Source organism: Dendrobium catenatum, unplaced genomic scaffold (assembly GCF_001605985.2).
Source record: "Dendrobium catenatum unplaced genomic scaffold, ASM160598v2 fragScaff_scaffold_156, whole genome shotgun sequence".
Classification (NCBI taxonomy): Eukaryota; Viridiplantae; Streptophyta; class Magnoliopsida; order Asparagales; family Orchidaceae; genus Dendrobium; species Dendrobium catenatum.
In genome coordinates this window covers 5,307,889-5,448,027 of record NW_021318618.1, presented here as the reverse complement: position 1 = coordinate 5,448,027, position 140,139 = coordinate 5,307,889, and the positions used below count along the sequence as shown (strand labels likewise).

Genomic DNA, 140,139 nt, shown 5'->3' with positions numbered 1-140,139 from the left:
CCTGTAGATCATCACAATGTAGTATGGAAATCCATGAAAGAGATGATGGATCACTTAATGGAGAGTATTAGATAAATGAAGAATAAGAGGCTATAAAGAATGTGGAAAAAAGTTTGTAAGATAAAGAAATCGCTGAGAGTGTATCTATATAAAAATATAAGAAGAAAATGAAAATGAATATGAGAAAGAGTGAGAATAGCGAAGAAGAAAATGGTGATAATGAAGAGTATGTTTCTAATTTGACTTGCGGTCTTTTAGATTAGTTAAGTTAGAAAGATAAATAAATAGCTTGGATGATAAAGGAGATGGAAGCGTTAACTACTTCTATTGCAACCCTCTAAATTAATAAGGCTCCTTCAATTAAGGCTCAGATAAATTCTATTCAGTTGAATCTGTTATGTATTATAATATATCCAAAGAGAAAAAAAAAACAAAAATAAAACTAAAATTAAAAATGAGAATAGTAAAAACAATATACATCAAATAAATTATAGAATAACCAGCCACAGAGGCTTTAGCATAGCCTATTGGTATGACATAATTGATATTTGTTATGCAAATATTGCCATAACTAATGTGCTTTCTGTAAAGTAATCAATGGATCATCAAAAGAAACTATAGCAATTAAAATATTGATAATATTAAATGTTAATATGGATATAAAAAAAAACAAAGGGATAAGCAAGAAACTAAAAAGAGAATATGACATTTTAATTGGGCTAGGCCCCGTGGTTTTTCCCCTTTTAAGGGTTTTCCACGCAAAAAATCTTGTGTTCTCTGTGTGTGAACTGGATATCCGTATAACGCTAAGACGAACAATTAAAACTCTATCGCCGCGTATATTCTAGTCCACAACAGTATTAATTAAATATTATTTTAAATATAAAAAATTATTTAAATATCTCATCATCCCTGTCTTGCTTCTTTTAAATTAGTTTCTCTCTCTGTGTTTCAATTTGAATATATCAAATATTTTGGTGCATTCGAAACTTAATAAGTTAGTTGGCATTACAAATTTGCTCTTTTTTTTTTTAATAATCACAATAATTTTCCTTAATTATATATTACCATATTCTTTCATTTCTACTATTCAATCATCATATTTTAAAGTAACTATTCAAAGTAACTTCTTTTTACGATATCTCCCAACCACCCAAAGAAAATTTAAATTCCGGTCTAATAAATCACCTATCACTACACCCTAAAAATTAAAATAAAATAAAACAAAATAGAATTTAAAGCAAGAGACACAAACACGTGCAACATTAAAAAAATTGCAGCATGAAAAAAAAAAAAACCAAAACAGTGGCGTTTAAATGCAATTATTTTTAATGATTGTAGGGCTAATATAATTTTGTATTAATATGTACCGATCGGACTGATGAAATTATTCTGTACAGATTCTGACACCTTCCGGAAGTGAATCAGAGCACTCCACATAACTTTTTTATCGTGTACCGTGGCTATATATCTGCTATGTATCAGATGACATGACGTGCTTTGATTAGCCTCCGGATGATCCGATATCCGCATAAAATGAGTACATTAGTCAAGCAAAATGACAAGATACTCGTCATTCCCACTAAATGGCTAAATGCAGGATTGGCCAAAAACATTTGCAGTAGGAATGAAATCGAAAAAGGGACAATGCTCTGCAGCTATTAAAAGCTGCACTTAAAGCCAGCAGTTTTTTTTTTTGGGAAATTTTTAAAGCCAACAGTTGTTGTAAAAAAAAAATAAAGATTCATGCAGCACATGCATGATTGAATAATAGAGAGGACGTACTGCTTTAAATGATGGTGTTCAATATAAATTTATTCATAGATATTGTTCAAATTTTGAACATAAAAATATTTCTCATCACAATTAATCTTTTAAAACATAAACTACCAATTTCATATCAAGTTGCTTTGCTAACTTCATGGGAGACTCATGTTGCAACCTTACTTATGTTGTAATTTTGATCGCCTACATTGCAATGTCGCTTCCATTATGGTCGTATCTTTCAAGTCTGATACCGCAATTTCATTGGTTTCCTAATCATCAGTACTTCTATGTGTGTGTCATTACCTCGCTTGCGCTATAATTATCTCCTTCAATCTTACAACTCAACTCTACTTACAGTATAACCATCACAACCTTCATACTTATACAAAAATATTATTTGTGTTATAGTCGTCTCTTTAAGGTATACGTCACAATATTATTTAATAGTACATTTAGATCATGTTATCTCCATTTAAAGAAGTAGGATATTTTTTACTTCCCTTGACACCTTCCATAGCTCTTATAGTTTTCTTTTTCTTATTACCTACTATTTCTAAGAATCTCGTTGCAAATGTGACAATATTTAATTATTTATAAACATTTAGTTAATTATATTATGTAAATATTTTTAAAAATTATAAAAAATAGTACAAATATTATAAAAATTTATGTAAATAATTTATTAATAGTATTTATAAATATTATAATAGTTATAATAAATTATAATAAATGACGGCAATATTTACTTATATAATTCCGTTAATTTTTAAGGAAGAAAATTTTAAACGATTTTATTATAAAATGTTATCCCTTTCCCTCCTCTCTCTCCCTCTATAAGAGAAGAAGAAGACATGCAAGCAAGAGAGAGTAATTACTGTAGCCAACGCTGAGCTGAATAATGGAGGTACGAATCCAACGCTCTACCGTCATTGCAACTTCACCACCCACCACAGAGGCGTTGGAGCTCCCTCTCACAATTTTCGATCGCGTCGCCCCCGGCCGGCAAGTTGCTATTGTTTTCGCCTTTTCCGCTCCGGCTCCATCAAACTCTGAGCTCATAAAATCCCTATCGAGAACACTCCTCCTCCACTTCCCACGGCTCACCGCCTGCCTTGGCGGCGACCCTCACAACCCATGCGTCATTCTCGGTGGCAGTGAAGGCGGAGCTCTACTGGTGGAAGCCACAGTGGACTCCAATTTGGATGACTACATGCCGCTCCAACCATCACCAGAGCTTGCCCGCCTCCACCCTAACACCACTAGTGCTTCCCATCTCCTCCAGGTTCAGCTCAATCGGTTTCGATGCGGCGGCCTCATTGTCGGCATCACCGCTCATCATCGAGTCGCCGACGGCCATTCAATGGGCACCTTCTTTGTTGCTTGGAGCAAGATCACCCGTGGCATTCCACTAGACCCAATCCCTAACTATGATCTATCATGGCTCAAACCACGTTTTCCTCCAAAAATTGAATTTGAACACTGGGGAGCAGATTTCATCCCTCCAAAACACTGCAATAATACTTTCTTATTAAGTCAATCATTTGTTGAGCCTCATTCAACATCCAATATTTTGATTCACTACTCCTATGAATTCATAAATTCAAAGCTGAAAGCAGGGGTGAAAGAAAAGTTCACAACTTTTGAAGTTTTGCTTGGCCATATCTGGAGGAAAATCACAATAGCAAGAGCAGTTGGGAAAGGGGAGACTACTATGATAAGAGTTCCTGTGAACGGCAGGCGGAGGCTACGGCCGCCTGTGTCGAATGAGTTCATCGGAAACCTTGTACTCGACGCATATCCGATGTCAAAAGCAGGGGAGTTGATCAATGGAGGAGTGGAGACGGCTGCGGCGATTATACGGGAGACGGTTCGGAGGATCGACAACCGTTATTTCCAGTCGTTCATAGACTTTGGGGAGATGAATAAGGAGGAGAACCTTGTGCCAGTTTATGACTTGTGTGGAAACTTACTTTTTCCTAACCTGGAGGCTGATAGCTGGTTAGGACTTCAGTTTGAAGACATAGATTTTGGCGGAGGAGGATCCCTGTGTGCTTTTTTGCCTACTTGGCTGACTACGGATGGATTGGTCATATTTCTTCCGAGATTATGTGAGAATGGGGGAGTGGATGTTTTCGTTGCTTTGCTTCAGGAACATGCCCAGATCCTCAAGAATATATCTCACGATATGTATTAGCTTTTAGCAATTTCTCACTTGAGATTGAAATCACAAGTGGTAAGATTTTGCTAAGTATTTATGTGTTTGATCTAATGGCTCCTTGCAGGTTGATTTTGTCCATATATAGCAGCAGCGGACGGACTGATTCTTATTTGGCAAATCAGAATGATTTAGTTAAAGAGGTTTGCCCAATCACATGCTAGATCACCGCCTAGATGTTTGACGAATTTCGGAGCACTACTAAGCTCCACATGCTAGATCACTGCCTGATCGCCACCATCGAACTGATTTCCTAATCACTATTATCTAACTAAAATCCCTAACCACGATCGCTAGAGTTGGGCTCCTAACCCAATTTACAATCATCTGATCAATGTTGTATGGCTACAATCCTACTAACATTGTCGTATATTACAATTGTCTGATTATGGCTGCTCAACCACCGTCTAGTGACAAAGATTTACCCAACCACGATCGCTTAATTACCATCACCTGACCTCTATCATGCGACATTGCGACTATGATCTTGCTACCATTATCTACTCATTACGATCCTCTAATAACATTTACCCAATTATGATTATTTCTTTCTATTAAAAATGTAATTTAATCTATAAAAAAGTTAATGATATTTATCCAACTAAAAATTTTATTAGGTATATATATTTTATAATATTCAATATCTCTCAACCACCAAAAGCAAATTTAAATTCTGATCCAATCAATTACCTATCTCCTTCACTACTGTAAAAAAATAATAATAATAAAAAATAAAGCAAGACACAAGTGCACCATTAAAAAAATGCAGCACGAAAAAAAATAAATTAATAAGAACAAATCAGTCGGCGTTTAAAAGCAATTATGTTTTAATGATTGTAGGGCTAATATAATTTCTATTAATTTCTAAAAAAAAGGTCAAATTATAAAATGGAGCACATTTTGTTATCAAAATATAGTATAAGAAAAATGGAAAAAAAATAATATAAAAAGGATATAATATGAAAAAAATTATGGTTTTAATAGACATCAGAACAAGAAAATACGATTTCTAATGAAATCGGAGTTTGGAAGTTCGATTTCTATAGAAATCGGACTACTTTGTTGACCCTGGTTTCTATAGAAAACGGAATTTGATGTTCCGATTTTCTGAGAAACCGTACAAATTTCATCTTCCGCCCATGATGCGTCTTTATAATTTGGCGACGGTTGCGGGTATTGGATCAAACAATCAGAGAAATTTGCTTTGGATTTTTGTGGGAGATTTGAAGTGCTGTGGAAGCAAACAACAGGGAAAAGAACAGAGAACGAGCAACCAATGGAACAGTAAAATGCTAAGCTAGCAATATAATTTTTGTATATCAAAAAGTGTCTGCCAAGGCTCAGTTCATCCGCCTCATATAAGAGGGATAACTACTAAGAAAGTAAGAGCAAAGAAAAAGATGTTAGTATACTTTAGTACTATATGTAGTAATAGCTGTAGTGGGATTATAGCTCCTAACGATAAAGAAAAAAGGTATTCTCTAAATGTTGTTCCTGCAGCACAAAATAGGTAGAGTGATTCCACATCATGAAGTTATTTAAATTTCTTTGTATTATTTTATTTAATGAAAGTATATGTTCATTCATTATGTAAATTATTTGTTAAGTGTGATTCTAAGACTTCTATAAGAATTTAATTGACTGGATTTTCAGTTTGCCTATAATTTTGAGAAAACGAAGCAAGACAGCACATCTTTCAACAAATTGACATTAAGGTTTTATTTGGAATGATTTTTTATTGTTTATAAAAATAGTTTTTGAGTAGGCAAACTCAAAATTTTTTACTAAAAAACTAATTCAATAAGCATTAAAAAAGTCATATCAAAGGAAGCCTAAATACAGTTGTGCTAAGGAACGTTATGGTTGGAATATTCATTTAATTTTTTATTATTAGATTATATCAGGAATCAAAGCCGCAAGATTTATATTTTAATTTATTTATGTATACATATCTTCAAATAATGACACATTTATTTTAAAAATAAGTTAAATGTTAAATTATTAATATTAACATTTTTGTAATTTTTTTTATAAAAAAAAAATTAAATAAATACTGCTTAAACCTTTAATGTTAAATTATTCCGTTATGTTAAAATTTATTAATGTGTTTGGGCTTCGAAAATTCGGTCCCGGCCTCCGCTCGACTGTATGCTTTTCTTTTCTTGGGGGAAGTTTTAACGGATTAAGTTCTGGGTAAATTTTTGAAGGCAGATGGGCTTGTAGATAAGGCATTAACCAGATATTTCGCCCTCATTTTGTGAGGACATTATAATACGAGTTCTGGTTTCCTATAGACGCAAGCCCTTATAGTTAATTACCCCTCCCGATAACGAGAGAGAACTTTCGATGAAGGCTAGTCGTCAATCAGATACATAGAGAATACGTGTTATCTGGCATATAGTAGCGGCATGAGAATAATGTTTGGAAAGGTTGGAAATATAATATTTAAAATTGAAAATTTCACCATGCATCTTGCACTTAAAGTGGATGGTGGGGAATGGATGATAGACCCGATCAAGATCGCATGGTTCCGTCGTCCAGGATCATCGTGGTCCCTGGTCTACTTAGTCAGAGGAGGTAATCGACCCAACCTGACAGAAGGATATTTGTCAGTAGTCATGGGTTGCTTCGTACAAGGGGACCTTATAGACATGTGGTGAATGTTTGTCTAAGGAGACAAATTTGAATCCAACTTAGCTAACAAAGGGCTTTGTGATTCATATCTCAAGGATTTGATGCCACAAAGGAACGTATTGGCTCTGGTCATAACCAGTATTTCGTGGTGCTATTTGGCGGCAAAAGTACCACTCGGTTCAGAGGGCCCCGGGTCATAACCGTTTATCTTGCGGTATCATTTAGCAGCAAAACCGTCAATCATATGACACATACCACGTCCTTATTGGTATGAAATTATTTGAGAATGGATAATAGTGATATTTTCGACTACGCATTTGGCTCATTATTTGAGCTGAAGTATATTTCAATTTGTCCATCTCGGCGTACTGTTGTGGATGGTGGGTGAATTTTTCGTTAAGTTATTTGATGGATTAAATTTCAATTTTTGAATATTTTTAGGATTTTGAATTTTGGAGTAGTTGAGTGACATTTTGAAGATATTTGAAATTAACCCATTCGTTTGAGATTTTATGTTCAACACGGCCATCATCGAGGTGCGGGGCCATTTTCATTTGAAAATAATTGCTTTTCTGTAGATGAACCTTGTCGACTCCGTCGAGTTATCGACAGATGATCGAGTTTCGTAAAATTTATCCCTTTATTAATGAATTCTCATAATTATAGACCTTGAAGGTCTAAGATGAATAAGGATGAGAACCTTTTGCCAGTTTATGACTTGTGTGGAAACTTACTTTTTCCTAACCTGGAGGCTGATAGCTGGTTAGGACTTCAGTTTGAATTAAGACATAGATTTTGATGTAGGAGGAGCTCTGTTGTTTTTTTGCCTACTTGGTTGCCTACAGAGTAAACAGTTGGCTACTAGCTTTTAAATATTATGATTTTCTGATGACAATCATATTATAAATAAAGCTTTTCGATGAAATAAATCTATCAAGCCCAAAAGCTTCTAGTTATGTATCATTATGGCATTTAAATATTGAAAAATAGATAATGATTAACAAAACCAATAGGGTCATGCTATAAATTGTTTTAAATTTTGGCTATATTTTATATAACATATTAATCCTAAAATTTATAAATAGGCTTACACTCTCTACATAAAAGATGGATTGGATCTTTGCTAGAGATACAAGAGAGTCTAGATGTTTAACCAATTTCAAAGCACTATGCTCCACCTGCTAGATCACCGCCGGCCTGATCGCTACCATCGAATTGATTTCCTAACCACCATTATCAAGTACAATCCCTAGTCACAATCTTTAGAGTTTGGGCTCTTGACCCCATTTACAATCCTCTGATCAATGTTATCTGGCTACAGTCCTCCTAACATTATTGTCATATTACAATTGTCTGATTATGATCATTAAACCTCCTCTGTCTCGTAACTAAGATTTGTCCAATCACGATCGCTTAATTATCATCACCTTATCTTTGTCATGCGACAATGATCTTACTACCATTATCCATCTTCTATCAAACTTTAATCTATTATGATCATTTCTTTCTATTACAAATGTAATTTAATATATAATAAAGTTAATAATATTTATCCAACTAAAAAATTTATCAGATATATATTTTTTATAATATTCAACTCTCAACCACCAAAAGCAAATTTAAATTATTGTCCAATCAATTACCTATATCCTTCACTACTGCATAAAAAAATAAAATAAAATTTAAAGCAAGACACACGTGCAGGCGGTGCAGCTTTAAAAAAATGCAGCATGAAAAAAAAAAAAAAAAAAAAAAAAAAAAAAAAATTTCAAGCTACAGTTAAAAATTATTTGACCAGATTTAAAATAAAAAAATCCAAAAATAGTTATGTTGCATATTAATAAATATAGAAATGATATAATAAGATATAAATTATCATATTTGATTTAAGGTAATAACCACTAAATATACTTTTATAAATTTCATTAAAAATACTATAGAAATAGTATTTTAAGTTTATACATATTGTATATGTAATTTAAATGTAATGTATGTAAAATATACAATATTATATTAATTAATAATTTAATTAAACTTAAATAACAACTTATGTGAGCATTTTTATGAAAGGTTTCAAATTTAAATTCAAATCTAAATATTATATATGTTAATATTATTAATTATATATAAATATTTAAATGTAACATAATTAAAATATGAAATAAAAATAATATAAATTAAAAAAATGAAATAAATAACTAAGAAAACCCAAATTTTATCAAAACATAAGTGCTAAATAAGAAAATTGAGTCATTAAATAATCGCATCATCGATATCCAACACACTAAAGATATTATATATTAAATTTATACATATTTTATATATAAAAATATTATGTATATTTTAAATAATGTATATATAGATATTATTATTACAATATTAATAAACTAATTATATTGATTAAAAATATAATATATAAAAGAACATAAAAAAATTATGTTAATAAGAATGAAGTTATATTAGTAAATTATAATTACAATTTTACTATAAAATAAAATTATATTTCCATAAAATAATATAAATAAATTATAATTATTTAGATTAATTATTATTATGTTTAAATAAAAATTATTATTAAGATGGTATGTTATATACATATTAAATATAAAGCTTCATAACAAATAATATTAAATTATTTAAATAATATGTTATGTCTAGGCTGACCATTAGGTAAAACCTCATTCATCGATCTTTATAAAAATACATAATGAACGGGTCATTTCTCGAACACTAACTATGATATAAATTGACATGGTCATATCTAGAACATCAACTACGATATAAAATGACATGCTCAATGTCAAGGTGACTACAATCAATATTTGGTGGTGGATGACCACCATCTCGGTGTATTTTCATCTCATGGTATCGCATCTGTATGAAATGAGAGTTGACAAGGTGACCATTCTCCTCCCGAAACCTAATTTGAAGAGATTTCCAACGCGCGATATTTAAGAAATCTCTTGTCTAGTAACGTTTGATCCTGATCAACTCAGCATGCATATTTTATTGGCAATCATCAGCATTTTATGTCCATTCATGAACACAACACCAAAAAATCTTATTTGCATTTGCCTTTTACTCCAATGGAGTGTCTACAACTTGTACTATACAAGCATTCATGCATCCTTCGACTTGCATCATCAAATCTTTCTTTGTTGGGGACTCCTTTAAACCTTTTCATACATGATCAAAATATTCTAAATGGCTCAATAAATATACTTTAAATGTTATGTATGCACTCTTTAAATAACATAGTGTAAACATATTCAAGCAGCACAGCCATAAAATACAATAATATATTAATAATGGACATTACAACCTTGTAAAGATATCTTATGAATATTAATGAAAGACTCAGTTCTTCAAGTTCATTTATATAATCTCAATTACAAGGTTTGAAACCGTTGTTCTGCCTTTTTACGATAAACTTTTTTTTTTTTGGACATTTAGGCCAATAAAGGCAAACTCACACACACAACGCATACACATAGACTCGAACCTTGGACCTCTTAGTTGGAAGCCTAAGCTCTCAACCAATAGGCCAAGGAGAGTTGTGTTTTTACGATAAACTTTGATGAATATGTTTCTCATTCATTAATTATTCTTATGACATCCCAACTTCCGATCCATACCATTCCAGATCATGATCATTGATGAGATTTCTCTCCATATAATATATATACATGCGGTCAGAACTCCAGCACATTCGCGATTAATTCTAATAGGGAATAGGAAGTAGTGACGCAGGAGCTACTGATGTTTAGTTGGTTGTGGTGTAGCTTAGTTCGTGTAGCCATGTATCTAGCTTTCTTCTTAGTTCTCTTTAAATAACCTGAATTGTACGAAACACGAGAGGATTGATTTTCGAATATTCAGACTTTGTTCTGTTTTTGAATTCCTGTTCTTTCTTTCCCTCCATTGGCTTCTTAGTCATCTGTTTGCAGATCCGAAGTTAGGGAAGATAACAGATGCCCGCGTGATTGCTCCAGACAACCGGTGATCCGCCTTGCGACGACAGCCGGCGGTGTCATCTTGATATCAGAGCCGGCAAAATGCCGCCGCGGAGGAACCGCCAGCGTCCAGTACATGACACGGTGGTTGAAGACTTGCAAAGGGAGATTCAAAGGTTGCAACAAGAATTAAATCGACGAGATGAACAAGAGGTGGAGGGACGAAAGCAAGAAGAAGAAGAGAACGTCAATCCATTCCACCAAGAAGCATCAAGCGATGAAGAAGTTCGTCCGCGAAGATGGGAACAGGATAGGCTTCGAGGACGTATAGACAGTGGAATATTTAGGCCATTTAAGGCACCAAGAAGCACCAAGAAGCATCAAGCGATGAAGAAGTTCGTCCGCGAAGTACTCTGTTTGTCACTATTTCATTGACACTATTTAAACTTTAAAGAATGATATCAGAAAAATATATATACATATGGTCGGAACTCTTTTTTTTTTTTGGACATTTAGGCCATTTAAGGCAAACTCACACACACAACGCATACACATGGACTCGAACCTTGGACCTCTTAGTTGGAAGCCTAAGCTTTCAACCAATAGGCCAAGGAGAGTTGTGTATGGTCGGAACTCCGGCACGTTAGCACTTAATTCAATTAATTTCACCTTTTCAGAAATTTCATGAAACAGAACCAGACAATAAGTTAATAAATGCTTCATCTGAGTTTTCCATTTCATTTTTCTTCAAGATGTCGAAAATGGTGACGGTGGTGAACTCTTGCTTGGATATATGGGTGGTAAGCTGGAATAGGCCGCCGTTGTACGAGGTGGACTTTGGGTGGGGCACGCCGGAGTTCATGGGACCCGCGAGCCTCATCTGCCCGCGACAGTTCCTGATTTTGTCAAACCCCGACGGCGGCGTCAAGGTTAGTTGTTCCATGGAGATGGAGAAGCTGGATTCCTTTGTCAAGTTGTTCCATGAGTTGCTTCCAGTCAATGTGTAAATGACTCAAATTTGGCAAAAGTAACCAACTAAAAATAACTGTGTCGGCACAGCCTTTGTTTTAATAAATCAATCAATCGCAAGTAGGTTGATATTTAAAATGGCAATAAATCACAGCAAATCGATGTATAACATTGATCGCACATTCGCACCCCACTTGATTGCTTGTCTTAAACTTCTGAATTTTTTATTTTTTATTTTGTATAATTTCCTAATAATTTAACTATTACTTGATGCGGAATAACAACAAGAAATACATCTATTACCACAGAACTCTATTTATATAACACAATTTTCGTTTACTTCGGGTTAGATTAACATTATTCTTTTCCATCTTTATTGCCTTAAAGCCTATCATATGATAAAGAAATTATTCTTTGGGCACACCGGACGGTGCAGAGACCAACCAAAATGCGCCACGTCACCCGGTACACAACGGTACGAACACATTTCACTTTGGGAGCGCGCTTCTCATATGAGTTCTATATGAGATGATTTGCATCAATATGTATGTATGCTTCTGGCATTCATTCTTATCTTCACATTGATCATTCAAAAATTCAACCAAAGATTTGGAAAAAGGTCTCAAAATAAGTTCCTTGTAAATTGTTCTCCATCACATCTTATTTAAAATATTTTGAGGGCTATAAGAAAGACTATTGTTGCGTCCTGGAGTATTCGCGGCTGTAGAGAATTATAAAGTTTAGCGTCTTAGCATTGTACGAAGATCCAACACACAATTAGATAAGTGAGAGGGTGTAGCATTCATAAGAGACCAGAATTTTTACGTGGAAACCCCTAAAAAAGAAGGAAAAACCATGGGGCCTGATATTTGCAGTCGATTACAAATGAGGTCCTTAGGTAGAAAACCTTGGCTTGATGTTACAAATGCATTACATGGTGAGAGTTACAATAATCAACATAGATAGACATGTTTGTTTGGTCAGCAATGTTGCAAATCTAGTTTCATGGCTTATGTTTTGATGATTGACAAACACTATAGATTCTCTTGGACTGCTTTTACTACTAACTTTTTAGGAATCGAAGATCGGATGGACAAACGACGCAAGTTCAATATTGGGTGGCTAGCTAGGGTTGAGTTAGTCTGTTTTTACTTTTTTCTCTTCTTGAGTCAGTTTGTAATGTCAAAGAGACTGATACTAAGTAACACTACACACACACTTGAGAGACTTAGAATGTCTGTTTTTGCTCACATCGGCCAGGACAATCTTTGGATCGGTCTGGACGATCTAGTTCAAAACAGAGATTCTAAACAGGATTCTAGATTAAGGCAACCGTCATTAACAGATCGTCCTGGACGATAATTTTATCGGCTAGGACGATAAGCTCAAAACATAAAGAACTTGCCGCCTTATTTATTTTAGGTAAACTGTATTTTTGGAAATCGGCCAGGACGATCTTAGGATCGGCCTGGACGAAATTACACAATTATGCCTAAAATAAACCTGTAATCAAGGGATCAATTAAGGACAAAATTGATACGATCATATCGTCTTGGACGATATAAACATCGGCCAGGACGATCTATTCAAAATCCTTAGTTGTCCCTGGACGATTTGGATCGGCCAAATCCATTTCAGGACGATGCACTGGCCGATATGGATCGAGCAGCACCAATTCAGGGCAATGCACTGGACGATATTGTGCTGATTTGAACTGATCGGCCTGGACGATCAGACCAATTTTACCATCGTCTGGCTCAAATTCAGAACGGTGTGTTGGCCGATCTTCAGAACTTTGTACTAATCGGCCAGGATGATGTATAGATCGTCCTGGACGATAAGGTCGGCAAATTGCAATTAATGAGCTATTTTGAGCTCTTCTTTATAAGGGCTATTGAAATTCGTTTTTGAACAATCTTTTGCTGCTGCCTTGACCTGAGAAGACCTTGGGGGGTGAGAGAGAGAGAGAGAGAGGATCTTGTGAGGGGAAGCTTGTGAGGGGGTTCACAATGGTGCTTCAAGGATCGCTCTGCTTCTTCTTCGTCTAGAGTTTCTCGTCCGTGGAAGGGTCGATAGAGGTAAGGTTTTCAGCATCTGATTGTGGTTCTCTGCTAGCTTCAGGAGGAAGCAAAAGGAGATAGGTTCTCCGCCTTGCCGGGGTGGAAAAAATGACGTCTTTGTGAGGGCTTCTCCACCTAGCTGTGGGAGCTAAATGAGAGACACGTTTTGTAGTGCAATACTTGGAGGGTGCCTCCAAGGAATGTACGTAGGTCAAGTTGACCGAACCGCTATAAATTTTTGTGTTCTTGTTTTATCGCTTCCGCATTTTAAATTCCACACTTGTTCTTCTTGTGGTGTCATTTGATTTATGAAATTGTGCTTTTGTTGAAAAGATTTTTAAAATACAAATTCACCCCCCCCCCCCTCTTGGTTAGCTTGGGCCAGTTCTATAGGGCTTAACATCCCTAACGAACTTTCAAGTCGTATCAGAGCACTTTCTAGTGTCTTCTGAGCACTTTCAAGCAAGACCATAGTTGAATGGTGGGAGACCGGGCTCAACGCCTTGGAGAACTATGATGATAGTATTATGATACTCATGGTCCAGCTCACCACGTTCAAATGCGGCGGTCTCTGCCTCGGCACTGCCCTCCACCAGATCTGCGAGGAACTTCACTATGACGGATATATCGGTGGTAAGCTGGAATAGGCTGCCGTTGTACGAGGTGGACTTCGGGTGGGGCCCTCCGGAGTTCATGGGACCCGCAAGCCTCATCTGCCCACGACAGTTCCTTATTTTGTAAAGCTCCAACGCCGGCGTCAAGGTTTGCTGTTCCATGGAGATGAAGAAGATGGATTGCTTTGTCAAGTTGTTCCGTGAGTTGCTTCCAGTGTTAGGATTTAACGGAGACAAAAAAAGGAATTTAATAGTCTCTGAAACACATGCCAAATCATCAAGAAGAATTTTCGGAAGCGTACCCGAATCCATTGAAATGCAGATTTAAGGTTTTCGATCTTCCACGTTTAGAGCGGTGTTCTCCGAGAGAGCAAGATACCTCTTATTTTCACTCAAGATGGGAAATGAGAACTTAACCGCTTAAACTGGGGACCACGACCCTTTTATACTTTAAGTGTAAATATTTTATTTCAGCTCATCATTAAAATAAAATAAATATCCGGCCTCTACACAAATTAATTCCATACAAAATTTAATTGAGATGTCACATAAGTCAAATAATAATTTAATACTTAAATAGATGACGAATTTAATTGGCTTAATTTTAGATAACGTATAATGTATAATTCTTTATTATATATGTAAATATGTTGGTCCACATATGAAAATTTCCCAACATCCAGTTACAGCCGCTGTGGTAAATGACTCAGATTTGGCTAAGGTAGCCAGCGAAAAATAACTGTGTCAGCACAGTGTTTAAATAAATCATTCAATCAATCGAGAGTAAAGGCTTGTTTGGGACGGAATTTTTAATGCTTTTTAAAGCAATTTCTTTTAGTAAAACATTAAAATTTGTATATAAAAAAACTGCTATAAGAAAGATTAAGAAAGCCGTTTGAACGAAGTCTAAGGCTTCGTTTGTTTTTTTTTTTTATGCTTTAATAAAAAACAGTTTTAAAAAACATTAGTTCAGAAAATGGAGTTTTCTAACGGAGAAGCACATATAAAAAGCTTTCTCAAAACTGCAGAAAAATGAAAAAAAGGAGTTATTGAGAACGTGATTTGACGAACCAAACAACACAAAAAAAAATTCCTCCGTTTTAGGAAAAAAAAAAAAAAAAATCCTCCGTTTCCGAAAACGGAGAAGGCAAAAAAACGCTCAAACAAACAAAGCCTAAGTTGATATTTAAAATGGCGTCATTGTCCCGACACAAATTTATTTGTATATTGGCGCATATTGCTTTGTATTGTGATTTGTTATGAAATAAGATGTAACAAAGTGGATGGCTGTTAAAAACTATCGTCTAAATGGCTGTGAAAGATATGATTTACAGATAGCCATATCTCAAATATTTTCATCAACCCATAATCAATAAATAACATCAATCACACAATTTGATAACTCATCTTGTTTAATTAGTTGAATAGAAGAAAGAGGCGCACGAGTCTTATTTCTTATATTTCATGATTGAGATTAAGAGTGTGGTTGAGCAAAGTCAGGTGACTCGTGAGCTCACGAGCTGAGCTTATTGAGCAGCAAGCTCGAGCTCCAGCTAAAACTCGAGCTCATTTATTAAACTAGCTTGAGTTCGAATTTGATGAGGTTCGACTAATGAGCTCATGAGCTTGTTTTTAATTTACACCAATAAAATTTGAAACATACTTCTACTCCCAAAAAAATTAGTTAGGATTTCAAAAGATCTTTATCTTTCTAAGAAAAAGCTGCTATGCATTAACGAGACTTATAGCCATTTTTAAAAAAATATAACAAATGATCAGTTTTAAAAAATTAAAAAAATTGCTACTTATGTCTTGTTCTACCCTTCTCATGCAACACCCAGAACTCGTTCTTCTTCTTGGCCAAATATGCCGCGAGGACATGCCTACTTCTTCTACTTGCGAGCCCGTTTATATTGCCATGAGCCAAGCTGCAAGTTGACTTTTGAGCTCAACTCGAGTTTAAGCTCTCGATTTGGCTAACGAGTCAAACTCGAGTTAGGTACTACTCGAACTAGACTAGGCTTGTTTATAGTCCTAATTTAGATAGTGAAAATTTTGTCAACTTACTCTCTTCCACTCTACTCTATCTACTTCTCATTCTCATTGTGGCTCACTAGACGGATCTACTAGTAAAGTCGGATATCATTCGTCGAATAAATTTGAATTGATTGTTTAATAATTAAAATTGAAATTATCATCTAAACTGTTGCGAGAGAAATTATGTCCTAGATATATCAAATTCACGATGAATCTAAAAAAAAATTCATTGAATCATCCTCATTAAATAACATCAATCACATAACTTGATAACTCATCTTATTTAATTAGCTGAATGAAACAACTAGATCAATATTATTCTAAAAATTAGAGGTTAATATTGTATTATTGGTCTTGTACATATGGCTTCAAATAAATCAAACTCGATACAATTTATTTAAAATTATTTTTTCAACAAACTTCCTCAAAAATTTAATATTCTAAATTTTTTCTTCCATTAGTATTTACTATTTAGGCCATCCCGACCAAACACGAAACAAATGTTTGTCGTCGGCCTTTAGCTCAAACAGAATGCGAGTTCCCGTGACATTGTGGTGTCGCACTGTTCACAAAGATTATTTTATTAAATAAAAAAATAAACTTCTAATTGAAATTAGACTTCTCATTCTTGATTATTACTAATCAATCAAATTTGAGCTCGAGCTCGACAATAATAATATAAGTTTAAATTATCTTATTAGCCAACACATTTGTTATTAAACAAATAAGATTATTTTAACTCAACAAACTATTTTAATAAAATGAAAATAAAAAAAAAATTGTAGAAAAATAATAAGAATTAAGTAGAAAAAAAGAGAGATGATTTTGATAATATTTTTCATGATTTTACGTTTAAATTATTGAATTTAAAAAGTTATGAGGTTGGCAACGCCAATAACCCGATCAATAACGCACTAGGAAACCTAGTTGTCTCTTCTTCTAGCCCCAAGGCCCAAAGCACGGAAGATGGAGGAAAGGGATCCGTGGCTCGCCGTCGACAAACTCGAGCACTTGATTGCCTGCTTCTTCATCAGCGTTCTCGTCGCCACCCTCGCCCGCCGGAGCCACCGCTCCTTCATCCGCCGGCGGAGCGTCGCGCTGGGCTCCGTCACTGCCCTCGCCGCTGGCGCAGCCAAGGAAGCCGGCGACGAGATCGGCCTCTGGAAATCTGCCGGCGGCTCAGTCCGAGACGCCGCCGCCGATGCCCTTGGCGTCGCCCTAGCTGCCGCGGCCCTCGCCCTCGCCGACAGTCTCAAGCCCTCCGATCAACGGCGACGCAGTTCGGATCGAGATCAGGAAGATCTGTCTGCGGTTTAGATTTGTAGAGATGGATCAGTCTCAAAATCCATTTTTTACCCTTTTTTTTTTTTAAGTCCCATTAGTTTTGGGCTCCCTCTTGTTTTAAATTTTTTTAAATAATAATTTTTAAATTCTATAAAGGTAGGATTTCAAGATTTTTTGTTTATTTAGTTAGAAGTGAATCCAATATAAAATAAAATTTGGATTTTTGGAGGTCCTCTAAATATTTTTTTGATATATTTCAAATTGGCCAAAATTAGGCAAATTGGAAATACACCGATCGCAGATGAGATTCTCAAACATGAAGGCTTCGCTTATGACAACTTTCTTACTGCTTCTTAAAGCAACTTTTTAGTACAAAACAAAGCCGAAGTTTCGTAATACCTCATCCTTCACGCCTCACAATCTTGAAAAAAAAAATGAGAATAGTTACTATAACAAGTTTGAGCTATCAATTAATAGCTAACTCAAGCTACAATTGATTGATTGGTGACAACATTGAGGGTATTCTTACGAACATCTCTAAGCAACATTCAATTAGTTGTATCAATATAAATGTGTCACATATACTGTTGCCTACATGCGAAATCCGAGAGCCTATATCTAATTTATTCTAATACTATGAATTCTTAGCTTCACATAACAAGTTCATTAAGGGTTCGTCTGGGACAGCTTTTTATTGCTTCTTAAAACTTTTGTACTAAAAAATTGCTTTATGATGTACTAAGAAAGCCATCTCAAACGAAACCTAAAACGTCAAGATTTGTAACACATCATCATACAAAATTGCTCATAAATGAGGAGATTAAACATCCTCAACACTTTCATCATCATCCTCAAAATTACTCCTACAATCACAATCCTTGACATACTTGATTATCATGTTAGATCACCTTCTCCAAAGATTTTTCTCATTTTGTGAAACAAAAAACAACAAATAGATATAATAAGATGAGTACAAAGCCCAATATATTTCACTATTCTGCAATAAACAACACACATAGATATAAATGTTAAGCATAAAGCCCATTATATCACATTAAACCCAACAAAAAATTCAATAAATGAGAAAAAACAACAATGCATGACGATCATAATTTATAACATGTCTTTAAATCTATTAGGCTATTGCGAAGAAGAAACATGTTCTTGATTCTAGTGACATATATTAAGGAGTAACTAAGGCTTCGTTTGGAGAAGCTTTTTTCTTCTTCTTTTTTTTTAAAGAAGCTTTTTAATATAAAAAATTTTTTGAAATAAAAATTTTTGTTCTAAAAAATTGTTTTAAAAAACAATAAAAATTTATCTCAAACAAAACCTAAAATTATGTATGTTGCGTCTAACATCTACAGTTGTATAATCAGGATTAGAAGCTTAATTTGATGTCAATTCTTCAAGGAAGAACATACATACTAATATAGTAAAACATACATGATTACTCATAGTTTAGAATGTCACAATAAGTAAATGAATAATAAATATATCAGATATAAGAACATTGTAATATATAAATGATTTATCATCAAACTTTCCTTCGGGTAAGATATTTTTCTAGCCAGATGATATCAACAATTCTCATATGCTATTATTATTTTTAGATATTTATATAAGAATCTCAGATGAAAATATAATAAATCACCATCCCTAATCCATCAACAAAACAGAAGCAGCACCAAATTCCTAAGTATTTGAATGAAAGCCGATTGGCAGACTCTTTCACATAGGAAATAGAGCAAACCCAACCAACATTCTCTTATATATATGGGTGCCAATTCGGGTCAACGGGTCGGGTTTGGGTCGAACTAGAAACTATTCGGGTTAACTTGAACCCGACCCGGTTTTAAAAATGGGTCAGGTTTTCGGACTCGAACCCGACCCGACATGAATGATCTGGGGTTGACCCAAAATTGCTAGTTTTCGGGTCAAAATCGGGCCAGTCTTCGATTTTCGGGTCAATCTTGGGTTTTTGGGTCAACTTCGAGTTTTCGTGTCAAATTCGGGTCATTTTCGTGTTTATTTCGGGTTGTTGGGTCAACCCGAACCCAACCTGATTTTTAAAACGGGTTGATTTGTTGAACCCGAACCCGACCCGTTTCGGGTCCGGGTTGATCCAAACTCAAATTTTTCCGGGTCGGGTCAAAAATTGACACCCCTACTTATATACCCAACATTCTTAAAAATCACACAAATCATATAGCAAACCGATAATAGAACGGATAATATGAATTAACATGTGCATAGCAGAATATAAATTAACTTGTGTAATGTTAAATGATGCAACTTATAGTACTAACAAAAAACACAATAAAATGTATGTATGAACCTCATCTATTACATCATATCTGATGGACAAAATAAGCTTCATATACTTTAAGCCAGATTATCAAAAGTATAGAAGAATTTGTCAGTTAGTTATATTCGGCACCACATGCACATTCAGGATTACATAAAAAAGATAGTCCCATGTTTAGTATGCAACAAATACCATGTACTAAATAATAGAATTAGTTAATGATAACACAAATCATTGGATGACAAAATATACACAAGTTTTATATAGTGACAACACATACGATGATAGTGTGAATTGCAAAATATGGTGTCATATTATATAAATAACCAAAAATACTCATAAAGAATAGAATTTAAAACACCAAATAACTTGACATTAAACCATGTAATCAAAAGTAACAATATATGCAAAATTATTGAATGATATGCATTATGCCTATGCAAGTATGTAGGAACTGAGATAGAATAATAAATAGTGTGTTGGGGCCATAGAATACATCACAATAGGTGTAATAACATTCATGGCTTAGAAGCTCGATGGTTTCACTATGGTGTCAATTTTGCATGTTAAATATTGAACAATTACCACATAATTCTGATGTTTCATCTTAAATAGTAAAGAAAGCATGACATATGATGGAAGCTTTGCCAAATCTAGTCATACACACGTAGTGCTATGTAGGATTATATGAGTAGATATATGTTATAAATCAAAGTGTATATAGTCAATGAAATTCGATGGAACATTGCATAGCAATCCCATGAAAGAATACTACAACAACTTGTGTTAAATACAACATTTATTAAAATTTAAGGTAGGGGAATAGTGTCCTACCTTGAGTAAATCAATTTCCTCAGTTGGCTTAATGCGTGAATCAAACTGCCAAGGCCTTCAAATCCGATATCTCCCCATCCTCCCTCTCTATTCCCCTCAACTTCTTTCTAACTTGTCTCTCACAGTTCAATGGAGGGGAGAAGGCATGGAGAATGAGAAAAAAGAATCATGGGAGGATAACTTAGTCAACTTAACTTTTTTTTTAATTTTTAGTAAAAGCAAAAGTCACAAAAGTAATTGATGCCCAAATTAATAAATGGCCCATAAAATATAAAAAAATGCATAAAATACTATAATGTGCCAATAAATACGGATAAAATCATTCATAAAATGGATTTATTATTCTGTGCAGAGTCCGGACGACGTCCGGAGACCAATAAAAATGAGCCAAATTGTACGTTACACGACGGAAAAATCGTCTAGTGTCCGCACAAAACAATAGCTCCATAAAATGAAAATCTGACAACTCCAAAAAGTGCAATCATGCATACATATGCCAGTTGATCACATCATAATTCAATACATTGTGTACCACATAATTCCAACCTAATCATATCGAAAATTGTAAGATTACATGTATGATTGTACTTGATCAGAATAAAGAAATTTAAACACAAGTGCATTTGAAAGCCTTTATTTAATTTTAGTAAAAGCTCGCCGATCCGAAACATCCGAGTTAGGGTTGACTCGTTTAATAAATAGGTCGGGTTCGGATTGGGTTTTCCGACCCATTTATTAAACAAGTTGGGTTCGGTTCGACCCGTGAACCCGCTTTTAACCCATTTAATATCTTTTTCCCTTCAACTTTTTTACTTGTGGGTATAATCTTTTTTTTTTTATTTTTTATCAACTATCCTAAATTTAATAGTTAATAGGTTATAAAAATAAATAAATTTAACAAAATTGGTTAACGAGTCGGGTTAACAAGCCATTTAGGTTACTAGCAGGTCGAGTTCAGATTGATCTTTTTGACCCGTTTTAAACGGGTCGGGTTCGAGTTGATTGGACTCAAGTCGAGTCAATTTCAGGTCGAACTCGAACCCAACATGTCAACCCATTTTGACACCCCTAATCAACATATTTTATACATTTAAATTTAAAATCCTATTTTTAAAAATATTTGTAATTGGTATCAGCAAACCAATAATTTTTTTTTAATAAGCATCTACCATAAAAACTTCTAATCTCACAAATCTTAGTTGGTTGGTCAATTATAAATCATTTTAACTTTATCACGATTAATAGATAACCCATCTCTAAAATTATGATTATGCATTATAGAAAGTTGCATTTATTTAATTACTCCTGAACACACGAGTATTAGATTTCTAAAGTTAGTAGCATATATATCATTGTTGCAGACTAGAATATGCGCGGCGGTAGAGTTAGAAAGTATTCATCTTAGCATTGCACGAATATTCTGCACACAAACAGAAGATAAAATAACACCATGATTTTTACATGGAAAACCCTGGAAAGAGAAAAAACCACGGGGCCACGCTCAGTTGGAATAATTCCACTAGTATTTGTTTGAAGTACAAGATGTTGATTCGTCCTTAAAATTTAGGACGATCAGTTTACAATGCTTCAATTCTGGATTGAGATCCAATTACAATGTCAAGCAGAGTTCCGGCGTCACTTGGAGATCGAGCTGAATTCTGGCATCGGGCAGAACTCTGGCGTCGTTCGGAAGTTGGACAGAATTCTAGCGTTGTTCGGAGGTTAGGCAGAATTTTGGCGTCGCTTGGGCGTCCGGTAGAATTTCGGCGTCACTCGGGCGTTCGACATAATTCTGATGTCGGGCAGAACTCCGGCGATGGTCGAGGAGGAGTTATTCCCTCCTATCCTTCTCTTCTCTTCTTCTTTTTATCTTCTCCCTTTCTAGCTTGGGTGCCCTCTCAAGAGGAAATGAGGGGTCAATTTATAGATTTTCTGGAGTGGCATGGCCCGTAAATAGAAGAGGGATCAGGGGCAAAAAATGGAGTGGTTCGGATGGACGGCAGATATTGAATCCTTCGATCATAGACCGTTTATCAGGCATTTTAGGGTCTTAATGACTTCGGAATTTGGAGATCTTGGGCTCGTTGGATTCATCTCGTCAAGCCGCTCGATTTGAATATAAGCTCATCAAATTCGGAAACTGTTTGGTAACTCAAATTGTGGTACGAACTTTCCAACAATGCTTCGGGTCCTTGATTTGGACTCATTTGGGCTTGGATTGAGTCGAATTTGATGTCGTTGGGTTCGTATTTTCGAGACGCTCAGTTTGACTGTAAGTTTGCTGAAATCGGAGTTCAAGTGATCCCATATTTAATTTTTTAAGTTTCCAGGTGGATTTTGCCGCGAGATTCGTGCCCGATCAAGATAATTTTTTGATGATATATCAATCATATAGCCATGATCTATACAAAAAAATATAAACAATATTCACTAAAAAATTATCAATATATGTAGCAAGTTGAATATTAACTAAATATTTTGTGAGGAAGAAATAGCAGTATTTTCTGCACATGTTATCTAATATGATTGTGGAAGAAGCTTAGGTTTTAAGACCATACAATCGAAAATAAATTTAGCCATAACATTCATATAACTCTCATTACCTATCATAAGTTAGCAAAAATTATCATCATGCTCGAAACAAGTTCGAAAAATAAAAGTTCCTTTACAAATGTATTCAACTTCAGGTGTCACCTAATACCTCTCATAAATTCAAATAATTCTAAATCAAAACATCCCCATAATCATTAATCTCCTCATAAAATTCATGTACATAATCAACCCCATAAATATATACATCATCCTCATTAACTTTAGTATGCAAATTCCTACTAGGACACTCATTAACAGAATGACTAATTTGATGAAATTTGAAAAATACTTTGGCCAAAAAACTTAGTCCGAGATGTAATAGTGATGGATTTTCCTTTAGTGTCGTTATTAATCATGGTATTACTAATCTTAGATGCAATGGTTGTAGCAGTTTGAATTTGACTAGTCTGACAAAATCATAAATTCTCAGTATATTTGTTCAGTCTTTTTGATGAAATTTTTAAACATTTGCTCAAGTTCTAAAATAAGTTGAAAAGCATTCTAAAGTAGTAAATGTAAAGTAGGGCCATCACTCTTGAGATATGATCCAAAAGTAAACCTAAGCCTAGAAAATGTGATTTTGGAATCCTCGATAATCTCAAAACACAACAATAATTCTTCAAATTTGTTCATATACTTTACTATAATTTGTTAAGAAGTGGATGCATAAATCCAATCCTCCTTGGCTGAAATTAAATTACAGCAATCCAAATCCAATCTCCAAGATGAATTTAAGCGAAATAGTGGAAGAAAACTCTTTTCAATTGATTAAATAGGGAAGAAAGCAACAAGATATAATGGATAATCAATTGGAGCGGAGGATCCAACTCTCCCAAATCCCTAGCCAGCAGTTAAAGCCCAAACAAACCTAAGAACACACCCAAATTCAGCAAAAAAAGAGATGATCCTAACCCTAGGAAGTTTTCCCCCTTTAAGCATGCAATAATCCTAATTCTCTAAACAGCCCCCTCTTTTGAATTTTCCATTTTAATCCCCCTTAATTGCTCTCTTAATCGGTTACTGGGCCCGGCATGCTGAGTGAGCAGAAGTTCTCGGTGGAACAATTTGTTCTGCTCTTGTATATAATCATGGACCTGTTGGACCGGTCCAAGGACCAGTCTAACAAATTTTTGTTCTTTATTTAAAATAATTAAACTCATGAATTAGGCCTTCACAGTATGATAAATGCAAATATTTCACTTTATTTCTTTCATTTCAACCCATGTAATTGTAGGTTCTAGTCCAAACCTTTCCTTTTATTTTTCCAAACTTATCTGATATATTTTTAACTTAATTAATTTCAACATTTTAAATCTCACACAATGCTCGTCATATATTGTATTCATCCAAAAAAGCTATCCACGTCTATTAAATTTTAAAATTTTAGGATCTATTTTTTCAACAAAAATTGACACATCAAGTTTAATGATTACTGTTATGTCATCACCCCTATGAAAATTTCAACGTCCATGATTTTCACAAACTTTGTTACCATACACCATACAATGTTTATCTTGATTATTCCTCCTACAATAATTTTCTGGTCTCCGACCTGTGCTAACATTCAAATGAATGGGTTCAATATTGTGGTAATACTCAACTTCAAATCCATCTGCATGAAATTGACTTGTTTCTAAATTTTAAATGCACTTATTAAAATGATTTTGAATTGTTTATGTTCTAATACACATCACTTTAATAATCTATAAACAAGAGTTTATATGGAGCTCTACTTATAGTTGACATATCAAAAAACCATAGACTATAATGCCAAATTTATGTAGAGATGTCTTAGGATCTAAGATTCCTGATACAAATAACTGATGTAATGTATGTTGAAATAAGATTCCTCATACGAATTCACACAAGCCAGATTAAGAATTTGTGTTTCAAACACCAACTTTCAAAACAATAGCTTTTCTTCTTTTGATATAAATAAGAAACACAAAAAATAAGTGCCTAACAATGATTTAATGATCATTTAAATCAAAGAAATCCTGTAAGCCAATAAAAACTATAAAAATAAAATAAACTATAAAAAGCACAACTGATCAAGATTCATGCCATAATAAGACATATAACTTCATATTAAATATTATTTTGTTGGAGTTATTGTAAGCATTTTATATCATGACTTTCATGATCTATTGTTTCATAGCTATTTTGGAAAATTTTTATTATGCATTTTACTAACCGAGCATTATACTATATAAATAGAGTTACATGTGATGAAACTTATTATATTTTCTCTTATGATGAGTAATCGATAGAAACTATTTTTCATATATGCAAAATGGGTTGATTCCAATATGATTCCTAACGATTATCTAGTGAGATCGCAACTCGTTCATTCATTTATTTCTCACATTAATTAATCTATCATCTTCCACGATAAGGATCCATAAGGCTTCTGATGCAGGACTACTTAGATGCAATGTTATGAATTTCACTTAGGCTTTGCACAACTCGTTGATTAGAATAAGTTCGGATTAAAATTACTAGCAATTATCCACGGCGAGTCAAACAATGAGGGAGTTAATCTTGTATAGGCTAGATCACATGCGCTAAGTTTGAACATTCAAGATAATCAAGAAAAAATAAAGCAATGCAAAAATAGTAGTTTCAAGTTAATCCCTAGTCTAACAATGAAACGTAGGATGCATAGAAGATTACACTCAATTCCTACAAATGACTAGGTTTGGCAAGAGCAAGTGAAAGAGTTTTCGTGATTACAACCAACCAATTGAGAATTTAGAGTTAGAAGAAATTGGGTACAAGTGGAAAGGAGAAAACCTTTGTTTAAGGAGACGTAGAGATCCGTCACTTGATGCCATCGAAGTACTCGTCAATGGATTCCATCATTCCTTGGTGATTGGAAGTAGAGTCTCCTTGGTCTTTGATCCCCCTCACAAGTGAGTACCAAGAGAAAGAAGTTTCTCCTTGCAAATGAATAGGAGGCAAAAGTTAAAGCATAATTCCAAAATCTGAAACGATTTCAGATTTGAATATCAAAATCTGAGAAAAAAAAAAATCTTAGATTTTGGGTAGGGGAGGTGTGGAAGTATTGGGAGAGAGCTAGGCGTGAATCTTCCTTGGAGTAATTGGGAGATGGGACGGCTAAGGAGGGATGGCGGGATGGAGATGAGGGAGGTGTGAAATCCTGAAGCAATTCCTTTGATTTGGGGAAATCAGTTTGCTGGATATGGCCAGGAGGAGTTACGGGTAAGAGGGGGGGAATTGAGGGAATTTGAAATATTTCCTAAAGTAAAGAGCTCACTTAGGAAATAATGTAAATCAAAGGGGATGGGGAGTTTCGGCTGTGGAGGTGGGGAAAAGAAACATTAATTATTTCCCAAAGGGGATTAGGAAATAATTAAGAATCAAATCCTAGATGGTTCCCATGGGGCCGGCGGCATACATGGCTGATGGGGGTTAATTGAGAGCAAATAAAGATTCATAATTTAGGTTTTAAAATTAGGAAAGATTTAATTTGAATCCTCTTGAAATTAAAATTTCAAAATTAGATCTAATCAAATACTTCCTAAAGTAGAGGAGCTAATTTAGGAAATAATTTGAATTCAAATTTGAAAGAATTTGAATTTCAAATTAATCCCAATAAATCTGAACCCAATTAGGAAACAAAATAAAAGAGGCAAGGGGATGAGTGGGCCGACGGCTATGGCCTTGGCCGGCGGCAAGGGGATTGGGGATACTTGGCCGTGGAGTTTGGAAGGAGAGGGGAATCCGGTGAGGTGGCCGGTGGTTTGTGGTGGTGGAGGGTGGGAAAGTTCGACGAGGGGATGATGACAAAGATAAGGAAGAGAACCACGAACCCGGCCGTCTCCAAGGTTGGTGGGTGATACGCCAATCTCTTCCTCTCCTAGGAAGCTCTCTCCATCAGAATTCTCAAACACACAATTCTCATGCAAGAAGGAATTTCAATAAACAATCATTCATCCCCTCAAAATAATACAAAGGGGGCTTTAAATAGCCTCATACAAAAGACTCCAAATAACATGACACAAATGCCCTTAGGCTTACACATGACAACTCCCATAAAAAGGGGTACAAAGGGAAATAATAAAACACACATAAGCAAATAATAAAATGCATGAAAATAAAATACATCGACTCAAAAATATAAAGACTCGATCGTGGCCGTAGATCGGCGGCCACGTCGCTGGTAAACTTTCCATGATGATCTGATGTCCCCATCAGCTTCCCACATTATTTTCATACTATTAGGTGACGATTGATACTTAGTGATGCTAATAAATATGCACTAACTAAAGATTATGTAAGGACAAGGGAAAGTCAAAGGAAGGAGAAAACAAATGGAATACATTATTAATAAGTACATTGACAGAAGTAAATGTGCAATGATCCATAGCTTTGGCTAATAAAATGATACTAAATAATCCTATTAGAGAAAATGTGCAATAAGAGAATGCGACAGGGCTGAAATTGTACATAGAAATTTTGAACAAGTGTAAGATTTTCCCACTTGGGAATTCACATATTTAGATATGATTGAAATGTTATGAATTGCAAGCTGCACAAAAGTTTCATAAATACTTGAATTCATATTTCTAATTTTCTCTTTACTTTATATTCCCGTTTAGGTTTTCCTTGCAATATATATTTAATGTTGATCATATTTTTTGAATTTTCTCCATACATTTATTTACAGATTTAAAGAGTCAAAAGTTTATCGTAACATTCAATAACTTTATAGGGAATATATAATAATATCCAGTGGTGACTATGAGAGAACTTGACTCTCACAAACATATTTCATAAGCAGCGCATGCCTGTCTTCTAAAGTCAAACTTTCAACAAAAAAAACTAAAGTTAATATTTCATAAAATTAATATTTATATTCCATCACCCAAATCATAAAATTTCCATACTGGCTTTTTCTAGCTCCTTTGTCCTTTTCTACCACTCAAATCAAACCTTAGAAGAATTTGTATTTAGAAATTAGTGGTTCTCAAAAGCAATGCTAAATTTTCCATCAAAATTATTCAATCAGTTACTTTAGCCACGCTTAAATAGGATCTTTGCATCATAATTTACAAAACCTTCCTGGGTTTTACAAATACAAACGCATTTGACATTTTTTTTACAATTTTTCCTTTTCTTCTTCTGTCACATGTTAGAATATCTCCTTTTCTGTATATATACCCTCTTTTTTAACTTTCAAAATGGTCGGAATCCTTACTAGGGTACAAAAACAACCAAAGCCAATAAGTGGAGGCATGAAAATTACAATCGAACTTACTATGTTTGCTATAAAAAGACATTAGTGCAGACATTCACTGAATAAAATTAACTAGATAACAACAATTATTAGCACAACTTGTTATTAGTGACAGTAAAGTGAAGCCTAATAATGCATGAAATGATGGTAAATGTGTTCCCTCCCATCAAAAGATGAAAACCAAGCATAGCTCAATAAATCATTGGGAGAGTTATTGTAAAAAAGTTGTTGTTTAAGTTGCTGTAAAAAAGGTTCATCCCACTCCATTCCTCCTGTCTTTCCCAGTAAATTTACAACATACTGTATCAAACCGGATTCTTAGCTGGAAACTCTAAATGATACCCTCCTCCTCCCAATTGATAAAGTTCTAATGAGTATACAGTCCTCCAAATCCCTCGTAGAATGTTCAAGCACCTTTACAAACCGCTTTTAGACTTCATAGAAGCAGTTTAAACCGCCTTTACTTAGATATTTAAACACCTCCAAATATCTTTTTACTGTGGAGGAACAATAGTCATTTGGCCAAATTAACAATTATGCAAAAGCAATCACTCGCATTCCCAATGTTTATTAGCGTCGCCTTAGCAGTTTTGAGAACGCATAATAATAAATCAAACTCTAGACAACTAGCAAATTCTACTTTTATGAGCTTAAGTTACCAAATGCCCTAATAAAGCCATAGAATTTCTCATGTCTAACAAGGAATGCCCAAATAAATATCTGATTTATTGAGATACTTCTCATCCCAATTCCTGCAATTTTCAATTTCCATTCTATTTCCACCTATGCATTCACATCTTCAATTGAAATGCTGGAAGATCTAGCACCAAAACAATGACAAAACAGTATATATGGTCCAGATTCATAGACTTAACCATCAAAGTTCCAAGCAAACTTACAAGAAGAAAAACGAATTTAATCAAGAAAAGGGAGCCAACTTCCCCGAGAAAAATCTAACTCCCAAAAAGATCATTGAAGAATACTTCAAGGACTACTTGTTGATGGGATGCCAGTAGTCACGGCGATAGCGATCAGGATCAACACTGATGATCACGTAGACAGCGTAGATGATGCCAGGGAGGTAGCCCAGGATGGTGAGGAATAGACAGATGAAAAACTCGAGCTGTTGCACGAAGTGTAAAAAAAATTCAGGAAACGAATAATAATATTGATTGGGTAATTAGTCGGAGAAGAAAATGATGGAAGTAAAAGGAATAGTTAAGAAATTCCTTACACTACAACAGCCATGGCGGAGGCAAACCCCGAGTGGTGGAAGAAGGATTGCGATCAATATCTCGAGGCATTTACAGCAAAAACTCATCTTTCTGGCTTTTCGCCTTACCCTTTCCGACTCTTCCCGTAGGTATTCGGTATTCGGATTTCCCCACACCGCTGTAGGGCAATAAAAACACGTGTCACTCAAGGGCTCAGTGCATCCGGGTGAGGTGGCATCTCTGGATTGGCTGTTTGCATGTCAGGTGATCGGACGCAATAATTTGCCCCTGCCTACACAGAGGCAAATTATTGCATCCAATCTCCCGACGCTGAGAATAGGTTCGAATATCCAATAAAAATTTGTCACGTCATCTGCGTAGTTGACTTGTGGGCTGATTAGCTTTAGTTGCGTTTTGACTACGCTTTTTTTACTTGCACTTTGTCTGCGCTTAATTTAAAATTTTATATTTCCGAATATTTTTTTATAACATGGACCCTAAATTTCAAAATCATAACATTTTAAAATTTTATTTATGATTATAAAAAAATTTATAAAACATATAAATAGGTATAATAATTAATAACACAAAAATATGATATTTATATGTAAAATATCTATAAAAATATTGCAACTCATAATTCAAAGATTTATTCAAATTAGTAATAAATATAGATAAAAATATCAATTTGATTTATTAAATATGAGTCAAAATAATCATACTATAAGATCATTTAATATTTTAAAAAAGCAAGACATTAAAATGAGATTTTTAAATAAAGAAAATCATTTTGAGGTCTCATTTTAATTTTTTATGTCATTCTAATATAAATATTTTCTTAGTTAAATATAAAATGAATGTTAAATATCTATTGCCTCGGTTTTCGAGCGGGAAATTCCAGTTCACTGCAGGATTCGAAACCCTCTATTAAAATAGTTCTTGCTACCCGACCGCGCTTCCGCACTCGAAAGGACGCTAATGGAGAGGATTTACGTAGCAGTTCGGGCTCGGCCCCTCTCGCCGGAGGAATCTAAGACAAGCCCTTGGAGGATTTCGGGCAACTCCGTCTACCTACACAACCAGCCGACCAAGTTCGACTTTGGTAGGTATCTCACCCTTCTCCCACGTTGTGATTCGTCCGATAGATTGGCGACGCCACAACTCTCCTTTTTTCACAGACAGGGTTTTTGGGGAGGATAGCAAGACAGTGGACATCTTTGAGGCGCGGACGAAGGAGATTGTTGCCTCCGTCGTTCGTGGGTTCAATGGTGAGTTCTCTCATTAGGAAATCTGGTTATGGTTTTACCTCTCGGGGTTTTCTTTACGTCAATTTGATTATGTTGTGTTTTGAGTGGCAATGTTGGAGGAAAGCTTATTTACTGTTTTTGTGATGGGGAAAGGTAAATACTGCGAGTGCTGGGCTCCGCAATGATTCTCTTTCCTCTTGCAGCGCATAATCGGGCAGCCAATTAGTTTTTGTAGCTGAGAATGGGAAAATTTTGGTTTCTTATGTACAGATATGCATCGCGAAACACATTCATTTTGCTTTTAAAATTGCGTTGTGAGCATAGAAAGGCCAATGTTACTGATAACAACCAATCCACTAGATTAACAAAGAAAAAGATATGAGTATTTGAAAATAATTAAACGCTTTCTCACTCATAGTTTTTTTTACTCATATTTTTTTTCCACGAAAAGTGCTCCAATAGGAGCGAAAAACTGGCAAAAGGTATAAAAACTCCAAAAAATTGATTTGAAAGGTTTCTTATGGCTGAAATCATCCACCTTTCCCTCACTCAGTTACTAGATGCTCAAAAGCTCAGGTATACGAGCTGCTTCCTCAACCATAAGAAGTGGTCATAGTTACATCTCTTTTTCTCACACCTAGTTGCCCTCCAAAAGCCTCAAAATGAAAACGGTAGCATGCAGCTATAAAGTTGATTTTAAACATCAGTTAATTAACCTATAACAACAAAAGAAATTAGAAGTCTTAGAGTAACCACCAGTGATATGAATATCCATGGTAGAATAAAATGGAAATAAACAATGAAGGAGCACATGAGCACTTCAATTCAACGCTGAACTCGGTAATGTCAAGATTTTGAATTTTGATGTTTGAAAATGTCAGGTAATATATTTGTGGATATGTTTTGAGCAGTAGAAGTGATGTTTGTATTTTATTTCACTTTGTAAATTACAGTTGGAGATATATGCTTTGGGTGTTTAGTTCCCCTTCATTATTTCATAGTCGAAACTAGGGTTCTTAGGTGGTAAATGTCTTCATTACAAAATTTCATGGGTGTTAATAAATGATGTTGTGCTTCAAAGCATGATGAGGCTATTCGATCACAAGTGACATATGCTTACTACTATAATATCTTAAATTGTTCCATCTCCATGTTGGTAACAGGTTGCAAAAAACCTAGGCCTTAGTTCCTTACAGGCCAATATGGATATGGCAGGCAGAGGTTGCACATTATACTAGTTGATTGGTTAACATGACAAAGGGTTTGTCGAATGATCATTATTGTTGTGGCAGAAGGAGGTTAAGTGACTAGTGCAATTATTCTTCATAGGCGCTAATGAGATGCGAGCAACTGTCGATTGCTAGAAGGCCTAAAAGCATTTCCCATACCATGCTTTGTGGGAACTATCATCACAATGATTGTCTAGTGTTGGAAAGGCTATCAAAAGGTGATCAAGGACAGCCTCCGAAAGGCTGCAAGGCTTTGTCAAATGTCATTATGTAGTAGATATTTCCTCCTGGAGTTGGCCCTTATGCTTTCCATTTCCTAAGCTTTCACATGCTTACTCACCTAGTCTTTGGTTGCTAGCTCTCTTTGTTTCTTGGGTTTTATTGTTTAATAGTTCAAGGGTTTTAACTACTTAGATTTAAGTTTTGGGCTCAAGATTGTTTGCAGCTCCTTAGGCTCTTGTACTTTTTGGACTGATATGGTGGCTTATGTGGATGGTTCTTAATGCATCTTGGATAAGGGGGTGAATGAATGCCCTACATTTGTTCTCCTTGATTTTTATCCTTATTTAAAATTAAAATAATAGGGTTTTTAATCTAGATGAAATTTCTATTATGCTTTTGCCTTTCCTTTTTTTTTTTTTTTGGCTTTCGCATCCATTATGTTCATGGATTCTAATGGACCTATTTGCCTAAAAAAGTTCCTCAAGATGCAAAGAAAAGAAACAAATCAATTCTTATGCCATTCCTTAGGTTTTAGGCCCTCCTACATTACTGCCTTTGCACTGTTGCCCTTACGGTAAATCTCATTCCCTATTTTCATATCATGCTTGGCTCTTTGACTTTGATTTTTTTTATGCGATATCAACTATTGTACCTACGTATAAATCTCATTTTTTGGGCATATTGGAAGGCCATAAAAAGGACCATGTTGTGGTGCTTACTCATAAGCCTGAGCCAAGATGGATGATACTACCATGACATCGTTAAGGGGAAAAAGACCTAGATGTTTCATAACTTACACCTACAAGGCAAAGCATCTCAGGGACATTGACTTGGGAGAGACTTATATGGACTTCCCTATCAATAGTGAGTATATTTTGCATGTTTGGGTTAATTTATAAGATGTGGTTAATTGTAGCACTAATGATAATTATAGGGTATTGCTTAAAATAAATTATTTAACTTAGTGATTGATCGAATTGACCAAGGTAGAGGGAGAGGGATTTATAGAGAGGGTGACAGAGTCAGTGAATGAGATGTGAGGTAGTAGTGTGGCACATCAGTAAGGACTGGAGAAGGGGAAATGAGAGGTGGTTGTAATTTTTATAATTTTTTTTGGTATATAACAGGGTGGAGGGGGCTATGATCCCCTGTTAATGTGCTGATGTTGCCTTGGGATTCTAGGGACACTTCACCATCTTTATTTTTGAATTAGTGGGCGGTAAAGCCCCCCTTTATATTTTATTTATGCTCACATACAAAATACGATGGGCTTTTGATGGTTGTTTCAGCATTCTAGACACATTATGATGATTCATTTTGTGAAATGGGTGGCATATCTTAGATATTTTTTTGTTGATTTCTATTGAAGCTTTATCTACTGATCATTGTCATCACATTTGATAGATTTGACTTATGGAACACATATAGAGGTCAATAGAGTCATGTCCTTATATTTTATATCAATGCTATAAGTAGTCACAAACTCACAATTATTTTCTTCTTTCATCTTCATAACACAATATTTTCACTAACAAAAAAAATGATTTCCTATCTTCACAGAATTTAACATTATTTGATTTTGCATTAACTTCAACCCTTAAATGATTTTTCTAGGAGTTTTTTTACATATATGAAAATCCTTGAGATGCTTCCAATGCTGCTTTATTAGATTTTGTTGTTACTAAGCATATCAATAATAAATGATGCAATAGGTCTAATCATGGTCAGATAGATAATGTTGCCAACCAGTTGTAAATATTTAGAAATGTTTCAATTTTCAAGAATGCTTGATTCTGGGAGGTTTGCTGAGGATATTTTGAGGAGTTAACAAGATTGCTTCCAAGTAAATGAATTTCTTTAATTAAGTCCTTAGCATTTTTTAAATATATAAAAACATCTCTTTTTAAATATAAAAACTCAATGCTAAGAAAGTACTTTGGGTGCCTAAGTTATTTGGAAACAATCTAATAATAATAATAATAATAAAAATAAAAAAATTATTATTATTATAAAAAAATTATTATTATTATTATATATGGAGTGCAATTTTAGTAGTAATAGACCTAGTGAGGGGATTGTGACTTTGGGCGATCAAGTATTATAAGTAACGTTTTAGATATCTCTGGAATTATTGTCATACAGCTCAGAGTGAATGGTAAATGATGGGGTATTTATCAGGCAGAATTCAAGTTGATGGTTGAAGTGGAGGAAATGCTCGGGGCTTGTTTGTGATAGAAATGTACCCCTCAAACTTAAGGGAAAATTCTATAAGATTGGTAGTGAGGCCTGCAATGCTTTATGTGCCGATGTTGGCCTTTAAAAGAGAAGCATAATACTAAGTTAAGTGTGGGAGATGAGGATGCTCAGGTGGATAGTGTTTACCCTTAGAGATAGGAATAGAATGAGCATATAGTGAAAAGGTTGGAGTAGCTCCGTAGTAGATAAGATTAGAGAAAGTCGCCTTTAGATGGTTTGGTCACATAAAACGGCTGGCCTTGACGATGACCGGTTAGGAGAGAAGAGGTATTAGATTGCTTATGTTAAAAAGGGGGGTGACTAAAAGATTTGGTTAGAAAATATTAGGAATGCCCTTTCTTTATTAGATTTAAACGAGAATTTGACTTTTAATAGGACACAATGGAGAAAAAGGATTCATGTAGCCGACCCCACGTAGTGGGATAAAGGCTTGATGTTGTTGTTGTTGTATTATAATAAAATAGTAAAAATAATAAAAAAATTTTTAGTAGTAATAATATTAGTAGTAATATTTGTAACAATTATTTTAATAATGATGAAGATAGTGATAGTAGTACTAATAATATTTTTAATTATAGTGACATTACAATGATAATGTTAATGTTAGTAAGAGATAATGTTAATGTTAGTATGTGGAGATGATATGATGATGATGATAATAATAATAATAATAATAATAGTAATAGTGATAGTGGTAGTGATTGTGATAATAATAGTTGTAATAGTGATAAATAGTAGTAATATTAATAATAATTTATTGTAAAGATGCATCGATGTTATCTTTAGACATTTTAATTTGTAAATGCCATATTTCAAATGTTCTTTTTATATTCTTTGTTCTATATTACTAACATGTAGGCTCTTTGCTAATAGGTACAGTTTTTGCTTATGGGCAAACCAGCAGTGGTAAGACTTATACCATGAGAGGATCAGTGAAAGAACCAGGAATCATCCCGCTTTCTGTGCATGAATTGTTTTGTAGTATTGAAAAGGTCTCTGTTTTTTATTTATTTTTCCTCACTATATATATAGATTTTTTCAGTAATTCCTTTGATTATTATGCTAATGCCTTTTTTAAAGCACCACAACTTTTCCATTTTACTTTCGTCTTTTGGTCTTATGATAGAATTATATCCATGTCCTTTTTTTGGAATAATTATATACTTCTATGTTATCATCATGACATATGTTTCATGTACTAATACACAAGATAAGATATTATTGGAGTAACTTTGAACTGACAATTGATTTAGGCCCTAATGGTGGATGATGATGAATGAATGATGCTTTGATATCAAGATGAAGTGAAAGTCCATGTATTTGACTTGTAGTGATATATGTATACTACTTGGATTAAAAGATAAGAGCACTCATAATTAGCCTGATGAATAATTTTTATTAACAATAATCTTAAAATTCTACAATTGCTAGCTTAAACCCTAAAGGGAAGCTGAGCACATGTTAGCCTCCTTTTATTTAATAAAGGAAATCAAAATAGATTGCACTGGTAACACCCCTTAGGCACCATCAAGAGGGGATACCTGAGCCCCATTTATCACATAATAAAATTCCTGTAATTCAAACTAGGTTGAGCGCATGCTAACCTCCTTTTATTTAATAAAAAAATCAAGATAGATTGCACTAGTAGTGGCACCTCTTAGGCACCATTTGAAAGGGGGATGCCTGAGCCACATTTATTAAATAATAAATTTCATATAAATCACTACATGCTCTCTCTCTTATTTTATGAGCCCTCAGTTTCTCTATAGCTGCCGACTTCATTTGAGCTTCACAACTCCAATCGTTCCCTCTTCTCTCAACTGCCCCTCCATTTTGCAATCATGCTATGTTGTTGCACAAAGGTAAATGATGCATCCCAAACCTCCATGCATGCGCCTCTTACGCATTTCTTTATGCAATGATGAAACTATAATATTGCATTTTTTAATGATTTCTGTGTGTAAGAAACAGGCTCAATGTTCATAAACATCTTTTTTGGCATATTGGATGTAAAAATTGCCATCCACGTGCATCACTGTCTTAGTGCTGCTTTATATCTTGGTTGATGTTGAAAATATGAAGTATATGATAATATGCCTATATGTTTACATATGTGCAATACGATATCTTTTAGTTCTTTTAAATTAAAGATGCTTGCTAGCATTTTTTTTTCTAGTTTGCATGATGTCTTCAAGGCTTGTATATTTTATAAATTATTCTGTGAATTGCATGCCATGTGATGTATAAAGCAGTCCTAAAATTTCCTCACATTATCATTTTTTTTTATTAAGCTTGTAGATTTTGGTAAAGATAGATCTGACATGTGTGGGCAGTTCAACTTCCTCAATCGATTCTGTTTGTTCATGACTTGTTACTTTGCGCTTTTATGTCGGGTCATGAAACATCGAGCTTGTTGTTTCTATTGGCCCTGCGCATGAGGAATTATTGCTCATGATCAATCTGCTCATGAGAATTTATGTAAAATGGTAATTAACTCAATAAGAATATTTAAAATGAATGAAAAAAGCGGATTCATACAACCGACCTCAAATGCTTAGAAAAGGCTAATGATGATTTTGATTTAGTTATCTTTTGTTCTGCAGGAAATGGGTAGGGAATTCCTAGTTCGCATGTCTTACATGGAGATATATAATGAGGAGATCAATGATTTATTGGCCCCTGAACATCGGAAGTTGCAAATTCATGAATCCCTTGAGGTATATTTTGAGCTTTAATATGATTTGTTACATCATGGGGAATATTACTCTGCTTTGTCTCTTGCTCAATTTACCTGTATTCATCTATGAAGAGAGGCATATATGTTGATGGTTTGAAAGAGGAGATCGTTACTTCCCCTGATCAAGTTCTTGAGCTAGTGGAATTTGGTGAATGTATGGCTTGGAACGCCCATTTGTCCTTCTAGTTGTGTTGTAGCAGCATGGAAACTTCAAGCCCTGAAAACTCTTTATTAAACCATGCAGCTCATCGCCACATTGGGGAGACAAATATGAACATTTACAGCAGCAGGTCTCATACAATTTTTCGCATGGTATGTTAATTCATGGGGTTATCTAGTTTATTTTGGTGAATATTTTTTTGCTGTATTGTCTTTCTTACTTTTATATTATTGCAGTTTGTTGAAAGCAGGGAGAGAATTGAAGAAGGTGATTCAATTAACTGTTTTGATGCTGTACGTGTTTCTACGCTGGTATGCGATAATAGAATTGATCGTGTTAGTATCATACTTTTGCAATGTTTTTCCTTAATTCTGTTTTTTTTTTTCTTTATATCAGTATTTGCCGTCTTAGTATCATACTTTTGCATGTTTTTCCTTAATTCTGATTTTTTTCTTGATATCGTTTTATATTATCTTCTTTTATTGTTGTTAATGTTCCTATGTTAGAACTTGGTGGATTTGGCTGGTTCAGAACGTGTTGTTAAGACTGGTGCGGAAGGTTTACGGTTGAAAGAGGGCTCCCATATTAATAAAAGCTTATTGACCCTTGGCACTGTCATAAAAAAACTAAGTGATGGCGTTGAAAGCCAAGGGTAAGTTATTGTATTAAGTTTTTTATTACTGCGATCCAGTGGGTGGCTTGCATATTTTTTCTAATGGAAGATTGTGATGCAGTGGCCATGTACCTTACCGTGACAGCAAGCTCACTCGAATTTTACAAGCTGCTCTTGGTGGAAATGCTAATACTGCTATTATATGCAACATTACTCTTTCACAGGTTTCTATTTTAACTCGATATGATTTTTTTTATAGATTAGACGGATATATTTTCATAGGTCAATTAGTATGGATGTCTTAACTATATTTCAATACTACAAAATAAATTCTCACCTGCACCTGCATATTGTCTCTCATTTGGATTTTTCTCTTCTGCTAGCGTATGATTGCATATTCACTTAAATAAATCATGTAGATGTTTTGGTTTTGGAAAATATTTTCCTGTTTTTGTGCCATAAATTTTTTTATTCATTAGCAATTCTAGTTCTACTAATGATTTTAGTGTACATTTATCTCATTAAAGAAAAAAAGAAACTCATTACATATTTTGATGCAACAAGGGCGTAGTGGCGTACCATGGATGTTGCCACACGGCTTGGGAGCCGGAGTATTTAAGTGGAAAGAAAGGTTCTAACAGTAGTTTGAAGCTTAACCTACCATCTAAATGATGAGGACATCGGAGATCAACGGCTACGATCGTGTCTATTTATTTTCATGTATTTTATTTGTTATTTGTACTTTTCCATTTCTACCCTCACTTGAGGGCGTTGCTTTATGTTGGCCCTAGGGGCAATTATGTCTTTTATGTTTCCTTCATGTAATTGGCTATTTAAGCCCTTTGGATTCTAGCGGGCTGTTTACTTACTGAGACATGAACTCCTTGGATTCCTGTTCTGGTTTAATGTGGAGCTGAATTCCGAACTGGGAAGAAATTTCCCGTGGCTTTGCTGCTTTGAACTCACGGCCTGAGGTGCTGGCTCCTTGGATCCGTGAGGTGCTGGCTGTTTTTCCGAACTCTGTGGCTTGGCTGCTTTTGGGTCATTTGAGTTTATTTAACAAAGTTTGTTTTAAGTTCTACTCATTTTGTCAGTGTTCTTCTTGTATGTCTTTTGTGTTCAAGAAATATAGGGTCCCCTATATTCCTTGTCTACATCAAAAACTGTATAAGCTTCTCACTAATTATTTCACTTGTTGTAAACGAAACCCCCTTATTTCGTCCATTCACGTGAATCACCAGGTATTTTCCTGAAAATGGCTAATAACTAATAAATGTGAGCCATAAATATATAATTCAGTTGTTATATCACGGTTCCAGATGACAATAACTTAAAAGAAAAAAGAGATGCTATGCATGCCAATCATTATGTTTAAACCATAAAAAAATCATAAAACTTGGATTTTCATTTCAATTAACAACTATGATTATTAAATTTAGAAAATTGGAGAGGGAAAAGCTTAATTTTATCATACAAAATAATTCTTATTTATAGATCTACACATGATATCTTAATAAAGAAATAAATAATTACATAATAATGCATAATTTTTCAAATATAATCCTTCCTAAATCAGCCACCCAAACATGGAAGGAGATCAGTGTGATCCAGGTGAGCTTCACACGGATCCCTATCTTGACCATAGGATCAAGAGCCAAAGGACAGCTAGGATGGCTTGGATGGTATTTGACACTCCCCCTCAAACTGGGGAATATAGACCTGTCATTCATAGCTTGGTAATTAGTCCCAGAAAGGTAGAGTTATCAAGTCTTTTAGTGCACCATAGAGTCATCCATTTAGTTAAAAATTTGGGAGGAATTAGCTTCAAATATTACGACGACTAGTGATAGAGATGAAGGCTATATCAATAAAGCTTGCAAGGTGTAGGGCAACAATGAAGTTTGCGTTGAACAATAGTCCTCAAGATACCTAAAGTGGAAATAAAGGTCGGTGGTGGGGCAGCAGGGATAGTGGATTATTTATCCTTCGGGTCTATCTCCCTCTTGGTTCTCAAGAAAAAGGCCGACAATGAAGGTACGACAATAGAAAGAAAAAAAATGTTTTTAGGGTTGTGACAAGCTTCAAGGACAATAATAGAAAAAAACACGTCTCAAGCGACTCAGTACTCGACACGTAGATGTCATCCTTCCTAGGCCGTCCGATCGATCCAGCCTTCGGCCCAATGCAAATCAGTCGTCTGACTCCACCCAAAAGGACTCCTGTTTGATTGGCCCGGTACAGGCGCATGCAAGGCCTTTGATATGATCACAGGAGGAGGTTTTGCGCTTGACTTCTCTCGCTTCTCCTCATTCGACTCTGGATGTTGCACGCAAGAATGAAGATCAAGCTCGATGCCTCATCAGGAGGCCCTGGTCGCTGTCTAGATGTACAATTTCTTGTCTCGTGCAGTCGCACACATGCGAGAGGAGGCTTTCACTCGGCTCCGCCCCAGACTCATTCAAGAGTAGCCATCTCGCTCGATCTCTTTGGTCTTGGACGCAGGAAGGAAGCAGGACTAGTGTTTCTCAGAATTCTGACAATGAAGGCGGTGGAAGGACCAGTATTCCTTAGAATTTTAACAAAGAAGATCGACTGTGGGAACTTGTGGTGGCGTGCATGCCGGCAGGATTTGACGCAAATGCAGATGATGCGGGAAATTTCAGGGACCAGAGGAACGACACAAAAGCTGTTCAAACACATGGTCTCTCGTTTCGTGCAGTCGCACAATCTCTTGTCCAGATGCAAGCTCTTGCTTGGTTCCTCTCGATTCCGCCCTAGAGATTTAAGCTTCGTTTGGGACAACTGTTTTGCTACTATATAAAACTGCTTGTTAGTACAAAAATTTCTAATTCAAGAAATTTGTGTACTAAAAAGCCATTTTAGAAAGCAACAAAGAAATTGTCTCAAACAAAGCCTTAGTATATCACCAAAACAGTTCTGTTTTCGTCTTGATGCACGCCCTTATCTTTCTCCCTCCGAAGTCTCGGCCTTGCATAAATTACCTAAAATAATGATTTTATTGATTTAAAATGCTTTTTTAATACTAGATTTTTCATTAAAAATAATAATAATATTAAACTACTTATTACCACCTTGAAACATTTCTCCTTTATTCAAGCCTCTTAGGCCCACAACATGACTTGAACGCACTTGAAACTCACGTGCCTAATTTCCTCTTCCTTCTTTCTTTCGTTTTCTTCCCCTCTTTCTCTTCACACTTCTTTTGCTTCTTTTCCTCTCCTTTTTCTCCTCTTATTTCAGTCACTGTAATCCCGTCTTCAATGTCGCCAGTGGCTCTCTCTGTCTCTCATGATCTCCCGCTTCATATGCTCAACAGAAGGTTTTATGCGTGGGAAAGGGACTATGATCCTTAGGATGCATTTATGTATACAAAATTATATCATTTTTAATTGATTTTGTGTTTTGCCATCTTAATCACTCCGATTTTTAATAATTCTGGAGAAACTAGAATATTAGGCAATGGCTATAATAGATTAATGTAATATACATTAAATTAAAATATATAAACTTCAGAAAAATTTAATTGCATGCATAAAGTGTTGATTATTTTTATATGCTCCCATATATCAAAATGATCGAAATGAAGTTAGTTCATATAGAAGTTATAGATTTATTATAAATAATTGCTAGTTTATGCTATATATTTGGTTATAATTTGTGCTAAAATTATATACAAAATTTTTATTATAAAATACATGTATAAATTCTTGTTAGATCATTTATAAATAAAAAATAGATAAAAATTAAAAATTTATATTATATAATTAAATAAATAAGAAAATAAATAGAGTATAACATTAAATCTATTTATTAAAAATTAAATATCATTTACATTATAAAAAAATTAAATAAAATTAAATGTTGAAACATGTAGGGTATATGTTTAGAACTTGAAGGCTTTATTTTTGTTATTTTATCTCACATATCCTGAACAATATGTGTTAGCATTATTTATATAGTTTTTTTAGTTCACATGAGTAAATAAATCACAAGGATGGTGGGGCCATGTTATAAAGTTTAGTTGGTGCTTATTTGATAAATAATTATTATTAACATTTAATGCTTATTTTAAAATTAAAATAGATTAAATTTAAATTTAATCATTAAGTCAAATATTTTATATTAAATTTATTAAATTAATTTATTTAATTATATAAATGATTTATTAAAATAAACCATCTGGTTTTTGAAAAACAACAACAACATCAAGCCTTTATCCTACTACGTGAGGCCGGCTACATGAATCCTTTTTCTCCAATGTGTTCGGTTAAGAGTCAAATTCTCATTTAGATCTAATAAAGAAAAAGGTCATTTCTAATATTTCCTAATCAAGTATTTTTAGGTCTACCTCTACCGTTCTTAACATAATTTCTAATCATCCATATACAGTTATACATAATGAGTTCAATGCCTTAGATGTTATGCAACACATGAGTTATTAGTTTTATATGATCAGAAATAATATGAATATAAAATAAGCTGCAAATTTCTTATTTTCATTTTCATTATTTCCTTAGAAATATTGAGTCATATTTATTTTTTAATGTCGTATCTTTCATGTCATCTTATTTTTATGGACTTTGGTGGCTAAAGGTTTGGCTAACAACTCTCCATTATTAAGAGTTAGGAATTTTGTTTATATAATCTTGATAAAGGTTGGGCTAATCAATTCTTCATAGTGGGTTAGGAAAAGAATAGTATTTAAAATTTAATCTTAGATATCAGTTTGATGTGAAACAATCTCATGCGAAAATGATTTGCTTAAGAAAAAAATTGCACGCTTAGATTTAGAGGTGATAATAAGCAAGATCTTATGTGGAATTAAACGGTAAGATAAATATTAAATGGCACTTAGCTTAGGTTAAATCACATGAATAAAAGTTAAGTTAAAAAAAAAAGCCAACTTAATCCGACATTGCATGAATATTATATTAGAAATGATGAATTAGGTCCTCCTTGCGCAGAAGTTCCTTATTTCTCCTTCTTTTAAGCTTCAATATTTTGTAAACAACTTTGCTTTTCTCTTTTGTCTTCTTCCTTTTGTTCATTTCCTTCTTCCTCCCTTTCTTTCCATCTCTTTTTCCTTCCTTCTTTGTTTTCCTTCTTCCTTTTCTTCTTTTATTTCTCTGTTTTTCTTCCAGCAACCCGCCACCAAGCTAGTTTCTTTTAAGCCTTCCAGGCTCTCAGATATGGGAAGAAAGAGGAGTTAACTACTCTATATAAGTACATATACTTGTAATAGTGTATTAGATTTAATTAAATCTTAGTTCTATGACCATAGCACCCCACTGCCTAAGAATAGAGAGTTCATGGTGCTATAGTGCACGACATGACAATAGTATTCCTACAGTTAAAATTGGCTTTTACAGCTACATTGATAGAAAATTTCAACCAATGGAAATCTTATTGTCAAAATGCAACCAAATTACAACGCCAATTATTTTAGGTTCAAATTTTGATAAATAATATTAAAAAATCTTCAAAATCATAATATATAAAAATATTCAAGTAAAATCTACCCTCAAAGTTTAAAAAAAATCATGAGGGTAACAAATTTGAGAAAATTTCAATTCACAAAAAATCTTTGTTATATCAAGCTTATTGCTATGATCACTCTCAAAATATCTCATGCCTGAAAGGATATGATACATGCTTTAATTAGGTGGTTTTGCCTCTAAATTTCTCTACTAAATTGAATGTTATGATATAGGCTCTTTGATTGTATAGTTTTGTCGTACAACAACACCATTAAATTACCATTAAGGCCAAAAGCATGAGTGTTTCTCAATGGTTCAGTTCTTGCCCATTCGCTCGCTCGCTCTTTTCTTTCTTGTTCTCCCAGTCTCCTTTTTTGAATCACTCACCTCGTTCGCTCCCTCTCTCTCCTGCTCTTCTACGTCCACTAGGTTTGCCCCCACACCTTTAAGAGGCGAGATTGGCCCCCTTACGTTTTAATTGAAGTGACAGTAGATCGCATATAATCTGTTAATTAAAAATAACGTCATATCTGAATTAATTTGTTTAGTAAGTAATTCAAAAAATATATTATTCAATTAGATAAAATAATACTTTTTATTTTGAGAAATTAATCTATTTTAAATAAATTCAATCTTGATGGCTCGATTAGGTCTTACATTTAACTGTAATTATTAATAAACTATTAATTTTGAGCACTTATATTTATTAATTAAATAATTAATTTTTTTGATCTTTGCAATGGATCTCTCGTGAATGCAGGATATGAAGCTGTGTTGATACATGCAACCTGACAATTGTATTTGTTATGAAGTTGTTTAACTGAATCAGTCTAAGACCTTGTTTTAGAACTTGAAAAATAAAAGGCTCTTCACGAAGTAGCAATTTCTGCATGCATATCTTCACAGGCTACCTCACGCCACTGGATAGGCCGTTTGTGCAGCTAGTAGAATAAAGGAATTTCTTGAGCGTTTAACTTTCAACATTGATTTGTTGTATGCAATGCAATGCTGGAGCCATAAGTAGAAAATAACCCCAATTTCCCTTCTTTTTAATCAATATTCCCAGTCGTTTTGCTTGAAAACGCGTGATGGAGACATCAAATCGTTGAAGGTTTATCAGAGGTGTGGCCGCCGATCTACGGCCACGTTCGAGTCATTGTACTTTTGATTTATGTTATGTATTGTTTTATTTATGTGTCGTTGTATTTGTTTTATTTTTTATGTTATTTTATTTCCCGTTGTACCCTTCTAGTAAATGGATGTCATATGTAAGCCCCGAGGGCATTTTCGTCTTTTATTTCTTGAATCTCATGTACTAGGCTATTTATAGCCCCTTGTTTTATTTTTCAAGTAATGAATGATTATTTGAGAATTTTGTTTTCTTGTGGGAGTTCTCAAGAGAGCTTGAGAGTTTGGAGTGGAATCCCTATGAGAGGGAGAATTGCGTAGTACCCACCAACCTAGACGAGTCGGGTTCGTGGTTTTCTTCCTTATCTTAGTTTCTCTCTTCTTTTTCTTTCCCTCCTCCCACCACCACCTCCGGCCATACTACTTCCCTTTCCCCTAACCGAATTCCCTCCTCATCACCCAACCGACCACCCAATCCTCCTGAGACCGGCGGCAACATCCCCCCTAGCCGCCGGCCCCTTTGGCTTTCCCCCTTCCTTTTTCCTTATTTCCTAATATGGATTAAGTATATTTAGGATTGAATTTGAATTCAAATCCAAGTAAATTGAAATTCAAAATATTTCCTAATTTACAAAATCTATTTTAGGAAAGTCTTTAAATCACAACCTAATCAATTTATAATTGATTGAGATTTAAATTTTCCTTTCCTAATTTACATATCCCAATCTAGCAAACATTAAACAATTGCCACAAACCCTCTTTCCCCTTTGTTGCCGCCGGCCCTCTCTTTGGGTTTGGAATCGGAAATCTTTTCTAAAAACCAATCCTTCTCTTTAGAAAGATTTCCAAACCTGAGATTTTCCCCTTAGCCGAAATTTTCAAAAGCTCCACTCTTTAATTGCCTTCCAAATCCTAACATTAAGATTTGGAAATTAATTCCTAATTCCCCCTATCTCCAATTTCCACCGTCCCCCCCCTCTTGGACTTCTTTGGAAATCTTTCCTTATGGCCATGCCTCCTCTTGGAAAGAGTTTAAAGCCATTCCCTGCTACTGGCCGAAATTTCCAAAGGCTCTCTCATTGAACTTCCTCCACTAAATCCTCTCCAAACTCTATAAAACATTGAGCCTTCTTCTTCTTCCTAAGACTGCAGCCAGAAATTTCAGCCGTTGTCTTGCATCCTCAGTCCTTGGAAGACTTATAACTGCTGTTTTTGGAAGACTGAATTGCTGTCCATCAATTTCCCTCAGCCCAAATTGCCGTCTCTTCGTTGGCGAAGACTTCCCTTATTGTTTGGTGGCTCCCTCAACTCAAAACAACAAATCATCTATGGATGGCTGATCCAGAAACAAAATACGGCCTCTCCTATGATGAGCATGGGTTTGTGTGCATCTTGCATTCAACCTTCTTCGACGTCAACCCGAGGGTCTATCACACGGTAGAATATTACATCCAGCGTATCTTGGATACCTTAGTGGAAGCAATCGAAGAGCAATTGGAAATCGTCGAGTGGAGGATTGCCACCGATCCTTGACGAAGGTTTTAGAATCCCAACTTTTCTTGTATTTTCTAAATCTAATCTTTCCTGTGATATTGATTGTTGTCACAAAGGCCGACCGTCGCCTGCTTCTGCTAAGCTTAATAAGCGTAAGGTTTTGAGTGTAATCATGTGCTTGCTAATCTCACTGTTAGACTAGTGATTTTTATTGAAACTACTATTTTGGCATGATGTTGTTTTCTAATTTATTTTGAAGTTTCAAATCTCTGGTTATGTGACTTAGCCTAAGCGGGCGTGTCCCCTTTTTCATTTTATTCCGTTGTTTTAAATTGCTATAATAGTTTCCTTTGTTATTTCTCTAATCAAGAGTTGTGCAAAATCTTAACCAAAAACATTGCATCCATACGTAGTTCTACATCAATGCGGCTTTGGATATAAGCATTTTATGAACTACTGGCTCTTATATTGCGTGCTAAACAATGATATTTTACAGTACCATGCAGTACTGCAGCCTCTTGCATCATCTATAGAAAGATTTGGTTTTCCTTTTTGGCACCATATTTAATCATTCTATCATCTATTGTTTGTCGTTAATGCTTAATTTACATTAGTTTACTAGTAGGTGCTGCGCATATTTCCATATTTTAAAGATTTGAAGTATTTTTTATGCCGGTTAATGAAAATGTATTTTTATTGCCTGCCTTCGCTTGCTACGTTGGCTGTCTTCGCTTGCTAGGTTGGCTTTTGATATAATTTGTTTCTCTTGACTTATTGACACGTCATTTTTGTTTGTGCTCACGGCAGATTCATGCAGATGAGACAAAAAGTAGTCTCCTGTTTGCAAGCAGAGCTCTTCAAGTAAAAAATTGTGCCTGTGTGAATGAGGTGTTGCTCATTTCGAATTTTCCTTTGCCAGCAAACTAATTTTGAGTTTTAGACTTTTAGTCGTTCTAAAATTTTAATTTATTTATTTCCATTTTATTGGATTTTGTTTATTATTAATTAGTAGCTTTTAGGATGCTTATTATTTAAATATTTAAACCTTTAATTATTATTATTTCGAATATTCAGATTTTAACAGATGCTGCACTCTTGAAGCGCCAAAAAAAAGAAATTGAAGAGCTTCGTGCAAAGTTTTTGGTATATCTTTATTTGTTAGAAACAATGCCTCCTTTTAGATTTCCTTTATTGAAGTTTAATTTTTTTTTTTTTTATTGTTACTTCAGAGCTCTCAATCTGAACATCTGGAGGAAGAAATTCTTAATCTGCGGAACACCTTATTACAGGTCAGAAGTGGTCTTAGCTTGGCAACCTTTCTCTTGATTAACTCTTAAATTTGATTTTTGCCGTCTTTCAATTTATAGAGTGAGCTAGAGAAGGAGAGAATTGCATTAGAGTTGGAGGAGGAAAAGAAAGCTAAAGCTTATCGTGATAGGAGATTGCTGGAGCAAGCAAAGAAGATTGAAAATCTTAGTTCACTGCTTTTATGTTATGACAGGAACGATAGAACTACCCATTCCAGGAAGGTTTGTACTTAAATATCTCTGAAGGGATTTATTGACTTGTTCGATTATCAATTTAATTTTAAGATCCTGTTTGTACAATTATTTTTAAGAAATATTATAATTGACTGTTACTCTCAAAGATACTGGTAAGTTGTTAGTTCTATGTGGAATTTGATTGTGTTGATCAATCCGGTTGTATTGTTGCCTCGGACCACATGTCAATTTTTCGTGCTCGATGGAGTCCCCCCCCCCCTGCTTGGGTTTGGGTGCCTTGCACCTGAAATATTTTTTCTCCGTACAATGCCTCGACTATGCGTACTCGAGCGCCTTGATGCTGTATTCCCGAGCGCCCCAGCACTATAGATTCGGCACCGCAATGTTATGAGATGCCGTCGCGTTGCGGGATTGAGCACGGCAGTGCTCCAACTTGGCGTTGTAGCACTGTGAGGTGGACTTGACATTTTTTTTCTTGTTTTTTTCATTGTTGGTGTCCCTTGGTGTTATTAACTAGTTTTTTTCTTTTGTTTTGAGTGTGAGAAAACAGTGTAAGAGAGAAGAGAAACAAGTAGAGAGCGAGAGAGAAGAGAGATCTGTACTTATTTCTCCCCATTTTCATAGTGGAATTTTTTGTATGGTGTGACTTTGTGATTTTTTTCTCGATTTCGGGTTAAATCTTGGTGTCCATTTCTTTCCACTGCATTTCTATTTTTCTTCTTTATTTCTATTTCTATTTCCAACTAGGTTAGATGCTATTTCTCGTCTTTTATTTTCAACCTTGTATGGTAAAGTTAAAGCTTTTTTAGTATTGCCTATATGTTTGCTTAGTATTACCCTTGAAGTTATATTATTCGACATGATTGAAAGGTCAGCACATGCATAATTGTATATTTTCCTACATTCTTAATTTGTCCTGTGACTCCTTGCTTTGAATGGAGATTTTTGTTTTTTGTTAATTACAGCAGGCAAAGGATAAGCAATATGTTGCATTTTTTGGTTAAACTTTTTGGAAAGCCATTTTGGTTTAGATTGGTTTTTATATCTATGTCGGTTTAGTCTACACACGGATATGTGTAAGAGAATGTAATTATTTCAGCGTTCATTTTGATTATTGCCTTCCCTGTCCATCTGTTTGGGTCCATCATGCTCAATTTTAATTATCTTTCTCTTAGGTACTAATGACCACCATATTTGTTTGACTTTTGCTCTTCTTAGGGGTGTCAAAAATGGGTTGCGGGTCGAGTTTGGGTCAACCCGACAGTGACTCGATTCTATTCTAGCTGATTCGAACACGACCAGTTTTTGCAAATGGGTCAGATTCTTAGACCCGAACCTGACCCGCCTCGTGTTCGGGTCAACCCGACAAGACCTGCCTCATGCGGTGTCGCGGACACATGGCTTGCTGTGCCGGGACATAGTGATAGGCAGGGTCGCCAGCTAGGCTGCGGGGGCAGCACCGGGCCGCCGGTGATTGCGGTCTTAGGGCAGCGTCTGGCTGCTGGCTAGAACGCAATTGGCATGTGAGGGAAGCGCCAGGCCGCAACCGACGTGCGAGGGCAGCGGTCAACGACGACGAGCAGAACAGAGGCTGGACCGGTGCACAAGAAACTGTCGATAATGTCTTATGGGCTTGACTGAGTGGGACAACGTGACTAAACGGGACGACACGACTGACTTGACATCTAAGATGGACGCGACCGAGCGGGACGACACGACGGATGACGTGACGGACGACGAGACTGAGCGGGAAATCTCGGTCAAACTGGGTTGATTTCGAGTTCCCGGGTCCAGGTCAACCTGATCTGATCCGGTTTTACAAACGGGTCAAAATCCCTAACACGAAATCGATATGGTTCGAATTCAGGTCAACCTGAACCCAAAATATTCGAGTCATGTTTCGGTCGAATTTTCGGGTCTTGTCAAATATTGATACCCCTAGTTCATATGGTGTTGTTTTTTATAAGCTTTATTTGGTATCAGTGCCTTAAATATGTGCTGAAGCTACACTCTTGGGCAACTTTATTAAAAATCAAGTTTATTGGATTTCTTTATGAAGTTGTTAATATTTTTTTATAAGCATTAGTAACGCCTGGGTGATTGTGACTTTGAGTGATCAAGTCATTAATAAGAGTACTCATTTTAGATATTTTGGGTTTATTGTTCAGAATGATGGTGAAATAGATGGGGCTATTATTAGTAGAATTCAAGTTGGATGGTTGAATTGGCGGAATGCATCGAGATTGTTGTGTGATAGATAAATCCCCTCAAACTTAAATAGGGGTGTAAGTGAGTCGAGGTGGCTCGTGTGCCGGCTCGAGCTCGACTCGATAACGAGCTCGTTTATTAAACGAGCTGGAGTTCGAGCTTGAGCAAGCTCGGCTCGCGAGACGGCTCGAAATTATTAAATTTTAATATTAAAAAAAATCAATCCTATCCGCCCTAGTGTATTTTGAATTCCCGCCAGCCCACACATATATTTCAAAACTCAACCGCCTGCCTCTCACTTCTTGAGCCACGAAATAATAAATGCTATCGGTAACCCAAAAAATATGCTCAATACTCTTTCTATCTCTCTCTTCTCTGACAGGCCCGCCCACCAAATAATAACAAACCTAAAAAATCTTCTCAATACTCTCTCTCTCTTCCTCCCGCTAACAACAAACCCAAAAAAGATTGGAATACATTTTTTGAGGACCGCACCGGAGGCTCGACGAGCGGCTCAAACTCGTTTGCAATGGAACATGTCGAGCTCGAGCTTGAGCTCGATATTTGACATTTGAGCTCGACTCGAACACCCACTGACTCAAGCTTGACTCGACTCGTTTGCATCCCTAAACTTAGGAAAAAATTCTATAAGACAGTGGTTAGACCTACAATGCATTATGGTGCATAATGTTGGCTATTAAAAGAGAAGCATATATGGGCTCCGAAAATTCGTGTCTCAGCCTCCCCTCTGCTTTCGTTCGGGGAGTTTTAACGAATTAAGTTCTGAGGTAAATTTTCCGAAGGCAGATTGGGATTATAAATAAGGCACTACCCAGAGATATCACCCTCATTTTGCGAGGACTTTATGATCTGAGTTCTAGTTTCCTATAGGCGCAAGCCCCTGTAATTAGTTACCCCTCTTGATCACGAGAGATAACTTTTGATTAAGGATAGTCGTTGAAAGAATACATCGTACACGTAGATAGGTAATATCCGGCATATAGTTGCATCATTGGTTTGGTATTTGAAAGTTTGGTTTTTAAAATTAGAAATTTCACCATCTTGCACTTAAAGCAGATGGTGAGGGGAGTTATAATGAGCCCGATCAAGATCTTATGGTTCCGTCATCTCGGGCCATCGTGGTCCTTGGTCTACTAGTGTGAGGAGCTAGTCGACCCAACCTAACAGAAGGATTCTTGTCAGCAGCCATGAGTTGCGTCGTCCAAGGGTACCTTATAGACCTATGGTGAGGGGAGTGATGATGATCGGTGAGCATCAGAGATGGCTGGCAAAGCTGTTGGGTTATGATTTTGAGATTCATTATAGGCCAGAGTTAGATAACAAGGTGACTGATGGCTTGTCTAGATGCGGGGGAGAGTTCCAAGAGTTAGCCATATCAGTGCCATTGATTTTGAATTTAGGGGCTATTAAAGAGGAGAGTGATTAGGATGAGGAGGTGGGAAGAATTAGGGAAGATTAATTGAGGGATGAGAATAACTTTCCTGGCTATGCCCTAGAGGGGGAGAGATTGCTATATCGAGGTTTGTGTTGCCTCGGACCTCGGTCCACATTCCACATCTCCTATAAGAGTTTCATGGGAGCATTGTTGGTCGTCATTCTAGTGTGCATAAGATATATAGAAGATTGAAAACATAGTTATATCAGAAGGGGATGCACAAAGATGGTGGCTAGATATGAGGTATGCCAGCATAACAAGTATATGACCATGGCTCTAGGGGGTTACTTCAACCCCTAGCTCTACTAGACATGGTGTGGGAAGAGGTCACCATGGACTTTATAGATGGGTTACCCTGATCTGAGGGGTTTATCGTGATTCTGGTGGTAGGTTACATATTGAGCAAGTATGCTCACTTCATTCCCCTATGACATCTCTACAAGACAATGATAGTGGAAGCAACATTCATCAGAGAGGTGATCAGATAGCATGGGATATAAGGTCTATAGTGTCCGACTGAGATAAGGTGTTCCTCTGTTACTTTTGGAGGGAGTTGTTCAGGCTGCAAGGGATAGTACTATTGAGGACCACCGCTTACTACCCTCAGACAAATGGGCATGCAAAAGTGGTTAACAAAAGCTTGGAGACTTACTTGCGATGTTTCGCTTCAGAGACACTTCGGTTGTGGCCGAAGTGGCTATCATGGATAAAGTACTATTACAACACTTCTTATCATTTGGCTTCGTAGATGACTCCTTTTACAGTGTTGCATGGAAGGGATCCACCCACTTAGTGCATTTTTGGCAGAGTAGCACACCAATTTCTTCAGTGGAGCAATACTTGGAGAGGGATAGGGTGTTGAAGGAATTAAAAAGGCACTTGCTGAGGGCTCAACGGATTATGAAGAAACAGACAGATGTGCATAGGAAGGGCATCCAATTTGAGTTGGGGGATAGGGTATATATGAAGTTTCGTCCTTATAGACAAAGGACGACCACTAATAAGAGAAATGAGAAGCTGTCATTGATATACTTTGTCCCTTATGAGTTAGTAGAGATGATGGGGACATTAATTGGAAAGTCTACCGTTGACGTGGCCGTAGATCTACGGCCACGATCTATCCGATGTACTTTTGATTTTAGTATTGCCATTTTCTTATTGATGTATTTTATTTCATCATTTTTCCCTTTTTACCCTTGCTCGAGGGTTGAGTCATGTAGCCCCTTGAGGGTATTTGAGTCATTTTGCTTTATGTCATTGTAATAGGCTATTTAAAGCCTTCCTCTTGTACTTTTGAAGGTGATGAATGATATTAAGAAATTTTCTTGCGTTTGTCTTCTTGAAGCTTTTGTAAGAGCTTGAGAGATAGTTTGAGAGCTTGGTGGAGCCTAGGAGAGGCCACCCGTCGTACCCAACAGTCACCACCGGTGTCTCTTGGTTATCCTCTTTCCGTCTTTCCTTTCTACCAAACACTCACCACCGGTCATCCCCGCCACCAACCACCACCTCACAATCTCACCCATCCAAGCTCAACCCCACCACATCCACCAAAACCGAGCCTTCCCCATCATCTCGCCGGCCCTCCCTTTAGCCGCCGGCCTCCCCTACATCCACCACCATTCCCTCCTTCAATCACCGGCCCCTTTTCGTCTTCCTCCATGAATTTTCAAATTTTGAAATTCAAAGTGGAAGTTTCCAAATTTGTCCGACGCCAAATTAGGAAAGTTTCAATGAGGTCTCAAATTCAAATTTGAATTTGAGCGGATTTGAAATTTCCATCATTAATTAGTCGGAGCGGATTAGGAAACGCATAATTCCTTTTCCCCAAACCTCCTTCCCCCTCACCATGCCGCCGACCCCCTTGGTGGTCCCCTCTCCTTTAATGCTTCATTAAGGGACTTGATTACTTGCTATTTGAATTTCAAAATCCACTTATTTTCCCTCCAATCTTACTCAAATATGAGAATAATTTCAGATTTGTGAATTAAAACCATTTCTATTCCACCTAACCTAGCTCCTCCCTAACCCTAGCCGTTTTCCCTCTTACCCATTCGCCGGCCTCTCTCCCCACCGTCCACCCTCTCTCTCTTATCCCCTCTCAAGGTGTTTTCTCCTTCATGGAATTGAGATGAATGATCAATCCGGAGTTTGATTCCGGTTTTACGTACGACGGCTAAGATTGCATGGATCTTCTCAACGTGAGGGAAGAGAAACTAGCGGAAGGTACGTGGTGAATCACGACGTTTCTCCGAGAAGGTGATTTTCTTCCTTGACTCATTTACTTTCTAAATCTACTTACTTCGTTGAGAGATTGTTCAAGCAAGAGATTGTGTCTACTAATCGCCATCCACTAGTATTCGTAGGATTGTTACTTCTTTGCTTTTGGATCTCATTGTTAAGCAAATGTTAAGTTGGAAACTACCCCTCATGCAATACTTTAATTTCCCTACGTGTTTTGATTTCGTTTAGTCTCTTGCGTAGCCTAGCCTAAACAGAAGTGACCATTTATTAGTTTCACTTTGTTGTTTTAATCGCTAATAATGAAATATCTGAAATTGATCTTTAAATATTTTGTGCAAGTTTCCTATTTTGCATATAGTCCTGCATCAAGAGAGGATCAGAGTTGTAGCTTATCGATTGAGGTTACCCTAACTGCTATCGTACTCCCAGTGTTTCACAATTCACACTTGAGGAGAGTTATTGGGGATCATGCAGCTAGTTCAGATTTACTCGTAACATCGACTGAGGACTTGGAAGTGGTATTGAAACGTCTTGAGCTGAAAGGGGTTTGACAGGGAGAATGTGGGCTCAAGGAAGTGCTGATAAAATGGAAGATCTTATTTGACTATGATGCCACATGGGAGTTGTTTGAGAGAGCGAAGCATCAGTTTCCATCTTTCCTCCTTAAGGATAAGATGGGTCTTTGGGAGGGAGGTATTGTTTGGCTGGTCCCTTGACTGGTCCAACCGGTTTGTGATTGACTGACATTGTTTTATTGGAGGCATAACTCATGTTCCCCTTGAATAGGTCTAGCCTCCTCTACGTGGGGTCCAACAACCAACAATTAAGAGGGATTTAATGTGGTTTAGGAAAGAAAATTCAAAGGAGAGGTTGTTTAGGGATTTCCTTTATTTTTGTATGCTTTAAGTAGTATATTTTCCCTAGGGTTAGGACATCCATGGTTTTGCTGAATTGCGTTTGTATTTAGATTTGTTTGGCTTCTAGCCAGTGGCTTGGGATTCGGAGAGCCGAATTTTCCTCTCAAATTGAAGTTCCATTGTATCTTGTTTGTTTCCTTCCATTGACTACAAATTGCTGAAATTCAATTTCAGCCAAGGTTTTTTTCTATTTCTACAAGAGTTTCCTATCACAACTCGAGCACCTTTCCTACTTCTCGATTTCTTTTATCTAAAACCCTCAAAGAAGCCAATCTCCTTCACCTCTCTCATTTCTCTTTGAATGAAAGATTTGAAGGAGGAAGAAGTCTTACTCGATTTCTGGAAACCTGAAATGGTGAAGCTCTCTCTACCGATCTCTGCTGCACTCAATTTCACCTAGTGGAAAACAAGTATCTCCCCCTGAGACACACAGTTGCTCTCTCTCTCTCTCTCTGTGCAATTTCCTGTAGTCGAAAATCACACACCCCCACGTCACGACTTTGGAGGCTTGAAGGAAGGAGAAGCAGATCACAACTTTTACATCCCTTTCTAGATTGCGCCCTTGACATACACGAAGAACCCCCATAATGATAGCTTTTTCACCCTGGTTTCTCTTTGGAAGAGCCGAGTGTGCTAGGCCACCATTGACTTTGATTACCTGCACACAAAAGGTTTGACGAATGCAATTACCCATCTTGCCCCTCGATTTCCTATGGATAAATTACTATGATGCAAATTCCACTTATTCTCCACAGCTCAGAAATGCTGGTAGCAACAGAAAACGTGGAAAAAGAGCTACAACCAGCTGCTTTTCCCCTCCGCATGCAATTTCAGCCGTCCGATCACACTTATCTGATTTGGAAAGTTTTTTTATAGGCCAAGCCCCGTTTCTGAAATCTGAGATGAAGAAGAAGACTCCTTCCGAAAATTAAAGGAATTCCAGCTTTGATACAATATTGAACAGCGAGCAATTTTCTATTCTTTTAGATGAGCCTAAACTCAACCTATATACATGAGGATACCCTGATTAACAGGTCTTATTTCAAAAGAATGGGAAACAAAATCTCTTGCAAAATATGAAACTTAATTACCTAATAAAGTCAGCATTCCTAATATAGTGCACTGAATCTCTATTTTCCTGCAATTAGCCTATATATTGCACTTAGACATGATTTTAAACTTATTTATTCATGATGATTTCTTTTGATATTGTCTGTGATGTTTTGTGACAGATTTGTCTTGCCCATAAAGTTTCCTTATTTGAAAAGCTACAATATTTATGCATCTGACTTGAGAATTCCTTTCTGCAAGTCAAATCTGGAAGGTGACATTTTGGAAGCCGTTGAAGAGGAACCAGAGCTAAGATTGTTGCATCCTTTTAGTGAGCTGGTCCAAGAAAATGAAGACCTTGTGGATAGCATTCCTTTTAGTAGCAACTTATCTGAGATTTCCGATTATACAGATAGGATAGAGTGCTTTTCTCTTCCGAATGCACAAGCTTTGTTAAATGTGACCAGCAGAAGAAAAAAACATCAAAACAGAGATACACTAGTATTATTATTTTTTAGTATCCTTGAATTTTTACTCTTCATATTCATAGAATGATGGCAGATAATGTTTCTTTTTTTGTAATTTTTTTAAAATTTTGTAGGGAGGCGATCCATCAAGAGAACATCTATCAGAATTTTCTGAACTTTGCTTTGAGGATGATGCCGAGGTGCTTACTCTCTCTTCTGTTCTGCTGTATTCTTTTAACAGATTATGTGATATTTATTACTTCTCTTTAGATGAAATCTGACGATGTGAAGATTGGGGAGTTGAAAATTAGCTGCTCAGAAGTACAATCCACTCCTATTAAAAGCTGTTCTTCCTCTCCGTTTCATTTGCCTGATGGTGCATCCCTTGGCCATAACAACTTGACTTTTCGAGAACCAGAAGCAATTATTGTTATTAAACATTTTCAGGAACAGGTCCTTTCCTATTTAATGAACCTTTGAACTGGAACATAGAAGCTATTATTATGATTAATCAATTTTCCGTTTTCATAGATTAAATCTCTTGAAGTTGAGGAAACTTCAGGACAGATGAATTTAGATAATGTTGTTCTTGCCTTAGCAACTGAACATAATGCTTCCTTTAGAGAGAAATATGATGAGGTATGCTTCTTTTTCTCACATTTTAATTCTGTTAAGATCAACCCATTGTTTCATGAAACTGTAATGTGGAACACTACGTCAAGAACTTTATGATTTTTTTATCATTACATATCTTTTTTTTTTTTTTGATTTTTTTGCACATTGTTAAAACTGTGTGAACATTTGGATGTAGTGTAGTTCTCTTCTTACTTTTATTAATGCTTGGTCTCTTAGCAGATGATTATTGTATATATTTTCACCGCTTTTTCAAATCTATAATGAACTGAAAATATTTTATTTGCTAAATTTACTGGTCTTAAGTATTATTATCATCATCATGAATTGCTTTTGTCCAACTATTTGAAGTTGGGATTGCGAACCCTTACTATCTATTTTTTCTAGTTGAGTGGTGCTTGAGATTTTAAAATTTACTTTGTGCAAATCCCTTTGCACAACTTCTATGCTACTATTGGAGCACTTACTTTTGTTCTACCTATACTCTTCTTAATCTTCCATGCTAATTTTATTTTCTTCTTAGTACGATTGTCCAGGTCCCAAATCTTAGATGAGAAAAGTGAAGGGTTGCGTTAGGTAGTCGATAGCTAGCATAAACCTTGTCGAATAATCATGAAAAGATTGGAGTAGCTCTAGTGGAAGATAAAATTAGAGAGAGAGTTGCTGATGGGGACATCAGAGCTTGGAAAGTCTATCAGAGACGTGGCCGTCGATCTACGGTCACGATTGAGTCGATGTGCTTCTGAGTCATATTATGTATTTTCTTTATTATTTTATGTTGTATTTGTTTTATTAGTGTTTCCTCTTTTACCCCTTACTTAAGGGATGTTGTATATAAGCCCAGAGGGCATCATCGTCTTTTTATTTTCTTGAGTCATTTGTACGAGGTTATATATAGCCCTCTTGTTCTCTTTTAATGTTAATGATTGAATGATAAAATTTTTCCCTTGCTTGATTTCTTTGTGAGATCTTGAGAGTGCTTGGGAGAGAAATCCCAAAGAGAGGGAAATCGGATCACCCACTAACCTTGGAGACAGCCGGGTTCGTAGTTCTTCTTCTTATCTCTTTGTCCTCCTTCTATCATCCACTAGCCGCAGGCCCATAGCCTTCCTGGACCACTAAACTGCCAGCCACTCAACTCCCCACCACCTTAGACCCAACCCGCCACCCGCATCCACGGCCAACCACCACCGCCGTCCTTCCCTTGGCTCCTCCCTCCATTTTCCACTTGCCACCAAATCTTTCTTAAATTTGATTTCATAATTGGTAACTCTATTAATGATCAAATTCAAATCAATTTGAATTTGAAATAGTTACCCAATTTATAAATCCTTTTTTTAGGAATCCTACTAAATCAATTCCTATTTAAAGGAATTTTAATTTTAAATTAAGAGAGGTTGAGATATTTCTTTTCAAACTTAATTTAATAATTTAAATAAGCATTGAATGCCCCATTAAACTTCTCCCTCTCTCTATAGCCCCCCCTCTTGTTGTTTGAATTAGGAATTGCTTCCTAAAAGCCCACCTCCTCTCTTGGAAACAATTCAAACTTCCTCATCCTTGGCCGAAATTCCCTTAGCTCTTATTTAATTTCTTTCCAAAGGAGAACCTCTTCTTTTGGAATTAAATTAAAAGCCCCTCCCTCTCACCCTTGCCGTCGGCCCCTCTCTCCCTTCCCCTTGATTATTTCAATCAAGGGATCTAGAAGGAAGTTGTTTGAACTAAATTTCCCTCCACTTAAATCTCCCAAAACTTGAACCAAAATTCTCCTAGCCCTCCCCCCTTGGCCGACCACCTTTTCTTACCTTCGCCTACTTGGATTCTTGAGAGAAACCTCTCTCTTTCAAGGGAAAACGACAAGGACAACAAAGGACCACCTCCCACAATAGTTCAACGCAACTAGATCAATGCATGACCGATCCAGATCTTGATTATGGCATTGCCTACGACAAGCTAGGTTTCGTTCACATCCTTCACTCCACTTTCTTCGACATCAATCCGAATATCGAGAAATCGTGCAAGTTTCTTTTGCATTCATCTAAAAGCATTGTAGTCCTACATCAGTTGCCTTAGATGGTTTGATCACATAAAATGATCCTCTGATTAGATTTGACTTATGTTAAGAAATGTAGAGGTAGACTTAAAAAGACTTGTTTAGAAAATATTAGAAAGAAACTTTATTTTTTTAGATTTAAATGAGAATTTGACTTTTAACAGGACACAATGGAGAAAAAAGATTCATGTGGTCGACCCCACATAATGGGATAAAAGCTTGATATTGTTTTTGTATAACAAAAAAAAAAAGCATTTGTGAGTCAACAATATGCATACCATTCATGGTTAGGCATCTTGGCCTTAACGCCATGCTATAAGTCCTACCCTCTAAATACAAACAACATTCCAACTCTTCATATGCATTGAGACCAGATCTCTTTGTTTTAAAAAAGACTAGGTGGGTTAGCTGGTAGCGTTTTTTAGGCAGGACAATAAATCCAGCGGCCAGGCTGGATATGCATCATGTGAGGTGTAGTTTGTAAGTCCCTTGCACTCCGTTAGACTTAAGCTTGAGACACTTCCCCTCAATAGTTTTCAACTTAGTTTTAGGGTCCAAGGCAGATCTTGACTTCAATCACTTCAGAAGCCCCCATTTTTCGAGCATTTTCTCCAACATGTATTGTTAGATTGTAAGCCCCAACATTCTAAATTAAAATGGTCAACTTAAAAAAAAATTGGATTCTAAATTGTAAAGCCCAATATAAGATAGTTTTGAGTGCTTCTGAGTTTTCCCTCAGAATCAATTACTCTTACTTGAGGGATTAGTTGTTTGTGACCCTTAAGAGCATTTGTGTCTTTTATTTCTTAATTGTAAATATTAGCTATTTATATCCCCTCCTCTTTGGAGAGGGTAATGATGATTATTAAGAAAAATTTCAGCACTTGCACTCTATTGAGAGTTTAGAGCGTTCTTGTGAGAACTGTGGTGAAGTCACTAGATGAGGGCGGCATAATACCCACCAACTGCAGGAAGCGTCAGGGTTCGTGGTCCTCTTTCACCCATCCCTCTCTCTTCTCCCTAACCGCCGGCCATTACCTCACATCTCCCTCTCTTGGCTGAAACCCCCACCACCACCACCTCAACCTTAGGCCGACCACCACCCCTCCCCCTTTTTGTCCTCTTGTCTGAAAACCCTCCACTCCACTGTTCCCTTATAGCCGTCGGCCGTCAAGACCCCACCATCCACCCTAGCCGCCGCCCCTTGGTCCCCCCTACTCATTTGAATTTAAATTTCTAAGATCTTGACTTTAAGCACTTTCCTAATTTAACCTCTTTAAATTTGAAAAAAGTATTTAAATTCAGATTTAAGTAAATTTGATGTTGACATCTATTTCTAAATTATAAAAGTTAATTTAGGAAAGTCCCCCAATCACATAATATTTGAATTTTAAATAGGATTGATTTAAATCCACTTTCCTAATTTAAGATTCTAATTAAGGGGCTGTTTGGTTGCCTGTAAAGAAAATGCAATGTAAAATAAATGTAGTGAATTCCGAATACTTTGAGACTGTTTAGTTGTCTGTAAAATAAACGTAGGAGAATTGTTTCCCTTATTTGGTTAGGTAGAACCAGAGTAAAGTAAAAGTAATTTTTTTTGTAATAATTTATTTTGCATATTTTTATAAAGGCAGAAAAAATTCATCAATAAACTGCTTCTCACTTCAAAATCAACTATTTTATAAGGCATAATCCAACTAAAAATCAAAAGATAAAAGTACTGTAAGCTTATCAAGGGAAGCACGACTCTAAATTATAATACTATCCTGCAAGGTCACATAATAAGCAGATGCATTCAAATGAAATAGCATTTCATTCCCAATAAAATGGATGTGTTCCTTCGAAGGAAATCATATTCTTGATATGAAGCAGTAGCACAGTCGAACAAAGAAAAGGACTAACAACAAACACCGAACTACAAAGTATCAGAAATGCAACAAAAACCAACAAATCTACCAATAGGATATAATTCATCAAACAATGTTTGATATTTCTTCTAAACAGACCAAATGTAAGATAAAAGATTCTACCCTGAAGAATAGAACTCAAAACCCTGAAGGCTGTAACCAGAGGCCTCTGCAATCTACCATAAAGTAAGCAGCATAATGAAGTTAGGAGCTCCACCCCGCCATTCTTCCTTGCAACGGAAGCATTGTCCGATCCTTCTACACTTCACAGATCATAAAGCTTGTCAATCATACCAGCCATTTCCTCCACATCCGTAATCTCATCAAGCGCACCTGCCTTTCTGCCTTCCAATTTTGACAAAAAATTGGTCCTTGGCCCATCCAACAATTGCACGATAGGGTCATCTTTCGCACTAGTTGCTCCAGGAACAGCATTGTTCAATCCCTGAATATTTGCAGAAGGAAATGTCATAAAAACACAAACACAACAAGAATGTAGACGCACAAAAAAATATGGTATGGGAAATCTTTGCAATAAATAACACTAATTTTAAATTTGCAAAAATAAATTTAAAATAAACCTAACTTTATGAAATGTTGAATATAAAAATCTACTCGTCATAAACTTGAGAAGAAACGTACCATAATCGACATCAGAGTCCATCTCCTCATCGTCCCGGTTAGGAAGCTCTGCCCGACGTTAAAAGAGAGTTTGAAATGATCAGAAGACGAAAGGCATGAGTAAAATAGTAAGATGGACGAAACCTTCTTCGTCGATGGGGATCTATTGTGCCTGTAGCCAAAGTCCATATGACCTGGTATTCTGTATATATCGTTAAAATGCCGAGCAAATTAAACCTTATTTCTCTTCACATTCCTTAGCCATAGAACTCCCTCTAGCTTTAGATCTTATTCAGCTATTTGCTTCCCCACTCAACTCACAGAAATCTCACAGCCATGAACTCCTTCCACCTGTAGCCAAAGTCCATATGACCGGGTATTTTATAAGCATCTCCTCACACCAACAAACCGAAACTTTAAAGCCAGCATCTCCACTCAACCTCATGACTGAAGACCTCTTTGCTGCAACCTCCAACCGACCCACATCCCCCCTTTGATCAAATAGAACAAGATCAAAACCTCCACCCTCTCCATATTCCATTCCTTTCCCAAACCTTCGGTCCAGAGGGAGAGAGAGAGAGAACTTTTTCTCTAACCTAACTGAAGCCAAACACCTATAGCTGAATTCGATGCCCAGCTTCCTCTATAGTCTTCTTCCTAGCTCCAAGCTATGATGCACGGACACGGCGACACGGACACGACACGACAAGGACACGGGACACGGCTTTTTTTGAAAATATAGGACACGGGTACGGCGCTGACACGGCAATACATTTTTTTATATAGTGTATATATATTAATGTAATATCATATTAAAAATGACAAACAATAATAAATGAATGACATGATAACTTGTCTAGCTTATAATATAAAATATTTAGTACAAAATATCTATAATAACCACAAAAATATAAGCAAATAATCACTTACTACAACATCAAGCATTCAAGCTTCAACTACTAGGATTAGCTTTAGAGGTTTGTTTTTGGCCTTCAATATCATCATCATTGAATATCACTACTTTTAACTCTGGTTCAACAAGAGAAATATTTGTAATTGTGCAAAAAAAGAGGAGATGAAAATACTTTCACTGCCAAAGAGAAATGAAAATGAGAATATTCGATGAATGGGTATTAAATGCAGACGTTGATTTGGTGTTGTGGATATGAAATAAGAAATTTAGTTTAAATCTCACCAAATATAAGAAATTATATTTTAAAAAAATTATAAAATATTTAAGATACGCGTGTCGGACACGCGTGTCCAAATTTATTTAATATTTTTTTAATCGAACACGTTTTTGGCGTGTCCGACACGTGTCGGAGGAGTGTCGGACGAGTGTCGTGTCGGACACGGTGTTGGACACTGCACGCCTCTTTGAGGAGAAGTGTCGGTGCATCATAGGCTCCAAGTTGAGTCCCTTATCTCTCTACCAATCAACCCTCCAATGACGTCCTTACTTCCGATCAAAATGTCGCAACTTCCGATTCGACAGGAAAAGGGAACGTCGTCGAAGGAGCGAAGTCGAACAAAAACGAAGGTGCCGAAGAAGCCACTCGTGCAATCTTACACCTCCTGCGAAGCAAAGAAGCTGAACAGCAACGTCGATGAAAAGCGAAAGAATTTCTAACCCGCTCAATTTGAGCGGGTTTCAATGTCGCTCGAAGGGGCTATTGTAATACACGATTAATGCTTCCGAGGATTTACTTCTATTCCGCCTAAAATTAACCAAACAACCTAGTTTAATAAATGCGTGTAATTATATTCCTTTACCATCCTAATTCTGCATACCAAACAACCCCTAAAGCAAACATTAACTCCTTCAATTCAATCCCATAATCCCCTCCAATCTTACTTAATGCATGTGGGCTCTCCCCTTTCTCTATTGGCCTACCCCTCCCTCTCTCAATCCCTCTTAATTATGAGCCGCCCCTCTCCGTCTCTCCTATTTAATTAATCTACTCCATTAAACTCTCCAATCAGCCCTCCTAACCCCTATCAACCCTAGCCGCCTACTCCCAAGCTTCCCTTCACGTTTTCCCTCTCTTTTATGAAATTCCTGCTTGCTGTCCAGGAATTTCAGCAAGCCTTCTTTGTTGTCCTGCTGCTCGGAAGGCCATCGAGCGCTGTCCAGAATATTTCAGCGAGTATCTTTGCTGTCCAGCCCTCTGGAAAGAAGCCGCTTGATGTCCAGAAGCGCTAGTACATTAAAATCTGCTGTTCTCACATGTATGGCGGATCCAGAACTTGATCACGAATTTATTTACAACAATCAGGGGCAAGTGTACATCCTCAAGTCTCCGTTCTTCAACATCAACCTAGAGATTGATCAAACCATTTGAGAGGATCGTCTTCTACCTCGCCACCGCGATCGATTAACAACTCTCTCCGACTCAGTGGCAAATCGTTTCCAAATCCTGATAAAGGTGAATTTTTGCGCCAAGCCTTCTGTTTTTCTAAGCCTTCCATTTAATTTGTGGCATCATAAAGGTTGTGCAACTTATCTCCGTTTAGCCTACAACAAGAGTGTGAGTGAGTGGATCGAAGTATTGCCTAATCTTATTGTTAATTTAGGGATTTATTTTGAAAACTCCCCATGCTATGTTAATCTTGATTGTAATTGATTATTCATGATTCTAACGCTTACATGTAGTTTGACCTAAACTTTAATCATCTCTCTATTGTTTTAATACTTGTTTAAATCACTAGAAACCAACGTAATTATTTTTTTCTCTAATTCAAATGGCGTGTAATTTTGACATTGCATAATTTCCCATGAATTTAGTTCTACATCATACTTACGTTGATGACATTTAGGAAGAGGAAGTGAAAGAGGAGTGGGATAAAAGCAAATGGAAGAAGGTTGATGTAGAACAGGAGGTCCCCTCTTGAGGGAGGAGGAGGTTGGGAAGGGTATTTGAAATGGAAAGATTAGGGAGAGGGGCCGGCTATGTGGATGAAGGGGAAATGCTTTTAATTCCAGATGTTAAGTATTAGAAGAGGAGGGAATTTTAATTCAAAATCTTGACTTAATTTAAAAAAATATGGAATTAAATCCTTGCCTTAATTGGTAAGCTAATTAGGGCAAGATTTAATGGGGATTAATGGGGAAATAATGGCTGCTTTAAGGGGAGCAATTGTTATGGAAATTGGATTTGATGGGTGGAGGGAAATTAAATGATTCGAATTAATTCCAAACGAGAAGGCTTCCTTATGGAAGGAATTAAAGGAGGTGGGACCAAGGGTGATGCGGACATCCAACCGTCCATGCCTATCCGAGGAGCTGAAGATCGACGACCGAGATCACTTTATTTTATTTTAGTCTATTAAGTGTATTTTGATTTAATTGTGCAATTTTCCTTTTTACCCTCTTGTCTTATGTAAGCCCAAGGGGAAAATGTGTCTTTTAATTTCTTTTGAGGCCTATATATAGAGGCATCTTCTCATGTATTAGGTATGATGGATTATTAATAAAATTTTGTTTGCACTTGTGTTCTTTGGAGAGAACGTTAGTGAAATCCCTATGGGAGGGAGTCGGAGTTTCCACCACCCGCAGGATGGGTCCGGGCTCGTGATTTGAAGTCCATTGGAGAAGGGCAAATGAATCACCCGTCAGTCTTCGGAAGAGTTTGAGGCTCGCGGTTTCTATCATTTTATTTTCTATCGTTTGTTTATATCTTTCGTTTTATCTTTGTTTTGTTTTCTTCCTTCTTATCTCTCCCAGTCGTCGTTTTCGTATTTCTTCCTCCTCCCCTCTCAACCCCTTGGGCAAACCTCCATACTGAGCTCTCCAAAAGCCACCGGCCACCCATCCAGAATTTCCTCCAAACCGCCGGCCATGGCCCCTAGCCGCCGGCCTCATCCTTTCCCCTCTCTCCTTGGATTTCCTAATTAGGGGTGCATGATATTAGGGATTAATTTGAAATTCAAATTGTTTAAAATTCAAAATTCAAAATTCTTTCCTAATTTAGTACACCTATTTTAGGAAAGGAATTAATTTAAATCCATTTGAAATTCAAATTCAAATTGGATTTATTTATCACCTCATCCAAATCAATTTATACTTGATTAGGATTTAAAATCTTCTTTATCCTAATTCATCTATCCTAATATAGCATGCAATAAAATTTATTTCAAAACTTTTTTTTTTAACTGCCGCCGGCCTCCCCTGGATTTAGAATAGGAAATCCTCTTTAAAGCCAATTGATTCTCTTTGGAAATACTTCCAAATCTGAAAATTCTATTTGACCAAAAATCCCAAGCCCCACCTCCTTAATTCCGGCTCAGTTAATGCTCTCCCGTAATTCACCTGGCTGAATTTTCTACAGTCTTAATTCCCTAAATTATTCCCTGGATCCACTCATTAATTTAGGGAATTAAAATTACATTGCCTCAGCCATCCCTCTCAATGCCGTGAGCTTCTTCACGTAACAGCTTAGGATTTTAATTTTATTTCCTAAATTACCTTTCAGCTCACCGCTTCCCCCTTAGTGGATTTGCTCAAAATCTGTTCACAGGAGAAGGCAGATTTGGGGAAAGAAATTAATGGGCTAACCTGCTGTTAGCCGAAGCATTCAAGGCCTCCCTTTGGTTACTCCTCTCCCCACTTATTCTCTTCCCAATCAAGCTGAATTCTCCCTGGATTACTTCCTATCAGATTTCTAAAATCTGAAGTCATATTTCAGATTTTTGAAAAGGTTGTTTTGTTCTTCCCCCAATTGCAAGAGAAACAAGCTCTATCCCAAAATCTGAAGCTATTTTCAGACATTGGTCAAGAGACGTGGAGTTTATTGTCTCTACCAAGTGCAAGAGATGTTTGGAATCTGAAACTGTTTTAAGGTTCTACAAGAGGAGTTGGTGCTTGTTCTCCCTCTTTCAAGAAAGAAACCTGAATTCTCTCAGGTTTTGGGGAACAAAAGCTGAAAGTTTTCTCAAAATTCGGAGAGGAGATTTGTCCCTAGCACAGCTGTTTCCGTTCTACATCAAAGGGGGATTTCAGTTAGGAGAGAGAAAGGGGGTTAGGAGAGAGAAAGGGGGTTAGGAGAGAGAAAGGGGTGGGGGTGTCTATATGCAATCTATTTGGAGATTTGAATTAATTAAATAATCAATCTCAGATTTTAGATTGATGATTAATTAAATGGCTTTCCAAAGTTAGAAAATTTAATTAGGAAGGTTTTTTTTTTTTGAATTTCAAATTCTTTTGAATTTTGAAATCAAATAATTTCCAAATTAAAATAAATCTATTTTAGGAAAGAAGGGAGTTCGGAGGGAATTGGAAGGGGGGCATGTGGTGGGAGAGCCGACAGGTGGGGCTTGAGTGGTTTATGGCCGGCGGCTATGGAGGGATTTGGCTAGTGGTTAAGACTTGTGGAGGGATTGATGTTTGATCCAAAAGAAATGTTAACCAAAATCAAACGATATAAAACAAAAACAGATGGTGAATGGTGGAGACTAGAGATGAGAGGACGGAGAACAAAAAAAAAGATACAAACCACGAGCTCGGACTCTTCTTGCGGTTGATGGGTACTACGTTGCCCTCCCCGAGGGACTTCAATCCACGAGTCCGGATTAATCCTGCGGCTGGTGGAAACAAGGTTGCCTTCCCATAGGACTTTTCCTCTCCAAAACTCACACAGAGATTAAGACAAAGATTACATGGGATGATGACGGTCGTCGATCTTCAGCTCCTCCTTGGATAGGCATGGACGGTTGGATGTCCACATCAAAGTTGTTTGCCTCTTTAGCTTTTGGGAGTTTGGAAAGGTTGATTTTAGTAATAACTTGGATAAGTAAAGTGCTTCAATGATGACAATTGTCACTAACTATAATGAAGCTGTGAGATTATAGGGCTTGGAGTATTGTAATTGTTTGTAGCTGCTCAGACTTCATCAATTTTCTTCTCCATTGTTGCTATCAACCATCGTTGCAGGTTGTAACTGTGCTTTTCCTCCCTCTCCAACAATAATCGCGAAGGAGTGACCATGGAAAAACACTTGATCACCTCCCTTTGCTTTTCTATATTTTAGCAAAAAAAAAAAAGGAAAAAAGGTATGAAAGTTATGCATTCGTCTCACAAATATCGTGGACATGACCTCGCTCAAAGGTTAAAAACAAAGTTGCAACTTGGCACTACATTTGTTCCCATATGTGCCTTTCTTGATGTAATGGGGAAATCAAATATTATATTTCTCGTGCACCCATCTAATGGGCTCCGAAAATTTGAGTCCATGCTGGGCCAAAATTTAGAAAACAATAGATTTAAGATGACACTATCCTGAGATTTTGTCCTTATTTTGCGAGGACTTTATGATCAGTTTTATATTTCTTATAGGTGCAAGCTGTTATTGTTGATTACCCTCTCGATCACAAAATACCACTTATATTAATGCTAGCTATTTGATAGACTCTAAGTGTTGAGCACATCATGAAAGTTCGTTAGGGATGTTAAGCCCTATAGAACTGGCCCAAGAACCAAGAGGAAGGGGGGTGAATTGGTATTTAAATTTTTTTTCTCAAAGAAGTAAAATCTCATAAACCAAAATCACACCACAAAAAATAAGTGCGGAAATTGAAGTGCGGAAGCAAGAAATAAGAATACAGAAATTTATAGTGGTTCGGTCAACTCGACCTACGTCAACTCTCCGGAGGCGCCCTCCGAGTATTGCACTACAATCGTAACTCTCCTTTAGCCCCTACAGCTAGGCGAAGAAGCCTTTACAAAGAACCTCTTTTTGCCACCCCGTCAAGGCAGAGAACCTATCTCCTTTTGCTTCCTCCTAAAGCTGGCAGAGAACCATAATCAGATGCTGAATCCTTACCTCTACCGACCCTTCCATGGACGAGAAACTCTAGACGAAGAAGAAGCAGAGCGATCCTTGAAACAACCCTTGTGAATCCCCTCACAAGCTCCCCCTCACAAGATCCTCTCTCTCTCCCTCTCTCCTCAAGGTCTTCCCAGGTCAAGGCAGCAGCAAAAGATTCTTCAAAACGTTGAACAAGAGCTCTTAAATAGAAGAGCTTCAAAGGAGCTCATTAATTGCAAGTTGCCGACAATATCATCCAGTCCGATATGGAGATCGTCCTGGCCGATCAGTACAAATCTCAGAAGATCGGCCAGAGCATCGCCCTAAATGCAAGATGGACGATTTAAAATTGGCTTGATCGTCCAGGACGATCTCACGATCGTCCCGGCCGATCAATACAAATTTGAGGAAAATCGTCCAGAGCATCGCCCTGAATTCAAGCTAGCTGATATTTATCGTTCCGACCTATCCTGAGATCGTCCAGGCCGATATGATCGTATCAATCATCCTTAATTACTTCTTTGATTTGTCTGATCAATTAAGACATAATTGTAAAATATCGTCCAGGCCGATCCAAGATTGTCCTTGCGGATTACCAAAAATACAGAATACCTTAATTATTTATGGCGGCAATTTCTTTCTGTTTTGAGCTTATCGTCCTGGCCGATACACGTATCGTCCAAGCTGATCTGTTAATGACGGCTGCCTTAATTAAGAATCCCTAATGGAATTTTTGTTTTAAGCCAGATCGTCCCGGACGATGTAAATATCGTCCTGGCCGATTTGAGTAAAAACAGAATTTCTAAGTCTCTCAAGTGTGTGTGTGTAGGGTTATTTAACATCAGTCTCTTTGAATATTACAAATAGACTCATGAAGAGAAAAGGCAAAGTACAGACTGACACAATCCTAACCTACGCAATCTTGAACTGGCTTCGTTTGTTCGTCCGATCTTCGATTCCTGAAAAGTTAGAAGTAACATGTAGTCCAAGAGAATCAATAGTGTTTGTCAATCATCAAAACATAAGTCATGAAAATAGATTTGCAACACATCATAATAGAAAATTTGATATTGGAATTTGAAATTTATGACCTTACACTTAAAGCAAATGACGTGGGAATGATAACGATCTTGATTAAAATCCCATGGTGTCATCGTCCATAGTCTACCTAATTAGAGTAGGTAGTTAACTTTATTTGATCAAAAGATCCTTGCAGCAACTATGAGTTCTTTCATTTAAGGATAACTTGTAGATCTAAGGTGGATGTTTTCTAAAGGAACAAATTTAATTCGACCTTAGCTGATAGAGAGTTTTGTGCCTGATTAAGTTCACCCTATGATTCATTATTAAATTATTTTTAACCATTAGAGAATTTGTGGGATTTGGATGTGATTGTAATTTAATGGTGCCGTTTTACGTCAAATTCATCAGAGTTTATAGCATTTTAATAGGGTTGCTATTTGCTGGCAAAAATCATTGGTTTGAGGGCAAGTATCACGTCCTTATTGGAGAGGGTCTATTTGGGGATGAATTGTAGCGATATGCTTAATAAGAAATTTACTATTTGTGAGCTGAGCTGAGGAGAAGAAATATGACCAATTATTGACGCTAGAATAAAATCAATTTTCGATTGCTGGAAACTTGATGAATACGCCGGCAACACAAAGGAGAAATGATATAACTCTAGACAACCTATCTTGGTGCGATCATGGACCCCACTATGGCTTCATGGTCTCATGTCCATCCAAGGCAAGCGAAAATCAACCTTAAAGTGAGGGAACTCGTTCTAATTTCAGGAAACCGGAAATAATTCTATCCAAAGCAAAAACTTCCCCTCTATCAAAAGAATAAGCAGTGTTTATAGAAAAGCAAATGACACATGGAGGCAACTAGTTACAACACTGCACCTATTTAAGAAAATAATAAAATTTCAATTAAAAGAAAGTAAAAGAAGAAGAAACTAAGGAATCTACTAAATCAATGGTTTAAAGGCAAAACAAATAAAACCCTACCAAATAGAATCAAGAGCTGCAATAGACGAAGAGCCTCAGTTTGGTATGAAAAAAAGATTAAATGGCTAATTAATGAAATAATTACTTAATTATCCTTAGCCATAACCTGTCACGACCCAGCCCTGTTAGCTCGTATGTACGAGACGGGAACGAAATCGGACGTTCAGATCAAACTGTCACGACCCGACCCGATCCGGGACGGACCCCGCTCTCACCGGGCCGCGACAAAATCTTTTATTCAGGATCTGGCTTTGGAATTGGTTCCTGAACTTAATCTTCCAAATTACTCAACTCAACAGACACACAAACACAGAGCTACTATTTATCATCAATCACAGCGGAACAAACATAAATCTGGGCACATTCTGGAGCAAAATTACAACTGATCGTCCCAGGACGATCCAGATCGTCCTGGACGATCCTGGAGCAGATTTTTGATATTACACAAACACTATTCATCTTTCATGTAAACAAAAATTTTCTAAACAATCTTCAAGAACAAAAAGCGCCTCTAAATATTTTAGTTCCATTCCACAGGTAGAGTCACTTACACAGGTGTTCATAATTTACAAGATGGCAACTTATATCTACTCATGCTCTGCATGCCATAAAAAAAAAAGGAAAGAACTACAACTAAAGAAAACAGTAAAAAAACCTGTCACCCGTTGCGTGACGACTATAAGTAAACCTCGGGTGATCCGCCATCACTTATGAGAGGGTTCTCCTGAAAATTTTCCAAAACTAGAGAGTGAGCTACGCTCAGTAGAAATTTCTAATCCTAAACATGCTCATATGACTAAAAATGAAATGACATTTTTAAACTAAAGGGGTCATGCTTTTCTTTTTCTAGTCATGCTATCTTGTTTATGTCATATGAATGAGAAATCATTTAGGTACCATATGCATATGTCATTTGATATGTATGAAATGAATGTCGTCTCAAAATGCTTACTTATTACTTTATACAACCGTCCCGGAGTACCAAGGGTGTACTGATCTGGTACACAAACCTCTTTTGGCCATTACTTCATTTTTCCTCTTTTGCCCCAAGGGCCATAATGTGCTTTTGCGCCGTCTTTGGTACTCCGTAATCCATCATATACAATCTTTTCATATGAACATACATTCATTCCTTTTCATATAAAATGTTTAACATGAAATCTTTAAACATAAATTTGATACATGTAATGATTACACTTAAGCACTTAAGCATGAAAGAAACAATGAAGTATTTTGCATGTGTAATAAATATTCCATTTCTATAAAACATGTCATAAAGGCTTTAACTTATAAAATGATATAACATGAAATAACAAATGAACACGTAAGGAAAAGAATTCCTACCTCCAAAAATTATGAATTTCTCCTCTTTTCCTTTTTAATTACTCTTCTTCTTCTTGCCACCACCTAAAGAAAAATAATTTAACTTAAACCTTGCCAAAATAAAATTTCTAATTCTTTTAGAAGCTTCCTATAATCTTCCTACACCTATTCTTAAGGTACAACATCATCAACCTCCTATCAAACTTTGATGTTTTTATTAATAAATTTCGGATTTAAATAAAATATAAATTATAGAAACCTAAAAATTCATCCAAATCATTCTAAGTCCTTCTAAAACTATCCCCTTTCTTGTACATAATAATAAATCATTATTATTTTCGGAATTAAATCATAAAATAATTAAGAAAACTATTTTTCTTCTCAAAATTGCAATTTCTTTTATTTAGATACCTCTCTAAATCATTTAAAATGGCTTTAGTGAACATGCAATACAAAAATCCCTATGTTAGGAAAAACCCTAAGCTTTCCTTAATTTTTCCACTCAAATTCGCTTAATGAAAAATTACATTTTTGATACCAAAAGTCTTCCCTTATGCTCTTCTAGGCATTCCCATAAAAATTGCATCAAAAAGAGAAACCCTAAATTTCGTATTTAGTTTTTTGGCTTAAAAAATTTGACATGTAGGGTAGGATAACTTAGATCAAAGCAAACCCTAAAGATTTACTAAAGAAATTTCTAAAAAAAACACAAACCCTATTATTTTCTCTATGCAAAAACTCAAGAAAACTTTCATTTTTCTTGCATAAAAAGCTTACCTTTATCTTTTATAGTCTTTTTCCTTCGTTTTCCCCCTAATTCCGTCGCCGGAGAGCCGCCGATTGAGCCCTCCCGTCGACTCCTTCCTCTTCCGCCCGCTCCTTTCTCACGGCCGAACAAAACACACAAGGGACCGAAATATTCGGTCCCTTAGACTTATGAGGACTTAAGGAATGACTTTTACGCATGTGCCCTTATCCCTAGAATTGTTTCTTTTAATTCATGAAGGGCAAAATGGGTATATAAGGCCAAATGTTACTTAAACGGAATTCGGAGAATTTCATTTCAAAACCGTGCGAAATTAGATATAAGTTCTTTATACCGTTTCGATTGAAATTTCGTGACGAATTTAATAAAATTTATTTCGTAATTTTCCGACGACATCGAAATTTCTCTTAAATTCGTCGCGGCGCATCGATATGCGTGCAACACACTTAAATGACGAATTGCAGGTTTTACATAACCAATGCATGCAGCTTTAAGTGGTGTTTCTGAAGTTTTTAACACCCTGCCACAGTAAAATTAATAAAGAAACAGTAAATGGAAAACTTTAGAAAAAAATTTAAAATCAAAACCGATTCCATAACTCTCTCATTGCAAATTAATATGTATTTTTATATTATCAAATTGATCCATTTGATGTCTAGAACACAATTATATTCTCATTGATGATTTTTGTGAAAGTTGATATTTTAGGTATAATTGAATTGAGCCAAAATTGCACATTACCTAATAAAATTTAGGTATTTACAAGTTAAAGATGCAAAATCTACCCCTTTTGTTGGTTCAATTTAACTGACATTAGATCGGTTCCTTTTTTTTTACTATATTTACGATTTATATATAATTTGCTAGTTAATTATAATGAATATTCCATAAAATTTATTGCATATAATTTTCTCTCAAAATTGTATTATTAAAATATATAAAGTTAGAACTTTTTCATTTTTAACAAAATGTCCATTTTTACATCAATTATTTCTCAACGGCTTGATCAATTATCTGTAATATTTTGTGAACAACTAAATTAATACTAACTCTTCTTAGTTAACTGGATATTTTTTTGGGTCTTTACATTGCATTAAATGCTATTCGCTAAATCTAGAATTATTTCATGGTTTTGTGCCTATTTTATAGTTTTTGAAAAAAAAAAAAGTTTAGCTACATTTATATCCTCTATCCTGTGAGTGAAGTGTTTTATTTCACTTGAACAGTCCCTACTGTGTTGCATGTACTCTTGGTAACCTCTTTTTCTCCCTGTTGGTTTGCACGGTAGCTCGATCAAGATGCCAGGATTGCACGTGAAGTGGCTAGAACAAACCATAAGCAACTGTGTTCGTTGCACAATGAACGTTTTGCTGTAAGTAAAACATTTCCCCTTATACCATGCAAATATAGCTCTGCTTTTATTTACCTATTTTTTCTTGGTTCAACCATTGCTACTTGTTTCCCCCTTTTTGCTTACTATTTTGTATTATCTTTCAGCTTCAGTTTAATGAATACAGAAAATGATGGAAGAGAATATATTAAAATAACATTTATGGTGTTGATGTGTTCTAGGAAATCAACTGTGACACAACTGTCAAGCTTTCCATTTCAATTGCAGAGATTGCTTCACATTTTGATCTTTTAAGGCACGGATATAATAATGTTTTAGCTACCTTCGAAGAGTGCTTCCAGTTCTGCTCCATCTTGTCTGAAATATTAGAGGTAATTCATAATTCATTTGTATGGCTATGCCCCTGCGTTACTTGGATTCCTTAGACCTTGTCTTTATTTTCCCTCTCTTATATTGATTTTTACTTATCTTTTGGGCAGCAAAAATTCATGCGTCTTTTGCTATTCTTCTGAAATATTCTTATGGTAAAATAATTTTGAGAATTCTAGGATAAATTTTTTACCCGTGGAAAATATTCATGCAATTCAATATGCATGTTCAATGTAAATTAACTCATCTATATGATTATGAAATGTCATGATTGTTTTACTGAATGTCACATGCTATAGTTCATATGCATATCCTTTCATCTATTTCATATGTCCTTTGTCATAAATGTTCTAATATACTTGCTTATTCTTTAACATATACAACCGTATCGGAGTATCAGAAGTGTACTGATCAGGTACACAAACATATTTTTGGCCATATTATCTTCCTTTCCTCTTCTGCCCTGAAGAGCCATATTGCTCATAAGAGCCGTATTGTGCTTTTGCACCATATTTGGTACTCCGCTTTCAACATTTACAATCATTCAAACATTCTTTTCATAGAAACATATAAATATAGTGTAGCAATCTCATATCAATCATATGCATTGATTAGTAGACAAGTTTACATGAAAGGTTGCATTTCAAAGAACATCTAATGTGCATTGCTATCAAAGAAAGATATTTCTATGCATTGCTGTCAATTAAAGAGAACATCTAATATGCATTGTTATCAAATAAAGAGAATATCTAATATGTATTTCTAAGTGTTAGACATTTCAAAACATAATATAAAGGAATATGAGTTTGTAAAGTGTTCCTACCTCAAATGTCACTTGTTGAAACCGTCGTCTCACTGGTCTCTTCTTAACACTTCCTCTTTTCAAGAACAAAGAGGTTACAATACAACATAAGCCTTTTTAGATCATTACATATCGTTTATACATCACTATCCCTACACATTCCATTAATTAATTACTCTTCTTAAGATCATTAATGCTCATTAACCTACCCATAACCTAAAGTATTTTTTTATCATATATTTATTAATGTTGATTAACATAACCACAATCTAATGTATTTATATTAAATATTTTCCTTAATTAAAAGTAATTTAAATGTTATTTTCTGATTTACCTAAATTCCAATTTTTTGGAAACCTAATTCTTCACTTATTTCATTAAAATTGCATGTTAAAACATCCCTCTTACCTAATTATAATTTTAGGGTATTAAATTTTTGGATTATTAAATTTAATAATTAGAGAAAAATATTAAATTGTGAAAAATTCCCAATTTTCACCATTAGAGCCCTCCTAAGGTTATTTGGAATAACTTTTGTTAAGTACTCTTAAAAAATTTTCAATATAGGACGAATCCTAATTTTTTTAAATCTAAAATTTTTTGAAGAAACATTGCATTTTGATGGCTAAAAATCGTTCCTAAGTTTTCCCTAACATTCTTTCCAAAAGATTTTAAAGTTTCATCAAAACCTAATTTCTAAACTCAAAATTTTTCCCATGAAATTTTGATTTTTAATTCATAAAAACGTTCTTAATTGCAAGGGTAATCATTCTTGTAAAGAGATTTTGGAGGAAAAGAATTTTGGGAGAAATCCTAGAAATCTCCTTCAAAGAAAATCACATGAAAAACTTAGAATTTACTTCAAGAAATCATACCTTAGACTTTTCCAAGCCTTCCTCTTGATATTTCCCAAATAAATTGCCGGAAACCACCGCCGGTCGCCAGCTTTCGCGAGCCAACCGACGTCCTCCCCCTCTCTTCACGCGTGCGGCTGAACAAATACAAGAGGGACCGAAATATTTCGGTCCCTTAGAGGTGCTTTGGCTAAATGAGGGAGGGGTATTACTAAAAGGACGCATGTGCCCCTCTTTCAAATTCTTCCCTAATAGCTCATGAAGGGTAATGATATGAAGGGCTAAAGTTTACTTAAACATCTTCGATTAATTGTAGTTTTAAATTCGTGCAACATTTGATATAGGTTCTTTATATCATTTCGATCGAATTTTCGCGTAGAATTTTATAAAATTTATTGCGTCGAATTCCGACTACTTTGAAATTTCGCCTAATTTCATAGCGGTGCATCGAAATGCGTGCGACGATCAACATTTTCGGGTTTTACATGCATGATGGTTCTATAACATTGTTATCAGACTGATCAGCCTGGTATTATTGTTGAGAATGAAATGAGATTGCTCTATCATAATTTAAATGATAAGGGCTTTTTGCTTTCCTCAATGATATGCTATTGATTCTTTGCTAAAAATAGTGTCGTCCATTGTATTCCGTTGTTATATAGAACCTTTGTACGTCTAAATGCTGTGCATCAGTGAATGAAACACGTTCATTGCTTGATATTTTAAAGAAATAATGCTCCTTCGTAGTTTGCTTGGTGCTGATGAACAATTATTTGTTTTCCATCTTGTGGCTGCACTTGTGATTTAGCTCTTACCTAGGAAAGCATGGTGGCATAGATATTCCTTTATGAAAAGCCTTAAGGCCTGCTAATCATTGATTATGAATCACGGCATATGAATGACTTCCTTGTCGTTGAAAATTATGGAGAAAATATCCTCATTTTACATAGTTAAATTATGTATTTACATCATCCCTTAACTAAATCTTGATCTATGTTCACTGATGGCCTATTTTCACCTTTGTATGCATGAAGGTTTTTAGTTCTGAGGCTTATTCTAATTAGATATTTCTTTTTAATTTTTCTAAGGGTTTTAGGATGCTTCCTAGGTCGTGTATGGTGCAATTGAAGTCCCTCATTTCAGGCCATGAAAGCATCAATAGTTTTATGAGCAAGAAGTTTAAAGAAGTTGAATTGGAGAAGGTATCTTCTGCTCATTTTTTTCCTTGTTTCACTAGAATAGATTAAAATGCCTCCTATTTTAAGAAAAACTTTCATTAAACTTCAGAATCTCTTGAGCAACCAGTTATATGACCATCAGAAGCAAATCCGTGACCTTACGTCTGATTTGGAGAACAGGGAGAAGGTTGCTGTGGTTAGTCTATGCCTAGCCTTTTCTCTTTTATTTTTCTTGTATGATGTTTCCAATCTATGTTGACCAAGTTGAATTTGTTGTAGGATCAATGTCTTCGGCATGATATGGAGAAGGATGAGCTCCTCTCCCTGGTGCTTTGTCTTCAGAAGGAAGTATCTCAATTATCATCTTCTTCTTTGACACGGGAGAATGAAGCGTTGAGGAAGGAACTTGATAAGAGCAAATCAAAATTGAAGGATACAGAGTGCAAGCTAAAGAATATTATCCAGGACAAAGTTAAGCTCGAGGTAGTTAATTATGTATAGTTTTTTGTGATGATTATGATTTTTTTTCTCCAATTTCAAGTGCCAAATCTTTCTATTGAAGGGTGAGAAAGCTCAGGCTGAACGAGAGATCAAAAACTTGCAAGGTCAACGAGCCATTCTAGAACGTGATATTTTGAAGCGTGACTCGCTTTTAGATAAAAGGCATGAATCGAGGTCTGACTTTAATACAGTGAGGGGTTTAAAGGCTGAAGCACAACAAAATTTGCAGGTAATTGTTCTTCTATTTTATTGTTATATACCCCCTACATTTTTTTTGACGTTTTTTGCTTAAAAGATTTCATCTTGGGGTTGTTTGATTGGCTAAAAAGGAATGCATAGTAAAAGTGATGTAATGCAAAAGGAATATTTTGAAGTTGTTTGAATGAGTGTACAATAAATATAGGTGAATGATTTTTTTTGGTTTGGTTTAGAGGCTGTTTGGTTGTCTAAAAAAGAATGCAGTGTAAAAGGAATGCGGTGTAAAAGGAATACTTTGGAGTTGTTTGGATGAGTGTTGTTGACCCCAGCGGCAGAACAAAAAAAAAGGATGAAATAATAAAAAATGTGCTTTGAATGATTACCTGCACCGAAATCATTCGTGTATCCTGCTAAAACCACATCCTGCCACGTCCACATACTCATTACATGTGCAAATCAGCGCTGGAGTCAGATGCCCATACTCGCGTGCTTTGTTTCGACTCTTCTCCCGTAGTCGTTAAAAGCAACACGAAGCAAAGCCCTCATCTCCTTCTTCCGCTCTTCTTCTTCCCAGCATGAGCTCCATCAGATCCCCTCCAGCCCATTCGCAAGACCCGTCTGAAGCCTTTAACCCAACGCTTCCTCTCCAATTCGCAAACCTCCATACACAAGCTTCCTCTCCCTCCTGCTCTGTTCACTACCAACCGAAACCCACAGTTCCTCAAGCCTTCATCTCCCTCTCCCCACCCATCTCTTTTTACCAACCCCGCCGCAAGCCAAATCCGACTTCCTCTAATCTACAGACTGAGTTTTCATCTACCGTAAGCCATACCTGCACCCGACCCAATTCTTCTCTCTTCAAGCCAAATCCAGGCGACCACCAGAGCCTCCAACCTTGCCCTCTTGCCGCTGTAGCTGAGTCTGACACCCTCACCCGAACCCATCTCAAAAAGCCGAACCCTCCATGCTTGCGGTTGACCTACGACCGAATCCCTCTTCTACCTCTTCCCGATTCTTTTGAACATGAGCCGCTCGATTTGACTCTACAAGCTTCCCGACCCATCCATTTGATATCTCTCAGCAAACTGCCCACATCCATAGCTTCTCAAGCCTCCTTGTCCACATCCATAGCTTCTCAAGCTTCCTTGTCCTCAACGGAACCCAAACAGACCCTATTCCCCATTTACAACCTACAACAAATCCAAATCAACCACTTCCATACCCTCTAAGGCCCAATGGCAAGCCCAAATGCAATACTAATCCCCACCCACATCCATCTTCCTACAACCCACTTAAAACCCACAAAAATCCCTCAAAGTAAATTTCAGATTTTTGAATTTATTTTTCCTCCCTCACCAAACCCTAAAATCTGAAATTAAAAGTTGGTTTGATGGGGACATCAGTTTGAAAGTCTACCGTCGACGTGATTGTAGATCTACGGCCACGATTTATCCAATGTACTTTTGATTTTTATATTGACATTTTCTTATTCCGATGTACTTTTGATTTTAGTATTGTTATTTTCTTATTGATGTATTTTATTTCAGCATTTTTCCTTTTTACCCTTGCTTGAGGTATTGAATCATGTAGCCCCTTGAGGGTATCTGAGTCCTTTTGCTTTATGTCATTGTAATAGGCTATTTAAAGCCTTCCTCTTGTACTTTTGAAGCTAATGAATGATATTAAGAAATCTTCCTGCAATTGTCTTCTTGAAGCTTTTGTGAGAGCTTGAGAGAGAGTTTGAGAGCTAGGTGGAGCCTAGGAGAGGCCACCCGTCGTACCCAACAGTCACTCCCGGTGGCTCTTGGTTTTCTCTCCTTCATTCTTCCCCTATCCTCCACTTCCACCGCCGGCCCTTTCCACCACCAACCACCGCCCCATACCCCTCCCACCAAAACTCACTTCAACCTAACCACCAATCCAAGCCATCTTTCTCCATTAATTTGTTTTCTACCCACTCCCCAAGCCATGCTCACCGCCGGCCACCTCGCTTGCCTCCATGGATGAGGAGTTAATGTCACCTTGATGCTTACCTAAAGAGTTCAAGTTATTTGGGAAATTATTTTCTTCATTTGAAATTCAAAATTTGAATTTCAAAAGTTTCCTAAATTGGAGAGCTATTTTAGGAATGTATTAAACCTCTTTCATGACATAATTCAAATTTGATTTGGGTGGAATTTTTCTTCTCCTAAATTAAAGGGACCAAATAGGAAAGAGTTTTATTTTTCTCCACATAACCCACTCCCCTCCCCTCTCACCATGCCGCCGGCCTCCCATATGGTCCCCACTTCCTTAATGCTACATTAAGGCTCCTAATTACTTGTCTTTTGAAATTCAAATTTCAGATTTTTCTCTCCACTTCTATTTAAAAATCTAAGATTAATTTGGGCATGGAGATTACAACACTTTTCCTCCACCCTACCTAGTTCTCTCATAACCCTAGTTTCTTCCTTCTTCCCACTGCCATTTCTTTTCCTCTCCCTCTCGAGTTCGTTCTCTCCTTACATGAATGATGCATGGCCGATCCGGCGTTTGATTCCGGCTTCTCGTCCGACGACCAAGGGGTAGTGGATCTTCTCAAATTTCCTTCGCCGGCGTGAGTTCAATCATTGACGGATCTCTAAAAATTCCGTCCTCCCGTAATAGTCGTTGAAGGAGTAACTATTGGAAGGTACGTGGTGAATCACGACGTTTCTCCGAGAAGGTGATTTTCTTCTTTGACTCATTTACTTTCAAATTCTACTTTCTTCATGAGAAGTGTTCAAGCAAGAAATTGTGTCTACTTATCGCCATCCACTAGTATTCGTAGGTTTGTTACTTCTTTGCTTTTGGACCTCTTTGTTAAACAAAGGTTAAGTTGGAAACTACTCCGCATGCAATGCTTTATTTTCCCTACGTGTTTTGATTTTGTTTAGCCTCTTGCGTAGTTTAGCCTAAACGGAAGTGACCGTTTATTAGTTTTACTTTGTTGTTTCAATCACTAATAACTAAAATCTGAAATTGTTCTGAATTTATTTTGGGCAAACTTCCTACTTCGCATGTAGTCCTGCATCATGGTCCCTCTCCTAGCCTTGGCCGACCACCCTAGCTCCCCCTCCCTTTATTTTCTTCTCCCTTGCTTGATACATCATCTAAGAGAGAAGGCACACGACCTTCCCCCGGCCTCCTTACTCATGTATGGCCGATCCCGTGCAAGATCATGGATTCGTCTACGATAATTTAAGGACGAATAGATGTGCTTAGATCTCCCTTCTTCGGCATCAACTTTGAGATCGATCACACCGTCGATGATTACGTCAATCGAATCTTCTTCTCTTTGACGACCACCATTGACAAGCATCAAACCACCGGTCAGTGGCAAATCCTCCAACATCAAACCACCGATCAGTTACTTTCTCATCAATTTAAATTATATATCCTATCTTAATCGTACATTATTATTCTATCAAGTTATAACATTTTAATTTTATAGAAGTAAATATAGTGAAATTCTTAATAAATCTTTGCGAGTTAACTTGGATTAATCAAAGTGAGGGAAAAACTTATAAGCTTTGGGTTAGGGTTTGGCTTTCAATAGAAAAGAGGGAAGAAAAACTTTATGATTTTTTCCACTTTTACCAAATGAGCCTCTCTTGTCGCCAATGCTTTCCAGGCTTTATGCATCTGGCGAATTCAAGCTTTTGAGCGTGTTTGGTTGACACATGTTGTTTCTTCAATTAAACTGATGTAAGGGGCTGAGTCAGGTCGTTTCCAAGTTTTCTAATTAATAACTATTTATATTTCTCTAGCTAATTATAATTTTATATCTTTAAATCTTTTTTTCCCATAAATATAATAATAACTTATTTATTTTGAGAAATTATTTCTTTTTAAATAAATTTGTTCTCGGCAACTCAAATAAGTCTTTAAATTAATTAAAATTTTAATAAACGTTAATTTAAAATTAATAATTCTTTATTAAATAAAAATATTTTGGTATTTACAGCTTTCAGAGGGTTCGTCTTATTAAACGAATTTATCATTAGTTCATAAACCATTTTTTATCTTGCTGTACACATTCAGCATCAAGTGATTTTTGTATTTCATTAACATATCTAGCATACGTTGTTTCAGAATGACTACGAGAAGTTTGAATTGATTGCTTTTGAGATGGAGGCTGAGATTTCTTCATTGAAGGAGGCCTTAGAAATCACAGTTGGTGAAAAAGAAGAAGCATATGTCAAAAATGAAGTTTTAAACTCTGAGTTAGAAGCTATGGATAACAAATTGAACACTGCATATTTTGAAATGGGATTGCTGAAGGAGGAGCTTAGAACAATGGTATGCCTAACTGTCTATGGCTGATTCTTTGAGCTTAATGGTCACGTGTGTACTAGTTGTTTTCTGTCTAAAGCTTCTGCTTACCTTGTTGCTTGAACTCTCAATTGGGTTTGATTTGCTGTTTAGATAATTTAGAGCAGCTTTATCTTGCAGGAACAAAGGTTGACTGATTCTGTATCTTCTTCTAAAGGATTTGAAGATTCTGTCAATTTGCTCTCAAGGGAGAAAGAAGAGATGATTTTGGTACTAAAGATAATTATGCAAATAAACTACATCCCCTCTGTTCTTTTATTTATAAATTATCCTTTTTATTTAACAATTATTCGTTCATTGATGCAGCAACTTACTGAAGCCCTTCTGGAGGTGGAGGTAGAAAAATCAGCTTGGGCCTTGAAAGAGAAATCTCTAAGCGAGAAACTCAATACATCAAATTATGAAATTGTCAAACTATTAGAAAATCTATCAGAGGTATCATCCTTAGTAGACAATATCTTAAAGCCTTAATTTCTTTTTCGAATCCTTTAGTGTGCTCCTACTGGATCTGCATGACTCAGTCCAAGGCTTGGAATATCACGGCAGAAATGAACAGACCGACAAAAAATCTAAACTTCCTCACATCACTCTTACAACTTATTTTTTATCTACATAATACATTATCCAAAAAGACTAACACAAACTATTACATTTAATTTTTACAACACCTAACTCAAAGTGTTTTTCTTCTATTGTAGTGGTATTCTTTTCTTTCACGCATTTAGTTTAGAGATGATTTTTTTCAAAAGTAATTATAACTAATGAGATGAGTTAAACAACCCAATGCCTAATTTCATTTCTATATCATTCTAATTCTAGAATTAGAAAACTATATGCATGCACATCTTTGTTCATAGCATATAACTTTACCATTGCCAGGAATTGAAGATGCATTTGTCTCATTATTGATGGGACAAGGAGACTATTAGCTTTTTTTTTTTTAATCATTTCAATATATGAACTTATCTTATAATGCATACATTACCAGAATGCTATCTAAATTGTGCCATGAAAGAAACATCATCTCCTAACATCTTGCAACCTAACCAGTAAGGGTAGGCAATCTTTTTATTTTGTGCTAGTAGGTTCATTGCGTCCCTTGCTAGTATCATAGTCGGGTGAACTCATCATACATCATGCACATCCATGCACTCCTATATCTCATGTTATTTTGCTTTCTTCTCACCATGCATTTGCTTTAAATAGTGTCATTTACTTATCATATAATAACTTATCACTTGATATTCAAATATGAAGAGTACTGTGTGACTGTTGACCCTAATACTAGTGTCGGATCGAGTCGACCGCGCAAGGAAGGTTTCAAAAGCGAAAAAGCTCGAAATTGCGCAAAAACTCACCCAACGCGTGTCGACCGAAAACTTAAAATCACCGAGATGAATCTCTGTTTGCGAAATGGACAGCGCCGATGCGTCCGGAGCAACGAAAACAGCTAAGATTGACACCCATATTGGTGGGGGTCGACGGTCGGCGAAAATTTAAATTTTGGGCGCGCGAATCGAGACGACGACTTGTGCGAGTGACGACGCGACGACCAACTCGATGCAAGATTAAAAATTTATTTTTATTTTTGTGCAATCTAATTAAAAAGTTTAAAAAAAAAGAGAGGGAGAGCTTTTTTTTTAAATAAAAAACGAATTTTCTTTTAATAAAAAAAATTCCTAAAATACCCCTCACACTCTCATATCCCCAAACCGAGCCCTCCTCTCATTCTCACGCCAAACTCACGCTCCAAGCCGCGAACTCCCTCTCCTCTTGCGATTCTTCAAGCAGCCGGCCTCTCTTCCCTCCTCCAAGCAAGGTAAAATTCTTCTTCTTCCTCCTCTTTTCTTCTTCCTCCTCCATTCTTCTTCTCCATTTTCTTCTTCTTCCTCCTTCCTTCTTCTTCTTCTTCTCTCCCATTTTTCTTTTTCTTTTTTCATCCCCCAAGTTTTCCACCATTTCCTTCAATTTTCTTCCTCCCCTCTCTTCTCCTTCCTCTCCTTCATCTTCTTCTTCCTCCTCCAACCCTTTTTCTCCTACACCATTCCAACAAAAAATTTTTTTCATCCACCACTTTCCCTCTCTAACCTAGAGAGAAAATTTTCTCTCTCTAGAATGAGAGTGAAATCTCTTCATGAATAGCTCCATCTCCACCCTAAGCATCTTCCCTCTCCACCATACCTCCAAATTCCTTCTCTAGAGAGAGAAAAAAAATTTTCCTTCTCTCTTTCTCTCTCCAAAAATTGAGAAGAGGGATTTCTCTCTCTAAATCTCTCCTCTCACTTCCTTGCACCTCCTAAACCTTATCTATGCAAATTCCCCTCAAATTCTATCTTTCCCCTCTCTTTCTCTCTCTAGAAAGAGAGTTTCCTTCTCTCTTTCTCTCTCCAAAAATTAGAGAAAGAGAGATTTTCTCTCTCTAACTCCACTCCCCTAATCTCCTACACACTCTAAACCCATTCCACAAGAAATACCCATAAAATCCTCTCTTTCCCTCTCTTTCTCTCTCTAGAAAGAGAGCTCTCTTCCTTTTCTTTCTCTCTCTAGCTTCTTTTTTAAATAAAAATATGATTAATTAAATTGCACAAGTAAATTTTTTTTTTAATTATGCATCGCAGGTTCCTACGTCGCCGTCATCCGCCGTCGCCGCCTCGATTGCTGCATACCCAAGGTAAAAATTAGTATTTACATTTCTATGCATGAAATAAGTACTCGTGACCGCTTTTCTTAGCGGGCGAGGAAAAAAAAAACTTAAGTACCCGTGACGCACTGAGCGAGCGGGGAAATTCGTATGCATGAAAATATAAGTACCCGTGACTGCTTTTCTTAGCAGGCGGAGAAATTTGTTATTTGTAAAAAACAAATGCTATTAATCAGTATCGTCATGGTTTTATGGAGCGGGAAAAAGCTATATTTAATCTGCGCTCAAAGCACCCCGGGTGACGCTTCTTGCGAGCGGATAAAACTGCGGGCCCCGGTGTCCGACTCCGTGTGCTTTCTTGGCAGGCGGGGACCTAATCCATTGCAGCCCCTAACGCAGGGGAACGAGCGAGTGCTGCCGAATTTATTTAAAATATTGAGTTACTTACAAAATAAAATGTGAATCATCTGCAAGACTTAATATTTGAACTCAGTAGATATAACATTTAGACCACACATCGTTTTAAACAATATACTTGAACTTGTAGCAATAACAGATGGCATGACTTAGAACATATTGAATATTTGATAGGATATAAGAAATTATCATAAGATCTTGAACTTAACATTTGGTTGACTCGAGGACAAACAATAAATTTATGTTAAAATCTCATATGGACCTATAATTTGTTCATAATCGTAATGAAAGGTTGTATATAGAATCTCACACATGTTGCCAATCCTCCTGTAAGCAATGATCTCACTTTAAGTATAAAAAATTTGTGAAGGTTGTGATGAGCCAACAGGACTACAAAATGAAGTTAGAGGGTTATATCAATCAACTCACAAATTTATGAAGTTTTAAAAAGAAGCTACTAGTGAATGGATTGTTGAAGAAGGGCAATACACACACATGATTGTTGACATGAACATGATTAATTTTCTTTATAAGCACAATAACTCATTTGTGGGAGCAAGATGAGTATGATGTCTATGAATTCCTAGCCAAATGCAAAAGTAATAATCCACTTACAATCTCAATGCAGGAGTTTGTGGAAATGCATTCAAGTGGATAGCAATGGGTAAGTAAAGTTTAAAAAAAGACCAGAGCTCGAATTGATTAGGTTGAACTAATGATTGGGATCTTGATAAATTGCATGAATGATGAACTAGCAAAGAATTCAAACTAAATGCTTTTATGAAATAATGCAATAAAGTGGAAACATGTACTTATATATACATGAAAATTCACTTTCAAGCATTACAAAGAACTTGAGAATGGTTGTAGTGATAGTCTGTAAATGACCAATTCACATCAATAACAAAGGATCTTTCAACTACACAATAAGCATCCAAGCTAATAATTATTGCAAATGAATTACTTATAGATACACATAGTAAGAGAAGATATGATATGTGACAAGGAGATTGGAGCCTTCAAAACTTCATAAGTCACCTACAAATGACGATGACTTGTGTGTAGCATCCCATATCAGTTATGCAAGCAATGATCAACTACAAATGCGATGACTTGTGAGTCATTCAACTATCAGTTATGCAAGCAATGATCACCTAAAATGACGATGACTTGTGTTAGCATATATCAGTTATGCAGAATCGAACCTACAAATGAATGTTTTTGTGTGTAGCATTCATAGAAATCCTACATTCAAAAGATTGAGGCTTTCAAAAATATTTGAGACTTATGTTAATCAAGATGCAATACAAACACTGGAAGAGCTAGCAAGCAAACATGACAAAAGCTCAAAATGACAATCATTGTACCTCAAATGGATGAAGGGCCATAACGCATCAAGGAATATGCATGAATAGCATTCTATCAACATAACATTGCTTGATAAGTCAAGCAAAATTAATAATGTCATTTGACCACAACATGTTGATTACTCGACAGTAGCTGATAGCAGAAATGTCGCAAGACTGCCAACAAATACAAATTCCTATAGATCGTTGTCAAAGACCTTCAAACAAACATAAAGTAGTTTTCAATAATATAAGTAGTCCATTTGTTGAATGATTAATGTCATAATAATGCAAGTATCAACAAACAAAAGCAGGAGATTAGATTGAGTCACTCAAACCACGTAGAATGCAACGAGTAGTGTACAACAGATCTACCTGTACAAAGCAGCGACAAACTTTATTCAAGCTTACGCCCCGCACCGAATCCGCAACATGTACTAGCGGACAGAAGCGTATACAATCTCCAATTAGAATGGTGTGCATTAAATTACAATATACTTGCCAAACTTAATATTTATAATCCCCCTGAACATACACCTGTTTGTATACACATGGTACACTAAGGGGAAAATACGATCTCGACCGCATGCCGGGCGAGGTGTTATTGGTCACACGTAAGGCCTAGGGATGCTGGCGGGATGACAAAGTGAATTCAAGTCCCGATACCGAATTTTCTATACGGATCAAATAGAAGTCGACAGGCGTTCAGAAACCATAATAAAGTAGTTGTGAGGACGTTACCGTGTATTTATTTTCATACATTACATAATAGGCCTTCAAAGTTAAAATCAATAGAAATTCTCACAAGATATAAACATACCGAACCCCGACTCTCTGTCGACATCCAGACAGAGTTGACAAGGTTCAAATAAAAAAAATGACCCACACCCGATAGGCCGGTTGAACAAAATCTAACGGAGGGGTCCATTTCAAATAATTTCCAATGTCATTCCAAATATCCAAAAGTCTAAAAAAATCTCAAAATCCCAAAAAAATCTAAAATCATCAAGCTCTAAGATATTCAAATTTGAATCTAATTATCAAACACACTTAAAAACATTATCATCATCGCAAAAAGTTTGTCGAAGGTGGACAATCAAATTTAAACTTCAGATACAACAGAGCAAAATGCTAGTCGAAAATACAATAGAATTCTTCTCAATCAATCTCCTGCAATAAAGACGTAGGTCAGTGTCCTATAACCGGGTTTGCCGCCAAATGGCACACGCAAGAGATAAACGGTTATGACCCGGGGCCCTCTAAACTGAGTGGTTTTGCCGCCAAATAGCACAGAATACCGTATGGCCAGAAGCTATTTCCATGTTTGCATCAAATCTTTGAGATATGGATCAATAGGATTGATCGATAGGCCCAAAGCCCTATGTTAGCTAAGGTGGATATCAAAAATTGTCCCCTAAACAAACATTCACCACGGTTACAAGTCCCCTTGGACGAAGACAAACCATGGCTGACTACAAGATCCTTCTGTTAGGTTGGGTCACTACCTACTCTGACTAAGTGACCAGGGACACCGATGGCCCGGACGACGGAACCAGGGATCTTGATCGGCGATTCATCTCTTCCCCACCATCGACATTTAAGTACAAGATGGGTGAATTTCTAATTTTAAATATCAAACCATTTCAACCCAAACATCCAAACTTCTAAATATTTCAAAATCAAATTAATTGCGCTATATATCAAAAAATAACACGTATTCCTTTACTATTCTTATGACAGACAGTTATCGAATTTATCTCGTTATCGGCAAGAGGTTTTAACTTTAACTATAGGGGCTTGCGCCTTTAGGAAACCAGAACTCAGATCATAAAGTCCTCACCAAATGAGGGAGAAATCTCTGGGTAGTGTCTTATCTACAAACCCATCTGCCTTCCAAAATTTACCCCGGAACTTAGTTCGTTAAAACTCCCTCGCCGAATAAGAAAAGCGAGTGGAGGCTGAGGCCGAATTTTCGGAGCCCACAGTGACATTCATATCAATATGAGAATCACATAAATGCATAAGGGAAAATCATTTTGGACGTTTGCAATAGCAATTTGGTATTAATAAAAACATTTCTAAATGCCTATCAATACACATGATTTAGAAGACATGGAATTAATTACTATAAATTAAAAACATATCACTCACCTCTACTTTAGACTTTTTAGTATTTGAAGTTCGCTTCTCTTATCGCAATGCCTATAACACAAGATTTGGTGATTTTATTTAATTATTTTATTACCCCAAACTCTATTTATAAATTAAATATATTTTCCATTCTTCTTGCTTTACTAATTTTTATATTTGTACAAATAAAAAGATATATTATTTTTATGAGCATTATATATATATTGAAAAATTAGAAATTTCATCATTAACCTTGTATAGATTTTGCAATTAATTTTAATTATTTCTAAATATATTTTCATAATTATTTGAAAATTCAGTTACATCAATTGTTTATTTTTCAAATTTTATTATAATTTTCCTATAAATTACGAACAATATTATACTTAAAATGAAATTTTTTAGCTTCAAAAAATTTCCTAACATTGTATCTCCTTCTTAGTCTTCCTGTTTTTTTTCCTTCTTCTTCTTCCTATAAAAAAGTTAAACATTTTGTCTTAGCCTCAAAAAAAATAGGTGTTTGCAAATCATAAAGAAAAATTATCTCTTGGCTTAACGAAGAGAAGGAAAAAAATTCTAGCTTTTGATATTGAATCGTCACCTTGTGGTGCCATCGGGCTTTCACTCCGCCTCGGAGCTACACATGATTGGCCTCAGCTTTGCACGCACAACCTCAATTCTAGCTTGTGCGATCCCTTATTGGCTCGGATGCTCTCGGGAGATCGTGCTTGCTCATATTCTTAGCCTTGCTTGGCTTGGGCTTTGTTCACTAGCATTTTGCTCTCTTTCTTGCTTTCTTTTTCTTTATATCTCGCTCAATGTTGTCCCTCTATTTCTCTCGTTCTATTATACGTAAATACGTAATTAAGTCGATGCATGAACAACTTAGTGAATGACCTATAGGAATATGATGTATTAGATGATTGATATCATTGTTTAAAATTGTGCAATATGAGGCTCGCCTCAGCACAATTCCGGTAAAAATACTTGAGGCTTATGTCTTGAGCTTTTTTTATGAGGTGTTTATCTTAGTTGGGCTGTGGCGCATTGGCATTAGGCGTATGCCTCACCCTATTTTTATATTCTTTTATTAAAACTTGCCTAAATCCTAAACTAAAGTCTCAAACATAATTCAACTTCATGTACCCCGATTCGCAACAGCTTCCTCTTGGCTACGTCAACCTCCAACCCACAACCTTTGCTATATCCACCACTATCATAGGCATTGTCGGGGATCAATTGGAAGCCGCACACCACCAACACTTTCTTTTCTATAAATTTTGGATTACTACTGTAAAACCAACTTTTGATCAGGTATATGTCACATTTGGATTCATTTGAAAATAACTCAAAATTTCAACTTTCTTGAAATTCAAAAAATTTGATATCATTGTGTTCTACTTGTTGAATGGAGCAATTCAACATATAGAACTATATGTCGAATTGTGAATGATTGAAAGTTAGGGAATGAAATCTCATTTGTATTTTTCCTAAGTTGATAATCTATATCCACTGTTTTAAAATATGAATTACTGTAGCAACGACAATTGATTTCTTGGCAAAGGCATTTTGCACGACTTGCACTGGCTGAGGTTATGGGCATTTAGGTAATTATAATAGTTAGTGCTTTTTAAATTATTAAATCAATGGTTAGTGCTTTAAATCCACGGTTCCCTGCCAACCGAGCCTTCATTTTTTTCCTTTTTGGAGTCGCAACAGTGTTGGAGTGGGCGTGAGTTCGTGAAGGATGGGAGCAGAAGCCTGGTACCTGAGTGTTGGAGGCTGGCTTGAGGTTAGTAAAGTTAGAAAATAAGAAAAAAAAAAATAGTGAAGAAGAATTAGAGTAGAAAGAAAGAAGGGAGAAAAAAGTGGTAGAAGGAGAAAGGGAAGGAAAGATAAGTGTGCTATTTTGTATATAAAGATGAATTTTGTGCAAATGAGTATTTTGTAGAAAGTGCTAAATTAAATTTATTTAATTGTTGTATAGAACTTTTGTAGCATATGGGGAGGAAATATAAGGCTTTTCATTGTGTATGAGATTGAGAGAATTGGAAGGTATGTGTGTTGAAATTTATTAATTGGATAAAAAAAAAGGAATTATAAGAGTTAAGCTAGTTTAGTTGGTGTAGGTACCTTACACACGCAAGCAGGCACTGTCACGACCCGGCCCGGTTAGCTCGCAAGTGCGAGGCGGGAACAGAGGTCGGACGGTAGGTCAAGTATCTAATTCCTAAATCTATCAATTCCCTAAATAAATCTCCAAAATATTTTGAAAGAGCCACTATAACAATAAAGTTTGAAATCACATAAACATATAAGCAAACATATTCTTCGTCCTTACCTTTCTTCCGGAGCTCCTGCCCTACGATAAACAATGCCGCCCCTTCTACTCATTGATTAAATTAAGCTCACCTGAAAATGTTAACAACTAACATTAAGCTAAAGCTCAGTAAGTAATACACAATTCTAAACTACAGTAAACAAGATAATCTGAACAATATGATAAATGTCAATTTTACATGAACATAACGTAAAGATGATTCATATTTAACATGACATTAAACATATCATATCATAAACCATATCTTTCATTTTCCTTTACATATTCATATCAATATATATTTAACTTTCTCTTTTCATATATAATACAACCGTCACAGGAGTCACCGTCTGTACCATAAAGGTACACCTTCACCATTTTCCTTTTCCATATCCTTTACCATTTTATCGTGCACGAGTACAGCGTCCCCAGCTAGTACCATAAGGGGGTGAACTCCATCCTTTCAACATGCACATACAAAGCATTCCATATACATAAGCATATCATTTCATTCCATCTTATTCCTTATAACATATAAACCTTATCGTAAGATATCATAAAATGTACATGTAATTATTTTCCACCTTGGCCGAAACCTCCCACCCCCTCTTCTTGGTTGTTTCTCCTCCCACGCCCGAGCCGCCTCTCTCGTCCACTTGATTACTTCTCGTGGTGTCCTCTCACCCCACCGACAAGTATGTATGGAGGAGCCTGAATGGAATTTCGGGTTTGAGTACGACCGCAACGGAAGAATCGACATTCTCCGTTCCCCTTTCTTTGACGTGGGATTCGACTTCGACGACACCCCAGAAGAGTATTTGGACCGGATCTTACCAACTCTCGTGGACTCTATAGATGATCACTTCTCCGTCTATACGTGGATCATCGAAGGCCGTCCATCCGCTCCTTCGAACCCGACTTCCAACCCGGCGACAAGTCCTCTCAAGGTCACCTGTCTACTAGTGGCGTCGCTAAGCCTGCTCACGGTTCTCTTCTGCTAACCTCCACCTCAAATTGAGTGACGAATCCTAAGGTGAAGGGTCTAAATTTTAAATTTGGGGCTTTGGTATTTTAGCCATTTGCAATACTTGATATTTTTGATGTTATTTTGAAAAGCTTTCAAATCTCGTACTGTAATTTCTTGTTGTTATTTAATCATTCATATTTTAATCCTTGAGCTTCAATTGATAACGCATAAAAGTTTTAGTGTCAAGCTTGATTCAATATATTATTTAATTTCAAGTGCAATTCTCATGACATTTCATGATAGTTTCACATCAATACCAGTTGATTTGAGGGTTGTCGGTATACAATCTTGTTAATTAGTGGTGGGTGATATATATGTTTGTAGTATTGTCTGGTGGGGATTAATCAAAATTATGATTAATTGCAACCAGTTTACTTATAATTTCGATATGATGCTGCTATGTACAAGTCTCTAATACAATGCTACTGCATAACAAATAATTCATGCAGTCATTCATGCTTATATGCTAATACTCCTGACATCCATTTTGATTTGTATAAATGTGCATATATATATATATATATAACATTTTATGCTAATACTCATGTTATTTGATCATAACTTAAAACATTGATTATAAGCGAAAGCAATCACCCACCAAACACCCACCAAATCTCCTGCAACTTTAACCCGATTCAATTGATTCTTCACCGTCCACATTAAAATAAAATGTTTATATTTTCTTTCTTGCTTGTTCAAATAATAGGTGTCAACGACTTGCGCTGTTGTATCCTTGATTCGAGCATAAAAAATGAATATAAAGAAGATATGTGTCTTTGCATCTCTGATCCGGGCAGAAGAAATGAATACGCGAAAACCTTGCGTGTTTGTGCCAGGAGGTAGCCGAAATTTCAAATGACAATGGACCCTACATAATTAATTTAAAAAAATGAATAAAAATATAAAAAAATAAGAATAAAAATCAATCATTTATAATAATAATAAAATAAGTAAAAAAGGGGGTCTTGAAGATTGATTAGAAGATTTGATATGGCTTCGTGGAAAAACATGACTATAAAAGAAAAGGAATCTCTTTTAAAATCTATAACTATATTATGTGTTCTGTAAACTGAGCGATTTGATTTATCACATAAGAATAGATTGAGAATGGTGCAATATTCTCAACCCCACGGACACAAACGACATAATAGTGATTGTTGATCAAGCAAGATTCTCCAAATTAAATAGATTTTGATTTGAAAAGCATTAAAAGATCTACGAATGCCTAAATTTTGATTAGACTTGATCTATAAATTAATAAGATTTTTGTGTATATCTATTTAAAAAGAAGATTACATGATAAGGCTTCACAAATAAAGTTCTTAGAAGACCTATCACAAAACATCACTAATAAAGTTTTCAACTTTTTCAAGCGTGGTAGGGCCCCAAACACAAAAAAGATTGTATCTTCAAGATGTTGGTGTTGAGTTGGATAAAATTGGAGCTATCATGTGGATGGTTGACCATACCATATAAGACCATTGTAGATTCCTTACAATTTTTAAAATTTTCTTACAAAATAAAGGTTGAAACTACTTGATTACTTTGTCACATGTCTAACAAAACACAAACAGTCTAAACAACATTACTTTTCGCTTAAATTGGTCCAATGCATTCAACTTTTTTTTCTATACAAATAACATTCAATGTCTTGATCATCCTATGCTTTGTCTATTCAATTTTTTTGATTGATCGGCCTAATTAAGTTAACTATAAGAAATCTTATGATGAGGACGTCCGGCCATGGAAAGTTTTTTGGAGGAAAGGCCGGAGATCTATGGCTATGATTGGATTACTCTACTTCTGAGCATTTATTTGTATTTAATTTATTATATGTAATTTTCTGTTTTTACCATCACTTGAGGGAGTAGGTTTATGTGACCCTAGAGGGCATTTTTGTTATTTGATGTTTTATTGTATTTTGTCTATTTATAAGCCTCGCCTCCACCTTGGGAGGGATGATTATCATGAATGAAATTTCCACACTTTGTGTCTTGGTGTGTTTTGAGAGCTTTGAGAGTTTATGTGAAGTCTCTAGGTGTGGGCAACAGAAGACCCGTCAGTCGCATGAAGCGTCCTGGCTCTCGGTTTATCTCCGCCTCCATCCACCTTTAAGCTCGCCCTGCACCATCTCCTCCGAAAGCTCCAACGGACCCCTCCTCGTCCTCAAATAGTAATAATGATAATTTTTTTAATTTAAGCGATATAATGCTATCAACTTTATAAGAGGAAATTTTGTATCATTTAACTTCCAATATAATATTGATTTTAGTTATATAAATTAGAGTATAATCATGTAAGTTATGTTGAGCCTATACTCTAACATAGAGAACAATAATAATAAATAAGCTAAAAGTTATCTAATTTAGAAAAAAAGAGATAATTAAATCATAAAATATGTATGACAACTTGCATATAAAAGCTTCAAAGAGCCAAACACATATATCCATGGAAGAAAGAATAGGGAAAAAATCCAAAAAAGAAAAAAATAATGCTATCATTTCCTAAAGTTGCTTGCCTGCTACATAGCCATCCCTAGGACTCTTGCATCCAATAATTGTCAAATCCAAGGCAATACAAACCTAACTTATAAACCAATAGTCATTTCTTTCTCTATTGGATAAAGCTTACCTCCTACTTTTATAGAAACTAGAAAGTAAGCACCTTATATTTTTTATAAGATAAAGATATCATTCAATGAGTATCTTCAACAATTTGGGCAAAATATTTTTTTAGATGGGTCAAAATTTTGAATTTGTCCTTTATATTGGCTTTTTTTAGGGTGGGCATTTGCCCACCCTGAGCACCTGAGCTCTATGAGAATCCGCCCATGATCATTTTTAACTGATCTATCGCTAGCAGGGACACGACATGTGCCTTTTGACAGGTTCGTTTTGCTGCAAAAATGGCATCACTATATTACGGTCACAACCAGAGCATGTATGTTCCATAATGGTTAAAAACCTATTGAGCAATGAATTATAAGTGCACTCTATAAGATATAAAGCCTTTTGTTAACTAAGGTTGACTTAAATTCATCACCTTAGAAAACATCCACCCCAGACCTACAAATTATTCTTGGACGAAGCAACATATGGCTGTCGACAATGTTTATTCTGTCTGGTTGGGTGACTACCTCCTTTGACTAAGTATACCAGGGACCCTGATAGCCCAAGCTGACGAAACCATGGGATCTCAATCGGGCATGTCATCATTCCCCATCATCCGCTTTAAGTGTACGGTGATAAATTTTAAATCTTAAAAATCTCAAAAAAAAAAAATCCAATTTTAAAATTGCTGAAGTTGTGTTATTATACACTATAATTATTGTGGCCTATTTAATAAGTAACCTTAATCGAAAGTTCTCTCTCAGTATCGAGAGGGGTAATTAATCATGCCAGATTGTGCCTATGGGAAACTAGAATGTTTGCCCGGTCTTGGGTCCAATCCAACTGGTCTAGCTTGGACTAGCCTTGGTCTACTTGAGGCGGAATAGAGGTTCCGCCCTAGTCAATGCTGCCTCCTTTGGGGGTGGGGTCCAGTAGCCAAATTAATGATGAATTAAAGAGAGATTAGAAGGAAAATTTCAAATTGAGGGACTATTTTTGAATTGGGGAGGATTTTTGTATGTTTTCGTGGGATGGTTTGCTAACAAAAGCACCAGATCAAAAATATTAGATTAGATTGGGGCATTTAAAGAGTACTAACAAAAATATTTTTGAGAGAAATTTGAAATCTTAAGATTTTGTCTGTGTATGAGGAAGCGAATGTTATGTGAGAAAAAGTAGCTAGTACTATTAAGAATGTTGCAAAAGATGTGCTTGGAGTTTCAAAAGGAAAAACTCTTAATAATAAAAATAGTTGGTAGTGAAATCAAAATGTGTAAGAAAAGATAAAAAATAAAAATCTTTTTTATAATAATTTGTTTAGATGTAAAGACAGTGAGAATTGGAAAACAAATAAAGATGCTCGTAAGGTGTCTAAGAATGGAATCTGCTGAAAATGAGGTGTGGTAAAACTATTGAACCTGATAATATTCCAATAGAGGCGTGGAAATGCTTAGGAGATAAAGCCATTTCTTGGCTTACAAAACTTTTTAATATTATTTTAAATACTAAAAACATGACAGATAAGTGGAGAATGAGTGTGTTGATTCCTAGTTTTAAGAATAAAGGTGATGCACAAGATTAAGCAAATTATAGAGGAATTAAGTTGATGTGTCATACTTTAAAACTATTGTAGAGAGTTATGGAGCATTAGTTGCGGCGTGATACCAATGTTTCTTAATACTAGGTAGGTATGCTATGGAAGTTATTCATTTATTGAGAGGTTTGATGGAGAAGTATAGAGAGAAAAAGGAAGATCTTCATTTGATATTTATTTATTTAGAGAAAGCATATGATAATGTTCCAAGAGAAGTGCTATGGAGAGTTCTACATAAGAAATGGGTTAATAATACTTGTTTCAAGTCATTAGGGATATTTACGTAGGAGTTGTTACTTATGTTCAAACACAAGGTGGTTTTACCAAGTATTTTCCTATTTCAATTGGATTACATCAAGGATTAACCTCAAGCCCTTATCATTTTGCTTTAGTCATGGATGTTCTTACTAAAAATTTGCAAGAGGATGTACCCTGGTGTATGCTTTTTGTTGATGATATTCTTTTTGTTGATAAGACTAGAGAGTGAGTTGAAGGTAAACTCGAATTATGGATGTTAACCTTAGAGTTTAAAGGTTTTCTTTTGAGTAGATCTAAAATCGAATACATGGAGTGTAATTTTAGTAGTAATAGTTCTAGTGGGGGTTTGTGACTTTGAGCGATCAAGTCAGTAATAAGTGTACTCGTTTTAGACATCTTGGGTCAATTGTTCAGAGTGATGGTGAAATAGACGGGGATATTATTAGTAGAATTTAAGTTGGAAGGTTGAAGTGGAGGAATGCTTCGGGTTTGTTATGTGATAGAAAAGTACCTCTCGAACTTAAGGAAAAAATTTATAATATGGTGGTGAGACCTACAGTGCTTTAGGACGCAAAATGTTGGTCATTAAAAGTATAATACCCAAGTATTTGAAATAAGTGTAAGTATAAACTTTCTATAAATGTTATTTATTTTCATTAAAAATCTACTTTCAATTGAGTATTTTGATATATATATATATATATAAGCATATGTCAATTATGAAGTCCATGGTTTTAAGAAAAACTGTGGATTTGGATAGTCTTGCATCTCCCCTGATCACCACCTTCATTTCATCCAACATCAGCTCCATCGTGAGTGCTCCCCAATTAACCTTGGTGTCTCCCAAGGTCTGCAGTCACTTCATCCCAGGATGACATCTGTACTCCCTAACTCCAGTGGAAGAAAATCTTCCCTCACCTGAATCCCCTGGATAGTTAGTATCACTCATCTACAAATCTTCTGGCCTTTCTTCACCTTCCCCGTACCCATCATCACCTCATAACAACCGTCATCCACCAATTTCACTCCCAATTGATCGACGACTTGAGTTGAAATGAAATTGTGGATAGCCCCACTATCAATCAACACCATTACCTCCCTGTCCTCTATCTCTCCCTTCACCTTCATGGTATGATTCTTAGTAAATTCTACCACCGAGTTCAGGGAAACATCAGCCAGATCCAGATGCAGCTTCTCCTCCATCTCCTCTAACTCTCCCTCACCTCCCTCAGTTTCCTCATCACCTGAAACACAACCCCTTTACTCTCTTCTCCTGCAGCTCATTCTTTGTCAGCCTCTTGAAGTTTCCCCCACTCCCTCCTACTGTCTTCTCCTTGGTGGTCTGTCGAATTCCTCCCGTTGCAGGACTCTTAACTGTTAAATGAGTGGTCGTCGTCCTGTAAGTACCTCTTAAGCTCCTACTCCGGGCTCCCCTCTCGATTCCTCTGATTTTCAACTAGTTGTGCTAACTTCATGGCCTCCCCCAAGTCACGAGGCATTAGAACTTTCACTGCTTCTCTGATATCTGCCTTCAACTCCTTTTGTAAGTTTCTATTTCCTAGTAAGGTCTAGTTTTTTGTGTTCAAAAATTTGGGTCCCTCTCCCAAATTTTTGATTGCATCAATTTGGTATCAGAGCAAGTTAGGAAATCCTAGGTTGGTTTGTCAAGTTGTGAGTTTGTCAAAATTTGGTTGTCAAGTTTTGTTTTGTCAAGTCAAGTTTTGTAAGTCTTGTAAGTCTTGGTGAGTCATAGTAGTTGTTGTATGTCTTGGTGTCAAGTAATTCTTATTTTATGAGTCTTGCAAGTCTTATAAGTTTTGTTTGTGAGTTCTAGTGAGTTTTGGTGTGTCATGATAGTTGTGCGTAAGTCTTGTTTTGTGTCTTCCTAGGTTTGTGTCTTAAGTCTCATGTCTTTCTAAGTCAAGTTGGATAAACATCAAGTGGAAAGCAAGCAAGAAAGTAAACCAATGGACCTCACCACAAGAAAGTTCTTTTGACCTGATTCAGATCAAGCTTTTCAAGATTCAAGTGCAGCTACACTCAAGTGCTAAAAATTTTGAAGCAAATAAAATTCAAGAGCTGGATGCACGTCCTTGCCTCCTCCAAAGAAAGCAAAAGCCAACTCATCGGGAGATGAGTTCTCAAGAAGGGGAGTCTGATGTAGACAAAGGGGGGGTCAACCCTAGTCCAAAATAAATCATATTTTGGCTTCCCTTGAGTCTAGTAGTTTTTCATATTTGAGCTAAACTTTTAGTTCATTTATGAGCTGAACTTTAGTTCATTTATTGAACTAAGGGTTAGCTCATTATGAGCTAACATTTTAGTTCATTTATTATCTTTTAATTAATATATATGTGAGTTATTTTTGGAATAGAAACCTGCGGGTTTATTGTTTGGAAAAGCTTGCGAGCTTTGTCCATTCTCTCTTCCTCCTCCTTCGGAAATCCTGCGGGCTCTTTCCAACCTTCGTCTCGACTTCTAATTTCTTTCTTCTATCCGCAAGTGCCACTCCATCAGTATCCTTCTTCTCTTGGAAAGCAACTTTAGGTGTTTTGTAAGAGTCTTGTAAGTGTCATTTGAGTCATTTGTAAGAGTCAATTGAGTCGTTTGTAAGTGTCCAAGTTGTAATAGTTTTTATAATATTAAAGTTGTGTTTTGTTTTGTTTAATTTGTCTAATTATTATAAGTTTTGTAAGTTTCTATTTCCTAGTAAGGTCTAGTTTTTTGTGATAAAAAATTTGGGTCCCTCTCCCAAATTTTTGATTGCATCAACCTTATTGTATGTTAGATGTCATATATCAAGATGCAGATTTAACAAAAAGATTTATTGTTAAGTTGTGGGGTACTCAGTCAACCTTTCTAGACTAATAATTATTCCTGGGTTAGTTTTACATTCATGAAAAATAATTATCCAACCCATTGGTGTATGATAACTAGATTCCCATATATCCTCTTATGACTAAGAAATAAATTTTGATGGTTTCATCTGTTTATTGTCGTTAGAAGATCGTTTGGTAGTATATAATTTTATGTTTATTATTGAAATGTTTAGTTTGAGTATTGTCGTGAGTTAAGCTGTACATCTTTCTTTTTGCTCAATTATGTTTAAATGCAGGTGAGAAAGGAGTTGGACTTATGTAAAGACCAATGTAATGGTTTCAGAGAAAAGTTACGGGTATCTGAAGAAGATATAAAAAGAGAGAAAGACTCCAGGTTTTGCTTGATTCTTTTCTTTCATCCGTGATGCATGGTTTTATTTTATTTTTCATTATGAATACATAGAAATAACATATTGTTTGGTCAATTGCTCTTATTTTTATTATGATGTTTATGGAATCATCACTAAGGCATGCCAATAGCACCACTACTTAAGTACCCAGACAGTGGGACATCCTCTGCAAGGGAAAACCTTGATAGGGTTAAATAGAAAATGTATAGCTTTTAAGGGTAACTACGTTGTTGTTTGATCCTTATTCTAAGTATGTAGGCGTCAACTATGTTCTTAAAATCAAAAAAGAAAAGAGATTCTTTCTATCTCATCTCTCGACTTCATCCCCAACTGACTTGTTGTCAAATTGTCTGGGTTCTTTGATCTGTTCAGCATTTCTGTCAGTTAATCGCTTGATAGCTAAATTTTTGACACTTTTCTGATTCTCTTGTTGAGATGTTGAGATCTCAATGAAAAGATGAGTGAGTTAGCAATATGAGGCTGACAGCTCTCAATCTAGAATGAATAGCGTCTATAGTTAGGAACCATTGATTGGATGTAGTTGGCTTTGAAAATTTGTTCTCCGCTCTCCTGAGATTGTTTATTTTGGATTAAATTTTTAACAATACAAATAAGGAACTACTGTTGACCTATGCGTATGTCTCACAAAGCAATGCGAATCAAATCTAATCAAAATCAACGCTCGTATTGAAAATTTAACTTGGAATCAGTCTATCTCAAAAGTGCTAGGCATTAGGATTTTGAAGTTGACAATTAATTCTACCTTGATGCCATTTAACTACTAGGGATCATCAAAACTGGTGATGAGGCATCCTAATGGTTATGCCTTCAAAGGATCCAGGTGAATGAGGTAAACTTATCCGGTGTTCTCTGACCTCATTTTTTTTTTGCAAAGGAACATTTCTTGGAAGCTACAACTTCCATGATGCATACAATAGTAGTGAAGGTATGCTGAATATATTCATAATATGCTCAATTTATTGACTCTTGAAGTTTAACGGGCATTCTCTTCCTCCACACTTTGGAGGGACCTTGTGTTAGCTTAAAGAACCATAGTACCATGATTGGGTCACTCATTTGAGTTCTTAGGAGAGTTTATGAATGTCTGTGTTCATCACTATAGCAATCCTTTTGCGGTGATAACTTCTGCCATTAAATAAAACAAAACAATTGAACTTTCATCATAGAAGATCATCATTGGCCAACCCCCACTCAGCATTAGAGGGTCATTATTGGCCAACTCTTTTGAGTTCTTAGCATGCCTGATGCATCTCTGATTGCAAAGGTCAAGGATGGTCTTCTATAGTCTATACTGTATTACTACTTGCATTTAGCTTGCTGCATATGTGATAGAAACCCAGGGAAGTAGTAACAACCTTGGAATGTGTCACACCCCATCGTCGAGCATAACTGAGACGGAGAATCGGAATAGATATATCTCATTTAACACTCATCCAAAAATATTTTGTCAGGATCAAATGAATAGGAAATAACATACCCAGATTATTCTAACAGTTCAAGTTTTTCAAATATTAAGATTCTATCCAAATTTTTCAACCTTGGAAGCATATTTAAACATATGGAATCAAATGCAAAGCTTTGTAAACTTTCAAATAACATTTACATATCCAAAAGTTTGTTTGTTCAGCTTCCTACTCTGACCTCTATATACACCAAAACGTATGTACACAAAAGTGCAGTCAACCTACTGTCTAGAGCCTCCTGCAACTGATGCTAATGAACTAAAGCTCAGTGAAATATACAATCATAGTACAATAAATAAGAAACATAAAATTTGCAGTCAGTTGTAAACAATATGGGGATTTCTATAATAATCATTAGTTGTACAAGAAAACAATGCATAATCAACTTTCCACATTTCTTATTATGTTTATGTTTTAGTACTTTATGCAAATCTTATGATGACTATAAATTTTTGCACACTTACAGTTCTCTCCTTTAAGGTTGAGTCTGAATTTTCAACTTTTAGAAGTGATAGCTCTCTCATTTAAAGTTAGGTTTGAATTCCAAAATTTTAGAAGTGAGAGAGCCGGGTACCTCCTGAACGATCCCTAAGGCTTACCTCGTCAAGCCTTTCGCCTTTATTTGTGCGGGCCTCTTCCCCATAACATGATTTTTTTTTTTCATTTTCCTTTTTCATGAACATTTATATGTTCATAACAATATTTAGTGTCATTGATGTAGAATGGGAGGGGCTAGCCTTGATTAAAATTTGAATTTTGAAAGCCTTTCTAATTTTAATATTTTCCAATAAGGAAAGTTATAATTCTTGGTTTGTAACTTGGAGGGAAAGGGGAGAGGGGAAGGCGATTGAGTGATTTGAAACTTGAAATTCAAAATGGGGATGGAAAGAAAAATTATCTCTTTAATTAAGGATGAATTAAGGCTCCAAGAGGGGAGGGGGGAATAATTTGAAATTCAAACTATCCTTAATGGGGAAAAAGGGGGGCGGCTAATAGGGGCTGATTGGGGTTGATTGAGAGCTTTAATGGAGGCATTAATTAGAGAGAAGGGGAGAAGGGTCCGGCCATACGGGGAGGGAGAAGAAGTGTCCACTTATAATGTATGTGGACCCAAGCAATAAACGTGATTATGAAATTAAATCTGATTTTAATTTCAGATTTGAGATATTTAGGGGGTTTCCTTAAAGAGATTTATTAATAAGGAAAGTTATTTTAAATCAAATTCAATTAGAGATTTAATTAGATCTAATTTAAGTAACTTTCCTAAAATAGGGATTCTTATTTATGAAACAAATTCAAATTCTAGATTGTTTGAATTTTGAATTCAAATTTGTTACCAAATTAAGAAGGCCAAAATAGGAAGGGCTTTGAATGCAAGATGAGATTTGTGGAGGAGGTTAGGGGGGGCGGCGACATGCATGGAGGAGAGGGGAATTGGGAGGGAATCTAAACTTCCTAAATCATGATTCTAAATTAGAAAAAGGTAATTAAATCAAATCTAATTTAAGATCAAATTAGACTTAATTTAGAAACATTCCTAAGTTAGCTTAGTTATTTTTAGGAAAGTATTTGAAATTCAAATTTGAATTTCAAATAGATTTAATTTTTCCCCAAATTAGGTAGGCTAATTTTGGTAGATATTAATGATGATTGAAGTCATCATTAAGAGGAAAAGGATGGGGGTGGCCAACAGCTAGGAGGATGGTAGGAGATGGGGTGGTTGGCTAGGAGCTGGTGGTGGAGTGGTCGACGGGTGGAGGGGAAGAGGGTGGCTTGGCCAGCGGCTATAGAGGGTTTGGCCGGCGGTCAAGGGAGAAAGAGATTCGGCTACGGGAGAAAGAGGGGGTTAGGGCGGCGGCTAGAAGGAAAAAAGGGGAATTAGAGAAGGAGAAAGGAAGTGTAGGGAAAGAAAGATAAACCATGAGCCCAGACACATCCTACAGTTGATGGGTGTTGCACTGCCCTCACCTAGGGACTTCAAACCACTAGCCCGGATGCATCCTACGCCTGGTGGACACTACCTTTCCCTTATATAGGGATCTCACAAAAGTTCTTCCCAAAGGACAAGAGTGTAGAAAAAAAATCTTCTTAATAATCCATCATCCCAATACAATAGCAATGACCTCTATGTATAGTCATCAAAATAAATGAAACAAAAAAGGACAAACATGTCCTTAGGGCTTACAAAGGACAATTCACTCAAGAGGGTAAAAATGAAAATTACATAAATAAAATAAAAAATACAATTAGTAAATTAAGATAAAGTGGAATGATCTAGTCCATTGATCTTTCGTCTCTTCTTCAGATAAGCGCTCACCGTTGGATGTCTGCATCAGTCATTCTGTAACATCACATTTCAGCTTGTCGTTTTTATCAAAGAATTAAAAGAACAAGTAATTATCTCAAGTGAACCAGTAACAAACAACATGCTTGATATAAAATAATTGCTAGCACAATTACATTAAGTATATAAAAATGCTCTCTATTTGACTTCAGAGAGCGTGTGGGTGGAAAGAATTGGAATGGGAAGTGCTAAGATAACTTAATATAATATTATTGTACCATAATATAATAACATGCTCTACACTAATTTTTATTGCTAGCCGCAATGTTTAAAATTTCGCAATTGGGTATTGAGGTGTTTTTTGTTCATGAGGCGAGGTGCAAGCCTCAAGGCGTAAGCCTCAAAATAAAATAAAAAATGTAAAATGATAATAAATGTAGTGATTTTGTATATAATACCTAAATAATATGTTAAATGATGACATATTAACTTCCTATTGATTTATGAATTAACAAATTAATATATATATATAATATATAATATATATATTATAATATATATAATATAACAAAAAAAATTGCACAAGATCTAAAGTGATAAGTAAATAATTGCATGAAATAGAATTAAAATTAAATATTATAAAAATAAAACAAATTAAATATAATAAATTGCATAGAAGTATCATATAACATCAAGTTCAACTCATTTTTTTTTTTTTTTATCAATTTCTACTCATTTACACTTAACTCTTAATGAAAGCTTAAATAGTTGGCTACCACTTATGAATTATCGACACTGTCATTACTGAGGTGGTCTTTATCTAAGTTGTTATATAACAAATTTTTCTATCCCCTGCCTCATTCGGTAAATGTAGTGATTTTGTATATAATACCTAAATACTATGTTAAATGATGACATATTAACTTCCTATTGATTTATGAATTAACAAATTAACATATATATAAAACAAAAAATTGCACAAGATCTAAAGTGATAAGTAATAAATTGCTTTAAATAGAATTAAAATTAAATATTATAAAAACAAAACAATATTAAATATATAAATTGCATAGAAGTATCATATAACATCAAGTTCGACTCCAATTATTTTTTTTTTAATCAATTCTCTACTCATTTACACTTAACTCTAAATGAAAGCTGAAATAGTTGGCAACCACTTATGAATTATCGACACTGTCATTACTGAGGTGGTCTTTATCTGAGTTGTTGTATAACAAATTTTTCTATCCCCTGCCTCATTCGGTAGAGTCGAATGTCTTCCAATATACTTGTTTTTAATTTATTTCAATAATATTCATCTTTTAGAAATATTTTCATCAACATAAATATGAGATTAATGCTCCAAAATTTTTAGGGTGGTTGTGTGCATCTTTCAAGTGATTGTCAGTGACGACTATGACAGTGTTGGCTATGTCGAAGGCCGCGGGATGGAGGTAGAGGCAATCGAGAGGAAGTTGTTGCGCTCGAATATGCATGAATGTATGATTTATGTTAGTTTTAACAAAAAAATTATATAAATAGGATGAGGCGTAAGCCTTACGGTACGAGGTGAGGCATGCCTCAAGGCGGGCCTTAGCCAAGCTGAGGCGCAAGCCTCATAAAAAAACTAGAGGTGTAAGCCTCGAGGCTTTTTTCACTAGAATTGCGCTGAGGCGGGCCTCATATTGCGCAATTTTAAACAACGGAGGCTAGTCGTGTGATCCAACTCACAATCATCAGTTCATTGCATGTTGATTATAGTGGAAATGCTGCAGTAACTACAGCAATTAACAATTGCTTCATTTAATAATCTGTTAACAGTAAATCATCTCTTACAATAAACATATTATTAAATGGTAATAAACTGTTACTAAGCTATTAAATGAATACCTATATATAATTATATATCAAAATGCTCAGAATTTAAAATAGAATTTAATGAAATGAAATTTGGAATTTTTAATATGTGGGAGAAGAGGGTAAATTTTGGGGCAAATTGTATGCTTACTTTTTGACAAAATTTTGGGTGTTATAAAAGGAGACCTTATGTGGACTTTTCAAGTGAGCTCATTCGTAACAGCTAATTTCCTCGTTGAACTAATAGATTACTAATTGATGAGCTTAATCTTTTCTGCATGAGAGTTATCTGAGATTCCTGGGAGCCTCAAACATATTGTGCCATCATTCACAGCAATTGAATGCCTAATTAGGTTTTCGGTCCATCAAACAAATGAAACAGAATGTGGTAGATGGGACGAGAAAAGCCATTAAAGAGGTTGTTAAGTTTTTTAGAGTAAGATTAATTGTTGGAGGTCTAGTACCCCCTAATTGGATCACTCATATAGTTATAGTTAAAAAAAAAGCACCAACAAGTAGAGTATGTGTTGAATTCAACTTATTTTAGAATTGTCCAAAGCATAACCAAACTTTCATTTGTTCATTAACACTTCTATCAACTTAGCTGTTGGATATCCACTCGTGAGCTTCCTCAATGTTTTCTCTGGTAATCATCAAATCAAAATGTGATGGATTGCTGATGAAAAAAACTACCTTCATTACAGGCAGTAACACGTTTTTGCACTTGACATGAAATTTGTAGTTTGTCACACGTCATGCTGTGGTGTCTGGCTCTGCTAGGCAAACCATGTTTAAGTTTTGCACGGAGAGTAATCAAATCAATGCGCATTGTGAGTAAGGGCTACTCCAGGTAAACAGTAATGTTTTATTGGTCTGTATTTTCAGAGTGGCTGCGAGGCCGCTTTCATGTTGTTGATTTATCATCCTTGTATCTATTTGTTTCTACAGTTTGTTACTATTTCCTTGATATGCCATATAAAATATATAATATCTGGTTTGCTTAGTTTCTCAATTTGGCACCCATTTATTGATATTTTATCATTTTCTCTATTCTTTCTTGTATTTTTTATCTCTTGTGCAGCATGCTAAGGCTATCCGAGATTGGCAAACTAAAAGAGGAGCTCAACAGGTTTAAAACTGATACTGATGGAAATGAAAATGTAAAATTTTATTTTTCTTAGTTTGAGCGAGCATACTTAAAAATATATATATATCTGCTTTTTGTTGAACTTTTCTACAAATTGTAGGCAATTTGTTATTTGGGATTGGTTTCATCCCAATTCCATAGTAGATCTGCGGAAGTGCATAGTCTGAGGAGTACCCTTCTTAGAGTAACAGGGGAGAGGGACAGCTTGCTTTCTAAAGTTGAACAGCTGAGAGGACTTGGGGATAAAATGGAAATTTTTGAGGGAAAATATGATGACCTGGTAACTTTGCTTCCATTTCTTTGAATAGTAGACTTTTACCTATGGCTTTGCATGATGCTAGTTCCAATTTTGCAGCAATCAAATGCTGAATTCTGTTTACAAGAAATGAATCATAGGATCTCGCGCTTTGAAGTCGAGATAAAGGAGGTAGTTGTCTGATTTTAAATAAGAACTTTTTTCCTTTATTTCTGTTAACCAAAAATCGCTTCAAACATTGATGTGCCTTGTTCTAGAGAAACTGTTGCATTCATGAAAATTCCATGCATTAGTTTGGTAGTTGCGAAATTGCTGAAGTTTTTTCTAATAATCAAAGCTGTCTTTCCTATAATATTACCGATGTACCTTATTGGACTGCTTCCAGTTTCAGCTTTTTGCTCCTAAAACAAATTAGAATGACGGTTCAATTGGTTAATTGCCAATGAATCTAAAATATTTTCAGGGGGCACGTTGCTCAATTATGCATCGCTATATCTTTTGTTTTTAATATTTCTTATTGGAAAATTTCTTATTTCTTTCTTACTAGACATTTGCAAGAGGATGCATCTCAGTGTGTGCTTTTTGCTGATGATACCTTGTTGATAGGACTTGAGAGGAAATTGATGAAAAAATTAAATTATAGAGATCAATCTTAGAGTCTAAAAGTTTTCATTCAAGTAGATCTAAAATCACATACATGGAGTATAGTTTTAGCAGAGATAGATCTAGTGGTGAGATTATGACATTGGATGATCAAGTAATTAAAAATATGCACGTTTCAGGTATCTTAGATATATTGTTGAAAGCAATGTTGAAATAGATGGCAATATTATGGTAGAATACAAGTTTGATGTTTGAAGTAGTGGAATGGATTAGGCCTGTTGTGTTACAGAAAAGTACCCCTCAAAGTTTAGGAAAAAATTTATAAGTTAGTGGTGAGACCTACAATGCTTTATGGCACAAAATTGTTGACCACTAACCACCTCTAGGCCGATCCACCCAAACCCGGCCGCTTGAGCTTTCATCCCGACCAGCCCGTTCGACCAATCCCACCTCGCGGCCCCACCTCACGCAAACGACACAACCATTCCTTCCCTCAAGTAACTCCCCTCACAGTAATAAAACTCTTAGACAAATCACTTGCCCTCTCATTTGACACGGAGATAGGGAATGGAATGCTCGACTCTCTTATTTTCCCTTAATTGGACGTAGAACACCGCTCTCTCCTTCTCGTCTCCCTTGGCCGCATGCTCGACCCAATCCCATCCCTAGCCCATCGTTAAGACATCCGACCAGACCACCTTTTTTTCACACAGGGACTCCAGCCGTGACTCTATTCCGCACGTCAGACCCGACGCACATTGATCCATCCCAATCCGCCTGCCTCCGCAAAGTCGCATGCCGACCCGACCTACGCACACTTCAACATCTTGCTGACCCATATGCTAGCAAACGAAAATATGATTGAAATTGATAATGGGAGCGATGCAACGTGCCACTTAACTGCTCAAATGACATTCGATTGCCAAGCAGATTGTGCTGGTGTGATCAAAATGTCAAATTCAAATCGAGCGAAGATGATCGAAATTAATGATCTACGCACAAGATGTTGTGGGACATTGCCCAGACGACGACCGTTCGCAAAACAGACTTTGTCATTGCGTCCGGAACATCAAAAGTACAAAGAACAACTGTAATATTGCTTGGATTCTTTGCACGAGCGAGAACACGAAATCAGCATGAGTTTTGAGATGACCACACACGAAACGAGGCTACGAAATATGAGAAAATCTTGGAGGTCAGTTTATAAAATAAAGAAACTTTATTTTGGTTATCCTGCCCGAATTTCTGCTCAAATCCCGTTCATATCAATACCGCACATTCGTCCACCCCATCCTCGCAATTCGCTGCCGAACTGTCTCTTCTCACGCCTCTACAAGCCGCTAATCCCTCTATTCTCTCATTCCTTTCCATTCACTTCACATGAACTGCTCTCTCGCTCTCTCCCTCTTCATTTCTTTGTTCGACTCCTTCAGCAACCGACCCAACTCCTTCAATCTCTCCCTCTTCCTCTCGTTCCCAGCGACCAAGAGAAACACAGCCAAAATCCACTCGAGCTCTCAAAACCGAACTCCACCCGCTCCAACCTCTCATTCCAAACTCCCTTGCCTGAACTCCTCTTCCTTCTCAGTCATTCCCCTCCTAGACCTCCCCCATTTGACGACCATGTTGACCCATACATTGTATAGAAAGTGAGATTATAGAAAAGATTATAGAGATAGCATGAGCTTGTAAGAAACAGAACAGAGTATTTTCATTTCTATAAAAGCTCAATTCAAGAATCCGTTTGTATACAGAGTATGGGTATTTATAGATATCTACGATACATGTGCTGAGCTGTCATTAGCTAAGTTTCTTACTGGCTAATTGTTTTGTGCTTGGCCATGTGCTGAGCCGTCATCTGCACATGGGCCTTTACTACTCTTGCTTCCTGTTTTGTAATGAGCGTCTGATATGATTTTTACGTCCCCGCAAACTGACTGTGGAAGGGCTGTAAAGTTTGTCTCTGAGATTTTGAAATCTAGAAGTTGGAAGCGATTTGGTGAAGATATCAGCTAGTTCATCAGTAGTACTTATGGGGACAACATTGAGTTCCTTTGAACTGATGTGATCTCTTATGAAATGAAAATCCACCTCAATGTGTTTTGTTCTTGCATGAAAAACTGGGTTCTTAGCAAGAGCAATAGCTGACATATTATCACAATTGATAACTGTTGGCTGATTTTGTGGAATTTGAAAATCCAGCATGAGCCGTCGAAGCCATATAACATCAGCTGTAGCAGCTGCGAGAGAGCAATATTCCGCCTCTGTTGAGGATCTAGCCACTGTCCTCTGCTTTCTTACTGTCCATGAAATGAGGTTGTTCCTTAGAAACGTGCAGTAACTTGATGTGGACCGTCTGGTGAGAGGATCCGTTGCCCAGTCAGCGTCAGCAAATGCCATGAGTTTGAGTTCGATTTTGGATATGGGAAGACCATAGCCAGCCGTGCCTTTCAGATATCTAAGAAGGCGTTTGAGTAGGTGACAATGTTGAGACAACGGACAATGCATATGTTGGCATAGCGTGTTGACGGAGAAGGCAATATTCGGTATCGTTATGGTTGCATACTGAAGAGATCCAGTCAGCTGTCTGTACATGGACGGATCTGATAGAAGGATGTCCTGAGGTATAGTGGAGGGAATTTTGGTTAAGGGGTTTGATAATGAGTTGCACCAGCCTGAGTTAGAATGTTATGAATGTAGTTGGTTTGAGAAAGAATAAGTTGGCTGTTTTGAGAAGTTATGGTGATGCCAAGAAAGCTGGACAGAAAACCAAGATGTTTGATAGCAAACTGTTTGTTGAGAGAGGAAATAATATGAAGAATATATTGAGAATCGTTACCAGTCAATAATATGTCATCAACATTTATTAAGAAGTATGCTTGAAGATGATTTTGATGTAGAGTGAACAATGAGGGATCTGATGTGCTTGGATGAAAGCCGAGTAGGAGAAGATGACTGGAGAATGTTTTAAACCATTGACGAGGTGCCTGGACCATACAAAGATTTTTGAAGTAGGCACGCGTGAGTGGGGAATTGAGGATCCTCAAATCCTTTGGGTTGTTTCATATAGATGGTTTCGTTGAGAGATCCATGAAGAAATGCATTGTTGACATCTAGTTGGTGTAACGGCCATGAATTGGTTATGGCCAGAGTGAGAAGAACACGAATCGTTGGGAATTTGGCTACTGGACTGAATGTTTCTGTATAGTTTAGGCCATATTCCTGTCGGTTGCCTTGTGCCACCAATCTAGCTTTGTATTTTGAGATGGAACCGTTAGAATATTGTTTGGTTTTGTATGTCCACCTAGAACCAAGTATCGCTGTATGGGATGGTGGAGGTACAAGAGTCCAAGTCCCCTATTGTTGGAGAGCAAGAAACTCACTGGCCATGGTGGAACGCCACTGTGCAAATTTTGAAGCTTCAATATAACTTGTGGGGTCATAAGTGGGCATAAGACGATGATGAAGATCAAAGATCTGTTTGGGTTTAAGGGAGCCGGTTTTGTATCTGGTAAGCATTTGATGTGGTTGAGGAGATGTAGCAGTTGGAATGGGAGGTATTTGTATGGGCTCTTGATAGCAGTTGGAATGGGAGGTATTTGTATGGGCTCTTGAATGACTGTTGTAGCATGATTGGGAGAATGAGACGTCTGTGGGGAAAGGTCTGCATGAGGATGAGTAGGATGATAGATATCTGTTGTGGAGTTTGGATTTGTTCTTTGAAGTGAGGTAGGAACAAGAAGCTGTGGGTTCAGTGGCACAGAAGTATTTGGTGTAGAAGTTGCTATGTTGAGTTTTGTAGCATAAGGAAAAACTGACTCATCAAAGGTGACATGGCGGGAGATGTAGATGCGACCAGAGACCGGTTCAAGACACTTGTACCCTTTGTAGGAGTTGTCGTAGCCAAGAAAAATTGACAGTGGAGACTTGACTGAGAGTTTGTGACGAGCATGTGGAGGTAGTAGCGGGTAACACGCACAACCAAAAACTCTGAGATGAGAGTAATTCGATTGATTATTGTAGAGTAGTTGATGTGGAGATAAATTGGAAGTGGTTGGTGAAGGCATGAGATTGATAGGTGTACAGTCGTTAACAATGTGTCCATCCAGAGCTTATATGGAAGACATGCTGTATGAAATAGAGCTCGGGTGGTCTCCAGGATATGGCGGTGTTTACGTTCTGCAAGACCATTTTGTTCAGGTGTATATGGACAGCTTATTTGGTGGTGAATTCCATGGGATTTCAGATGGTTTTTGAGGCAATGATTTAGAAATTCCATGCCTGCATTGCTTCAGATTTGTTTAATTGAGAGAGATTGCTGTTTTTCGATAGACAGATGAAAATTGATGAATAAAGAGCGCACATCATATTTATGCAATAGAGGAAACACCCATGTAAATAGTGTTGAATCATCCACTATTAAGAGATAATACCGAAAACCTTGATTAGAAGGAATCAGTGATGTTCCCCAAACATCCATATGTAACAATTCCAATGGTTTGTAGTAATGATTAGAGGAATTTGTAAACGGTAATTTGTGACCTTTTGTGGTCTTACAAGAAGAACAAGAATCACTGGGTTTGGGAATGGCCAAGTAGCGATGTTGTTTTGAGACAGTTTGAAGGACTTGTTGGTGTGGATGACCAAGACGACGATGCCATTGTAGATAGGATGTATTTGTAGCAGTAAGAGCTTGATGACGGACGGTGTTATTGGAAGGAGCAGGAAAATGTAGAGGCCGTCTCTACTGGGGCCTGAGAGAATTGTTGAATTTGTCTGTGGTTCCTTGATATGAAAGCCGTATTTGTCAAACAAGACAGAGAGGTTATTATCGGTGGTTAATGAGGAAACTGAAATCAAATTGTGTGAAAGATGAGGAAGATGAAAGAGGCGAGGTAGAATGATCTTACGATTGGGAGTAGGAAGCAGGCTCTGACCAGAGTGTGCAATAGAGAGAGTAATGCCATCGCCAATCGACACGCTATCTTGACCATTGTATTCAGTTGGATGTATGAGGTTGTTAAGATTGTTGGTGAGATGGGATGAGGCTCCTGAGTCCATTATCCAGTCCGTTTGAGGTTGTGTATTTGCTGCTACCAGTGCTGAATTCAGAGATGGATATTGCTCATTGTATATGTGCCAGCACATGTGAGCTGGGTGTCCACATTTGCCGCAGATTTGATAGAAGACTGGGCCTGAGGAAGGAGCTGTGGCGTTGGTTGCCGTTTGTGATGATATGTAAGAATTCTGTGTAGATTGTCATCCTCTGTTAGAGGAATTGGATTTGCCATGCCCTCTACCACTGTTTCGGCTTGAGTATAATGCGGTGGCTGTATTTGGTGTTGAGTGATCTCTGGTGGACTCACTGGCAAGATTTGTTTCTTCACTCAAGAGTAGCGAATACAAATCTTTCAGGCTGATCGAAGATAGATTGGCGCGAATCATCATCTTGAAGGCCTGATACTGCTGTGGTAGGCCATTAAGGGTGTATAGAAGAATGTCTTCACTGTCAATGGTGCAACCAACTACAGCAATGTTATCAACGAGAGTCTTGACATTCGTGAGATATTGAAGCATTGTTAGTTGTCCCATGGAGATGTGATGTAGATCGTTCTTGAGTTGTACAACTCTTGATCGATTTGAAGCTTGAAGACGACGTTCAAGCGTGGCCCAGATTTCTGCACAAGTGTCCATATGCAGAACATACGGTAGTATGCTTGTCGTGACCGTAGAATTGAGGGCTGCCGCGAGATTTTGTTCCACGAGATGCCAGCGGGCATAGGCGGGATTGATTTGGGATTTGCCATTGGAGTCGACCAGCAGACGTGAAGGAGCTGAGGAGGATTTATCAAGAAATCCTTCATAGTTGTTTGCTTTGAACAACTTGAAGATCTGAGACCTCCACATTGCGTAGTTGTCGTTAGAGAGTTGTATCGGAACTATCATTTTGATATTAGATATAAAAAATTTTAGAGATGAAGGAATGATAATGTCTTCGGATAGCATCTGTGTAGATGCTTCTTCTGTGTGAGATGATGCAGACAGAGTTGCCATATGTGGATTCAACGGGCTGCGAGCCAAAATGGCTCTAATACCATATAGAAAGTGAGATTATAGAAATAGCATGAGCTTGTAAGAAACATAACAGAGTATTTCCATTTCTTTGAAAGCTCAATTCAAGAATCCGTTTGTATACAGAGTATGGGTATTTATAGATATCTATGGTACATGTGTTGAGCTGTCATTAGCTAAGTTTGTTACAGGCTAACTGTTTTGTGCTTGGCCATATGCTGAGCTGTCATCTGCACATGGGCCTTTACTACTCTTGCTTCCTGTTTTGTGATGAGCGTCTGATAAGGTTTTTACATTGAAAAATGCATGAAAAGAGGAAAATTTGGCAACTTTAGCAATGGTCGTTGGCGTGATGCATCACTTAAATGGTCAAACGACCTTCGATCTCCAAAAGGGCTACGTTGTTGTTATTGGAGATCGAAATTGTCTAAGAGGAAGCCCTTCATGATAAAATCGTGCTAAAGCAGTCAAAATTGGGGATCGACACCCGAAATTGTTGCGCAACACTGCCTAAACGATGTTTGATCGCGAAACAAACTTCGTCATTGCATTCAGAACATCGACATTACCCAAAATTCACTATAATTTTGCTCAACAAAAATCGTGAGAGGAAATCAGTGTGCATCCTGATGCAAAATGCATAGATTTTGAGGCGGTAGCCTATAAATTGAATTAACTACTCGTAAATCGAGACAAAATTGCCATGTAAATTTTGTTATGTAATTATAATAACATTATTATTATTGTTATTTTTCTTTTTCTTATTATGAATTAAAATAACTGAATTTAAATTAAAATAAAAATCATCATATATGTATCCTGCTCGAATCCTTTAGTCCGCTGCCCCTTATCTCTCATGGAGAAATTATTCTGTGTGGAATCTGATCACAACGATGTGTTCGGTTGCTTACGTGGAAAGGGTTAAACAGTCAATTGACTTGCGTAAACCTCGTAAACCCGACCCGTCTTCCAGCCCGACCTGTGAGATTTAGGTTGGCGCTTATTTTTTTCAGAATTTAAGGCGCGCGCGAATCACCGCATTATATAACGCTTAGAGCCAAAATTTTCGCAGAGAAGCCAAAATTTTCGCATAGAAAATGTCGATGAAGATGGAGATTGATCTGGAGGAGGATGCTGGTTTTTATGAGCAGACATTATTTTCGCAGGTCTCGGAGGAAGCCGATAACCTGGAGAATGCCGACGTCCAGGAAACAAGCGCACATGAAGCAGAACACGTAGAACTAGTGCTACTGGACGAAAAGTTCAGCTTATCGGTAAAGTTCGCCTCCTTCCAAGTTTTCTTTGTGTATTTATTGTGGGTTTAGGAAAGATGCGTATTTTTATCAATAATGCACATAATATTAAATTGTTATTGACTTTAAAAGAATACTCGATGTTTCCTTCTTTTGAAGTATTATTGAGCTAGGGATGTACAATAACGAATTTGTAGTTCGATTTCTTTATTTCAAAGTTTTGTTGCGTATTTATTGCGTATGTATTGCGTATCTATTTGATATACATTGAGTATTTTTTGCGTATTGAATTGGTATACATTGCGTATACATTGCGCATATGTTGGGTTTTTATTGCGTATTTGTTGCACATTGCGTTGCTTAATTGCTGCTTATTTTTTGCGTATTGGTTGTGTATTTTACCATTCACTTAATGCGTATTTCTCAGGATGTTTATGTTAATGAGAAAGAGGCATACAAGGCTTATCGTAAGTATGGATATAATATTGGTTTTAGTGTTCGTAAGGATCATCATAGTTACTGGCCAAATTCCAGAAATTTAAAATCCAAGGACTTTGTTTGTTCAAAAGCTGGTTTCAAGAAGTTGCCTGATCTTAATATCCAAGGGAAATATCGAAGATCAGATACCCGAACTGGTTGTCCAGCTATGATTAGGTTTACAGTGGATGAAGGTGGATATTGGAAGGTGAAAAAATTTATTGAAAATCACAATCATGATTTGCCTAGGCCAGAAGACCGGCATCTTCTTAGATCATGCAGGAATATGTGTGATGAAAAAGCTTCTGTTCTTAAAGCAATGACAGATGCTGGGATAAGAACCACTAATGCATTTTCCTTCCTTGCTGATGAAGTTGGAGGAGTCGAAAATATTGGATTCACAAGGAGGGATGCGTACTTTATTCAAAGAATAAAAAGAGCAAAGATTGAACTTGGGGACACTAATACTTTGATTGAGTTATTTAAAGAACGTCAACTTAATGATAACATGTTTTCTTGGGATGTCCAGAAGGATGAATTTGATAGATTGTTAAATTTTTTTTGCGTTGATGGGATTGGTAAAAGATAGATTATGACTGCTTTGGTGATGTGGTAATTTTTGATACAAGTTATAGGCTGAATAAGTATAATTTGGTATGCGCATCATTTGTCGGGGTTAACAATCATTGGCAAAACATTTTGCTTGGGGTGGCCTTCTTGTCTGAAGAGACAATCATTTACGTGGGGTACAACTTTTGTCGATGAGGTTATAAACAACCAAAAACTAAAATATACGATCAAGACCAGGGCAAGGCTAGGGCCATAGAAGTTACACTACACTACCCAGTCGTCCATAGATTGGCAAGGCAATCCATAAAATAGTGTCCATCAAAAGTTATCGTGCTACAATACACCAACAACAAAGTTAAAGGCCTCCGTTCAATAAGGTTTTGAGCGATGTGACTCTGAGGAGGAGTTTTGAAATGCATGGGCTAAATTCATCGCATACAAGGAACCTCCAAGATCATGTTTGGTTTGCAGGATCTTTATAGGATTAGAGGAATAAAGTGCTGCACAGCTTTCAATAAGGATTGTTTACATGGACACTGATCCCACAACGTAGCGAGTCTACTAATAATATGTTGTCATGGCATTCTGGAATGCCCATATAGTTCTATAAACTGATTTGCTTGTCTGCGGTTTAGAGGAAGACCCCATGATGAGGAATCTGGTCCGGAATGACATGATGAATTATATGCCACCAGTTAAATGGAGAACCTTGTAATAAAAACTGTCATATAAAACAAGCCTGCTCAATTTATTCAAAGAAAAATATATTCAATTTTTTAACAAGAATTTTTTACAAGGTGTTGGTGTGTAATTGAGTGTAACTTGCGAGGGATCTAAGTGATCTTTTAAAATTTTTTTCTTTTACATAAGAGAAAAAGGATCACCCTCTAACCATGATTTGTTGATTTATTGAGCATAGAAGGGTAACATTTCCAATGCTTCCTGGCAGAAAGGTTGAAAAACATGGGTTTATTGTTTCTCTACCTGCCATAAGCATAATAGTTTTGAGGCAAATGGCTATTGGGAAAATCCCCGAGAAGTACCTACTGTTGCGATGGTCAGCACGAGCTCGACAAGATATATATTCTGGTCTAAATTTGAAAGAAAATTCTCAGAATAGCTCTGAAGCTAGTAGTGGATTCATATTCAGAAATTATATCAGCAGGTTTGCATATGAAATGAGCGTACGAGCGTAGCTGAATGAGGGTGGTGAAGAATTCCTATTGGCTGCGATGAAGGATACATCTGAAAAACTCGATTTGGTTTTTTTTTGGAAGAGAAAGTCATACAAGTCTACACAAGGTGACAGTGTACAACTGAAAGACCCTCTAAAGCGTAGGCCTAAAGGCATATCCAATGCTAGGCTGAAAAGCCACTGGGAAAAGAAGACAAAGAGTATGATTTTTTATTTTATGAATAATTTTATTTATTGCCTATTTTGACATATTGTTATTAATTTTTTTAACATGGAAACCACCAATGAAGAAATACACAACAAAAATTGAGACTCCTTCAAGCATGCCCGAATGCTTAACTGAGGATTTCATAAATTATATACACTCCAAGCAACCATCAGATCAGTAGTGTAATTTCACAAGCATGCCCGAATGCTTCACTGAGGACTTCATAAATGTTGTACATTCCAGTCAGGCATCTCCAGCTAAGCAATACAATTTCACAAGAATGCCTGAATGGTTAACGAAGGATTTCATATCACAAGCATGCCTGTCTAGTGAGGCATCAGTACAACAGTTCACCAGCATGCCTGAGTGCATGACAGACGATTTCATAACCGGGGAATCGTCCAGTCAACCATCAGTAAAGCGAGCAAAGCATTCTAATTTCACAAGCATACCCAAATGTTTCACTCAGGAACACATAACAAGTGTACGTTCCAAAAAGCCATCAGCAACATACCTGAAGTTGATGATGGATATCATTAAATCAGAAAATTCTATGTTATAAGAATATTTGTATGATGGATATTTATATGTAAGAATATTTGTTGATAAGATATTTATGTAATAAAGAATATTTGTTTTAGCAGTTAATTTTAATTTGTGTATGGCCTGCGTATATAGCGCGTATTTTATGCGTATGATCTGCGTCCTTAACGCGTATAGTTTGCGTAAATAGTGCGTACTATACTCATACCCATGTAAACATTCCTAATCGAATGGAATGAAGGTTTAATGAAGAAAAACAAGGGTGTACACTAAAACCAAGTCTCTCTTTTTTGTTGTATTTACGAGGAGAATCATTCCAAAAAACTTTGACTCTCCACATAATCATTTTACAACTATGCTAAATTCGAATTAATTTGATTTTTTTATGAAAAAACCAAGAACTGTCTTCTGCGTATAGACGGCGTATGATCTGCGTCCTTAACACGTGTGGAATGCGTATAGAGTGCGTACCTTGAATACCCACATGGAAACCTTCTTAATCGATTTAAATAAAGAATCAATGTTGAGAAACCCTATATTCAACGCTCCCTGATTTTTTTATTGACGAGGAGGTGCATTCCAAAAAATATTGACTCTCCTCCACATACTCTAATGAATGCTCCACCATAGTAGCATAACACCCACACTCTAAAACCATCACTTGTGTAAGGCACAAGGGTGTACACAAACACCAAGTCTCATTGAGGAATTCTTTCAAATCATTTTAAAACGATGCTAAAATGAGTATTTGAATGATTCATACCGAAGGAATGCATCGAACCATTTAAATTCGAATTAATTTGATTTTTTATCAAAAAACTAAGAACTGTCTTCTGCGTATATAAGGCGTATGAAATGTGTCTGAGACGCGTATGTAATGCGTATCGAGTGCGTACTTTAAATACCTAAATGAAAACCTTCTTAATCGATTTGAATTAAGGATCAATGGTGGGAAACCCTATATTCGACGCTCCTTGCTGGTTTTATTGACGAGGAGATGCATTCGAATTAATTTGACTCTCATCCACATACTCTAATAAATGCTCCACCATAGGAGCATAACACCCACACTCTAGAACCATCACTTGTGTAAGGCACAAGAGTGTACACAAACACCAAGTCTCATTGAGGAATTCTTTCAAATCATTTTAAAACGATGCTAAAATGAGTATTTGAATGATTCATACCAAAGGAATGCATCGAATCATTTAAATTTGAATTAATTTGATTTTTTTATCAAAAAATCAAGAACTGTCTTCTGTGTATATACGGTGTATGAAATGCGTCTGAAACGCGTATGTAATGCGTATCGAGTGCGTACATTAAATACCTAAATGAAAACCTTCTTATCGATTTGAATTAAGGATCAATGGTGGGAAACCCTATATTCGACTCTCCTTGTTGGTTTTATTGACGAGGAGATGCATTCAAATTAATTTGACTCTCCTCCACATACTCTAATGAATGCTGCACCATAGGAGCATAACACCCACACTCTAGAACCATCACTTTTGTAAGGCACAAGGGTGTACACAAACACCAAGTCTCATTGAGGAATTCTTTCAAATCATTTTTAAACGATGCTAAAATGAGCATTTGAATGATTCATACCGAAAGAATGCATCGAATCATTTAAATTCGAATTAATTTGATTTTTTTTATCAAAAAACCAAGAACTGTCTTCTGCGTATATACGGCGTATGAAATGCGTCTGAGAGACGTATGTAATGCGTATCGAGTGCGTACTTTGAATACCTAAATGAAAATCTTCTTAATCGATTTGAATTAAGGATCAATGGTGTGAAACCCTATATTCGACGCTCCTTGCTGGTTTTATTGACGAGGAGATGCATTCAAATTAATTTGATTTTTTTATCAAAAAACCAAGAACTGTCTTCTGCGTATATACGGCGTATGAGCTGCGTCTAACACGCGTATGGTAGGCGTATAGAGTGCGTACCTTGAATACCTCAATAAAAATTTCTTAATCTATTTAAATGAAGGTTCAATGGTGAGAAATATTATATTCAACACTCCTTTATTGTTGCTCAACCATTGAACCATAACACCCACACTCTAGAACCATCACTTGTGTAGCACAAGGCTGTACACAAACACTAAGTCTCATTGAGGAATTCTTTCTCAAATCATTTTAAAATGATGCTAAAATCACATGAAATCATTCTTAATTACAAGGAAAAAATACCAGTTATGTACATAAATTTAAAATATGAAAAGTTCATTTCATTGAAGCACAAAACAATCCGTATGCAAATTCTGCTCTATATTTTGGCATTTTTTCTTGCCAATCTGTTCTCTCTTGCCAGTTGGAGTTGTTTTGTCGAACAATATTCTCCATGTATTTGCAAACGAACATACCACAATCTGTATTGTTGGTCTGAGTTGGGGCCTTCTTCATTGTCTTGAAACTTCATTTAGTGATATTTTGACGAAAGGCTTTTTTGCAATCCTTATTTATGCTTGCAATCTGAACAATATATGGAATAGAATTAAGTCACTTAAAAATAATCACGAAATTTGTAAATAATTCAAGATTATAATCAAACTCACTATCTTCAGAGCAATACTTTTATGCATAGGGTTGGGCACAGAGTCGTAAAATTTTCACCTTTTTTGCTTTATGTAACCAGCTAGAAGGGTCCAGTGCTCTCCGTGAATAAAATGAATTAATTATAATATTGCATGACTGAACAGAATTGTAGTCTACGTGCTCGAGGAACAATTTTGATTTTACATCCTTAACCTTGTAATGCTGCAAAAAATTAATATAAGAATTAAATAGTTTAAATAAAAATTATATATAAAATAAAACTAGTATATTAACCCAATACATTGGTGAGATGTATAGATATTTTTATACTGATCTGGTGAATTTTAGACTTCTCATTAATAAAATGGCAAAAGCATCAACATGGTCATTGTCCAGGTAACTGTCTGATAATATTTCGTCGATCAATGCGTCTTGAAATCATCACGTTCCCAGATTCAAATACACGCATGCTACTGAAATATTTAAACAAAAAATTCGCATAAGATACGCATATAAATACGCAATCCTTACGCACAGAGCACGCATTACGTACGCATGCGTTACGCAAGTAATACGCATACCATACACACATTAACTAAAATAAATACCTCGTCAGATATTTCTTTATTTTTCTCGAAGAAAAAGTTCCTTCATTGGACTCAACATTTCCACGCCTCTGTAATTAACTGTGGGACTTGCAGGGTAACCTTTATTACAACATCATCAACATTGATTATTTCTTTAGTTGTGAAACTTTTTGGGGAAACTTTTTGGAAAGGATCAATTTATTTGGAAGATTCTTGTTGGGGGGGGGGAGCTTCTTTGGACTGTTCTTTTTTGGAGGGAGCTTCTTTGGACTGCTTCTTCTTGGGGGAGTCTTTTTGGAATGTCTTCTCTGGGGGAGCTTCTTTGGGGGCTTCTTTGGACTGTTCTTCTTCGGGGGAGGTTCTTTGGACTGTTCTTCTTGTGGGGGAGGTTCTTTGGACTGTTCTTCTTGGGGGGAGCTTTTTTGGACTGTTCTTTTTTGGGGGAGCTTCTTTGACATGTTCTTCTTCGGGGGGATCTTCTTTGGCAGCTTCTTTGGACTGTTCTTATTGTTGGGGAACTTCTTTAATATGTTCTTCTTGCGGGGGAACTTCTTTGGTAGTTACTTCTTGGGCGGTTTCTTCAGGGATGTGGTGTACCCTTTTCTGCTTCTTTTTTTTTGTCTTGATTTTCTCTTTAATTTCTTCTTCTTGTAAACCCTTTGAGCAGCCTGGGTCATCTCAGCATCATTAATTATTTTTGGGGCGTCGGTCTTGGTGTGTTCAGATGATACCCGAATATTCTTGGGGGATGGAATTGTATGGGGAATGAATGATGAGGAGGAGGGAGCAGCTTGTTGATCAGGCTTAATAATTCCTTGGACAATGCAATGTTGGAGCTTCTCATCAATAAGATTAACTCTTCTCACAATTTTTTCAAAATTCTTGCTCATTCTAGCTTCAAATTCCTGGAAGAGGTTGACCATGGATTCCTGCATAATCCTTATTACTTTCTTTTCAAGTTCATCTAATGATTGGGGTTTGGTTTTCAAGGCGAATTTGGGCTGCAGAGGAGATTGTGGGGGGAGATGATGTTCATGAGTGTTAGTTTGAATGGGTGAAAGAGGGGTTGATGGATATTTCTTTACACCCAAGAGATCAGATTCTTCAGGGGTTACTCCTTGGATGTCAACAAAAATCTGTAAAAAATTATTCTCAAATAAATATGCAATCTAAATGCAATCATATACGCATTGTCTACGCATCATATACGCATTCTATACGCACAACGTACGCAATACATACGCAAACCGTACGCAATAAATAAGTAATATATAAAACTGTACACAATAAATACCTGTCTTCTCTTTAAATTAACAAATAATTTGGCAGTCTTTTCAGTGTTATACACAATGTCATCAGACCATCGAAGGAAACGGGGCCTTCTGTCAGGATACTTTGGGAGATGAATGGAAGTGTGCTCCAGGAACCAAACTTGCATAAAATTGAGATATTCTCAGTTAGTTTTAGCAAAACAATCTGTCAATTAAAATGTTTAATTAGAATTGTTTTAGCACTCACAATAAGCAGTGGCACAAATCCATTGATATAACCCGCTGGCCTGTTTTTTGAGATCTTCATAGATACATTATTAAAATCTTCAACCAGGCATTCCCAAGTTGACCATGCCCAGTTAATTGATGAAAAATCATCAACATTATTTGTTATTGTCTTTAATATCTTAGGAACTTTAAAGTTGCTTTGTTGGAGAAAATAAATTAGAACACAAATATATAATAAATATTTTCAACATGGTATCTGGGGAGCTTTCCCTAGTCAACTCAAACATTTTAGTCTTAATATCCTTTGAACTGATTGTTGAAGTCGGCAAGTCATCCAAGTAATCTCCTCATCTCTGTTTGATAGTCCAGTCAGGAGGGCCACTTCATCAGCTGTGAAATGTTAAAAATGGCCCTCTATAATGAAGTTTTGCTTTTCAATGTTCCACATTGTCAGTAGCTGGTAGATAAGTGAGGCGTTTTGCTCAAATCCAGAAAATTGAAGAAATTGGTAAATATTCAGTTCCTTCAATTTTTCTTCAATTTCAACAGGAATTATATCGAAAAATGTATCACACATTGTTATGAAGGTCGAAACATAGCATCTATATGATATAAGACAGACGTAGATCTGCGTAGAATAAGAAACTATAATTATTTTAGAGAAGCAGGTGATACGAATTCAGTACGCATATAAAACTTAATAAAATACGCATATTATACGCAACGTGTACGCATACCATACGCGATGTGTATGAATATCATACGCGATGTGTACGCATACCATACGCAATGTACGCAAATGATGAGAAAAATATCAGCATAAATCTAGGGTTTATGGTACACTAATCGTTTTTCTTTATTGGAAGTTTAGTTTTATGATTTAAAAATCCAAAGTACTTATTAAAAAATGTTAGGGTTTGTCTTCAACATATACACATAAAATAAGGGAAATTTACGCAAATTATATACATTGTGTACAAAGAAAATACGCAGAAAGAACGAAAATGGTGAGATAAATATAAACTTTTATAGTTACTCGGAATGATTTTAATTTATTTTTTGGTTTCTTCAGCAAATACACGTTGAATATCAAAGATATCTGTAGTTCATTTTATGTCAATGTAAGAATTTTCGCACCTTTCTCTTTGCAGGTGAATCCTTTCCCTCGTCCATGATGAGAAGACGAGATTGTTGGAGGAATTCAGAAGATGTTTTTTGCTGGAAGCTCGGGAGAAATGGAGCGAATGGTCGAAATGTGGAATTTGGAAAATGTTAAAATTTTCCGCCTTTTTCATTGTATATACTGGGCGGGCCTCGCATTATTTACTCTCGAAAATACAAACGGGTCGGGCCTTAACTTTCCACGTTAGCACGCCACGCGTTATGTTTTTATTGGCTACTATTAGAGACCGAACACATCTTTGTGAGCAAATTCCACAGAATAATTTCTCCTTATCTTGATCAGATTGGCGTCGAATGGTCTTGTTTCCCTTCTCTACCAGTCGCAAATCTGTCGCCTTTATCGCAGCCTCCCACTCTTAAATCAAAGACGAATGAGGCCTTTGTCTATTTTTTTTCTTCCTCCCTATTCAAAAACCCAAGAGATCCAGCCTTCCCTTTTGATTCCCTCTACTCTTCACTGACCCTAGCTATCCTAAACGATCGAGCTTCCTTAGATGCTCTCATCACTGCTTTCGATTCCTCAACCTAATCCCAACCCTCGCTCACCTCCAAATCCAGATAGAACCTAAACTCAGCTCTGATCCGGCCTTCAACCCGTTCGATTCAGCTCCTCCCGTCCACAATCCACTCCCTATAGCTGACTAAATCCCACGCACGGCCGTAGAATCCGAGCCCCTCAGTCTGCTCTAGCGCCTTCGTCCGACCCAGTTCAGTGGCTCCTTCGCATCAGTGTGCCGCACACGCCCTTCTGACTCTGATCCGCCTCCCTCAGCCCATTTGCACGAGGTCGTTCAATCCTTTTTCGCTCCCAGCCCGACCCTAAACTGCAAATAGCCCCTCTGCTCAAATCCCTATACTTACATGCTTCTTCCCCAGCTGAGCAGATCAACGTCACCAACAGCACTGTGCTGACTCGATCCCTCCTCTTGCCGCAAGCATTCGATTCTAGCAACGATCTTGCCTCCTTACAGCCTCTGCCGACCCAACTGATCTATCCAACCACCTCCAGTCGAGCTGTTGACTATATCCTCTTCTCTGACCTGCAGCCTCACAACCTACCACAGCTCAAACTCTCTCTTCCAACCAACTGTACACCACTCCCTCAACTACAGCAGCCTTCTAATTCCTTCACAATCGCAGCCCATTCAAATAGCCTCATATCCTCTCAACCAAACCCAAATGACTTCCCTAATCCAACTTAAAACAGTCATTACCAGCCCCATACTCCAAACTCCACAACAACGCATTTTCCCTTTGTTATTATCATTATTATTAGTTTGAAAAAAAAAAAAAAAAAGAGAAAGCAAAAGAAGAAGAAAAAAGAAAGAAAAAAAAAAGAATGAGGGATTTTAAAAAAATAAAGAAAAGAGAGAAAATAGGTTTTTTGTGCATTCGTTGTTGTTTTCCCGACACCGCCGCTCTGGACCCCTTACTAAGGTATAATGTTTCCAAAACTCAAAAATCTCATATCCCGTTTTCGGCGCTCGCGGCGCACCCGAAAACCACCTATGCAAGCTTTTCTTAGCTTAGTGGAAGGAAACCCGGTGCGGTGCTTGTAGTGAGGCGGGCGACCCTTGTGCACGTTTTTCTTAGCTTGGCAGGGTAAAACTTAAATACTCGTGTACGAGCTTCAGTGCCTACAGGGAAAAATTGCGTTTTCAAATAGGTACCCCCGAAGACCCATGCACACGATATCATTCGACATCGATCATACACGTCTTTCTTAATGTAGTGGGAAGGCTAAGACTCCCTAAATTTTCTCTATAGGGAAATGATGGGAGGATGTCAAAATTCATACTGAAAATGCACATGACTTAAACAAATATAGGGGACCAAACTTGCAAATTGAATGTAGGGAACAAAACTTTAAAAATGTGCAGGAAACAGAACTTGCAAATTGAACCACAAGGAACCAGATATTAAACTTAAGCATGCACTACTCGAAAGACTGTCAAATATAGTTCAGAGATTAATTAAATCAAATTTTACTAAGTTTTCAATCAAAAAACGTTGAAAGCTTTTTTCAGCCATCCTTATTGATCGTATAGGTCAATGTACAAAAGAATCAGAGATTAAAGTAGTTGAATTAACTGTTATGCCGGCCCAGGAGGGGCCGGCTGGACCGGTCCAACCTGGACCGGTCCGGGTCTTCTCGCGACGAAACAAAAGCACGCAGGTGGAACCGAGCGGAGAGGGAGCAAAGCCGACGGGGGCCAGGGAAGAATTTTGGGAGGGAAATTTTGAATGCGAGGGGCTGTTTAGACATTTTGTAAAACTCCTTTATGGTTAATTAGGAGGTTAGGAGGAAAAGGGGGATTATCTTGATTTTGAATTTCTTGGGAGATCTAGGGTTTGTTGCTCTTGGGCTCTTGGCGTTGCCGGAGATCGTTGGAGAGTTTTTCCTTCCTCTCGAATTGAAGGAAAGTTGTATCTTGCAAGTGCTTTTCATCCTTTATTGAAATAAAAGTGTTTGCATCGTTTTTCTACGATTCTCCCTACTTCTTTCTCTCAGTTTTTCTGCAGTTTTGCTGTTTTTCTGCTGTGGACAGCAATATTTGCTTGGATTTACTTTGGTTTTGGTGAGAAACACTTGGAAATCCAAGAGTTTCCTATCATTAACCAAACCATATAAGCTGATAAAATGCTAGCAAAATTGCCTCCAAATAAACAAGAAATTAGCCACTGTCAAGAGTCGGGCTATCAACCAATAAATTAAAAAAAAAAACATCAATATTCAAAACTATAGAACATAAGAAAGAACCAAGATAATAGATATTTAATTAAGCACAAGGAGTCAACAAAGCCGAAGCAGAGTCAACAACCAAATCCCTAGTGAGTTGCCAAAAGAAATAGGAGAAGGTAACAACAGAGAAATATATAGAGCATAACAACATAAAACCAAACAAATGAGATTAGAGAGAGCATATAATGAATAAGATCAGTGGCTAGCCGAACAAATTGAATTAAATGGGAATAACAAGGAAAAGTTGATCTGTGCAAAAACATAAATCTTTCCATTTTGTAGCAATTGAAGATGTGCGAGGAAGGTGAAGGAACCCATCCCAAAGTTGATGTAAAACAACATGCGGTGAATCAAGAATTGCACTTGAGAATTAATAGAAGTAATGACTTTTACCTTGCTACTAAAACTCTTTGTTTGCTCAAGTTGAGTTTAAGAATAAGACATTGATAGATTAAGCAATGATAATAAATTACATGTAAAGATTAGAGGAGCTTTTCAAAATATCACCAAGAATTTAAGTAATGCCAATAGCTACGAATAACAAAGCCCCAAATTTAATACTTAGATCATTCACCTTGAAGTCCTTCGCTCATTTTGAAAGTGGTGGCTAGCGGAGGAGAATCGTAAGTAGACTTAGCGATGCCACTAGTAGACAAGTGATCCCGAGAGGATTCGTCGCCGGAGAAGAAGCCGGATTTGGAGGAGCGGGTGGGCGGCCGTCAATGATCCACTCGGAGTATGGACGTTGTTTGTCGATGACGTGTATGAGAGTCGGGAGGATCCGGTCCAAGTAAGCTCCAACGGTGTCGTCGTCGGAATCAAATCCCGCGTCAAAGAAAGGCGATTGCCAGATGTCGAGATTACCGTGGGCGTCGAACACAAGTCCCCATTCAAATTCGGGGTCGGCCATGCATTCTTGCCTAGGGTTGAAGGAGTACCCGAGAGGGAATAGGAGGTGGCAGGTCTTGGGGTGGTGGAGGGAGAAGGAAAATAGATGTTATTTAGTGGGAGGGAAGAAAGCTGAATCTGATTTCAGATTTTAATTTAGAGGAGACAGGGAAGATTTGTTTCAAATCTCAGGTTTGAAATTTGAAATAAAACTGAAATCCCGTGAGAGATGGGGAGGGATTTAGGAGATATTTGAGTATTGATTGGTGGGGATTGGAGAGATAAAAGAGGAGAAGGTGGCCGGCCCCATGGAGAGATGAGAGCAACCAAAATAGTGACGTGGCCTCTCTTGAGAAACTTACGGGGGGGGGCAAGGTGGCCGGCGGCTTAGGGCTGCTTGGAGCAGGTGGCGACAAGGGCAAGGGGGAAAAGAGATGGAATTTTCTGGGGATTTGACGACTACAAATTTACTAACCTCAAATGTCTTCTCGTTGAATTTCCACAAGATTAGCTAGCACAAAAACTAGAACTCACAAAGAGATCTAGTCTTCTCCGGCGAACTCACTAAGAGATCTTGGAGGGAGGAACTCACAAAGAGAACAAGTAGTAAATTTTCATTTCATCAAAAACTAAAAACTATTACATAAGAAAATGACCATATAAATAGGCCTCACAATGACAAAGAAAGCAAAAGACTAAAATGCCCCTCGGGCTACAATAACGACCAAATACCCATAAGGGCAAAAACGAAAAATGTAAAATAAAATTAAACTACTACATAAAATGATGAAAATCCAAATCATCGTGGCCGTCGATCTGTGTTTCGGGCGATGGTACACATGTCGAAATCTGATGTCCCCATCAAAAGTAAAGATATGGGATAATGCCGAAGTGTGCGTAGAAGTTCCATTCACATGAAGAATAATGTAAAAATTAGTAATCGAGAAATTCTTTGTTGTCCAAGTGAACACTAATACTGATGATATTATCATTAAGGATGCCGGCCAACCTAAAATTAACCAAAGAGTCTTGATGAGGAGTCCTATGAAAAAAACCAGAAATCAAAAGAAGAAATAGTTGAATGGCGAAACAATAGAAACATGAGAAGCTATAGCATGGTATGAATAAAGAAGAAATAGAATTCATGGGATATTCCAAGTGAAACCTACTTTTGATATTACAATTCAATTGAAACTTAATATTATGGATGTGTGTTTTTACCACATGAAAAAGTTATTGCATAGAAATATGTAAAATTGGCAAATGAAGCTGATGATAATTGTATGATGTATTTTTTGTGCCAAATAAAGCACACAACATTTGGTCCTTCAATGAATGTCTTGAAGGTTCTAAACATGCTTCAAATGCTTGATTTTGACTCAATTGGGCTTATAGATTGTATCATTTGTGTCGATGGGTTTAAGAGACGTTCTATTTGACTATGAACTTGTTAAAATGCGAGTTTGTATGGTCTTGACTTCATAATTTTGGACGTTTCTAATTCAAATATCGCTTTGAGATTTGCATTGACAAAGTACATTGATACAATATGACTTATTTTGACCTGTTTTCTTACGTCTCGATGGGCTTTGGAGGAGCTCTATTGATCATCTCTTTAATTGCATATTATTTTTTAAATATTTTGGGAGCATTTTATTCCTTTTACATTAGTAATTCTTATTTTATAAGAAATCTCTTCCACCTAGCTTCTCAATTTTTTATTTTTGGTTTTCTAATGAGCTACTTAAACTGCTATAATTATTGTTATAGCTAAAATATTTCCAGTTGCAGAATGCTCATCACAACAACGAAGAGTGCAGTAAATTGAGGATGAAGCTTAACTCAACACAAGCGAAGATGGATACTTACCGTAGGAGGCTAAAAGAGGCTTTGGATGAGATGAAAGTGATGCACAGTAAATATCAGGAAGCTTCAACAAATTTAAAAAATAAACTTCGGACTTATGGGCAGCATATTCTTGACTTGACGAAGCGGCTTGCTGAAAAAGAATAGAATCACATTGCACAATGTGCCCTTTTTGTTTTCCTTTTTTACTCTTTTCTATATGAGAGATTATTACGTGCGGTATCCGAACTGTCCGGAGACAAATCCGGATGCTACACGTAATAATTTTTCTTTCTATAGACGCTTTTTATTTAACATTAATCGTCCTGTAATTTGTAACTTCCTTAATTTATGTTGTCCTTCACCTTTTTATTTCGTACCAAATTTTTCTATTCTAAAATTTCTTTTTGGGATAGTGTTTTTATTACTTTCTGAAGTAGTTTTTTAGTATAGAAATCTTTTTAGAATAGTAAAAAATAGTAGCCAAAAGTGTTCTCAAATGATACTTAATAGTTTTCTTATTATTTCCAAAGTTATTTTCTTGCACAAAAATTTTTAATTCAAAAAAAAAAAATCACACATTATTTTAGAAAGCATTCAAAAAGTTGTCCTAAATGAATCTAAGGTTTTGTTTGGGGTGGCTTTTTTACTGCTTTTTAAAAATTAAATTTTTTTATTAGAAAGCTGTTTTTAAGTAATAAAAAAGTCATTCCAAACAAAACCTAAATTTATGAAAAACAAGATTTTTTGACATGTATCTAATCTATTCTAAATCTAAATTGTGTGGCGAGTAGCAGTAAATTATTATTTAATCGTTAGAATTATTATGTTGCTTGTTCTCATGTAAATCTACACGTTATTCATTTTCCTTTTGTTTATTTTCTGCTTTTTTTTTTTTACCTGTCAATGTACCCTTTAGTATATTGTGCTCATGTGATGCTGGGTTGGTTGAGTCAAGTGAACTCATGAATAGGCTCAAACTTGTTTGATAAATGAATCTGATTGTGAACATTGGTTGATCATATTGGGTGTTTTTTTTATTCAAAATAAGCATTGATTTGCTTATTTTTAACAATCGTCAAATTTAGGAGTCATTTGGTTGGTTGAAAAAAGAATGTAAGATAAAACTGAATGTAGTGTAAAAGGAATGGAATGTAATTTATTTGAAATGTTTGGAGATATTTAAACAAGTATAAACAAATGCTGAGATTTATTTTATATTTCTTTTACATTTGAACAAATATAAATATTTTAACTCCTGCATTTAAAATATGCTTGCATGATTGTGATTAAGGCTTCGTTTGGGACAGCTTTTTTATTACTTTCTAAAACAGAGTTTTAGTACAAATTTTTTTATTTTTGTATTAAAACTCCGTTTTAAAAAGCAGTAAAAAAGCCGTCCCAAACGAAGCCCTAAGCCATATAATTGGTCATATGTATAATCTTATTTTAAAAGTTGTAAGCATATATTACCTTATTTTTCAATCATGACATGCCATTTTTGAAAGTGGATCTAATTGAAGAACTGCTTTTTTTCATATACTTTGTATCCATTTGAAAGATTTGTTGGCTTTAAAGCTTAATAATTCAGATATTTTTTGATGGAAAAAAAAATAGAACAAATTTTAAAGCTACAAGTTGATAAGTTGTGCATGTTTATGTTCTTAAATATGCTTTAATCATTTTAACTGAATTTTCTGTAGCCATAAAACGTGATGAAAAGAGAACATAATACTTTCCCTTTTACGGCACTGAACATTTAATTATTTCCGTTGGGAAATCCTCTTAATTTTTAGAACGTTAGAGTAACAACAACAACAACATCAAGCCTTTATCCCACTACGTGGGGTCGGCTACATGAATCCTTTTTCTCCATTGTGTTCTATTAAAAGTCAAATTCTCATTTAAACCTAATAAAGAAAGGTCATTCCTAATATTTTCTAACCAAGTCTTTTTAGGTCTACCCCTACCTTTCTTAACATATTTTCTAAAGGAGAGATTATTACATGCAAGGCAAATTCGGACATTGCACGTAATAATTTTCCTTTCTATAGAGGCTTTTTATTTAACATTAATCGTCTTGTAATTTTTAACATCCTTAATTTATGTTGTCCTTCACCTTTTTATTTTTATTTTGTACCAAAATCTTCTATTTTAAAATTGTTTTTTTAGGAGTCTTTTTATTGCTTTCTAAAGTAGTTTTCTAGTTTAAAAATTTTTTTAGAATAGTAAAGAAATAGTGGTCAAAAGTTGTCTCAAATGAAACTTAATAGATTTTTTATTATTTTTTAAAGTTATTTTCTTGCAAAAAAAAAATCTAATTCAAAAAAAAAATTACACAAATTATTTTAGAAAGCAATAAAAAGTTGTCCTAAATGAAATCTAAGGCTTTGTATGGGGAGGTTTTTTTACTGCTCTAAAGCAGCTTTCTAGCATAAAAGTTAAGGTTTTGTTTGTGGCAGTTTTCTTGCTACTTAAAGCAACTTTTTAGTTCAAAAATTAAAAAATTTGTACTAAAAAGTTGCTTCATAAAATAGTAAGAAAGCCGTCCCAAACGAAACTTAAATTTTATATTAAAAAGCTGCTTTAAGTAGTAAAAAAATCATTCCAAACAAAATCTAAATCTATGAAAAACAAAATTTTTTGGTCTGTATCTAATCTATTCCAAATCTAAATTGTGTAGCGAGTAGCAGTAAATTATTGTTTAATCGTTAGAATTATTCTGTTATTTGTTCTCAGGTAAATCTTCACGCTATTCATTTTCCTTTGGTTTATTGTCTTCTTTTTTTTTTTTTTTTTAACCTGTCAATGTACCCGTTATAACTGATGCATGTAAACAACAGTGTGCTGTATCGGTAAAATACTGAAAAAGGTTGTCTTCAGGAATTGGTATAGTTATTTTTCATACAATCTATTCAAGTTTAAAATATCATCATTTCAGCATTGATTTGCTTATTATTAACAATCTTCAACTTTAGGAGCCATTTGGTTGGTTGAACAAATAGTGTAAAATAAAATTTAATGCAGCGTAAAAGGGATGAATGTAATCTATTTGAAATGTTTTGAGATATTTGAATAAATATACATCGAATGTTGTGATTTATTTATTAATTTTCTTAACTTGAAGTAAATTGAAAGTCATATAAAATTTAAGGATAATTATCATTGGTGGGTGATGGCAATGATGATGGTGATGGTTGGTGGGTGATGGTGATGGCTAGTGGGCGATGACGACAAGATGGATAGCCGTAGTGGTGGCAGCAAATGTCTGCGATTATAGGAGGTAATGAAAAAGAATTTTTGATCTAGTTTAAAATTGTCCAAATCTAATAATTTTCAATTACATCAAAATTGGAGTAGATTGTGCATTACAAATAAGTTAATTTTTATTTTATATTTCTTTTAAGTTTGAACAAATAGAAATATTTTTAACTTATGCATTTAAAATATGCTTGCATATTTGTGATTAAGCAATATAAATGGTCATATTTATAATCTTATTTTAAAAGTTTTAAGCTTATTGTATCATATTTTTCAATCATGACATGCCGGTTTTGAAAGTGGATCTAATTGATTCTAAAATTGAAGAACTGTTTTTTTTTATATATATTTTGTATGCATGTGAAAGATTTGTTGGCTTTAAATCCTATATAATTCAAATAATTTTTAGAGAAAAAAAAACATATATTAAAGCTACAAGTTGATAACTTGTAGTATTATTATGTTCTTAAAGATGCTTAAATCATTTTAACAGAATTTTCAGTAGTCTTAAAGCTTGATGAAAAAGAGAACATAATACTTTCCCTTTTACAGCACTGAACATTTAATTATTTCCGTTGAGAAATCCTCTTAATTTTTAGAACGTTAGAGTCCAGACAAAAAATGCCTTAGCCGTTATAATAAAAAAATCAACACACTTCGCAAGCTTTCTTCCCTTTCCCAACGGCTAGTTTTCCCTCTGCTCACCAGTTTAAATTCCCCCCTCCACCACTCATGTTCCCATAACTTATCAACCCTCTCTCTCTCTCTCTCTCGCTCGCCATGGCTTCTTCCCTTCTCTTTCGCATCGTCCTTCTCACAATAAGCAGCATAATGAGCATAGAAGCAAAGGATTTCGCAGTAGGTGGAAAGCCCAGCGCATGGAAAATCCCTTCTTCTAATTCAGATTCTCTCAACCAATGGGCTGAGGCCAACCGCTTCCAAGTCGGCGATTACCTCGGTAAACTCTATAGTAACTCTCTCTTATTCCTCCCAAAATATGTTAATTTGTTCTTCTTCACTGAGCAGAAATGGCAAATTCTATTGCTTGACAGTATGGGATTATGACGCCAAGAAGGACTCAGTTCTCCAGGTGAGGAAGAAGGACTACCATAGCTGCAACACTTCGAGCCCCATTGCCGTGCACCAGGACGGCAACACACGAGTGAGGCTTCGCCGATCTGGAGCTCACTACTTCATAAGCGGTGTAGAAGGAGCCTGTGAGAAGGGGGAAAAGCTTGTTGTTGTGGTGATATCAGAGAATCACAGAGAGGGTTTTCAGAGTAGCTTATCGCCGGCGCCGGCTCCGGCAGAGTTTGATAGTGGTTCTCCGGCAATGGCTCCGGTGACTGGTGGTGTGTCCACAGCTGGAAGAGGGCTTGTGGGTGCTGTTCTGGCTTTGTTGATTGGTGTTGGTGTTGTTGGCCTAGTGCTGGTTTGAGGAGTTTCAATCAGTTGTCTTGTTTTGGTTTTTGAGGATATTTTAATTTCTATTCATTTGTTATATTGAAATTGTCATCTGTAATAGTTCAATTGCTCGACTGAAGCTTAATGAATTATTTTTTTAAAATTTCCTATACAAAAATTTGCATTTTTTGTTTCTCGAATTAGTAAAACAGTAAACTTTATTGCTAGCTCACATTTACTTGATAAACCCATTCACCGCACGAGCATCCTAGCCCTGCGCCACATGTCACCCGCCATTAACGGAGCTTCGAGCTTCAAGCTTAATGAATTATTCATTTAAATTTCCTATAAAAAATTGCTCTTTTTGTTTCTCAAATTAATAAAACAGTAAACATTATTGTTTGGCTCACATTTTCTTGATAAACCCATTCACCACACGAGCATCCTAGCCCTGCGCCACACATGTCACCCGCCATTAACGGAGCTTCGAGCTTCAACTAGATCTCCCACCCCCATCCATATCTCTAGTAAAAACTCCTTTCCTCTTCTCCCCATAAGCTTCCTTCCCTCCCACTTCACAGAAGGAAGAAATGACAGAGGAAAATAGAAAGATTAGCGACGCATCGAACGGGATGAAGAAACCGCCTGGTCCGATCCTCGGCGAAGTGCTCCACCAGCGGCGCAGCCTTGGCAGGAGTCCGGCAGCGATGGCCGCCTGTGGCTTTCTCATCATCGCCGCCATTGGTACTTTACCCTTACACTAAGTCCAAGCGCCGCGCAAAGATCGCCAAGACTGTTACCGGCGACACTCAATAGAAGCTGCGGAGCCTGCCCTTCTTATTTGGACAAGTTAGGAATTTCAATGAATTTGTTCTTTATTTTAAAAATAATTTCATAATTGTTTGCAGCTTTTTTCATCAATTATTTTTTATTCATATTTTTTCATGAAATTTTAGATTTTATATGTGATAACTTTTTTTACTGTTTTTTTGCTTTCTGTTTTCTGCTGCAATTTTGACCAAAAGCCTTATTTTGTGTGATGTGTTCAATATGATTACTTAGGCTTTGTTTGGGACGACTTTTTTTTACTATTTATTAAAACAGCTTTTTTTAGTACAAAAGTTGAAGTTTTTGTACTTGAAAGCTGCTTTAAGAAGCAGCAAAAAAATTGTCTAAAATGAAGCCTTAATATATTAATTGGAATTTATTGATAACTTAATTGTATGGTTTGTTGAAGTAAGTTTAGGGGATGTTTGGCTACAAGTAGGATGTTATTGAATGTATTGTTAATTTAGAATTTATTAAATTTTAAGAGTAATTTTTTAAATGTTTACCGCTGAGACTTTAATATTGCCCTATAAGTGAAGTTATTCGAGGGATTTGAAGAACACTACATATAAATATAAATCCAAACATCTTGATGAATCCTTTGTCATGAGATTTGAGGTACACTACATGAATTAGTGTAGCAACAATGAAGGAATTAGTATTTTATGTGAGAAGGGATGAAAGGTAGTGCAAAAATAATTGAAGTGCAACTTTTCAAATTATATATATTTGCATTAAGGGTGTCAACTTTTGACCCGACCTGGAAAAATCTGGGTTTGGGTCAACCCGTTTGCGAAACGGGTCGGGTCCGAGTTCAGATTTCTGACCCGTTTAAAAAACGGGTCGGTTTCGGGTTAACCCGACAACCCGCGGGTCAACCTGAATTGACCCGTTTCGCAAATCCGCTGCTCAGGTCACGTCCCATCAGCTCGTCAGGTCACGTCCGCGTTAGGTGGTGATGCCGTGTCTGCATCAGGTCGCGTCGTTGCACGCGTCCAGCCAGGCGAGCCTGCACAGCAACTTGGACTCAGCGCAGCCTGCACTGCTCCGCACTCGGCGCCTCGGAGGATCCCGCGTCCAGCCCGCACCAGCTCCGCTCCGCAGGCATGCTCGCGACTTGGACTCTACCGCTGCCGATCGCAGGCGAGCTCGCGATCGCGCACAGCCACACTCGTGGTCCCGCGAACTCGCGGTTCAGCCAAATCTGCGAAATACGGGTCGGGTCGAGTCAGGTCCGGGTTGAAATGTCTGACCCGTTTGCAAAAACGGGTCGGGTTCGGGTTGACCAATTTAAATCCGTGTCAGCTCGGATTCGACCGGAACCCGACCCATCGAGGACACCCCTAATTTGCATAGAATATAGGGTGAGATTCACACTCCTAGTCTTCTCTATTATTAGATATTAGAAACTCCTTGGAAATCAAAGATATTAGGCATATTATTAGGCCATTGTTATATAAATGTGTTATCTTTGAAAACTGAGCGGTGATCAAGATGATTATATCAATCTTTTCTTGACCTCAATATGAGCTCAAAGAATCTAAAGGTTTCATCATTATGTGTTCAAGTAGTCATGATGGAGAGCCTTACAAAAGATGTGTCAAGTTCATAGCTTTAAGATGATTTGACCATAGTAGTCAAGTAATAAAGCTTCCATATGCCTCATGTGTTCATTCACTATGAGTTCAATACAAGAGATTCATAAAAAAATATTGGCACCGTTATACAAAACTGCACTTACATCAGATATACAAGCTTCGAACTTAAAATCTCTTGATTGGGAGCTATAGATCAAGGTGGGTTGCATGGGCAACTACTAGTTGATTGAAAAATTGTGCTAAGTGCGCATCTTTGCATTAACGGCGCCATCAATAGACAAATTTGTGTTGATCTAAATGCAATTTGTGTAGCAATTTTCCTGACCTTTTTAACTTTTGCTTTTCCAAAGAGGTCTAAATTCATCTGAAATGATCATCACATCACAACTTCAAAGCTGTTATTTAACATGTACTGATCCAAAGTGTTTCAAGCAAAGAAATGAGTATTATGTTTGATGACTTCACAAAGTATGAGTTAGAGCATTGAGGATGAAAGTCTTAGGGCTAAAAATTATGTCAATCACTTGTTGGGAAAGAAATAAGAAAAATAGTTGAAGTTCTAATATATTTTTCTACTAGCACAAATTAATTTAGATTTTATTTGAGATAACAATGTTGGGAGTGTTTTGAATGGACGAACGATATCGACTACTTTGATCATGGACAATTTATCAAGAATTTGAGTGCCTTGATGATGTCAAAATTCAACAATCTTGGACTCGTTGGATCCATCTCGTCGAGCTGCTCGATTCGACTGTAAGCATGTCACATTTGGAAACCGTTCGGTCATCCAATTTATGATTTGAACCTTTCAAATGCTCTTTGGGTCTTCGATTTAGACTCATTTGGGCTCGGATTGGGTCGAATTTGGGGTCGTTGGGTCGTTTGTTTGAAATGTTCAGTTTGATTATAAGTTTGCATAAATCTGAATTTGAATGGTCCCGAATTTAATTTTGAAAGTTTTCAACTTAATTTAATTTCCAGATTCGCGCACGATCATGACTAATTTTTTATGATATATCAATACAGATTTTTTTTTCCCCCTTATCTAAAATTCGAAGTACATAATAAATTTGAAGGGAAAAAAAAATTCTTATGTGTAATTGCATTAGCTTGTACTTTATACTTTGTAAGATTCTATCCCATATCCTTGATTTGGAACTAACACTGAAGAACAGATGAGGGTGTCTTATCTGTTGTAGATGGGGACTAGAAAAGAAGAAAACTATGAGAAGCCAAGATCAGTCAAATCTATGTTATTCAAAAGCTAGGTAATTGGATTTGAACCAAAGTAAAAAATTATTAAAAAAAAAAAAACTATGGCAGCATTTTCTTGATCTTAAATTGATAATAATATTATAATCATGTTAAAATAAATTCGATAATTTAAATATTCAACAAAATTTTTCATAAAAAGCTACAAAAATTATGTAATATAATTCTAAATTAATGAGACTTAAGTTTCGTTTGGGACTGCTTTCTTACTGCCTCTTAAATCGACTTTCAAATGCAGAAATTAAATTTTTTGTACTAGAAAACCGCTTTAAGAATTGGTGAGAAAACTGTCTCAAACAAAGCCTTAGGCTTCATTTTGGGACAGCTTTCTAGTATAAAATTTTTTAGTTCAAAAAATGTTATGTACTTAAAAGCTGCTTTAAATAGCAATAAGAAAGCTGTCACACGAAGCCTTAAAGACTTTAAAATTCATGCTAAATATTCATCTAATTACATCCAAACAATGATATAATGTAGCTTCTTCAATCATTTTTGTAAAACATATTATTTTATTTAAAGCTATCAAATCAACCATAACTTATTAAAAAGAGAGAGAAGAAAAAAATTTCCTCATTATAACATCACATAGTAGCTATGAATATAAAATGTAATGAGAATTAAAAACTATATGTGCTAAAGTTTGTCTAGCTATTCAAATAGCTACATAGGCAGCTGAGTTGTCCAAAGCATTGTTATCTTCAACCTCAATCATACACCAACTTTGTAGCCATCAACTACTTATCATTAGTTACAATTTTAGGGTTTTAGCATACCAACCCTACTTAGCAATTCAACTTAGAAAAATCAAAAAGCTTTATCTACTTTCTTTTTCTTTTCAAAATTGGCTCAATATGACATGCAATTATGACAATTTTGCCACTTGGTCCACATGAAAGAATGGATAAAGGGGAGCTATTATTCTATGTGGACACCGGACAGGAGAACCGTCCGTTTAAGTGCATGCTCAGTACCGAGCGCGGTACATTTTTTGGGTGATGTGACACATTTTTATTGGTCTCCGGACGCTCTCCGGACTCCGCACGGAATAATAAATCGGATAAAGGGAGAGGGAAATTGATGGAAAATGACTTAGCCAAAGTGTTTATGTCTCATCATGAGGAATGTGAATAAAAAATGTGTGTGGTCCTCAAAGAATCATGATAGGAATCAAACATAATAAGTAAGAAGATGTGCCCTTGTTGGTCTTTATATGATAATCACTTATGGAGTTAATGAAACTATTCCCAAAAGAGCAAAATGATTGCTCATGATTTTAGCAATCTATTTGATTGTTGAATGCTTTGGAGAATGGCCAGGCAGTTCTATTGCTTTCCAGCTGCAACAAATAGGCTTTCTTTCATGTTAAAATATATTATTTTCTATCATCTAACAAGAGAAAAGTAGAGCAATGCTTTATGTATTTGTATGTTAGAGAAAAGCATTCTTATTAACTTTAGCAATCTTATTATATATAAAGTGAGTATTTTATATTAGTATTTGAATGCTTTACAAGACTATGAACTTTAAAGTTCGAGCTCAATCTGTATATATGTGTATGTGTACATGTTCTCTTAGAAGATATGAATGCCTTCTTCATCATTTTTTTAATTTTTTTTCGTCTAATCAGTTTATCTGCATTGATGTGTTCAAAGGATGTTTCATTAGTTGTCTGCTAATTATTTGACAGCATCTCTTTTGAGTTCTGGAAGATCCCGATCGATGTCAATCTCTTTGTAATCTTTCGACTAGGTAGCGCTTATAAGAATTGGTCAAGATGTGATACAAATGTCCTTTCAAGAAGGTCCATGATGCTTTGACTTGAATAAGATTTGTTGTTTGGAGTCAAAGCAAGATATATAGTTGTTATGAGTTGTTTTAGTTTTAGGCCTTTTTTGCTCATGCATGTTATCACACCTTGGTAATGCTCTATAAATAGAGGCCTTGGGTTGATGTAAGAGTTGGGGAAAAATCTGAAAAGCTTATTTGTATTTCCTCCAAATGTGGTGTCTCTCTCTCTCCCTCTCTCTCTCTCTCTCAAGAACATCTTCCAAGATCCTAACAATTTGGTATCAGAGCTAGGGATATGGAGGAGAATCACGCGTGGGCTGCTGGTTCGCAATGAAGATCGGCTCGGAGGCGGATGTCCGCTGTTTGGCTTGTGTGAGGGGTTGAACGGCGGGCTTGCCTTTGGGTTTGTGTGAGGAGGAGGCCGGACGTCCGGCGTGAGCTTCTTGGCCGGGTTCGCCTGTTGAGCGATGGGAGATCGCATGAGGGAGGCCGGACGTTGGACTGGGCTGGCGTCGGGTGAGCCGGCGTGGAGTTCAAAGCCTATGGAGAGAAACGGCGGCTGCAATTATTAGGCTGGACAGACCGGAGGCTGGACCTCTCTCACGGAAGTCCGGCGGGGCTACACCTGACGGAACCTGGCTTTTGTCCAGGTGAGACCAAAAGAAGGAATAGCGGATCGGTTCGTGCGCAAGAAACCAGAGGCGGATTGAAGCCGGAGGCGACTTCGGCAGGCAGCTCGTCCGTGGGATTCTTGATCGGGACTCTGGCCGCAAGAAGGTGGAGCCAGTTGGCAGCGTGTGCTGCCTGGCGGAGGCGGTGCCAGGTGAAGACGGACTCGATTAGAGCATGTTTGGCAAGATACCATAGCATATCTTGATAGCAACGATCCAATTCTGATAGGCCGTGCATATGGTAGAGTTAGCAGGCATTTTTTGCATGCTGAGTTGATGAGAAGGTGTCAGGAAAGGGGCACTGTTGCAAATCGGAGAAGTTCGGAGGCATGGAAGCAGTTGAGACCAGATTTTTTGCTTGATTTTAAATCAAGTTTCGATTGGTCTTGAAGCAGATTTTTTCGGCTCTTTGGTTGAAAAATCAGTTTGGATCTTTGCGGTGGAGTTTTGGACTTCAGGTGGAGTCCGGGAGACACTGAGGTAGTGTCGGCTGCTCTTGGAGAGCAGGGTTGAAAGTGCGGGGCGCTGGGAGATGCGAGGTCGTGCGGTGCACGAGGAGGACGCATAGGAGCGCGGGGCACTGGTGACGAGCGGAGCGCAGGTGAGGCC

The 140,139-nt window shown here is 36.4% G+C and overlaps 5 protein-coding genes across 5 annotated transcripts; 4 read left to right on the top strand and 1 right to left on the bottom strand.

Annotated features, from left to right (window-relative positions):
• Positions 1–2,665: 2,665 nt before the first annotated feature.
• Positions 2,666–11,576, top strand: LOC110113445 (agmatine coumaroyltransferase-1-like). The gene is made up of 4 exons (XM_028701396.1): positions 2,666–3,954; positions 4,050–4,125; positions 10,609–10,977; positions 11,217–11,576. The coding sequence occupies exons 1-4, from the start codon at positions 2,666–2,668 to the stop codon at positions 11,574–11,576; spliced, it is 2,094 nt and encodes a 697-aa protein (XP_028557229.1).
• Positions 11,577–15,343: 3,767 nt separating this feature from the next.
• On the top strand, positions 15,344–17,873 carry LOC110113453. Its single transcript, XM_028692163.1, has one exon. It carries the CDS (start codon positions 17,216–17,218, stop codon positions 17,564–17,566), a length of 351 nt encoding a protein of 116 aa, XP_028547996.1. The 5' UTR covers positions 15,344–17,215; the 3' UTR covers positions 17,567–17,873.
• An 11,338-nt stretch (positions 17,874–29,211) lies between these two features.
• Positions 29,212–29,890, bottom strand: LOC110113423 (hydrophobic protein OSR8). The gene is made up of 2 exons (XM_020846012.2): positions 29,762–29,890; positions 29,212–29,650 (listed from the first exon to the last, which is right to left on the bottom strand). The coding sequence occupies exons 1-2, from the start codon at positions 29,846–29,848 to the stop codon at positions 29,519–29,521; spliced, it is 219 nt and encodes a 72-aa protein (XP_020701671.1). The 5' UTR covers positions 29,849–29,890; the 3' UTR covers positions 29,212–29,518.
• Positions 29,891–30,719: 829 nt separating this feature from the next.
• On the top strand, positions 30,720–129,114 carry LOC110113448 (kinesin-like protein KIN-7I). Its single transcript, XM_020846043.2, has 31 exons — positions 30,720–30,843; positions 30,920–31,009; positions 35,569–35,687; positions 37,299–37,412; positions 37,505–37,586; positions 37,677–37,744; positions 37,829–37,903; positions 38,099–38,244; positions 38,327–38,429; positions 47,133–47,213; positions 47,400–47,468; positions 47,555–47,614; positions 47,693–47,854; positions 55,961–56,200; positions 56,301–56,366; positions 56,437–56,619; positions 56,698–56,805; positions 73,573–73,656; positions 73,857–74,006; positions 76,749–76,862; positions 76,948–77,034; positions 77,118–77,321; positions 77,401–77,568; positions 81,651–81,857; positions 82,011–82,100; positions 82,197–82,325; positions 99,348–99,445; positions 106,168–106,246; positions 106,334–106,513; positions 106,589–106,660; positions 128,646–129,114. Exons 1-31 carry the CDS (start codon positions 30,720–30,722, stop codon positions 128,871–128,873), a joined length of 3,780 nt encoding a protein of 1,259 aa, XP_020701702.1. The 3' UTR covers positions 128,874–129,114.
• Positions 129,115–132,746: 3,632 nt separating this feature from the next.
• LOC110113446 (early nodulin-like protein 3) lies at positions 132,747–133,404 on the top strand. The gene is made up of 2 exons (XM_020846040.2): positions 132,747–132,924; positions 133,019–133,404. Exons 1-2 carry the CDS (start codon positions 132,747–132,749, stop codon positions 133,402–133,404), a joined length of 564 nt encoding a protein of 187 aa, XP_020701699.1.
• The last annotated feature ends 6,735 nt before the right edge of the window (positions 133,405–140,139 follow it).

Excerpts from the sequence above, each read along its gene's own strand:
- LOC110113445 (XM_028701396.1), top strand. The coding sequence starts at position 2,666 with ATGGAGGTACGAATCCAACGCTCTACCGTCATTGCAACTTCACCACCC. Across the intron at positions 3,955-4,049 it reads AAGAATATATCTCACGATAT|GTTGATTTTGTCCATATATA; the intron begins GTATTAGCTTTT and ends GGCTCCTTGCAG. Across the intron at positions 10,978-11,216 it reads TGAAGAAGTTCGTCCGCGAA|CACTTAATTCAATTAATTTC; the intron begins GTACTCTGTTTG and ends CCGGCACGTTAG.
- LOC110113453 (XM_028692163.1), top strand. The coding sequence starts at position 17,216 with ATGGAGGAAAGGGATCCGTGGCTCGCCGTCGACAAACTCGAGCACTTG.
- LOC110113423 (XM_020846012.2), bottom strand. The coding sequence starts at position 29,848 with ATGAGTTTTTGCTGTAAATGCCTCGAGATATTGATCGCAATCCTTCTT. Across the intron at positions 29,651-29,761 it reads TCCGCCATGGCTGTTGTAGT|CTCGAGTTTTTCATCTGTCT; the intron begins GTAAGGAATTTC and ends TTCGTGCAACAG.
- LOC110113448 (XM_020846043.2), top strand. The coding sequence starts at position 30,720 with ATGGAGAGGATTTACGTAGCAGTTCGGGCTCGGCCCCTCTCGCCGGAG. Across the intron at positions 38,430-47,132 it reads GCAACATTACTCTTTCACAG|ATTCATGCAGATGAGACAAA; the intron begins GTTTCTATTTTA and ends TGCTCACGGCAG. Across the intron at positions 47,615-47,692 it reads TGCGGAACACCTTATTACAG|AGTGAGCTAGAGAAGGAGAG; the intron begins GTCAGAAGTGGT and ends TTCAATTTATAG.
- LOC110113446 (XM_020846040.2), top strand. The coding sequence starts at position 132,747 with ATGGCTTCTTCCCTTCTCTTTCGCATCGTCCTTCTCACAATAAGCAGC. Across the intron at positions 132,925-133,018 it reads CCAAGTCGGCGATTACCTCG|TATGGGATTATGACGCCAAG; the intron begins GTAAACTCTATA and ends ATTGCTTGACAG.